The 111,692-nt window shown below is 33.6% G+C and overlaps 9 protein-coding genes and 9 pseudogenes across 12 annotated transcripts; 7 read left to right on the top strand and 11 right to left on the bottom strand.

Annotated features, from left to right (window-relative positions):
• Positions 1-2,258: 2,258 nt before the first annotated feature.
• Positions 2,259-3,141, bottom strand: LOC120208749. Its single transcript, XM_039207940.1, has one exon. The coding sequence runs from the start codon at positions 3,063-3,065 to the stop codon at positions 2,565-2,567; it is 501 nt and encodes a 166-aa protein (XP_039063871.1). The 5' UTR covers positions 3,066-3,141; the 3' UTR covers positions 2,259-2,564.
• A 1,844-nt stretch (positions 3,142-4,985) lies between these two features.
• Positions 4,986-18,542, bottom strand: LOC120208748 (starch synthase 3, chloroplastic/amyloplastic-like). The gene is made up of 16 exons (XM_039207939.1): positions 18,258-18,542; positions 17,799-17,865; positions 16,235-17,701; positions 15,547-15,761; positions 14,876-15,146; positions 14,518-14,693; positions 13,863-13,970; positions 13,340-13,449; positions 13,134-13,239; positions 12,595-12,765; positions 11,886-12,014; positions 11,308-11,490; positions 10,986-11,117; positions 10,748-10,859; positions 10,314-10,437; positions 4,986-5,269 (listed from the first exon to the last, which is right to left on the bottom strand). The coding sequence occupies exons 1-16, from the start codon at positions 18,363-18,365 to the stop codon at positions 5,137-5,139; spliced, it is 3,612 nt and encodes a 1,203-aa protein (XP_039063870.1). The 5' UTR covers positions 18,366-18,542; the 3' UTR covers positions 4,986-5,136.
• Positions 18,543-18,815: 273 nt separating this feature from the next.
• Positions 18,816-25,464, top strand: LOC120208735 (annotated as a pseudogene).
• Positions 25,465-33,392: 7,928 nt separating this feature from the next.
• Positions 33,393-36,313, top strand: LOC120208747 (protein DETOXIFICATION 40-like). The gene is made up of 7 exons (XM_039207938.1): positions 33,393-33,918; positions 34,028-34,659; positions 34,877-34,933; positions 35,063-35,301; positions 35,374-35,492; positions 35,566-35,652; positions 35,738-36,313. The coding sequence occupies exons 1-7, from the start codon at positions 33,559-33,561 to the stop codon at positions 35,801-35,803; spliced, it is 1,560 nt and encodes a 519-aa protein (XP_039063869.1). The 5' UTR covers positions 33,393-33,558; the 3' UTR covers positions 35,804-36,313.
• An 8,560-nt stretch (positions 36,314-44,873) lies between these two features.
• LOC120208746 (UPF0051 protein ABCI8, chloroplastic-like) lies at positions 44,874-47,366 on the bottom strand. Its single transcript, XM_039207937.1, has 2 exons — positions 45,848-47,366; positions 44,874-45,275 (listed from the first exon to the last, which is right to left on the bottom strand). Exons 1-2 carry the CDS (start codon positions 47,285-47,287, stop codon positions 45,057-45,059), a joined length of 1,659 nt encoding a protein of 552 aa, XP_039063868.1. The 5' UTR covers positions 47,288-47,366; the 3' UTR covers positions 44,874-45,056.
• Positions 47,367-51,990: 4,624 nt separating this feature from the next.
• On the top strand, positions 51,991-54,380 carry LOC120208745 (zinc finger MYND domain-containing protein 15-like). Of its 2 annotated transcripts, none has more exons than XM_039207936.1 (2): positions 51,991-52,059; positions 52,377-54,380. In XM_039207936.1, the coding sequence occupies exon 2, from the start codon at positions 52,435-52,437 to the stop codon at positions 54,238-54,240; it is 1,806 nt and encodes a 601-aa protein (XP_039063867.1). In that variant the 5' UTR covers positions 51,991-52,059; positions 52,377-52,434; the 3' UTR covers positions 54,241-54,380. The 2 variants fall into 2 exon arrangements, with proteins under 2 accessions (XP_039063867.1, XP_039063866.1); XM_039207935.1 differs by having other exon boundaries at positions 52,013-52,094; positions 52,326-54,380.
• A 768-nt stretch (positions 54,381-55,148) lies between these two features.
• On the top strand, positions 55,149-55,837 carry LOC120208727 (15.4 kDa class V heat shock protein-like). The gene is made up of 2 exons (XM_039207927.1): positions 55,149-55,323; positions 55,435-55,837. The coding sequence occupies exons 1-2, from the start codon at positions 55,176-55,178 to the stop codon at positions 55,701-55,703; spliced, it is 417 nt and encodes a 138-aa protein (XP_039063858.1). The 5' UTR covers positions 55,149-55,175; the 3' UTR covers positions 55,704-55,837.
• Positions 55,838-56,430: 593 nt separating this feature from the next.
• On the bottom strand, positions 56,431-57,925 carry LOC120208744 (annotated as a pseudogene).
• A 7,062-nt stretch (positions 57,926-64,987) lies between these two features.
• On the bottom strand, positions 64,988-67,930 carry LOC120208734 (annotated as a pseudogene).
• Positions 67,931-69,971: 2,041 nt separating this feature from the next.
• On the top strand, positions 69,972-73,907 carry LOC120208743 (RNA pseudouridine synthase 6, chloroplastic). The gene is given in 9 exon segments (XM_039207934.1): positions 69,972-70,262; positions 70,660-70,788; positions 70,905-71,159; positions 71,232-71,313; positions 71,454-71,569; positions 71,666-71,720; positions 71,923-72,034; positions 72,444-72,613; positions 73,558-73,907. Coding segments are annotated over 9 exon segments (1,437 nt in total). The 5' UTR covers positions 69,972-70,026; the 3' UTR covers positions 73,840-73,907.
• A 1,474-nt stretch (positions 73,908-75,381) lies between these two features.
• LOC120208741 (CRIB domain-containing protein RIC10-like) lies at positions 75,382-77,506 on the bottom strand. 3 transcript variants are annotated; one of them, XM_039207931.1, is made up of 5 exons: positions 77,203-77,506; positions 76,775-76,971; positions 76,529-76,626; positions 76,358-76,442; positions 75,382-75,880 (listed from the first exon to the last, which is right to left on the bottom strand). In XM_039207931.1, exons 2-5 carry the CDS (start codon positions 76,830-76,832, stop codon positions 75,756-75,758), a joined length of 366 nt encoding a protein of 121 aa, XP_039063862.1. In that variant the 5' UTR covers positions 76,833-76,971; positions 77,203-77,506; the 3' UTR covers positions 75,382-75,755. The 3 variants fall into 3 exon arrangements, with proteins under 3 accessions (XP_039063862.1, XP_039063864.1, XP_039063863.1); XM_039207933.1 differs by having other exon boundaries at positions 76,775-76,930; XM_039207932.1 differs by having other exon boundaries at positions 76,775-76,927.
• A 7,382-nt stretch (positions 77,507-84,888) lies between these two features.
• Positions 84,889-86,578, bottom strand: LOC120208729 (annotated as a pseudogene).
• Positions 86,579-87,508: 930 nt separating this feature from the next.
• Positions 87,509-88,135, bottom strand: LOC120208728 (nuclear transport factor 2B-like). Its single transcript, XM_039207928.1, has 2 exons — positions 87,820-88,135; positions 87,509-87,737 (listed from the first exon to the last, which is right to left on the bottom strand). The coding sequence occupies exons 1-2, from the start codon at positions 88,120-88,122 to the stop codon at positions 87,663-87,665; spliced, it is 378 nt and encodes a 125-aa protein (XP_039063859.1). The 5' UTR covers positions 88,123-88,135; the 3' UTR covers positions 87,509-87,662.
• A 2,855-nt stretch (positions 88,136-90,990) lies between these two features.
• LOC120208732 lies at positions 90,991-95,555 on the bottom strand (annotated as a pseudogene).
• A 118-nt stretch (positions 95,556-95,673) lies between these two features.
• Positions 95,674-96,462, top strand: LOC120208731 (annotated as a pseudogene).
• A 25-nt stretch (positions 96,463-96,487) lies between these two features.
• Positions 96,488-97,817, bottom strand: LOC120208730 (annotated as a pseudogene).
• A 185-nt stretch (positions 97,818-98,002) lies between these two features.
• On the bottom strand, positions 98,003-101,011 carry LOC120208740 (annotated as a pseudogene).
• A 7,866-nt stretch (positions 101,012-108,877) lies between these two features.
• LOC120208725 lies at positions 108,878-111,627 on the top strand (annotated as a pseudogene).
• The last annotated feature ends 65 nt before the right edge of the window (positions 111,628-111,692 follow it).

Here is a 111,692-nt window from a genome sequence, read left to right as displayed (position 1 = left end):
TCAAAGACTTACCTCCAATGCTTTATTATGATGAATTAACAACTGTAAAGAACATGTTCAATACATGACCAGAGACAAAGCCTTATCCTTGATAAGGTTTAGAGTTGATTAATAACACGTTCAAGTTTCAACTCTTTCTAACAGGCGTAAAAAACTAATATATACTTTTTTAAAAAACTGGAGAGAACTATTTAGTTGGCGTTTGGTTGGATAGAATCTCTTGGAATTGAGGAAATTGAAATCCAATTCCATTATTTTTCCATGTTTGGTTCAAATTTTTCAAGGGAGTTAGAATCCCTCGTGGCTTCAACTTTCCATCAAAAGAGGAAAAGTGAATTCCATCCATTATTGGATGGAATTCAATTCCCTTGTTGGAGGGAATTGAAATTTGATCATACTACCCTCATCAATCTTTTGGAAACTTATTCATATATTGAATAAAAATATTTTTTTATTATTTTGGGTCGGGTCGGGTTTCTAATTCATATATTCGGGTCGGGTTGGGTTAAACTTTATTTTGGTCGGGTCGGGTAGGATTTTTTAAGTGTGATATTCGGGTCAGGTCGAGTTCGGATTTAGGGTGAAAAATACCTGACCCGAAAATATATATAATTTTACCTTATATATTTAGGAACAATTACAATAATACCCCTCTATATATATATTTTTTTTCAATTAAGTTACTGTTTTTATTGAATAAAAATATTTTTTTATTATTTCGGGTCGGGTCGGATTTCTAATTCATATATTCGGGTCGGGTCGGGTGAAACTTTATTTGTTCGGGTCGGGTCAGATTTTTTAAGTGTGATATTCGGGTCGGGTCGGGTCAGGTTTTTTAAGTGTGATATTCGGGTCGGGTCGGATTTTTTAAAGTGTGATATTCAGGTCGGGTCGGGTTCTGGTTTAGGGTGAAAAAAATCGAACCGACCCGAAAAAAATATATAATTTTACCTTATATATTTAGGAATAATTACAATAATACCCCTCTATATATAATTTTTTCAATTAAGTCAATGTTTTTATTGAATAAAAATAATTTTTTTATTATTTTGTGTCGTGTTAGGTCAGGTTTCTAATTCATATATTGAATAAAAATAGTTTTTGGTATTTTTTTGTAACTAATTAACATACTCCGATTGAAATGTATCGAAATATTGCTCTATCTTTTGGTAACTTATTAACATATTTCGATTGCGATGATTTTAACTTAGAATGTTTATTAGCATGAATTTTATAATTTATTGAAATGAATAATTAATCAATAAAATAAAAATTTAATATTTTTTAATTTTTTATAATATATTATTACATGTAAGTTGTAAAATAAACTAAACTAAAACAAAACAATAATAAGAACAATTCTATCATTTTACATTACTGAAATCAAATTCAATTTACATGACTAAACAGAATATGAAATTAGATTTCAATTCCATTTTCTGCGAATCAAACAGAATATGAAATTAGATTCTAATTCCTTCATAGATTCTAATTCCTTCACAGATTCTAATTCCCTTATAAATATTCTAACGAACCAAACGTCACCTTATTATTGATGAGTCTAGTTAAAAATGGTTGAGTGGTCCCTTCAATAAGAGATAAAATACCTTTTATATTATTTATTTATTTATTTTATAGGAACTCCAGACGTTAAAAAATGACGGGTTGTAATGCAAGTAGTTGGTGGCCCTTGGCCCTACTCTTTTGATATAGGTGGCCCTTGGCCCTACTCTTTTGGTATAGGTGGCCCTTGATTCTGATGGATATGGGTCCATCTGAATTTTTTATGCCATTGCAAACATATAAAACTTTTATCTTGTTTGAAGAAGCAAAGGTATGGAGTTGAAGCAATTGTCAACTATCAAATCATCAAATAGCTGTAGATTTACCCTGGTTTTAGTTTTAGCTGTAGTTTGAGCACTAAAGACATGTTCATCCACACTTAGTTGTAAAATATTTAACACATAAATAAACAAAATAGCAGTAAAAGACTAGAGATGGAAAAGTACAGGCATCAAGCAACTAATGTCGGTGGCTAATAAAGAAAGAAAGAAAGAAAGAAACAGGTCAAATTTGGCCAGGATAATGTTTGTACAGTCACATAGATGCTTTACTGATGAGTCCACTCATCTTGCCTTTTTAACCATAAAAAAAATAACGCAAAAGATATAAAATTTTACTAACTATTACGCTAAATGATAGAGAAAAGAACAAAGTATAAAGGATTTTGATGATAAATGGTTAACTAATTATCTTTCCTGCTAAAAGTGCACTCCAACTGTATCCAGAACATAAACCCTTTTCCACTACCAGACAAATACTCGGAGGCTGCCACCTTTCGTTGTTTTTTTTACCATTCTTTAAAAATCAGGCAAAAAAGGCAGCTCCGATGAAGACTATGTTCTCGAACCTCGACTTCAAAACTTCATTACATGACTACAACATAAAACGAGGAAAAGTGGATAAAAGCAAAAAGGTTACACAAAACATGATAAATGCAGAATGAAGATATGATGATTTGGTCTGTGGAACTGTTGATGAAATGTTGGGAAATTCATTCATTCCTACTCCAGGAAACCTGTTTTTGTCAAAACTGCATTCCTTACTTTGCTGAGGTCCCTGCCTTTAAGCGTCCTTCCAATACCTTCACAAACCGAGAATGAAGAAATCTGACTCCTCGCAAGCTTCTTAGCTAGCCATTCATGTGGAGGGACCATATCATCATTATCTTCGTCATAAAACATGCCATCACCACCATTATCATCAACCCATGTCCCTTTCCTTGATGATGAATCCATATTTCCATGCTTGCCATATATCTTGGACCAATCAGGGATGTTCAATGGAGCCGATGATTGCTTAGCAATCTTGGTTTCATGCTTTGCTGATGAGCTGCTGCCGTTGCTAACCCTTGGGATCCTTCTTGGTGCGCTTTGGAGCCGCCATGCAGAGGAAGAACTCGAGGAGTAGCCCCTAGGTTTCCTCGGTGTGGGGCTTGAATCTTCCTCTTCCCCATCATAAGACCACATTTCTTCTTCATTGAAATCTCCATGCCAGTCTGCCATGACTTCGTTTCTAGAAAAAAAAAAGGAGAAAGAAAAAAAAAAGATTCAATATTTGAATGTTAAGAAGAAGAAAAAAAGTCAGAGTGCATATAAATACAAGGAGGAGGGATATTTATTTATTCAGTTTCATGATGTTTTGTGTTGCTTTGCAACTAGATAAATCGGAGTTTATTTCTTGGGAACAAAAAAGGAGAGAAAGAAGAAAGAGAATAATAACAGGAACCTAGCTTGCCTTTGTTTCAATAGCCTCCAAAAATAACCCAGAGTTTTTTTTTTTTTTTTTTGAAAAGAAAATATTAATAACCCAGGGCTTTTCAAAGATCACAAATGGGTACTTTTTGCTTAACCCCAAAACCCAACCAGAGGAGAGAAGAGAAGCTGTGGGAATACTTCCAAAGAAGATCACAGGTTTCAAGACCCTCAAAATAGTACCCTACAAATAACGGAGGAAGAAAAAGACGATTTCATCTCTCATTTTCCCCAGCTTTTATGCCCTGTGGTCTATTATATTTCCAGTCGGATCAAATAAGAAAGTTTAGAAACAAACCATTAGTTGACACTATTCCATAAATTTACCTCCAATTTCCAATGGTTTCTGTAAAGGTGGTTTGGGTATGGCAGGTGGCACCCACAGAAAAAGAAGAATAGAGGTAGGTATGCACTACAGAGGCATTGAACAAATCCAGGAAGCAAGGCTTATCTCAGAGCATATTTACCAACTATGGAAACTAGTCACTTTTGAGAGGGAAGAGATATCTTTGGTATGGGATTTTTGTTATTGGTTTACAGGAACTGAGTGTGGATTTACAAATATTTGGAAATCAATGAAAAGACTGGGCTGTAATTGGAAAAAAGGTGGAAGAGGAGGATTTCACTGACCAACTTCACTGATTTCCGTAACCTTATCCTCAACTTACACCAGTATCTTAACTCATTCAGCTTTAGCACAGATAATAATAAAAGCTATGTGAAGTGTGACGGTATGGAAACTTGAGGCAGATTTTGGTTTCTAGGTGAGGGTGCTTATGGAGTAAAAGCATTTGGTTGGGCGATGGTTGCATTGATAAACGTGGTGGCCTTTGTTTTTGTTGATCTCAGTATTATGATCATCAATTTTTAACTGTGACTCATCCCTTTAATATAATCACTGCTTCATTCTTCGATGCTTCCCTGGGTTTTGGGGATATGTTTTTTTTTTGAAGTGAGGTTTTGGGGATATGTGAATGTGAGTGGCAGGGCTCTTATTGACTCAAATCAGGATCTATAATGTTGGACAATGACCAAAGAGAGATGGTTGAGGATAAGGAAAAGTAAAGCTTTTTTACCATCTCTTCTGAGTTTCTTGGTAATTCAATTACTTCTCAACTTCTCATTGAATCAAATAAACATAATTCATGTTGGATAGGTATTAATGTCCCCTTGAAAAACCTATACTAATTGACAAAAGAAATGATAATAACCAAATTTAACCCATTTCAAATGCTTTCTCTCTTAATCCTATACCACAGACATCAAATAACTAAAATCAATATACACTTTCACTAACCTGTTATAATGTTCAGCATTAAAATCATATATCTTAACTTGTATTATATTTTTTTTGAAGAAAATATAATATATATTGCTTTAGCCTGAGATGGCATCATCCACTACAAGATGTAAAATGCTAGTAATAGAATCATAATAAATAAACAAAGGCAAGCTAAGATTAAGAGCCGAAACAGCTCGTGTGTGCCGCCATTTTCGCCAATCACCGGATTCCACGAATGGTAAGTTGAGGTTGGCATGCTGAGCTTGAACAGTGATCCAAAATGAGTGGACCCTTTTTTTTACTTTATTTTATCATTTCATCGGCGTAATTAACAACAGTCAAGAATTTGTAGCTCCGGAGAATGATACATATTTCTTTTTTCCCTAAAGTTTTGAAGAGAGGCTATTGCTTTATGATACACAAAAATAGATGGAACGATTTTAAGTGCTAAAACCATGGCAGTAAAAGATAGGTATGACTAAACAATGTACAAAAGCTATAGGAGATGGTAATAATCAGGCGTCTTTGCTTCATCGGCGTCTAATATTTCTTTGCCGCATGGTACAGCTCCATGTAATCAAGCGCAGGTCGGTTCCAAGACCAGTCTTGCTCCATCACCCTCTTACACAATGAGTAAAACCAGTCCCGGCCATCGTACCAAGCAGAGATTGCCCTAGATTATAATTAAATGATTCAGTAATAAAATGTAAAAACTCAAATCAATCATATATATTTAAAAACATAGATGATAGGTGAACAAACTTAGGAAGAAAGGTTGTTCTCCATATTATTTCCCGTTGATAGTTTACAACATTAAAGAAAATAATTAGTACAAAATAGGAAATGATCCCTAAAAATCAGTAACTTAAGATTAGTGTCTATAAGGTAAACTCATAGAAATAAGGTCAAGATTTTGTCCTTAATTTTAGGAATTCCAACACTCCCCCCTAAAGTTAGAGTGTAGATGTTTATCAAACCCAACTTGCCGATAAGATCCTCAAATAGGCCTTTATTCAAGCTCTTAGTTAATAAGTCTGCAACTTGTTTAGTAGAAAAGTAGGTTATGCACACTTCTCTTGAGTTGATTCTTTCTTTGATAAAATAACATCTATTTCCACATGTTTGGTGCGATCGTGGTGAACTAGATTATGTGCTATACTGACAGCTGCTTGGTTGTCACAATACATCTTCATAGGTCTGATATATGGCACTTTTAGTTCCCATTAGTCGTCGTATCCAAATTCCTTTGCATATACCATGTGATAACGCTTGATACTCGGCCTCTGCACTATTACGAGCTATAACAGATTGCTTTTTACTTTTCCATGTCACAAGGTTACCCCATACATAGCTACAGTAGTCACTTGTAGAGTGTATCATTTACTGAACTTGCCCAATTTGCATCAGTATAGATCTCCACATATTGGCTGGCTGTTTTCTTGAAGTGTAGACCTTTACCAGGAGTCTCTTTCAAGTACCTTAACATTTTGTACGCAACTTTTAAGTGTTTCTCCCTCGGAGCGTGCATGTATTGATTGATGACACTTACACCAAAAGCTATATCAAGATGAGTGTGTGATAAGCAGATGAGTTTTCCTTCTAGCCGTTGATATCTCCCCGTCTACTTCTTCTCCATCCTCATCAGTCCCTAACTTCAAATTAAACACCATAGGAGTCTCAACTGACTTGCAACCCATCATGCTAGTTTCCAATAGTAAATCAAGAACATATTTCCTTTGGGAAACAGAAATACCTGTTTGAGACTTTGCTAGTTCCATTCCAAGAAAGTATTTGAGATTTCCCAAGTCCTTAAGCTCGAATTTTGTGCTAAGGAACTCTTTTAGATTTCTAATTTCACTTGAATCATCTCCTGTTAGGATTATATCGTCAACATAAACGATAAGAATAGAGCATTTTCCCTCTCCCGAGTGTTTGTAAAACATAGTGTGGTCCGCTTGTCTTTAAATATAACTCCTGCTGTTCTAACCATGCCTTTAGGGATTGTTTCAGCCCATATAAGGACTTCTTCAATTTACACACTCCACCCTTACTTTCTTCAAACCCGAGTGGAAAGTTCATATATACTTCCTCGTTTAATTCACCATTGAGGAATGTGTTTTTTTACATCCAATAGAGTCAAGGGCCAATCAAGGTTGACAACAAGAGATAGAAGGACACGAATGGTATTTAGTTTGGCAACTAGAGCAAATGTCTTGTCGTAGTCAAGACCATAGGTTTGGGTGAAACCCTTTGCCACAAGCTGAGCTTTTTGCCAATCGATTCTGCCATCAGGTTTAAATTTTGTGGTGAAGATCCATTTGCATCCTACTATTTTTTTCCTTTAGGCAGTTCCGAGACTTCCTACGTTCCATTGCTTTTGAGAGCATTCATATCTTCCATCACAGCTTGTCTCCACTCGGTTGATTCAAGTGCTTATTTTACATTCCTTGGAGTCTCTACATGATCAACATTCGTCGCAAAAGCCTTTTAGGACTTAAATAGATTTCCATAGGATACAAACTGAGAAATAGGATGTTGTGTGCAGCTTCTTGTACCTTTTCGAACTACAATTGGAAGATCAATGGATGATGAAGCAGGGGAGACCTCTGGTACTGAACAATCCTCGATTGGGGATGGAATTGGCAGTGTTGTGTCTGTTTCAGGAGAATAACGACACTGAGAGTATACAAGAAGTTCAGGAGCTTGTTGTTGCTGTTTTTCTTATTCAAGGAACTGCTGCTTTTTGGTGGGAATGTTACTATTGGGAAGGGTAGTATTAATTTCCTGATGCTGTGAGGAAAGAATGTCTAAATCGGGAATTATGAGAGCACCATGGTTGTTAGGTTTTTTTTGTAATAGCAATGATGGGAGTAGAATCATGGGGTATAATAAAGAGGGTATTAAGAGTCTCATCTCCATTGAGGGTCTCCCTTCTGAAGATGAGATGTTGTAAAATAAGATTCGGTTTCAAATAAGGTGACATCCCAAGAGACAAACATGTGATGCAAAGTTGGTGAATAGCATTTGTAGCCCTCTTGTGTGGGAGAATAGCCAATGAAGACACATGTATGGGCTCAAGGATCAAATTTAGATTGATTTGGTTGATGATTATGGACAAAGGCTTTGCAACCGAATATTTTGGCTAGAAGGTATGAACTCGAAATATGGGAAAGGCCTTTTGTAGGGTATTTAGAGGTGTTTGGAGGTTTAGGACTTTGGATGGTATTCGATTTATTAAATAACATGTAGTGAGAACTGCCTCTCCCCACAAGTATTTTGGACATTCATGGTAAACATTATGGCTCGAACAACGACTAGGAGGTGTCGATTTTTTCTCTAGGAAATTCTGTTTTGTTGTGGTGTATCATGATAAGAGCTTTGGTGTATAATGTCTTGGTCAGAAAGGTATAGGCTTAAAACAGATTTGAAGTATTCTTTCCTATTATAAATGTGGAGTGAATGTATGATAGAGTTAAATTGAGTTTGAATCATGGAATAAAAACTTTGGAATATTTTAGGTGTCTCGGATTTTTCCTTGAGGAGATAGACCCAATAGACTCTAGTGTGGTCATTAATAAAGGTTATAAACCACCTAGCTCCCGTAACATTTTTCACTTGGCTAGCTCCCCATAGGCCACTGTGTATCAAGGAGAACAATTGGGATTGGATATAGGGCTTTAATGGGTATGGTACACGGGTATGCTTTGATAATTGACAAATTTTACACTTCAATGAACTAGTGTTTTTATTTCGAAATAACATAGGAAGCAATTTCTTCAAATAAAAGAAGTTTGGATGACCTAACCTACAGTGTCATAACATAATAGTGTCCTGATTTGAACCCGATAGAGCCAATCCTCCTTGTACATTGTCTTTATTAATGTTAATTCCATACATAGAGTCCATCATCAACCTTAGCAGTGTCAATCATCTTTCCCGATTTATGTTCCTGTACCACACAACCAATAGCAGAAAATTCAAGAAGCACATACTCATCTTTAGTAAGCTTACTAATTGAAAGTAAGTTGCAAGATAATTTTGGAACATGTAGGACTTTCTCGAGTGAGAAATTCTTAGTAAGTTGTACTGCTCCAACTCCAGCAACGGTGAATAAGATCCATTTTCTATTTGGACTCGAGATTGGTTGTAACAAGGGGTGTCAGTGTGAAACAAGGTGGACCTGTCATGTGATCGGAGACACCAGAATCGAGAATCCAAGAGGGTCGGTTATTAGATTCAAAGGTAATATTGAGGGTAGTACCTTGAGTGGCTAAAGATCTATGAGCAGTAGATGTACCAAGCATCTTATGGAGAGTCTCGAGTTAAGACTTGGTTAGGTGAACATCTAGGTCAGCATCAGTAGTAGTAGATGAAGTGCTAGAGGATAATAAAATCGCCTTGTTGTCCTTTTGATTTTTTGTGTTTCCAGGATAATCATGAAGCTTGAAACACTTTTCTCTTGTGTGACCAACGCGGTTACAGTTACTACACCATGGTCGGGTTGGCTCTAAATCACTTCCCGCTCAAGTTTTCTGGGATTGTGGACCCTTGGAGATAAGAGTTGAAGTTTTAGCAGGATGGTGACCAAGAGTGGTCACAGGTTTAGGTTCATTCACATCCCCCATAATGAGTCGACGACGATTTTCTTCTCTTCAAACTTCTGCAAATGCTTCACCAATGGCTGGTAGAGAAGTTCTACCCAAAATACGTCCACGGACTTCATCCAACTCTCGGTTCAACCCTGCTAGGAACTCATAGAGTCGTTCCTTGTTGAGGTGTGTTATAAACTTGTAGTGTTCCAAGCCTTCACTCCAATCTTCCTCATAATACATATCAAGTTCCTACAACAGGATCTTCAAATTGTTGTAGTAATGGGTTACTTAGAGTGTCCCCTGTCGGATATCCTTTAATTTGAGTTGATCTCAAATAATTGAGAAGCGTTTCCCATATCAGAGTAGTTCTCCTTTACTGCATCCCACATGTCTTTTGCAGTCTTGAATAGAAGATAAGTACGACTTATGTGGCTTTCCATTGAGTTGATCAACCAAGCAATTACAATTGAGTTGTTGAGCTCCCATGTAGCATAAGTAGGATCTGCTATGGTTGGTCGTGGGATTTCTCCATTGATGTACCTTAGTTTGTCACGACCTCAAATCCCCATGAGAACCGATTGAGACTATTGTAAGAAGTTCTTTCCATCTAGACAGTGATTGGTGATTATAAGGGAGGAATTAAGGTCACCTTGAGTGGTTACCTTATTGATATTCTGAGTTACTTGTGAAGTCTCATATTCGGATAGAATTTCGTCACCCATGGAGGAAGGCTGAACAAGAGGGATTTTTAAGGTGAGAGATCAGAGTCGAAAAAACAGGATTAAAAGAATCCTAAAACCCTGATACCATGAACAAATTTAGGAAGAAAGGTTGCTCTCCATATTATTTTCTGTTGATAGTTTACAGCTTTCAAGAAAAAGAATTAGTACAAAATAGGAAATGATCCCTAAAAATTAGTAACTTAAGATTAGTGTCTATAAGGTAAACTCCTAGAAATAAGGTAAAGATTTTGAACTTAATTTTATGAATTCCAACGATAGGAATGAGTGTGAGCAGGAGGAAAGGAGAACAAATGCAGCAAATGCTATGTCGTCCGGAAACTAAATGACAACGAAGAATGGATGAAAAAGTGCACCGAACCTACAACAGTGCTGAGAAACTCACCTATTGAGGGCATAATCGACTCCACCACTATCAGCTCCATCGAAATTAAACCCATTGGGTTCAAGACCTTGTGCTTCAGCTCTAGCTTTATCGTTGTCCACGTCGAATACAGTATCATACAGTCCTTGAAACAAAGTTATGGAAACACAACGTCAGCACACTTTGAGATGATCTAACTTCCAAGAACAAAGGCTAAATAAGATTCATGTAAAATAAAGTCTCCATTTTTCATCCAGGAAAAACCAAAAATCAATGAAAATCAGACACAATTTGTAAAACATAAGAAATATCTTGATGTATGTAATTCATAATGAATGTGAACTTCAATGCCCTCCGTAACAGTTCATCCACATATCAACACATCTCCGTAATTAAGTCGTTAGAATAATATCGTTCAGAGGTATCAAAATTACGGACTTAAGATGAGCATGCACCTCCTGTTTTACGAACAACTGGTATGGAGCCATATCTCATTGCTGTCAGTTGCGTCAGTCCACAAGGCTCAAAAATAGAGGGAACCAGAATGAAATCAGCACCAGCATATATCTGTAAAAATAGTCAAATAAAAAAAATAAAGAACAGATCAAAACAGCTTGGATCATATCGCAAAGCAAAATATCAGTATGTTGCTTCATAGAATAAAAATAAATGATAAACTTTGATGGTGCAAACCAAGTGAGAAAGAGGTTCATCGTAGGTCAGAACAAGGCGAGCCCGATCCCCATGAGTTGAATGCAGCTGATTGGCCAAATTCACAAAATCATTTTGGATACGAGGATCAGGAGCTGAGCCAAGCAATACAACCTGCCATCAAAAACTTAATCATGCACTTATTAAGATGCATCAAGTAATATATTGTCAAGGAAAATAATAACCAAGGAAATCCTTGGGAGTATCACATCAATGTCACTGCTGAGAAGCTCAGACTGACACAGACCAAATACTGTGTAATCCTACAAGTTCATGATGGAGATGCTGGTGGAAGGAATGGAACCTGTCCATTGCTTTCTAAGGTGTGCCAAATTGCATGCTTGATAAGATGGATTCCTTTCTGGTGAGTTAAACGAGAAATAATTCCAACCACAGGAAGATCAGATTTCTTCAAACCAAGCCTTTGCTGCAAGGCTTCCTTGGCAACTCTTTTGCCTTCAACAACATTTTCTGAAGTGTAAGGTATCTGGAACAACCAGCATCTCACCTTAAGAAAAATAATAATTGAAAAAATAGGACAAAAGCATAAAAAAAAAAGCTCTGGCGGTTAATTGACACTCTTTCGTTGAATAGCATTAATTGCTAAGGTTGATTTAGAATATCGTATCAACAAAATTATTGTCTAGTTATATCATCAAGGCAGCAGATCATTGCATCCCTAAAATATAACTTTAAATGAGAGAAAAAGAAAAGGCTCGAAATTTCTAATAGAAAAAAGAAGATGAAAGTCTCGCGGTTCGTCTATTTAAATACGAATCGAGGAAAGAGATACAGATGCATAACAGTTCCTTGTTTTATTCATTTAAGGGTTGAGGAAAAGCTCATATGAGATTTATTTATTTATTAATTATATCTACTTACAGGAAGGAACTTATTGTTGTACGGATCCCACATATCTAAGTCAATTCCATTTAATATTCCATGGAACTTGTGAAGATTAGGAGAAACTGCAGGATTTCCGGTAACCTCCTTTGCGTAGGTGTGCGATACCTGCAAAATGTGAATATCACCAAGACACCAACATAGTAACATGAAAGGCAAAAGACCATTAAATATATTTCTGAGATACCATAGCATGAATTAATACAATGTAAAATAGAAAATTATAATTCAAATGGATTGGAAGCACCAGAAAAATGGTTATTACAGATGTATCACTAGCTCAGTATATTCTAAATCTAGTGAATTATACTCTAATCACCTTTACAAAAACATTTCAATTTCAATGAGAAAAATAAAGACTACAAAACTTATATTTGGCAAAAAGATAAAATTCCTGGACCACTTAGTGGTTAGTTTATATCTCTTCAAATGAAAATGGAGAAAGCTAATGCCTACCGGTATGTTGGTGCTCCGAGGACATGGTCCGAAATTAACCACACTATATACCTTTAATTTAAAGCATTTACTTTAGATAAAGAGAAACTAGGCAACCGAAAGAACCCAACTATAGTAAAAGATTCATGTGTAATTGATCATAAATACACTATATATAAGAATATATCTATACATGTATAGAGCTACAACATTAAGTAAACTACATTAGCTATAAGAAAATTTAGGCACATACAGTTGTAGCCTTGTCTGCATATTGCATAGCTTTAGCAATGAAGTGTGCTCCAAATTCAAGGTTATGTATGGTGAAAACAACCCGTGTTTTGCTAAGACCATAATGCATGTAATGGTCCTTAAATAGCCATGCAACTGGGGCACTTGACCAGTCATGGCAATGAATGATATCCTGTCGAGGGTTAAGTAGAGTAAAATGGTTATTCAAGAAAGACAATATTTTAAGAGAGTGATGTACACATAGTATTCTTCTATGAATGAATTGTAGGGCCTATAAAGCTGGGAAAAAAAAAAGATTGGTTTTGATAATTGCTAAAAAGTACTGCCATGCATGTAGGTGGTTTACACTACATACTGCCAGGTATGTGCATTTAACTAGTTAAGCAGAACGCCATCAAAAGGTTGGCCCAGTGGCAGGAAACTTGTGCGGGATTAGAGCTTTCAAAGTTCAAACCCGCGCATCCTCACTCCATCACCAGAGTATGAAATGTACAAAAAAGAAAATATTTATGCATAACTATAAGTTGAATTTGAACTTACAGGCTGAAGTCCACCTTGGTGTAGAAACTCGAGAGCAGCATGACAAAAGAAGCCAAACCTCTCTGCATCATTATTGCAACCATAAACACATCCTTTCCAGACAAATCTGCAGGCAACAATACACCAAAGCATTCTTATGGTTGTAGTTTGTTTATTAAAATGAAACATTTTAATTCTTGAAGGTGCACAGGAATTATTAAAATTACCCATTCTGTGGCTCCAGAAAGTAAACTGAAAGGCTTTCTACTTCACCAAACCAAACTTTAATTTCAGTGTCACCCCAGAAATAGCTTTTTTGGTAATGTAAGTCCTTCACCTGCATCATAAACATCCATTTGACAGATATGGAATTATTAAAAGACAACTTTGATAAAAATGATAAGCGATGAATGATTTTCCCCCCTTTTCTGATTATTAAGATATGAATTACTATGAGAAGCAGATAAAATGATACAAAACATATTTGTAAGTAGCAACAATTTTGTTTAAAAGAAAATCAAATAAGAGAGGTGCAGGCAACAATTTCACACTGATATCTTATTAAAGGAAAAGTACACCTCAGCCAAATGCATCAATTGCTAACACAACGTGCAAGCGTACAATCAACATGCCAAGTAAGCAAGAATTAAAACAAAAAATGTTCACAATTTAAGAAAATTCAGGCAGTATCTCCAGCAAAAACGATCAAGAAGGAAAAAATCTTGATTTCGTAACAGCAATGAAGCTTACATGGCTTAGGTTCAAGCAGTCATACTTTGGAAGAATGATGTTCACATTGTGGTTTAAATCTTGAACCGCACGAGAGAGACTAGTAACAACATCACCAAGACCTCCAACCTGCAAAGTTATTGAGGGAAGCAACTGAGATTTTTAGTATAGATATGACCACAAATGGAGATTAATTCTCTACAAAATTCACATATATGAAATGCTCTACCAAATTCAGTTATATGACATATATTAGGGGGGAAAAGCCCAGATATCTGCATTTTCCTATTTCAGCAAGAGGTGCAGCATCCTCTCCCCCTAATTGGCTCATTTCCGAATTACTTTTCACTACTGCATATCGTGATGTGGGTAAGAAGAAAAGCCAAAATAATCAAAAGAAATAAGGCTGAACAAACAAGTAGAAAAGAAGAAGAAACTCAAGAACAACTTAGGGTTAAGGTAACTTATAATCCTAGCCATCCAAAAAGAAATAAGACTGAACAAAAAAGTAGAAAAGAAGAAGAAACTCAAGAACAACTTAGGGTTAAGGTAACTTATAATCCTAGCCATCCAAAATATATCTAATATTTAATAAAACTGAAATAAATAAATCAAATCATCTTAAAGAATTTTCTCTTCATCAGGAGAAAGAAGAATTTGAACGAAATCATACCATCTTTGCAATGGGGGCCATCTCAACAGCAATATGCACAATGTGCATAGGTGGCTCTTTCACAATTCCTCCCAAAACAGGTATATGGTAATCCATACCATCTTTGTTGTCAAAAATTCCACCATCTTCCCTCTCAGAGAATACAAAGTCCATCATATAAGCATCCAATGGAACCTTGACTGAAAAGACACAAAGTTTAAGCTTCAAAAGGCAATAACCTCCAATGTGCAGGCACTTCAAAAACTAGTTGTGGTGAAGATAAAGACAAGCTTCATTCCCCGTGTTAATTGGAGAAATCTATAACTGGAATTGAAAGCAGATCTGTATAATTCAGAATACCAAGAAGGTTGACTGCATTTACCAATTGCTTTTGCATGAGAACTATTATCTGCCGGCAACATCCTCTTAGGTGGTAAAAGACCCATACGGTGAGTCCAACGATTAAATGAACATCTGAACCATACTTCTTGTTTTCCACTAAGTATTGTGTTAGCAGGATTGTAAAAAACTGTAACAGTGCTTCCTGCATGAACATCAAGAGGCTCGGTATAAACTATATGTTTTTGCGAAAGCAGAAATCTCTTCAATGTTCTTTCCTTCATTTCAGCTTTCAAACGTGCTGTTTTTTCAGCCTAAGACAAGAGAAGAAAACAAAAATAAATCAGTAAAGACAACCGAGATAAATGAATAAAATAAATAAACCTTTTATCTTTTTTCTCCTACTGGAAGTGTAGTGCGCAAGAAAAGTCATATCAATCGTTGAATATGCACAAATGCGTTTCCAGTAGCAACCTTTGTATTCTGACACTTGTTAAAGATTTGCATTCTTGTCAGATTTCTCTCTCTGCCATCATAGTCATTGAAAAATAATCTTAATCTTTCACAACAATGTTTTTAAATTTGACTACCCTAACCTTTCTGCATCTTGCCATGAAAAATAAATCTTTAATATAATGATATTTGAATATTCACTGTGTTCTATACTTCTGAAATTGACTATTACCACTCATAATATCGTTAATGGAAACTAACCTTGGCAAGTATGGCCTCCTCTCTTAGTTTCCTCTCTGCTTGAAGCTTTCTAAATATGTGGTGTTCTTCCTCAACCCAGAACAGCTCTTCAGGAATGTTTTTGGGGACAACAGCACGGAAATCTTGATGATTGTTGTTATCATATATAGTGGCAACTTTTGGTGGTCCATCAGCAAATACCCAATCTAACACGAGGGCTCGATCAGGTATAACAACTGCAGAACAATTCAATCTCGATCATATAATAAACAGCCCAGAAATGTCCCTCTAATTACAAAGTATGATCCCAGTCAACAATGCAGCAAGTTCATCAGTGACTAACAAAACAACTACATTTTAAAAGGGAAAATATGGTTCTCTAGCCAACCAAATGAAGACATTAAAGAAATCCAATATAGAAGCAGCAAGCTTCATGTGATATAATGTAAACAAAAATCCTCAAGCAATCAAGCAAGCATGTTCATGGCCATAACAATCACTTTTTTCCTGAAAGCATAGATATCCAATATCTTCTACATCAAGCAACATTCCACAGCTTTTTTTTTTATAAATACAGGAGAAAGTGTCCAGAATAAAATATAGCAAATGTGGAGATTGATTCTAAATTTTAGACTTATAGGAGATCATCTTAATATCATACACAAAGTACTAACTACAAATTAAACAGAAGATAAACTGTCAAACATACCTTCTGCATACCACCAGTCACCACCCTCTTTCTCTGATCTGACAAGCTTTTCAACAATTGTCAATCCATCACTCCAATTATTACGCCCTCCATGAATCCAAAGTTCAATGGCATGAGCAAGAGGGCCTGAAGTTTTGTTATAATATAATTTGACCTTGTCTGCCCCTTTGAAATTGTCAGTCTTTATGAACCAAGCGTTATCAACCGATCTTGCAGCCCTTTTCATCAATTGTTCCAATATTTCTCGCCTCTTTTTAGTCTCCACCTTTGCATGTGCTCTGTCTGCTTCTTTAGCTGCCTTCTCTGCTTCTATTCTTACTTGCTCTTCTTCTTGCCTTTTTTTCTCTTCTTGCTCTTTTGCAAGTTTCTCTAGTTCCCTTCTTTTCTCCTCAAGCAAGAAATCTTCAAATGCAAACTCATCCATTCCACCCTCCACAGTTATGCAGAAATCTTTTTTATCATTATTGTCGTATAAATTCTGCCCATTAAAGAACACAAAATCCATCTTGTAAGCTTCCTTCGGAACATGAATCTGGCAAGACCACCAATCCGCTTTGAGATGAGTCTTATTCAACCTTTTAGTGACGGATCTCCATCTCCAGTTATTGAAGGCTCCCATGATTAGAATATCTGGCTCATCATTTAAAGGGGATAAACTCCTATTAAAGAACACTTCTATGTCTCCTTCTGGTTTTACAAACTGAGGATAAACGAAAATTTTGTTCCCCTTCAAAAAGTTCTCTTCCGCAATCACCTCAATTTCCTGTTTACGCAAATTTTCTTCCATCTCCAACTTCAGTTTTGCTGAAACATCTTCAATTATTTTTTCATTAGGCTCGATACTTTCATCCTTTACAATAACATTGTCATCAATTTTTGTATCATCAATATGCTTTCCTTCAGTCACAGTGTCCTCAGTTATCATACCATCCAACTGATTTCCTTTAATAACAGTGTCATCAGTTATCATACCATCCAAATCCTTCTCTTCAGCAATAGTGTCACCAGTTATTGTGCCATCCAATTGCTTTCCTTCAGATGTTAGATCTTTTGATGTACTCGGAGTATTATTTTCCAAAATTACTTCTTTCTTATGTAACCCCGTGACATCTTCAACAATCTTACTTACATTTCCACTTTCTGCATTCAAGTTGATTTCAGAAACAGCCAACTCCTTGCCTGTTGATGTTACATCCTCTTTTGGCTCTTCCTTTTCACCTTCATCTACCTTATTCTTCCAAGAGAGCTCAACAGTCGATTCTTCGTCAACTTTTGATTCAATTTCTGTCTTGGTAGGCTCTGCAGGCTCTCTCAATGTCGTAATGCTTGAGTCCTCCTCCTCATCATCATCATCACCACCATTCTTTTGATCCCTATTCTTGTCACTCGTTCCTGCTTGTGTTTTCGGGGTAAAGCCCTTAGGAGATGAACGGGAAGACAATCTTCTACGTCTCCTCTTTGAGAAATCTATATAAAACCCCAATTTTCAATTAAAAAATATCGAAGATCGATAATTGAAAAATGTTAATTCAAAACCATAGCACATAACTTAGCGACAACTAACCTGCAGCACCAGCAATAACTCTATGTGAAACGCTTCTGGCAAGGCACTCACTACGCCACGGAGTGAACTGAAATCAACAATCAATATTAAAGTAAGCATACAACATCAAAGCGATCCCCCAATACAGTTCCATTTAAAATTATATACAACAGACATAAGACCACCAGAACCAGTTGTACTATGAAAAAGAAATGAGATTCCTACGGGTAACAATAATAAACTGAAAATAGAGTGCTCAGCTAAAAATAATGGCGAAAACAAGGATTTTGTAAATGAAACAAAATATAAATGCAAAAACCCAACATAGTGAACAAAACCACAAAAGATGAATAATCAGTACCACTTATCATCTCAATTAAGGAAAGAAGCCAACGAACAGATACAGCCGAAGACCCAAACTTCGTAATCAAAATCAAACCCAGCATGCAAAACAATAAAAAAAATAGATAGATAGTTTACAAGTAGAGTTGTCGCAAAAGGCGAGGAATTGATCTTGAAACAGTCGGTCTTGTGGTCAAGAAGAGGTTTGTATCTCAATGGTCTTTGCAATTGCAAAGACACTTCCATGGATAAATTGTTAGAACACAAAATAAGATGTTTGCAGTTGAACTTTCGCTTCTATGGAAATACTTTGCTTCATTGATTCATTCAATAATTTTGATCCCTCTCAAATCTCAACTACCGTTCACGTCCAGAATATAATTCTAGAAATCCTAAATTCCAAATTGTACAGAAACAGAAGAGAAGATGGAAGTGAACAAACTGATGATAAAACCCAGCATCAGAATCTCAACCATAAAAAGACTGTAGTTTTAAAATGTTTCGAAATCTATAATATCAAAAACATTGTAAGAGCTGATGACCGTCAAGTAGGGGATCATTAGTTAATCCAACGATCGTAAATGATTTGTAAAGGATCGATGACAGCCAAACTTGGATTATTAGTTCACCCATAGGTCGGATATAAGGATCTGAAATGTCTGTTCTGACAAGTGTGGTTGTAGAGAAGAATAGCCCATGGAATTGTCTACGGAAAGACGGATTAATATACGGCTAACATATGGTGTTACCGGATACATTAAAAGATATTTGATAAAGTCGGTTTAGCACTATCGGAAATATCGAGTAATAATAATGTAATAGGTGGAAATCATGAAGAAATATTAAAAAATTTGGCAACCAGCAAACTTAGCTTGTCGGTTTGTGTCGATATTTTATAAAAATATATTGATCCATAACAATATAACAAGTAAAAAAAATGACAAAACCGGTCTATAAATGACAAAACAGGTAAATCGCTACCGGATATATTGAAAGTGTCGATACTTTATAAAAATGTATTTATCCATAATAATATAACAGGTAAAAAAATGACAAAACCGGTCTATAAATGACAAAACAGGTAAAGCGCTACCGGATATATTGAAAGTGTCAATACTTTATAAAAATGTATTGATCCATAACAATATAACAGGTAAAAAATGACAAAATCGGTCTATAAATGACAAAACAGGTAAAGCGCTACCATATATATTGAAAGTGTTAATATTTTATAAAAATGTATCAATCCATAACAATAAAACAGATAAAAATTGACAAAACCGGTCTATAAATAACAAAACAGGTAAAACACTACCAGATATGTTGATAGTGACGATACTTTATTATAAGTATCGACACTTTTGGAATTTAAAAGAAAATAAGTTATAGCGCCAATAAAGTGTCGATACTTTATAAAAATGTATCGATCCATAACAATATAACAAGTAAAAATATGACAAAATCGATCTCGAAATGACAAAACCGATAGTAAAAAAGTGTGCTTATGTGATCATTTTTATTTCGGAATTTTTATTTTTTAATACAAAAAATTAGATATTTTAAGTAAAACCCAGTAAGAAAATAACAAAAACTTTACAGTAACAAAAGAATAACATTGGGAAACCCACCATGTTATCAGTTTCTCAAAGAACAAAAACCCAGAAACAACCATCTCTCAACGCAAACTTATGATATACTCTTATTATCTCCATAGGATAAAGTTAGGTCAATTTTAGTTTCTTAAAGAATAAACTTATGATTGAAGAACTCAAACTGGTGCACGCATAAGTGTCGATGCATTTATGAAAAATCGATTCAAAAAACATCAAAATCGATAATTATTATGTAACAGGTAAATTTACAATGTAACTAGTAAAAATATACTGGTTAATTAACAAATAGGTTTACATTATGTATCGACACTTTTTAAATATGTGTCGATACTTTTTTTCCAAAATGAAAACACAACGAGGTGCACGCATAAAGTGTCAATACATTTAAAATTATATCAATCCCAAAAACATCAAAACCGATAATTATAATGTAATAGGTAAATTTGCAATGTTATCGGTTTAAATATACTTGTTTAGTTAGAAAATATGTCAATATAAACGTTATCTATTACATTATATAAGCACTATCTAATATATTATTATACTTGATAATATTTTCAATTAAATGATATAACATAACTGATTTAAATTTTAACCAATTACTTATTTAACAATTCACGTCATTTTTAATTATTTTTCAAGCGTCGCACAGCAGAATCACCCATAGCCCACGACAGATGATGTCATAAAGATCTGTGAATATTTCGGAAGTACTAATCCTACGAACATACCGAGTGAGGTGTGGGTTCTCAATATGGTAAAGAATGAGTGGAGGCTACTAAATTGTACTGGCACTGCTTTTCCTCCCAGGTAATTATATCTTCTTGTTCCACCTATACACTTGTGTTCATTGGGCTAAATATATACGTGTTAAATATGTTACATCAATCGTATAAAGAAATTTCTTATTTAAAAACTGTAAAATTTTTGATTCTTTTTATAATTTCAAATTAAATATAAATATTAAACTAATAATTTCATTACAATCGTAATTCAATACGAATACTTTAAAACTGAAATCAATTGAAAACTATAATTTAGTAATTCGATATTGTGTAGTACTCTGACAACCCTTTTAACATTACCATATTTCAGCAGTAATAATTATTATTTTACAACTCATGCATCAAAATACTAATAACAGAGCCTCTAACATATTTATAATACACATGCCACTATGAAATATAAAATACCAAAAGTGATGTCCTTACTGATTTTGATGGTAATTGATTCTGAAAAGGTGATGTAGAAAAAAAAACTCCCTATTCGACAACTTTTTCTTTTTATTTTTCTACGCGTAAAACAATCACATGCTAAATATTTCGTACTTAATGAGGTAACAAATAATATAAGTAAAATAAATAAAATATTTAACAAATAAAATATATCATATTATATAAAAATATTATTAAAATAAAAGCATGTATATAATTTATATCAAATCAGATGCTCATAAATAAACAATATTACAAAAGTTCTATAAATCAATTGTACTAAGTCATTTCGGGTTTATACTTTTTTATTTAGATCATATAAACGCTCACTGTATTTTTATGAGAATATATGGTACGCGAGTCAGATAACGAGTGTGCGCTTAATATACAGATTTAATGTCAATAATCGATAGCACTTTTAGTGCTAAACAGAAATATATGTACTGTAGAACATAATATCACTATACTAAATCAATACAAATATGATCATTCATGCCGTCAAAACATCATGAATATCATAATGCACATATAATACCAGACAGATGTACACAAATATACATTGATTAGATAACATACATCACTCCACCTCATGGTATATCATTGTACCATTAATTATCAATCTCATACAATGACCTTTATTCTAAATCAAATACTAATTTGCATATAAAAACAATTGAGATAATCGAATATAAAACTATTTCCATAAAAAATAATTTTTGGTCAGTTTATACCCAAAAATATATTTAGATGCTATGAAATAAAGCAATAATATGTATATTCAAAATGCGATTTAAAAATATTTCTTTTCATATCGGTTGAGCTTGACTTATTCGTAAGTCGTCCTCATATTATTTTTAATAAAAAGTTAGTTGCACTCACGTGTTACCTCACTAACTTTAACACTACGATCACTTCACTTTCGGATTTTATCCCTTTTTTAACTCATTTGGAGCTTGATTTCGATCACAATCTACACACTATCATTTTCCCCAACAAATGCACGATTTAAAAATATTTATTTTCATACCAGTTGAGGTTGACTCATCGCAAGTCGTCATCGTATTATTTTTTAATATAAAAAGTTAGTTGCGCTCACTTGTTGCCTCACTAGCTTTAACACTACGATCAATTCACTCTCGGATTTTTCCCTTTTCTTTTAACTCACTTGGAGTTTGATTTCGATCACAATCTACACGTCACCATTTTCTCTGACAAATCCAATTTAAATCACTAATTAGTACTTTTGATAATAATATAATAAACTCAAATTTGAATAAAATTCTAAAATAATTGCCATGAACATATATTTTATACTAATTTTCCTTCATTAATTGAAACTAAATTTAACTCCATTCAAATAGGCTTCCAAATCCCCTAAACTATCATTTATCACAACAAATCACCTAACTCTTTAAAATTTTACCTTTGGCCACTATTCAACATTTATAAAAAAATCAATTCCAACTTTTCCAAAAACATTCAATATGGTCCCTTGATATTCCACTCAACTTCAATAATATTATCACAACCAACCATTTTCTCAATATTCTCAACTGAATGCATTAACTTTACAAAATAATCATTTCACCACTAACTTTCCAACTTCGTACTTCAACTCATACTTTTGCATTCCATCACTAATTGTTTTTCAATACTTTTAAATTAAACTTAAATCTTATCCATTTTCCAAATTAACCCAATTCCACACACTAACAATAATTTCCAGCATTGTATCTCAACTTTCAAAAGCTTACATTTTAATCTTTTAAATTCCCAAACCTTGCCAAGTGGTCCCTAACAACTCAACCAAGATCCAATTAATCCAAATCATCATTTCAAACATACAAAAACCATTCTAATACTCAATCTAACCTAAAGAAAATTTTTATAAAATTTTCCAATAACTTCTCTCTATAGCCAAAAATCACATAATAGTCCCCTAATTGTCTCCAATTTGATTTCAAGCTCAAATCATCATCCAACATTCATTTCCAATTAATTCCAACCATTCTAAATCAATTACATATCAACATAACCCAAATTCAATTTTTTATCAATTAAATCCCTTAGTGGTCGAAACTTACAACTAGGTCCCTTTACTTGTTTCAAATCAATTTTCATGTCTGATCCCGCTTCCACAACACACCTAAAATTTTAATTCAATCTTATTTCAATCAAATTCAACTTCTCCATCATCCACCATAAATACTCATTTTCACATTTCAACATGAAACAATGCAATACTTATACCGATTTGTAGAGAATTTAGTGGAGATGATTTTCTTATTTTAGAACTCAGTCCTAAATCTCACTAAAATGTATCAAAAATGAAAAAGAAAAATTTATCTACCTTAGCTATGGTGTTTCGTCCAGCTGGTGGAGAAAGAGAAAATTTTTAAGAGATTTCCTTCAAAATATCTCTTAACTTTACCTTAAAAGCTCGTTTAAAATGAATAAAAAATTTATTTTATCCCCAAAGTAAAAATTACCCTTAATGAATCCTTTTATTTACCTCCATGCCATCCTTTTACCTCCAATTTAATAAATATAAAAATCATATTTAACAATATCCCTTTTTGCCCTTCCAAATTTCCAAAAAATTAATTTAATCACTAAATTGCACTATTCCACTTTATTGTGTAAATTTCACCAAATTTCACTTATTAAAATTATCATTATAATTTTCTAACCCAAAACTACCTTCATTCAAATTTTTTTGTAAGCTTTCAATTCTATTCGTTTATCCTAATATTATACCGAATCTTATCATTTAATAGACTTTTATACAAACTCCAAATCAAAATTATGATTCCCAAAGAAATTATTATTCTTGGGGAAAACTATTCCTTTATGGAATTTTTCTCGTTTTTTTTCAAATTTCTACTTTAATTACCAAACTTTCAAAATTTATATTTTGATCACTTACTGAAATTTTTGGGTATTACAATATATGTGATAAAAATGAAAAATCCTTCCAACATGCTATGAAGGTGTATTAATGTCCTTTTCTATTCTTATTTTTTCCCATCTTGGCCCCGCATCTCATTTTATTTTAGCTCGTAATTTGTAGTCTTTATGTGTCTTGCACAAACATCAGCATGCAGCAACAGATGTAGGATCAAAAATTATGCCTTTGGTGGTCTTAATAATGATAGAATTTCTTATCGTTGCATGTTCTTGATACCAATACATAGCAATGGGAAGAATTCGTGGCACATGGTGAATGGCCATGTGCTCGTTATTCTCGCTCGATGGTGGCATATGGATCAAGTTATTCATGTTTGGAAGGTATTATGGAGAGGCTCTTGGGGACTTGTACAGTTTTGATATTCTAACAATAGTAACATGTTCATGGAAAGTAGAAAAGGTAAGAGGAAGAAGCCCACATTCCAGGTTCTCCCACTCCATGTTTGTCTATAACTATTATATTAGAATAATTGGAGGTTGTTCTGTTAGACAACATTGTCAAGCATTGACATTACTAGATATGCAAAGCCTAGTCTGGAAGCATGTGACAGTTCAATGGATAAAGAACTGTTCGTGCGTTGCACATCTAATATTGTTCATTACAATCTCATTATGATTGGGGTGGAGCATCTTTCTATGCATTTGTAACCAAGTTTAGCGAGCCTATGAAAATCAATTTGCTTCCTTTATTATCTCTAGATTATCATAACAATTCTCCGAGAAGTGGAGAAAATCAAGTTAATAAGCAAGAGGAGTGTGCAATGAAAAATGGGCAATTTCTTTTTCAAGCTTTGCATATTGGAATTGGTTCAACTCAATAACCTGAAACATAGAACTTAAATGTTGATAACCAGATAGAACCTACATGTGCTTCCAGATGGCTAGCCTGGGTTGTAAAGCTTGAAAAAATGCAAAATTAGGGGAAAAAATATTGAAGAGTTTGGATGGTCAGATCAAGAAAGAAAAATTTATGTACAAGAGGACAGTTTATTTATCTCTTTCTTTGTCACAGAGAAGTTCTGTACTATATTCTCAGAGGACAAATTTAAAGGTTCAGGTGATCATTATCCATCTAAACCATTTAAGGCCGAAAGTTTTCTCTTAAATGAGATGTCCTCCTCGGTAGCTTTGGACGTTCTAAAGGAATTTACTGGTACCTCCTATGAAGCTGCTAAATGAGGTTGTTCAAAAAAGAAAAGCGTCCAAATCTCCCCTAACAATAATGACTGAAGCTGTTGCCTCTTTGATTAGGCAAAAGGAGTTATTAGAGGAACTTCTAGAGCAGCTACCAAACATGTATGTTTCATTAATAAACTTTGTTTGCTTTATGCCAGTTTCAGTTATGTGAAATTTATTTAGATATTGAGTGGCAGTGGCTTGCTTCTGTTTTCTTTGTGTATTTAGATGTGATATCCTCTCAATATTTTTACTTCTTTTGACTGATTCAGGTGGGAATGACTTGGTGATATTGCTGTGCTCTCGGATTCATCCTTCAAGGACCTTGTATGGGATTCAATTGGAGAGAAGCCTTGGTCCATTGTTGGTGCTTAAGCGTGCGTCACTGCCGTCCGACCAGATCTGCTCGTGATCGTGGTAACACGTGCCTTCGACACGTGCGTGCGCGTTATATCTTCCTTAGCAAAAATACCCTTATGGGAAAAATCTTATCGGTTGAGGAATTCATGGTTGTGGTCGCTCACTCTACCATGAAGTCAGAGTTCAATGTGGTCAAACGAAACCATAGGAAGGCGTTGGATCATTCACTTATCTAAGAGAAGAATTACTTATTAAGCAGCTAATCTCGCAATTGCTCTTATCTCGTTTTTAAAATTTGTTTTTTTTTTTCAAAAGAATTCTTTCGCATTTTGTGGGGAATTTTAGATTTTCTTAGGGACGCTTATCTCACATTGGGATGACATATCTCTTGTGAAGGGTATTTAAAGAGACTCTTTCTCCCCTTCTTGTTGAATGCGGATAAGATACTCTCTCGTGCACGCGCACTGCCACCACCGTCAGTCCAGTTGGGTTGTGGTTGTGGTCGTGATCGTGGTAACACATGTTTTTGACACGTCTGCGCACGTTATATCTTTTTAGAGAAAATACGGAAGAATTTCTTATGTTTATAAAACTGAAATGAGTTTCTTTAAAATATATTTATAAGCTTAATGATATTTTTCAAATCGGTAATTTAATTGCTGTATTTATCCGTTATTAGCAGGCTGACAGATAACAAATCATAATTTAATCTGTTGTAGCTATAACAATTGTTCCTTTCTGGAAAATTGACTGATACGTTTCCATGGTTGAACCTAGACGGTTTTGAGGCTACATTCGAACCTTAATTCGTGTAGACAACAAATTAATTAGAAAATTAAGTAGCCTTACTTTGAGCTGATATAATAGCTGGTTTAACAATTATTTTTTAGCATGAATCTGAACTCATTTTGTGTCCAGGTTCAGCCAGCTATTGATAGAGGAATTACATAATTAATTATGTGATTAATTCAGAAATAAATCAGTGTTTACGATTTATTCCTTTTTACGTTTTTATCCCTTCATTCAGCCTTCAAATAGATATGGTTTAACAATTATCTACGTTTTTACGTAGATATATGGATGAAATATCTTAGATATATTGAATGATAATTCTTTCTATATCTTAGATATATGACTGATAATTCTTTCTATATCTTAGATATATGACTGATAATTCTTTCTTTTCTTTGTTCGAAAATTTGTTGTCTTAGGCTGATTCCGTCTGACCCTGTAAATGATTTTTTTTTCATATCTAGTTTGTTGGACGTTTGATTCTTTTAGAAATATAAAAACTTAAAAATATTTTATTTTTGAAATATATATATTTTTAAAAAACTTAAAAATATTTTATTTTTGAAAAAGACACAAATTTTTTAAATATAAAAAAACTCCCTAAATTTCTTATTCTAGTCCCCTTTACTCCAACCGTCGGTCATCTTAAGCAACATATGTAATTCCCTGAATCCCGGGTTAGAAGTATTGGGCTAACCCGAGATGGGCCTTGGTGTAATTCCTTAGCTTGTAGGAAGCCTTGACCCAAATTGAAGAGGATTTGAGCTTGAGGTAAGCCCAATAGTGAATAAAAACGGTGTTTTTAATATGTAGTTTGAATTAGAGGGACCAAGGAAACAATTTTACCCTTGTTCAAATTAAAGCTGAAAATCATTAAAATTAGGTGATATCACCGTTTGATGAAAGCTTCATCTTTTTCTTCAGTTCCTTGTCATCTTCTTATTCCCGTTTTTCTCCTCCATTGCAAAGTAAAGGTGTGAACTTTATCATTTTCCAGTCCCTAACCTATGTTCTAAAGGTAAGAATCATAACCCTTGCATTTCAAGCTTTAGTTCAAGCTCTCAAACCACCCATGTCACTGTAGTTTTCAAGAACGGGTTTTAGAAGGGATAAAGAAACTAGATGGTTCCAACCCATTTTTTTAGATATTTTTAGCCTTAGGAAGTGTTTTAAACCCCTCCTTAATCCCTAGCAATAGTTAGTAACCCTTGCATTTGGTTTTTTTAGTGCAAGAGGTTGGAGAAGGCTCCAAAGCTAAGGGGAAGGAAAAAATTACTTTAGGATGAATCTTCGACGTTTCTAGCAGTATAGCATCAAAGGTAACTCACTCTTGACTCAACTATACCTTATGTGAGTCATTTAGATGAAATGTAGTAGGTTGTATAAGCTTGAAGCATTCCCATGGTAGATTTCATATTTTAGAGTTATAAACATGTCTAATGCCCTATTTATGCTCCTTTGTATATTCATAAAACATTAATAATGTTTGGGGATCTCACTAAGGTCTTTGGGATAGTAGAATATGATTTTTTTCACCTATTATATGCTCTCTTCATGTTGAGTTTCGATACTTGAGGGATAGTATCGAAACTTGTTCTTCTTCTCAGGCAAACTCGTGAATTTCTGGGCAAGAGTATCAATACTTTGGGTCATAGTTTCTAAACTCCCAGAAAGTTTTGAAACTAGGCAAGACAAAATATTTAAAAGTATCGGTACTTATATAAAGTACCGAAATTTTGTAAGAGTATCGATACTCTTGGGATAGTATCAATACTCTTAGGATAGACTCGAGATACCCCAACACTTCAGTATATCCTCAAATAAGACTTCAAGTGAGAACAATAATAAATATCATAACAATAGATACATAAATAACTAGGTTTACATAAAACTAGCCTTGGTTGACGCTCGGGAAACAATTAGGACACCCATGTTCCTTTTAGCAGAAATACGACAATCAGTGGATCCAAGTCAGTGCCACGTCACTATATCAACCGACTGGGTGTAGATGTCCCAAGAATCGATAGAGTATGTAACACCCTCAACCCGTACTCGACCCGGATACGAGTCTGAGGTGTCACATTGACTACTCAAAACATTTACTTTTACAAAATACCCAAGATTTAGTTTGATATTTCTAATAAAACCATTTATTTTCTATGATATAAAACATATACTTTTACAAAACTGATCAGAGCGTATCTAATACAAATCTTTTAATTACATGCCAACTAAATTCTATATATAACAAAATACATGTTATTCATTTAGGTTCTGATCTGACCTTCGGTAAGGAGAAACTAACCTGTCTTGCTCCTCTTAGCTTCTCTTCCTGCTTTCCTGAACCTATGTGTGAAACACTCACACGCTAAGTCATACACTTAGTGAGACATATAAATACATATGTAAATTATCAAATGCATGTACATATCATGTAATACAACGTCATATTGATATACATACTTTTTCATGTAACAATTACATACACACATGCATGTCACCATTTATATTTTCTCATACTCTTATATGATTATCCTTTCTATCTCTTATCTCTTGTTCATATGATCTCTTATTTGCATATTCTATATCTTATAACATGTTCTTACATCATCATATGAGTCCTTGATATTCATTCATATATATACCTTAACATATATTCATGTACATCCCATAACAAATGCCATAACCCATAACACACATTCTTTCCTGTAACATATACACACATTCACATATATCATCATATAAAACATGTAACACATTTCTCATTGCAACTCACATTTTATCGTTATCTTTTTGGTTAGCCCATGCACACTACTGAGAACTTAAGGTATGTGAGTACATAGAGGTTGTGCACTATGCTGTCACCACAGCTCGTATAATTCCCACTAGGGGAGCGTAGAATTTGTCCTGAATGACCACGTAGATGTCCCGAAGGACCATTTATATAACACATATGTCCCAAAGGACCCCTATGTCCCAAAGGACCGCGTAGACCCTCGACTCTTGGCATGCCAACTATACCTATAACTCTCATAACACATGACATGGGCATTATCTTTTACCTCATTACACATTCACATATTCATATCACATAGTCACGTAGTTTACTTTCACGTAGCATTTTTCCATGAAATTCACATTCACGTATCACATAACTTTCCACTTGTACTTGTATTCTCTTTTTTTCACATAGCTCATAATTATGATTCTTATCTCATAACATATATTCACATCACTCATATAACATACATAGCATATCGTGTAACGTTCTCATAGAAACACATATGAGTCATATCACTTTCACAATTATTTTTATCATATATATTATCTATTATGATCATATAACCTATTATCACACATACATGCATTCACAAGGTTCACATACAAATATACATTCGACAATTAAACCTATGCATTTACTCATATACTTCTAGCACCATAGTATTACAGGATCATTCTCAGGTACTCTTAAACATTATATCATACTATACTTATATTATTGTACTCATGTCATCTATTATCGGAATTAGACTCATCGCAAGTCTTAATTCCATAAACATCATGTACACTTAATATCATGTACTCACCTGGTCTTACTAGTCAATACCGATCTGTTATCTTTTCCTTGATCGATCTTATTTTCCAAGTTTCGGAACTTGTTTAGGCTCTGAATCTACATAGTAATTTATTGATACTAATCAGTATATTAATATATTCTAAACTATCATTTCTTGGGCTAAAAGAAGAGTCATTTTCATATTTTAATGAAGGTATGCATCGATGCACCACACCCTGCATCGATGCATAAATCCTATTCGATGTTTACATTTAAGGGGGTGCATCGATGCACTACTTCTACATCGATGCACTGATGGCATTCGATGTTCGTATTTTAGAAGAGTGCATCGATGCACTTCAGGTGCATCGATACACCTTGAACAATTTCTGGGATTTACCCTTGATGCATTGGTGCACATTGAATGTGCATCGATGCACATAGCCCAGAATTCCAATTTATACCTGAAAAGCCACTCTTTTAAGCTTAATTACTTTATATATCATCCCCTTTCTTATTCTTAACTTGCATATACATGTTTAAACTCATTTATATTCATTTATCTCTTCTTTAACCTTAATATCCTCTCCTCTTCATTAACTTCAAGAATCATACCAGATTTTCAACATGTTTTAAAACTCATTCTATCACTTCACATATCTTAATTTAACCCTTGACAAGTCAAATTCAACTTCAAAATCTATTAACTCCTTCTATTTCAAAAATTCACTTAAACACTCATTTTCTTTAATCTCTTCTATATCTTTCATCTTGTTGTTTTAGAACAAATTAAGCTTTTCTTAAGCTTAATTATCCTCTAACGATCATACCCAACCTTAACATCAATAATTAATCCACAAGCAAAGAAACTCACATTTGAGCTTGGAGATACGGAAGGAAGAAGAAGAAGACTGAAGAATGCTCTGGAGAAATTATCTCATTCCCATGTGCTTATTACCCTTTATAAAGGGAAATAAAAATCTTTCCTGAAAAATGACCATAATACCCTTGTTACTTCAAGCTTTGTTATTTAAATCCAACATCAATACTTTTCATTTAAATCCCTAAACTTTCAATCTCTTCTGAGACTGGTCACTAAATTACCAAAAATTCTATTTTGGTCATTGACCCGACTTTTGGGATGTTACAGAGTAAGTCGGTGGGTGTACGTTCCGATGTAAAATTCCAGATCTCACCTAGGAGTACCCGATGGTGCTTTGGCAGTGCTAGAGGGATGCGTGAGCTTCGAGATACAGAATCCCTCAGCCGCACCATGATACAAACCTCATATTAGCAGTCCAGTAGTTGTATACTTAGACTTGTTCCACTTGCCATTTCATGTAGTGAATGCATATAATATAGTACAATTTTTAGTGAGGCACTGAGCTCGTAAGCTACTGTTCGGAATTTGTTTCCATGTGTAGGTTCTTAGTGGCAGATTGTGGGGAGTTATCATCATAAGATATTCCAGTGAAGCAGAGCATGTTTCAAGAGACCTCTCAGAGTATGTCTTGAATCATCTTTAGATAGACCTTGTTATGTATTTAGTCGTAACTCTTTTGAAACCCAATATTTTGTATTATTTTGTGGATGTATTTTGGGAGCTCCCCATTATTTGTAAACCCAATTTATTATCATGTTTTTATATTACATTATGAATGTCTAAATTTCAGATATTTACAAGAATTTTTAAGAAAAATTTGGTTCACTATTTTGGTAGTCCCATGTAACATTGTAATACATGGATCTTCTAGTCTAACTGGATTTGGGTGTCACAACATATCCGTCGGTGACCGGCCACCCATACGTCTCTGACCACCCACTGATTGGTCATAACTCTTGTTATCAACTCAAAACCTAAAATTTCCAAATCTCTTATCCCTAAAATCCAAAATACTCAATCTCTTAAATCCCTTTGATCGATCATGGTAATTAACTGTTTTCTCCGACTATGGAAATCGGCCACCCTTGACCATTTGGTCGGTCATTTGAACTTTGGTTGTTTGGCCATGAAAAAAATGAAATCACGAACACTGCAAGGAAGGGGAGGAAAATGGGTGGGACATGCATACGAGATGGTTTTTTTTAGAAAATAAAATTTTAAAATTTTAAGATTGTGACACGTGTCAAGACACCTGAAATGGTAACATTTGTAACATTAGACACTTAGATGAGTAAAAAAATAGTTTAGAAACATATTGTGAAAAAACAATATAATTTGAACACTAATATTAGTATTAAACCTTTTACTTATAACGACGTGATGAGTACCAACGAAAAATATCAAAATTTGAAGAATTTATTAATAAGATCTAATATTTATAACAAATAATTTAAAAATGAAATCTAATAAAATTAAAAAAATATAATTTAAATTTTTATTCTATAATAAAGCCCGCAACTATGTCGTAGAGTTGCCTATAATATAGTAATAAATAAAGCTCAACCGTTTTGGTAATTTGGTTTGTGGACTTCGCCTAAAGCCACAACACTCATTATTTTTAAGCTAAATAATTGATTCCAATTAAGGGGGGTACGTGACACTGACATTACTTTTGCTTTCATTATCATAGTAACGGGAATTTTAAGGAACGACACATTAATATAATTTATGTAGTTATAATTACTTGTACAAATAATATATACGATAAAATAATATTATGTCAATAATTATATTAGTGGTTGATAAAAATGAATCAAATCAGAATCATATATATAATCGTACAAAGTCAACATTTATGTAGTGCGTTTTATATTTTACCAAAGCTTATAATATAGTTTATATTTATCACCAAATTTTATTTTTCATCTTTTAAAATTCATTTTCAACGAAAATGATATTTTACTCCGACTTATCCTTATTTTGTTTTGGTCTTTTGTAGGATGTCTAATTTGAAGGTTTACATATTAGTTTTATTTTTCTCATATTAGTATATATATATATATATATATAATATATATATATCCATTATTAAAAATTATAAAACTGAAAAATATGGAAATATGGAAAATTGTAAATATATAAATCATTAAAAAAAGCTAGGACTACAATAATTTGACATCATTTCGTGGTAAATAATTACTTAAGTTGGTTGATTCTGATAAATAATTTTATATTAAATATTTATATATGAATAATTGTGATAGTAACTAGGACTACAATAATTTGACATCATTTCGTGGTCTATCTCTTTATCAATAAAAATGGACTTTGTGGACTAAAAAGAAACGTTTACTATTTATACGTGATAATGAGAGAGAGAGAGAAACAAACGCTAATTACCTTGTTAATTAATAATTACACACTTCATATACATAATTATTTAAATTCAAAATCTCAAATAAAAAACATTTTTTTAATAATTAAAGCTACTCAATCAATAAAATTAAATTACAAAAAGTAAGTTAAATGGTAAAAGTAATGGTAATTAATAATATTTTTACATATTTAAGTTTTAATTTAAAAAAACGTACCAATCAGCCATTTAATGTATAGTAGTAACATGGTGGTGGAAGAAAATGGCATAGTTTTTTCGGAAGTATTCTAATCTCATTAATATTCATTCATTCAGCCATAAATCGATTGAGAAAGAATCCTGACGATGGCAAGTGGCATCGATTATCCATCACCTAAATGCACAGATAAAACCTTCTATGAATATCGACAACAATTATCTCTAATTCCGTACCATTTCCTTTAAGATCAATCAATAATTTCTCTGAATACAATCAACCATAGCCTGGAACTGCTAGGAAAAACAATGGATTCCCAACAGGAGCTGAATCTCCCAATCTTGAATAACTCCTTGCCTGATGATGATGATCGGCAGCAGCCACCCTCACACGACTCATCTGGAATTGGTCATGGCCATGAAGTGGACTCTAGGCTCGAGAATGTTTTGTCAGACACCGAGCTGCCTTTCTTCAGGCGTCTCCGATTGGCCTTGTTGATTGAAATGGAGCTCCTTTTCCGCCTAGCGGCACCGGCGGTCTTTGTTTATTTAATCAATAACGCCATGTCCTTATCCACTCGTGTCTTTTGTGGTCATCTAGGCAATCTTGAGCTCGCCGCTGCCTCTCTTGGCAACAGCGGCATCCAACTCCTTGCTTATGGCCTCATGGTACTTACTGACATTTAACATACTTGATTCTTTTTAATATTCGAGACATTCATCGATCACTTTATAAGTTTATTTATCTAATTAGGCTAGGGTAACTAACGTTTTGCAGCTAGGAATGGGGAGTGCAGTGGAGACTCTATGCGGACAAGCTTATGGGGCGCTTAGATACGGCATGTTAGGGGTTTATCTTCAGAGATCAACCATTGTCCTTACTTTAACAGGGATCCCACTGATGTTGGCCTATGTGTTTTCCAAGCCAATCTTGATCCTACTAGGCGAACCGCCGGAAGTTGCATCTGCTGCTGCTGTTTTTGTCTATGGTTTGATCCCACAAATCTTTGCTTACGCTGTGAACTTCCCAATACAAAAGTTTCTTCAATCACAAAGCATTGTGAATCCGAGTGCATTCATATCAGCTGCCACGCTTCTGGTGCACCTTCTGCTAAGTTGGTTGGCAGTATACAAGATTGGTCTGGGTTTGATAGGTGCATCTCTGGTGCTCAGCTTATCGTGGTGGATCATAGTGGTGGCCCAGGCGGTGTACATTAAGATGAGTGACAAGTGTAAGCTTACATGGTCCGGGTTGAGTTTGCAGGCCTTTTCTGGGCTTTGGGATTTCTTGAAACTATCGGCTGCTTCGGCCGTTATGCTGTGCTTGGAGACTTGGTACTTCCAGATACTTGTTTTGATCGCCGGTCTGCTGGATAATCCCGAGCTTGCATTGGACTCCCTTTCAATTTGGTAATACGCGTGTGATAATTTAAAGCGCTCATCCTATTATTCTTTATCGTCTAAAAAATTCACTTTTGCTTTAAACTTTAGATACCATGCTGCTGCTAAATTCCATGAAATTGATTACGTCGTGAAACGCAGATTAAACTTTTCTTTTCACTTTTGCTATCTCTTTCTAGATTTGAATGCTTTATAGGTTTACTTTGATCATTTGCTATGGGTGCAGCATGTCTATATCTGGTTTGATGTTCATGATTTCAGTTGGGTTCAATGCAGCTGCAAGGTTCGTCACTTTTAAAATTTCATTATTCAATTTCACTAACAAAAGCACCCAAAATAAAGTACTCCCTTTGATTTCAGTCAAATGATTTAAGATCAAATCCTGCGATTGTTTCTCTTTCGGTTAAAACAGTGTTAGGGTCAGCAACGAGTTGGGAGCGGAACATCCCAAGTCGGCAGCATTCACGGTTGCCGTTGTGACTTTGATTTCCTTCATCATTGCTGTTGCGGAAGCTATCATTGTTTTAGCTCTACGAGACGTTATAAGCTACGCATTTACTGAGGGAGACACCGTGGCGAATGCAGTCTCGAAGCTATGCCCATTCTTGGCCGTCACTCTTATTCTTAACGGGATTCAACCAGTCTTGTCTGGTAAGAAAATTTTCAGCCACCAGGTTAGAGGTCCCAAGTTTGTAAAAATGAATCGAAATCTGATTCATGCAGGGGTGGCTGTTGGATGTGGATGGCAAGCATTTGTAGCCTATGTAAACGTGGGATGCTATTATGTTGTTGGGATTCCATTGGGCTGTGTCCTCGGCTTTAAGTACAACCTCGGTGCAAAGGTAAAGTTCGAGGCATTCGGTTCCATTATAATATATTGGTAAATAAATACTCTTTTTCCCTATCTTTGAGCAGGGAATATGGTCCGGGATGATTGGAGGAACATTGATGCAAACCCTCATTTTATTGTGGGTGACATTCACAACAGATTGGAACAAAGAGGCAAGTCCCTTCGAAACATCCGACCCTCTAAATTTGTTTAAAGTTTATGTCCTCGGAATTGATAAACCACCAACCGAAAATTCAGGTGGAGATTACCAGAAGGCGGCTGGACATATGGGAAGACAAGAGCAAGCCTCTTCTTAAGAACTGATTGTTGAAGGTATCATTAAGCTTTGCTGGTAAATGAAACGCATCGAATTGATTGTCCACCACTTACGATAAGTCCACCAAACTAAAGCTATTGATGGCAACCAGTAAAGCTCCCACAATCTGAACGACCCGATGAATGCTGCTACACCTACCGAGACATTGGGCTCGTACCATCATCAAATGGTTTGCTTACCGGCTACTAGCAGTTGTGAATTATTCTTTCATGCGCAAGATTAGCCTTGAAATAAAGTAAAATAAAGCACGTGCCATGATCTGTTTTAAAGTATGAAGTTCTTCCTGCTATTTGGAATTTGGATGCATAATGCGTTTCAAAACAATCCGAGGAAAGCCATGCTCACTGCCCAGTTGGATTCGGATTAAAACTTTTCCAGTTCGGCCTTTGGAAATCCAAGTCACTAAGCCGAGAGATTAGCCCAAATACTAATCCGTATATAGCTTTTGAACCAAGCTTTTTCTGCTTATTAAGCAAGCTCCAGGTTATTTAACTTCTGACCCATAAACTAGAATAAGCTCAAGCATCTTATAACACAATTTTGGGCCTGTCTTTGCATATATAAACAAATTTCAAATTGGAAAAAATCTAGTGGAATGTTAAGTGCTGTAATAACGACAAAGCTGGATTTCAGCATGTGAATTCTTGTCAAAAAATCAAGCATGATGGGAAAATACGTGAAATTGTCTGGTTTTTAGATCTATGGAACACTCACAGGCACCAATAGTTGAATGTGCTTGCTGGCTTTATGGCCAACGTTTCAGTAAATAAGAAAAATGCTGAAAGTTGAAACCCATGTGAGTAGACTGTCTCAAATCTCAGCTAATTGCGCTTCCATCTTTATGATTTCTATGCACCTAGCTGGATTGAGGACCACAATCTCATAACCCTCACCTTCCTTGGGAGTTCAAAAAGAAATCAACAAGGTACAAATTAACCTGCAAGCTAAACATAAGTGCTGGAAATGGCAATATATGAAAGGAAAATGAGAACAATGAATAAAAAACTTGCTATTGCAAAAAGAAGAAAACACAAATCATGCTTATATTCCAACAAAAAGCAAAGAGATAATTTATATCTAATAGCAACGTATGTTTTTTAAGTGAACAATGATGCCATGATGGCTGCCAAGGTTAAACAAGCGTCGCCATGTCTTCATCTGATACATAACCTGCTTGTAAACACCGATTCTTGCTGCCGAAATACTAACCAACGCACTCTTCCTTAGCTTCTTCATTCTCCTCCCAATCTTCACCTTTAGCCTACACAATCTGATTCGTATGAGCGACGGTTTTCTTCTACACTCTGCTTGCTCCATCATTTTGTAGATCAAGAACTGAGCTCGTCGATGAATTAACTCCTCTGGGTCTTCTTTATCCACCTTTGAGTACCCATTTGATCTCTTCAGAATCCCCGTTTTTTCTTTGTTTTGTTTCTCGGGGGGGAAAAGGTTCTACTATCAGGAGAGTTAAAGAAGCAATATTTATAGTGGGGATTATGTCTCAAAGCTACTGAAGAAGTCATATGGTAGTGAAGCTGTACATGTGAAGCGATATTAATTTCACTTAACATAAAATAATAACAATCATAATGGAGAGATACATGTTTTTAATTAGCTGGCCTTATCGTGTGTGAAAACTGATCTGCTCTGCTCAGAAAACACCATGCCACTACTTTATTATAGAATCCAATGCCATTTCGACCTCATTAGAACTATTATGCTTCCCGCTTGTAAATATAATTACCATATTCTCGTAAATCAAGCTAAGATCAAGTTTAACATATGGTCATTCCGATTATTTATATGAAATTTAATAATCACATTAACGAATCTTATCATGATCATAATTGCATGTATAAGAAAGGATACGAAATGAAGTACGTGGGTGAATATCTGGTTTAAGCTGGAGCATATGGTCCAGTTATTGATGAGATTTGACTTTTGAGAGCACACCATATATGGGAGTAAAACTCTGAGACAAAATTTCGGTGTTGTATTGGCTGAGTTGGGCCTGAGACTGAAAGAAAAGTACGAAAGTCAAAGGTAGCCAATCCAAATTTCCACCGGCATGACTCGTGAGTGCCATCGACAAGCAAAAATATTAATTGAAAAATGTGAATGGAGTGTTTATTGTCACATTCTATTCTATCAATAAGGAATTTCTTTTTTGCAAGTCATCCTACCAACGATGGAATGTATATTGGTGATACCATAAATGTAACACTGTATACATCTCAAAATACGAGCTAAAGATATTACATTAACTTAGTAAATATTCTTTGAATTGAATTACCTAAAATTTTGTTTTATTTTATAACGCTCATATTTTAACTTTAAAGCTATTTTCTGAATCTCCTAAATTTAAATTAATACTTTGTCGTAGAAAATAAATGTGTTTGTCAAACAGTGATTAGACCGTTTAGTGCAATTTCGTAAGTCATTTAAAAACATAATATAAAACTCACGCATAAATATTGATAAAACTAAATTCGGCAAAATAAAATGGTCCTAGTTTACTATTATAGACCATTTAGAAGCAAATCCGAAAATAAATGCCACTAAAAATCAAAAGTAACATCGTAGATGTCTTACTGATACTGATGATAGATGTGACTTCCAAAAAAAATGCTAAGGAGGCTCCTTACTGCTCGTTCTTATCTATATCAGAACCTATACATAAAAATCTTCACGCACTAAGTATAACTTAGTGAGGCAGTAATAAACTAAGGTGAGATAAACATAAAAATATCATAAACATAAATAAAATAATTTAAATAAAACATTAAACTGACAAACCAACTCATCCAAGTCAATTTTCTTCATTGGAACTTGAAATTCATCTTAGTTCATGATCTCAAGAAAATCCTGATAAACAATATCTGATAAAATAATCATATCATGTTTTCTGTCAACTGGAAGTTATTAGAACTTTCATACTCATTTTTACCATAGCCCAATGCATATGTATGAGAACACCAGGTACGTGAGTATAAGGTGTGCATTAGGCACAACACGTTGCCGAATCATAACTGAAACTGAGATATGATGCACTTCAATGCAATCATAACCTATGCACCAACGGTGCTGATCATAGGGTACATGATAGTTGAACGGAAACTGAGATATGATGCACTTCAGTGCAATCATAACCTCAAAAGTACTCAACTAATGACATGCCAAATGTACATACGACTCTCAATGCAACATACAATGAGCTTATGTATCATAATAAAAATCATTGATTAATCAACGTCTAATAATCGTAAACATTTTAAAATTCACCACCATGAGTATCATGCTTGAGCAGTTCATACCCTAAATTTTTCATAAAACTGTTATAAAATATGTTGGAAATATTCCATAACTAAATTTATAAATCATAATGGAAAAAATAAAATGAGATTGACTTATCGCAAGTCTTCCTCAATTATAATAATTAAATAAATAAATTACACTCACCTTTCTCACTACCGAACCTTTTATGCGATATTCCTAATCACGTGCTTTTCCTTTTTCTTTCGGATCGCTCGGATCGTTAGATTTATCGTGATCTTGGTGCTTGGTTGTTTCGGCCTTAAAGAGAAAAAGAGTTGAAAATGTTGTTTCCCCTTGATTATTCTAGTCTATAATATCCTTAACACTTGACATTTATATAATATAATTGAATTTAATATGCAATTAATGAGAAATTACAAAAATACCATTCATGAAACTTGAAAATTACCAAATGTTATTGTATTATCTTCCATTAAAATATTCCTTGGTCAAAGATGAACAAACTTGACTTTGACTTTTCACTTTGTCCATGAAATTTTTGAAAATTGAATTTTAGTCACTAAATTTCCACTGTTCAACCAAATCTGAAAAATCACACTGTTTTGAGCCAAATTTCTTTGATATAAAATAAGGAAATAATATTTCCAAACATTTTCTAACATCCTTCAAATTTTCATAAAATTCAGGTTCAATCTGATTATCTAATTTCAATACCGAACTTTATTGCTTTATAGCATTTAATACAAATCTCGTACCGAAAATCTGATTCACATGAAAAGCCTTGTTTTAGGCAAAATGGTTCATTTACAGGCTAAAATATATAATTTTTTAAAATTATATTTTTGGTCACTAAACTTTTTAAAGTTTACACTTTAGTCACTAAATTTCAAAACTTACTTTTAGTCACTAGACAAAATTTGGTGTATTACAATTCCTCACCCTTTAAAGAAAATTTGTCCTCGAATTTTCCATACATATCTAAATACCTAAAGTAAATAGACGAGGAAACTATTTTTTCATGTCCTCTTCTTGTTCCCATGTTGCTTCCTCAACTTTATGGTTCCGCCATAGAACTTTCACCAGTGGAATCGTCTTGTTCCTCAATTCTTTGACTCCATGAGCTAAAATTTTAATTGGTTCCTCTTCATATGATAGATCTGGTTGAATCTCAATTTCCTCTAGTGTAATTACATGCGAAAGATCCGATCGATACTTCCAAAGCATCGATACATGAAACAAGTTATGAATCTTGTCCATTTCCGGAGGTAATGCAAATTGATAAGCCACCGAACCAACTCTCTTTATGATCTTGTATGGGCCAATGAATCTTGAACTCAACTTCCCTTTGCGCGCAAATCTCAGAACTTTCTTCCAAGGTGATACTTTAAGAAATACCTTATCACCTTCTTGAAATTCAATCTATTTTCTTTTAAGATCAGCATACGATTTTTGTCTATCCACAACTATCTTGAGATTGTCTTGAATTACTTTCACTTTATGTTCCATCTCTTTGATAAGATCTAAACCAATTATGTCTCGATTCTTTAGTTTAAACCAATTCAATGGCATACGACATTTCCTTCCATACAATGTTTCAAAAGGAGCCATCTTGATACTCGAATGATAATTGTTATTATAAGAAAACTCTGCTAAAGGTAAATACTTTTCCCATGATCCTTTGAAATCAATAACACAATCCCTTAACATCTCTTCAAGTATCTGGATGGTTTGCTCAGATTGACCATCTGTCTGAGGATGATAAGCTGTGCTGAAGTTCAGTCAAGTTCTCAATTCTTCATGTAGAGACTTCCAAAATCTCGAAGTAAATCTCGAGTCTCTATCAGAAACTATTGAGACATGTACTTCATGAAGTCGTACTATCTCATTGATATATAATTTAGTATACTTATCCATCGAGTAATCTTCTCGAACTGGAATAAAGTATGATGCTTTAGTTAATCTATCCATAATCACCCGGATCGAGTCTTTCTTACTGGGTGTCAAAGGTAAGCCTGTCACGAAATCCATAGTAATTCGTTCCCACTTCCATTATCCGATTTCAATATCGAATTTTATTACTTTATAGCTTTTAACACAAATCACGTACCGAAAATTTGATTCACACGAAAATCCTTATTTTAGGCCAAACTATTCATTTACGGGCTAAAATATACAACTTTTAAAAATTACATTTTTAATCCCTAAACTTTTTAAAGTTTACACTTTAGTCACCAAACTTTTAAAACTTATATTTTAGTCACTAGATAAAATTTAGGATATTACATCACATATCACATTCACAATTTATGTCACATCACAAATTCAATAAATGCACAAATATAGATTTATCAATATTTGAGTTCTAGATTAAGATTCAATTTACAGTACACCTCCCTTCACCTTTGAACAAGTCCATGCACAAAGAATGAAATTCGCTCACCTTTGTTGTCCGCTAAGAAAAACGATCAACAACACACTAAGCACTATTTTCCCTCAACAACCAATTTATCAAACACCTTGAAAAGCAAGTTAACACATAAAAAAGACACTCAAAATAGAACAAAAAATTATGCTACCAAAATAGAGTGAAAAACATCGAAACAACCGAATAACTTACCGATATTGTAACCAAAGCTTCCTAACACCTTAACACCACTTTTCCTCACCTAAAGTAATAAAGAACAACTAAAATTAACTCATAATAACTACTTAAACCGTCCAAATCAGCGATAACCACAATCAATTCCAAGATTTCCAAAAAAAAAACCAAAATCTCACTTGTTTTTAAGAAATCGATATCCAAACCATAATCAAATGAAAAATTGGTTTAATATGATTTTAATCTCTCCAAAAACATATCAATTATGTCAATAAAACCTCAAAATCAACTCAAGAAAAATAGCTCTTTAATTATCTCCGAAAATCATCTTTAAATCCATAAATCCTCTTTAGAAAAGATTGATAAATCAAACACATCAATCACATAGATCATTAATCGTTGAAGCAATAAAAAGAACCAAGGAAGAATCATTACCTTGTTGGAAAAGAGAATAAAGGAAAAGAATGATCATCAATGACATTCACAAAAGAGGATTAAACAAAAACAAAAGAAAAAGAAGATGAACAATCTTGTCTTTGAAAAGAGAATTAAAATGAAAGATATAGATAATCAATAACAAAAGAATTGAAAAAGAATGAAAAAGGTTTCAACCATGAGAGAAAGCTTGAAAGAATTTTGATAGAAAAGAGATACGATAGAAAATTGTGAAAAAAGAAATGAACGGTTAATCATAAAACCAAAATGAAAATTAGAAAAGATTAGAAAATGAATCTAGATGGAATTTGAGCAAAAAGGAAGAATTAAGACACAATTAACTTAGGAGGGAAAACGTTAACCATAAACCTTGGTAAAATAGGCTTCATATATTTTTGATTTTGTGATCTTTACATTTTAGTCACTAAAATCAAAACTTTAAAATTATTCAATTTAGTCACCTATTACAATTAAATTATTAATTTCCAAAAATAGAAATTAATAACTCCGAACCATTTAAACATATTAAACCACTTTCAAAATTATTTATTACGTCAAAAATACCAGATTATCATTTTTGTGAAAATCTAGAAGTCGACCTAACTATCGACCCAAACTATCATACCCTATTTTGGGATGTTACAAGGTCCCTGTTTGATGTCCGATAAATATAGGAATTTTCACATGAGTAATTAATGATTAGCATTGAATTTTAGTAAACTTAATTTGGTATTTTAATTTTGAAATATTTGGTTATGCAAAATGACTAATTTACCCCTGTCTAAATTGGTTGTGATTATCATGCATTGTTCTGGTTGTTACGATAGTTTAAATTATTTGTTGTTATCCGCTGCCACGTGTTGTGTGTTGTATGATTTAAATTTGAATGCTTCTACATAGTACACATGTTTTAGGATTTTTTATGTCGACATGATCGAAATATATGTACGCTCAGGTACCCGGGTATGGGATATTACAGCTAGTCAACCAACTCTTAAGGTACTTGGTTGCCTTTAGCCACAAGCACTAAAATCCATCGGGGTATTCGACATCGCTTGAGACTAGGCATGCATATAGATCACGCTCTTATACTAACACGAAGGAAACAAGGATGCATTTCGGGGTCGAAAACTCAAACTCTTATTTAACCACACAAGAATACTTTAAGGTGTAGTCTGGGGTCATACAGAATCGCGGGAGGATTACACCCTACAAGTATATATACTAACAAAGTTACTTTGGATGGGCCTAGACACACTCACATTAGGGACACTCATCCATTGATCACGCACAATTAGCACCTCAACTTAATTCTTAAAAGTTAATTAATCCATCACACACGATTAATGACTGCAATGTACACTACTCTACGTCACAAATGCATTTTCTTGGGGATATACACCTCTAAATCCCAACTTCTAAGAAGATGGATAATTGGGCTCAATTCCAACCCAATTAAGCTCACACTCGACCTAACGACTTTAATTATGAACTCAATGAGATCCACAAACCTCTCGGGGTAAACATGAAACTACTAGCCCAAAATTTGAGGTGTTATAGAGCTCCTATTTGAGATTGTGTTAACTCTTCTTGTTTTTTTTTCCTTACGTTTTTCACATCCGGAATCATGTTTTCTAATTGCAAAACCCATAATCAAATTCTCAAAGAAAGAGATCAAGTGATAAACTAAAAACCATAATGATCAAAAGAACCTGTAAATTTAGAAGAATAAAACTTTGAAACAGCGGAATTGCAAGTCTTCAACAGGATTATCAAATTAGAGAAGAAACAATTTTCAAATTCTCAAAATTTTCAAATTCTTCAATTAAAAATTCAACCTTCAAAACACTAATTAAAAGTAGTAGTGGTAGTAGTAGGAATTTTCCTTTTTGGGTTTTAGATAATGAAGAAGATTGAAATTAGGATAAATATAAATAAGATTTTTTTTCCGTTAGTCATCATGATTTTAGTGAGTTTTTAAGAAGAAATGATTACTATTCACTTATTGAGATAATAAAGAAGAAAACTTAAAGATTTTTTTAACTCTATCATGAGAATTAATAAAGGAATGATAACAAATTTTTTGGTAAAATAATTTTTTTATTAGCAGATTTTTTTTTAAGTGTGGGATACTGTAACATATCACATCCTACCTATGTAAAAAAAAAGACGGGCATGCTAGCTTCTTATTTTGCAGTTTATTCTCTCAATAAGTTCATCACAGTCCGAGCTTCACGAGGGGAACTCCAAGGTATGTAACAGAGAGCTGCCCAGCTTGAGCCCTGTGAGTTCTATAATCTCCTAAACTCCAATGTGATCAATACCTGAGCTATATACTTCACTTTTGAATTATTCATTTGTAGCCCTGATATTTCGTGAAGGAAATTCAACACATTACAAACTGCTCGAACGGAATCAACTTTACGTTTAGTAAACAACAGCAAGTCTTCCGTAAATATTTAAAGTTTAATTTATTATTATACGAATTTCCAGATCATGGTTCGAGGGATAAACTGGAAACTACAACTAAGTTTTTTTTAATGTAGTTGTTGACTTTCTAATTGGACATATAACAACATTCTAACATTGTTGGTTTTAATAAACTTACACCGACAGTGTATAAAAAGCTTAGTCTAAAAGACGATGACTGGAATACCAAGAGAAACTTCCTATTCACAGCAATACCCAAAACGGACTTCTAAGATGTATATTATAGAGTTGTTCAGGGTATATAGTATAGACAGGTATACATAGTTCTCAAATATGTATATTTTTAGTGTTCAAAACAGCACCTTGAGAATGGCAAAATACATCAAAGCTAGCTACCCATTCATAAAAAGACTCCTAAGAACTTGACCGTTAGGGAATTCATTGACAAAAGTAATTAATTATCCAACATGGCATCAATTGACCAAAACCTGCATCATGGCTTAACCCACAGATCCCTCGAGCTTCAAACTCATGAGTTGGTTCACCTCGGCACCGAACTCATCTGGAAGTTCATTGAAAACGTCACGGCAAAACCCAGAAATCATGGCAGCCATGGCCTTCTCATACTCGATTCCCCTCTGCTGAAAGTAAAATAACTGATCTTCACCTATTTTCGATGTGCTGGCTTCATGCTCAACACGAGCTGAGGGATTCTTAACCTGTTAAATAAACACAATCCAGTCATAATCAACAAAATGGAGCTCCTACCTTCTTGATGCAACAAATAACAACAGAGTCTTACATAGGAACGTAATTCAATTTTAAAAGAAATCACTATTACAATACAAACATCAAAAGCAGATTTGTGCCAAAACAAGAATGAGAATAAAATTCTATCCCGACTGGCATTCCATTGCTTTCTTTGGGTCAAATAAAGGAGCTCTATCTGGTAAACAAAGATTATGATAGCAAACATGGTTATGGGTCGATATTATGGAGCATGCACAGTATGGGAGTAAACATTGTTTCAGCAAAGAGTAATAGACAGTTGGACACAGATGACAAGATGTTGGATAGACGGGAGAACACATGTATGGGAAAATATCAATCCAACAGCTTAAATTTTGCAGCAGTATATTACCAAGCGTAAACAGGAAAGCAAATAAAAGAAGGGGGTTCATCCCACTTACAAAAAATGTAAAATCATAAAATAGGTGGCAATAAAAACTTGTACATACAAATATTTTAACATGATATCGGAGAAAATTGCCAATAAATCAAATATTCACACCTGAATGTAAGGATAGGTGTTTGCAGCAGCATTATCACCAATAAGCATTGAATCACATTGTGAGGAATTTTTAGCGTTCTCAGCCTTTGATTGAACCTGAACCAGCCCCCTATAACAGTTTCTTGAATTTCCAGCAGATATACCCTTCGAGATAATCCGACTTCTTGTATTCTTCCCCTTGTGTATCATTTTTGTACCTGTGTCAGCCTGCTGATAGTTATTCGTGAGTGCCACAGAGTAAAATTCTCCCACAGTGTCATCACCCTCCAAAACAACACTTGGGTACTTCCAAGTTATAGCAGACCCTGTCTCCACTTGCGTCCAAGATATCTTCGATCGATCACCAGCACAAATTCCGCGCTTAGTAACAAAATTATAAATCCCACCTTTTCCTTGGTCGTCACCTGCATACCAGTTCTGCACAGTGGAGTATTTAATCTCTGCACCCTCAGCACAATACAACTCAACAACAGCAGCATGAAGCTGATTCCTATCATAAGAAGGTGCCGTACATCCTTCTAAATACTCCACAAAACTTCCCTCATCAGCAACAATCAAGGTTCTCTCAAACTGCCCAGTTTCCAATGCATTAATCCGGAAATAAGTTGAAATCGGCATAGGGCATTTCGTATCCTTTGGAATATAACAGAATGACCCATCACTAAAAACAGCTGTATTCAAAGCTGCATAATAGTTATCGTCACTAGGCACAACTCTCCCCAAATATTTCCTAACTAAATCAGGGTACTCCCTTATTGCCTCAGATATCGAACAAAAAATGACCCCAGCCTTTTCTAAAGTCTTCCGATGAGTAGTAGCAATTGAAACACTATCAAGAACAGCATCGACGGCAACATTAGCCAATCGATTACGTTCATTCAAAGGCACACCCAACCTATCAAAGTACTTTAAAAGCTCAGGATCAGCCTCATCTAAGCTATTTAAAGTTGACTTCTTTTTAGGCGCAGAGTAATAACAGATATCCTGGAAATTAATTGGCGGGTACCGATTATCAGACCATTTGGGTTCTTTCATTTTCAAAAATTTCTCATAAGCATTCAATCTAAACTCCACCATCCAATCAGGTTCTTCCTTCAGAGAAGAAATTAAACGAATTGTCTCTTCAGAAAGCCCTTTGGGTATCGCAAACGAATCGATATCCACAGTAAAGCCAAATTTTTTATCATAATCACGATTTCGAAGAATTTCCAGGATTTTCTCATCATAGGACTTACCTGATGAAGTGCTGGGATCGGACGTGAGGGTTTGAGAATCGAAACCAACATCTGCTCTGACCTTTGTAAGCCTCGAGTTTGGGGGTTTTGAGGTTATGGGTTTGACGAAATCGAGCTTTGGGTAAAACCCTCTAGGAGACTTGGTTGAATCTGTGGTAGGCCGTGCTGAGAAGCTCGAGATGCCGTTGGCTAGCAAGGAAGACATGGTTACAGCTGCGTGGTTTCAGGATAGAGAAAGAAAAAGCAGCATAAAACAAAACACTATATAAATAAAAGGGAATCAAAACTGGAACTTCTGCTTTCTATTTTATAATTTTATTTTTTCCTGACTACGATATTGCTAGGAGGTCTCGTGGACAACACACACGCGCCACGAAATTATTTTAGGACCCACCTTTTATTTAGTAGTTTTATATAATATACACATAGGCCTTGAACACCCGGCGCCTGTGACCTAATGGATAAGGCGTCTGACTTCTAATCAGACGATTGTGGGTTCGTGTCCCACCAGGCGTGTTTGCGTTCTGATCACTGTGTTTCTTGTTTTGATGGATTGAGCAAAAGATTTTTTATTCTTTGGGTTGGGGGGGGGGGGATTGCGTGTGAGTTCATAACTTAGCAAGAGTCATTTGCCTGTTTATACTGTGAAGAAGATAGTTCATTTGTTATGTTCTTTTTTTGCACCCGTTGTAACCGGAAATATGTTCAAGATGGTGCTCGTATTTTTAATCTTGCTGATTTGGGTTACGATTATGGGCTAAACTTTTCTCCTATCTGGGGTTGTTTTTCTCATCCAAGAACAACACAGTTCTGTTGTTGGGGGGGGGGGAGGAGAAAGGGAAGGTTGCCTTCTTCGAAAATATAAGTTGCTCTGCGTTGTTTTATAGAATGATCTCTTGCTTTTTATGTTTGTTATTAGAACTGTCCCTTTCATATTGGCCCGTAATTGTTAGTTTCCATGTATTCTCTTTTACATAAAAGGGTAGCTCTATTGAGTATCACTTCATGTTGGAGATTGTTTAGAGGAAGCTGTTTCAAAATCATGGACAAAAAATGGGTAATTTGTTTAGCAGTACCATTCATATAAGGTCAACCAGTAAATTGCTTTAGGCAAAATGTAAAAAGAATAGACAAACAAGCAACACCTATGACTTGAAATTTGACTGTTCATCATGCATCAAATCTGTACCAGAATTTCTTGGTCATGCTTAGACGTCTATATTTGGAATTTACCCAATAACTAAAAAGGCTAGTTGTATCGATTAAGTTTAAAACTCGTCAACATTCTTAAACAGAAAGACAATCTTGAAGCGTTTTGAAAGTTTGTCATCTGCTTCGGTGCCCAAATTTTGTGAAGCGTCTGTGTAAGATATCACGATGACTTGTCATATTTGAATTTGCACCCATCTGGCTGGTTCTAGAATCTACCAATTGCATAGATGACCTTCTTGATATGGTTATCTTCATCACTAGTAGCTCTTCTCTGAGCAGGTGATCTTGTTCAAATCTATATTACCATCCATTACTTGTGGAAATTAAGACATTAATCTAATTCCTTCTTCACATTGAATGCTCATTAAAACCAAAATTTTAGGCCAAAATCTGGGCCTACTCCAAGAGAACACTTAGCTATTCCATTGAATAGGCAATCTTTATGTTTATAATACTTGAGAGGATTTCTTGATTTTTTTTAGTTTGGCATATTTGATTATTGTGAAATATGATTTACTAGCATGGCAAAAGAAGTGGTGCTAGTCTTGATCAACTATGTTTTGCACCATCTTCCGTGTGTACTCAATTCTTGTGTTGGCATATTGATGACAAAGGTATTAAATACTCTTGTGACTGCAGGTAAGCTCAGGAAGATTATTGTAAAAGGATTTGTAAATTGTAAAAAGATTGTATAAAGGAAATTTTGCATCCAATTGTGGAGGATGAGTAACCAGAGTCGAGGAGCAAGTTTATCTCTGGCAGCATATCCCCCTACGAAGCGGAGACGTGGGTGTCCACGCAAGGATAGTAGTATTCAAGGAGACAGCACACCTTTGACACATCCATATGAGAATCTCGAAAACAAGCAGAGTGTGGGAACAAGTGACCCTACCTCTGATGACATGGTTGGTCAGATGGTTTCTGGTGTCATTGAAGGTTCATTTGATGATGGATATCTTCTTAGTGTTAAGGTGGGTGTTACCAACACGCACCTTAGAGGTCTTGCATTTCTACCAGGGCGACTCACTCCAATTACTGCTGAAAATGATGTAGATCCGGATGCTAAGATGTACGAAAGAAAAACGATTTCTATCCCATCTGGAAATGCGCAGGATCATCTCCATGTTGTGAGTTCATCAAGGAATAGTGAGAAGTCTGTTGAGTTTAAAAATGATGCACCTAATGTTCCAGAAAATGGTCTTGTAAAAGGTCTTCCCACGGGGCAAAAGGCCCTGCAAGAACAAATCTTAGATACTGAAGTGCAGAATGATAAAGCTGCAGGACAGGATCAGTCTCTTCTGGGATTTGAAGCCTCCAAGCTAATGAAAGGACCGAATAATAACATAGAGGTTCTTAATGCATATGAGCCAGTGTCTGCAACATTTACTGCTACTTTGCCAGCATCTGAGAAAGTAAATCTGAACCCTCAAGTTGAAGCCAGGGTTGTTTATTCTAATCTTAAAACACAGGAATTGTTTTGTGATGATTATACGGGATTTGAAGCCTCCAAGCTGATGAAAGGACCAAACATTAACGTAGAGGCACTTAATGCATCTGAGCCAGTGTCTGCAACATTTACTGCTACTTTGCCTGCAACTGGAACTCTAAATCCTGAGTCTCAAGTTGAAGACGGGGTATGTTCTGATCTTAAGCCACAGGAATCGTTTAATGATGATATGGGATTTGAAGCCTCCAAGCTGATGAAAGGACCAAACATTGACGTAGAGGCACTTAATGCATCTGAGCCAGTGTCTGCAACATTTACTGCTACTTTGCCTGCAACTGGAACTCTAAATCTTGAGTCTCAAGTTGAAGACGGGGCCGTATGTTCTGATCTTAAGCCACAGGAATTGTTTAATGATGATATGGGATTTGAAGCCTCCAAGCTGATGAAAGGACAAACATTGGCGTAGAGTCACTTAATGCATCTGAGCAAGTGTCTGCAACATTTACTGCTACTTTGCCTGCAACTGGAACTCTAAATCATGAGTCTCAAGTTGAAGACGGGGCCGTATGTTCTGATCTTAAGCCACAGGAATTGTTTAATGATGATACGGGATTTGAAGCCTCCGAGCTGATGAAAGGACCAACAATCAACGTAGAGACACTTAATGCATCTGAGCCTGTGTTTGCAGCATTTACTGCTAATTGGCCAGCGACTGAGACTGTGGATCTGAAGCATCAAGTTGAATACAGGGCCATATGTTCAAATCGCGGTCGCGTTTTCGGTTATTTCGGATTTACCGTGATTGCGGCCGTCGCGGGCGCTATTGCGGCTGTCGCGGGTAACTCGGACGGCGGCGAAACCGTATCGCGGCCGAAATCACGGACGCGGACCGTTTTTTAAAACCCTGGCCTTGACCTTGGTAACAGCCAAACTCCCAAGTTATTTGAACCTGAACCTGAACCTCAAGCCGATGCTAGTGAACCCACTCGAACCAAAATATTGGAAAAACATTCCGTCATCAATGCAAGACAGAGATATTTCTCAAGAGACTGAACTGGAGCTTGCTACGAAGAGTGTTGGTGGAGGTGGTACGTCTCACATCTGCAAGTGAGGCTGCCGCAACTATCCCATCTGAGACCAAGCCTGCTGCTGAAGAATTTCTTCTTCCAAAAATGTACGTTACTGTTAGGGCTGCTGACACTAAAAGTGTGGAATCTAATGAAAAAGATGGCATTCCACAAGCACAATCTTAGGTTTTTAGCTGACAAACTAAAAGCAGAAACGAAACGAGCCTTACAAGTCATTAGTGTTAATTCATGACTGAGAGTAGGTGACATTGTGGTGGAATTTAGGTACCTTTTTTTTCTTCTCAAATTTGGATTGTTTGCAATCTCTGCGATCTACCTTAAACATCTTGCAGTCTACGACAACGTTGTGTGTGCGTGCTCGATACCCATTGCCTCACTCTGTAATGTTGTTCTAAACTTGGCCCTATCTTTTTGTAATTGAAATTTGTGGATGGATCTAGGAGAAATCGTCAAATGTGTAATTGTATTCATAAAATGGACAGAAATTCTGCAACACTCTTTGTAAAATATATAATCGCTAGCTATCTTTACGTTCGGACAGTGGTCGATTCATAAATCTTTTTGGGAATAAATACGTATTGTTTATCTGTATAAAAATTTTAAATGGGATGGATAAAAATAAAATTTCAGCAGGGACATCATCAATAAAATAGACGATCGATAGAAAAAAATCGGATTTGAATGTAGACAAGTGTTCACTTTCTGCACTCAATGAATTCGCTGTGCTCGGGGAATTTTTTTAAATGTGAAATATGTTTTATCCCCTAATGTATATGTTAATTATTCTATAAAAGTATGTAATTAAAACAGTAACTAAATATTATTTTAGTTGTGGTGATTTTTCTTTAAAAAAAAATAGGGCAAACAAAGTCATTAAACCTTTTGTTTTCCTAACTAATTTTAGTTATTTAAACAAAAATTGTATATATTATCTCATTTCCTTTTAACTTTCCTGTCCTTGGCTATTTTTAGGATCACAGTAAATATAAAATATGTTATTTAAGGTATATTTGATGATTTGATAACTTTCCGATTTGTGAACTCTAACTGTAGTTGATTTAGTCATGATAATCACAGGTCTTCTTCACTTAAAATAAACTTTTTTATTTTGGTCTTATAAGTATGCGGTGTACTTGCTCTAACTCTACGGTCTGAAAGGGATCTAGAAAGCTACTTCAGTCTTTTGAATCTGAATGTTGAGGGAGAAATCTAAAGTGCAACTAAGTCATGGTCTGGAATTTTAACCTTTAGTCTTCGAAATTGAGGTAATTGTCTGCTTCAATTCTTGTCTTTAACTTTTCATTTTGTTTTGTCTGGTAATCAACAATTTCTTGGTGTAGTAGCTGCTCGTTACTGAATTTAGAGTGTCTTTCCAGGAGAAAATTCTGGGTTTAAAGTGATTGCTTATGCGATTTTTGAGTTTTGATTGGTTTCCTCTTTGTCACTGGAATTGTTGTTTTCTGTCTCGTTCTCTAATTCATCAAGGATTTTACTAGATTTCATACTAGAGTCCGAATGGATTTACATTTGAAGAACCTGTTCGATAGATTCCAGGAGCAATTTGGATCTGGTCCTGGCCTCGGTCCTGGATCTGGGACATGCCTTATGAAGGTGGAAGGCATTTCTTCTAATTTTATAAAGTCACTATTTAAAGCCTCTGCAGCCCTATACAGAACTGAACCTTGGAGGAGATTGCGCCCTGGACACCTGTTTGGTATCCGAGTCGGGAAAGATTCAGATTGGTATGGGAAAAAACAGCCTTTTCCTTGTTCCCAGTTCATTGGAGGAGATGGTGGGGATATTGGGTTTTATATGTTTAGATCTGAAAATGATGCTAAGAAGATGACAGGCTCGAGGGAGACCATTCGAGTTCCAAATGTTGAGCTTTTGAGGGTTACATATGAGCTTGAGAAGTTAATGTTTCCTTCCAACCGCAAGATGATCAAGTCATTGTCACTGGAAGCATCTGGGAACGATCGGTTCCCTGTTATTGATGTCACACGCTGCACATCTTCAGGTGAGCTTCAGTTTAGGAATCCTACCCTGGAAGAACTAAAGTTCGTCTATGCTTTCATGAGAGCCATTTCTCTGGTGCACCCATTGCTTCAGGCAGATAAAGAAGGTGGTTCAAACTGGACAAGGTTGATATGTTTCGACCCCTTTATTGAAACAGTTGACATTCAGTGGCCTCCAGAAATAGCTAAAGGTCATGAACTTGTTGCTGTTACAATCTCTCATCCACCTGGTCAGGCATATGAAGAAAAGACGAGTTCAACAGCCAGCTCAACACCAACCAAGTATGCAGAGCCACCAGATGAGGCCACCTTCAAGGATATTAGAGTAAACTCAAATTCCAGCAGGTATTGTGCAATGTGTGAGAAAGAAGTTAATGGAGAACAGTCTCTCTGCTGTGGGAGATGTCGAGCAGTGGTCTACTGTACTTCTCTCTGCCAAAAGCAACACTGGAAGGAATCACATAAAAGCATGTGTGGTCTGTACAAAGCTATGATGGAAAGGGAAGAAGAGCTTGTAATGAAAATTTTCATGTTCCCTTGCTCAGCTGACCAACCTTGTAAATGGCTTGAATCATTGGGTATCCATCAGAAAGGGATGTGGAGAAGGAAGTGCAGTTGTTATTCACACTGCCCTTTTGGTCTCCTGCCAGTTAAAGGTGGTCTATGGGAATCCTGGGGTGGGCTAGATGAGGAAGAATACCCCGGTGATTTACCCTTTCGCAATCAAGTACGAGATGGGATCACCAGCCCTATCCTACTCTCTGGTTGGTCCGAGTACTATAACCTTCGATCTCTTCCATTGTCGAGTCTCGTTGCTGATATCCTTTCCCACCCTTTGACGGTATATTATATATTGACAGCTCTAAGTATTAATTCAAAGAATCTTTTGCTAAAAGGAAAGGAGGTGATTCTACACTACCTGGGGCCAGAAGGAGAGATGGATTGGATGCCTGCATTTGCTGAGATGGGTCACTTATTAAACGGGTTGGGAAATATACAAATAGTTATGGTTGGACCTGAAGTTCCGACGAGCTTGTCAGGTACAACATCAGGAATTAGCAGCAGAGTTAGGGTGAATCTAGTAAGGGGTGTTTATCAGGAAGAAGCCACCTACTTGCCTTCACCCCATGTTATAGTTGCACTGAACTGTGCATTGGATAGGTACTCCAATTGGATAGGTGCTCTTGATTTGATTCAAGCCATCGGCGTCCCTGCTTTCTTTACTGAGCCGTCAGAAATTTTGTGCGCAAATGATAAACAGGTTCTACGTGGTGCTGGACTGCATATCACCCACCCTGTGACACCAAATCCCTTCCGATCTCCGGTGAAGAATCACAATTCTTCCACCAATCTTCCTTCTTACAGCAACGGATTTGTGCTTGGGGTAAACACCTGACTCAAGTTTCATGCATTAGCTGACGCTAGAACCTAAAGTTTTTAATGATTTTATTCTAGAAACATATATTGTATGCTCTTCATCGTCTTACCTACTGATCATGTATTGCCTGAGAGACAATGTGGGAATGAAAATCTAAATTTAATTGAGTGGAATTACCAACCAGTTGATGTAAACTTCATTATTATTCCGTCATTTCTGATTAATAAAAAACAATGCTTGTACGCGAGTTTTATGTTCTCCCTCTGGCTGTGAAACTTCTGGATATTATTCTGCTTAGGTTTTGCCTTGGTGGCACATATCATTACTTTTGTTGGACACAGTTTGATGGTTTCAATGAGATTAACAATTTTGTATCTTTTTACCGCAGTAATAAAACTCTTCCTAGAGCATCTATCTATTAAAGAATTATCATTTTCACACATGTTTTTCCTCCTTTATCATCCTACAATATGAATAGGATCCATTACTGAGTTTTATACATGGATAACATCCAATCCTAATGCTAACAAGGACTTGCATGCTTCAATAACTGAGATTGAAGCCCACAGGAGCTCTATGTGTAAGTATGGTGAAATGAATGTGTCATCTTCGACAGCCGTAGACTTGGAGGAGTAAATTTCACATTCAGACGTCATTCAAGGTCAAGTCTGCCATTTCAAACACAACCCTTTTTCCATCAGGACCTCACAATCAAATATTGAGATTCATCCAATTCTCTCAAGAAATAAACCTCTTAATTACGTCCCGTAAAGTTTGAAACTTTGGGTATCCAATAAGGTCCCAATTAAAAGGCCCCACGGCATCAACTTGCCCACTTGGCCTGTAAAAAATGGTGCAGACAAGGCAACTTATCTTTCTATCTCCTTATATAAACCAACCCCTGTCCTCATACATCCGACTAGGCAGCCAAAAAAACTTCCTCTCATCAGAAAATGGAGGCTCCTTTCCCGGCAAATCAACCTTCTCCCTTGCATTATTCGCTTGTATCTCCTGCCCTTTTCTCCAACCAGATTGTTCCTGAGAACTATGTTAGTTGGACTGAAACCCCAGAGGCACACGTTTACTCTGCTGATCTTCCCGGTAACTCTTTGACATAGACAATTATTTTAATCCCTTGTTTTCTTTTCCTCTACCTTGTTAGTTTGTGTACTTAGGATTTTGTTTCATGTCATTTTTTGTTTTTTATATCAGGTGTGAGGAAGGAGGAGATAAAAGTGGAAGTTGAAGACTCGAGATATCTTATAATTAGGACCGAGGGAATCAATGATTCGACGGAGCCAACCAAGAACTTCATGAGGAAATTCCGACTGCCTGGTTCGGTAGATATCGATGGAATATCAGCTAAATATGAAGATGGGGTCTTGAAAGTAACCGTGCCAAGGTCTTTCAGGAGGGCTGGTTTCTATATAGACCCTGCGGATGTGCCTGATAGAGTTGAGGTTCTTGCAAGGGCTGCCTGAAGTTGGAACCGGTGTCCTAGTCAATGATTAGATTTTATTATATTGTAGGCCTCTTTTTGTGGTCTGGGAATTGACCCTGGGGAACATTTCTGTAACAAAAGTTGATTCCAAGTAAGAAAGGTTGAATTAGGCGTGAAGTATGGCTGTAATTGAAAACTACAAAATTTTCCCTGGAAATAAACATTATATTGCATTCATTTGGTTGAATATTATGTGCATTTTCTCTACAGCTCTGCAGTTCTCCCTTATCTATTTGTTGGTGAGATTATTGAATCTAAATTGTAGAACAGCTGTGAACTTAAAGTTGACAAAGAACTACAGTGGAAGATACGCATTCAGACAACAAACAGGCTTCAACCGAAAACAAGTTAACCACAAGAACTTGTTTGTTGTACTTTTTTTTGGCTGTAAATCTAAAAAAGGCTTCCTAGTTGGTAAAATGGTTGTATTCAAACGATCCTTAAATGCAGGTGGTTAGATATTTTTTTGGGGTGGAACTCTGGCCACAATGTCATGTCAGTCACGTGCGCAGCTGCCATAGGGACTAGGGACTAGGGATGGAGACCACCAATAAACTAATTTAAGTTGAATGACAAACTAGTAAACAATAAAGGGTAAAATTGCAGCTTTACTTGAATAAACCAGCGTTGTAATTAACAAAGTTGCAAGGGAAAAAGTTGCCTCTTTGTTGGCGAAAATATCTGCAACAACCTGAAATATCGCAAATATATACGAAAAGGAAGGGCATTCTATAACAACAAAAAGCACTCAATCAAGTAATAGTTACAATTTTTCATCCCAATTCTGCACATATAGCGCAAGTAGCAACATCAGATATACAACCCTCTAATTCTACCAAAATATGTATTGTCCATGATCAGCAATTTAGCATGTTAAAGCTACATGTTTAAGAAATAGGCCAATCAAGAAATTTTTTAGGCCTTTCCTCTCGGAGATAGATTCAACCAAAAATTGCTCTAGTTTTCAAAGGGTGGACGTTCATCTGCAGGTGGTGGAGCAAATCTAACATTTGCTGGTCGTGCTACAACCACGGCATCATCAGCAAACATGGCTTTAATAAAGGATGGGGTTTTTAGGGGTCGACGACCAGTCATTCTTGTATATACATCTTCGAGAAAATAGTAGGCATGACCAGCAATCATTCCCTGGATAAACACAATATTTGGTTTCATAAAACAAAAGCCGCAAAAGTAACAATGATAACTGTTAACCGACAAGATGCAAAAGTAGAATATGGCAGCGATGAGGATCTAAGCAAAGTGAGACTAGAACAGGTGGAAGTTTATAAGGATTACAGCATAATTATATGGCAGTCTCACAGTTCAACAGACGGACATACTCCCCCACATCAGCGAGCATAGATGGAAAAGGCTTTATTATACAAATATAGCTCAATCCAATTGGCTCAACATGCTACAATGGTTTTTGGAATTATGCAAAAGATTCACATAACAGGCACTGTAAGGAAGCGTACCAGGAGATCCACCCAAGCACTAGCACCAACAAGGACAGAGAATCCTAAAAGCACCTGAAATACAGGGAAAGGAAGCAATCACATTCTTTAACTAGAAGTAGGATCACGATCACAAACATAAATAAGAATAGTAAAACTTTAGTCCAATGGGAAATCCACCATAGCAGCCTTTGAACTAGAAAATAGATAATCGAAGAACAATGAAAGAAAAAAGGATAGAATGAATAAAGGTACTTACCCAGGGTAAATAAGCTGCTGTGAAGGTAAATAGACCCAGAAAACTCATGTATAAAAGGATTCTGTTTGCTCCACACATAAACCTACAATGTGTAGTGCGATAAGATGGCTTCCAAAATTAATACCAGAAAACATACACTACTAGTAAACCATATTTTGCATCTAGATGAAGGAAAACATGCTTACCATCATGAATGTCAATGAATTGCTTAGAAATATGATATTGGCAAATGATGCTGATAGATAAGGTATCATTCCTCCAATAAGAACAATGCCAGTTAGGACAGAAGCTCCAAACAAGAGCATGTAAAAGAAATCTGCAGTCCTTCCCCTGAAAGAGTTCTCTTCGAGAAGCTTGCAATACCGTGCAAGAAAGAACATGTGAAACATGAAATCCAAATCTGGCATTATCAAAGGATACCGTGTTAAATATATAAAATGATTTGAGAATACCAGCTTCAATCAGATTGAAGTTATCACATATACACGCCTGGACAATCACTATTAATTTTGAAGATGTTTAATGTCACTGGGAGAATGAACTAAGAAATGAAGCAAAAAGGGCAGGACGGAGGTATGGACAATAGACTCAACTCTTCTTTAAAAAAATTATCTAAATGCACAAAATAATCTAAAGCACAACTGCATTTGCATACTTTTGACTAAATGCAGAAGGCAGACATAAAGAAACCCATGTTACTCGGACTCTTCATTTTCCATGAAGTGAAGAACAGCACTACAACTCTCTTGTTCCAATTGGAACATTCTACACCTTTAGCAATAACATGCACAACATACAACACAGAATTGTTCCAAAGGCAAAATAAACCGGAGATTTCTTGACGCTCGGACGTAAAAGCACATGGAATTTACCCATCTTGCGGAAGTATAACAAGTTGGTAATGAGGCGCCAGAACTGACACTGCTTAACAACGAGTTCAAGTGCAGATGATATGGTGATATTATCTGCAAGGATTCAGAACTAAATTAGATTAGCAAGACAATCCCCGATAATATAAAAAATTCTTTTTGAATCAGGATGGAAAGCCAATAATTCCCAATTGTCTATTATACCCAAAATGGGAAGAAATCAAACAGGAGGAACAAACTACTGGCTAGCTTTGCCTGCTGCTTGAATTCCCAACTAAGTTTCTCAAGAAATAAATTTCGAAGCATAAATGATAAAATGGAAAACCATATGGAAAATCCAATTAGGAATCGCCAAATTTGTAAAACTGAGACAAGCACATATCAAATCTGCCGAAAATATCAATACCCCTTTGCATATGAATTAAAAAGCAGGCACTAATTAATCAATGAAAATTGAAGACACGATTTCAATCCTATTGCCCAGATAGAGAAAAATAACACCAAAACAAGAACAAAAGCAATACGAGCATATTTTAAAAAGGAAACAAAAGGAAAAGTGACATACTTCGAGAGAGCAACCGATAGTGGTAACTACGGCGGCTGTGAGATACGAACGGGTGATGATTGACATCTGGGATTTAAATCGGGTAATCGTTTAAGTTTCAGTTGGATTTTGTCAGGTCGGTTAAAATCGAATACAGGTCAAGTCAGGTAAAATTGACATCAGATCCAGATCGGGTTCAGATCAGATCATTTTTAGTTCGGATCGATGTCAATTCAGGTCAAAACAGTTCATGTCCGAAGCAGATAAAGACCAGGTTAATTCAGGTTCGGGTGGCTTCAGTCGGATCTCGTTCAGATCGGATCACATCATTGACAGATAAAATTTAGGTCAGATGTTTACATGATATGAATTGAGTTCATGCCGGGTCGTTTTTATTTTTGGATTAATTATTTTGTCATCTTTCGTGATTGTTGAATTGCAAGTTGTAATTGTATATGATTTCGAGTAAATTAAGAGAAAAATAAATATCCATGGATCAATTTTCTAAAAAATATAAATTTAAGGATAAAATTGAAGAAATGTAAAATTACAAATAAAATTTTAAAATTTAAATTAAACAACACACATAGGTAAGAGACTAAATCGAATTAAATTTAAAATGTAAGGTTTAAATTAATATATAAAAGGATTAAGTTAAACACATTTAAAAGGTTATGGGCCAGTTACAAAAATATAAATAACGACTAACAATGGGTCAAATGAAGATGCAAATATAAATTTAAGGACTAAATTGAATACATATAAAAGTGAAAGACTTAAATTGAAATAAATTAAAAAACAAAAAAAAGATTAAATCGAAATAAATGTAAAATGTGAAGAAATAATGAAAAATATAGTAAATTACATTCATTTAAAAAATTGAAAAATATAATATATATATATAATATAAGTTTATATATAAACTATATTTATATTATAAACTATATAATTATTATAAGTTATATATATAAATTATGTTTATATGAACTATATGTATAAACTATATATGTAAATTGTATATGTATAAACTATAAAAATTATATAGTTTATAAACTATAATTTATATTAATATAGTATATATATTATTCAAATTGAGTGGTGGAAGAAAACTATTTAAAATAAAGATTGTTTTGTGTGAATTTTTTTTATTTTATTTGGGAATTTAGAGGGAAATTGAAAATTTTAGAGGGAATAGAAAAATTTAGAGAGAAATTGAGAATTGAGATTTTATTTGGAAAGATATTTTGGGTTAATTAGCCTCAAGCTCCTCCAACAATCATTATTTTTCCACTTGTATTTGATTTTTTATTTCTTTCATTTTAGTCATGGTATAATTGTAAATATCTTCTTGAATTTTCAATTCAATGCAATTTAATCTAATCATTATTTTTCCACTTGTATTTGATTTTTTATTTCTTTCATTTTAGTCATGGTATAATTGTAAATATCTTCTTGAATTTTCAATTCAATGCAATTTAATCTTGTATACATTCTAATTACTTTTAATTTTCTATATATATATATATATGTATGTATAAAAACTATATATGTATAAACTATATAAAATATATAGTATATAAATTATAACTTATATTAATATAGTATATATATGTATGTATAACTAATATAAGTAATCTATATATATATATATATATATATATATATATTATAGAAATACTATGCATAAACTATATAAAGTAATAAAGTATATAGTTTATTAAAAAAAACTAAACCCTAAACCTTTAACCCTAACCCTTGAACTATATATGTAGCTTATAGTACATGTATGTATAAACCATGTATACTATATATATAAACTATATAAAGTAAATTACTTATATAGTTTATAGAAATAATATGCATAAACTATATAAAGTAATAAAATATATAATTTTATAGAAACCTTAAATCCTAAACCTTAAATCCTAAACCTTAAACCATAAACATTAAATCCTAAACCTTAAACCCTAATATAAATAGACTAACACTCATGCATATATATATATATATATTTGTAATAAAATAGTGGGCTTATGTATTGAGCCTATGTAAACTAATATAAATGGACTAATATTGTTGAAAACATTTTGATGTTTCGATATAACAAATTAAGTGTTAATGAATTTTAAGATTTTATATTGAATTTTAAGTTACATATTCGATTAAATTATTCGAATATCAAAATATTACTCCAAGTTTTTCAAATGTCAATTTCAATCCTTACTCAAGTGTAAGATTATGTTTTAATCTTAAAATATCTTTTTAAACAAATTTTACAAAGTATTTCGAGCCTTAATCGAGCCAAAAATATTTTCTTTTTAAAGGTCTTCAAGAAAAACTAGATTGCCCAGAGGGAACAGATTCTCCCCAGGGGGTACTGATTCCTTGGGAACAGATTCCCCCCTAGGGGGTACCGATTCCCCCCCAGGTTTTTGGCTCCGAGATAAAACAAAATGTCCAGAGAGTACCGATTCCCCCTGTGTAACGGTCGAAATATTTGAATTTTACACTGCAGGAACCGATTCCCTATGAGGGGGAACCGATTCCCCCACGCTCCAAGCTATTTTATTATTTGATTCTCATCCCCAACAGCTATATACGACTTCAAACACATTCCAAGCTATAAATACAAGCTAATGACACTTGAAGAAGTAAGAGAACAACTATCCAAGCAATCAAACACGAGAGAAGAGTTTTTCATTCTTATTTCATCTTTCTCTTGTAAATATTTTGTTCTTGTGAGTTTAATTATTGTAAACACCTACCTTAGAGAGGTTTTCTTGTTTACATTTCTTATCATTTTGTAAAGGAGAAAGGTTCTAGTTCAACCCAGAAAAACTAGGGAGTTGAAAGGTTATCTCTTTGTCCTCAAAAGAAAGAACAAATTAGTGAATTTGTTAGAAAATCCTCGGTGAGGAGCAAAGGTAGTGGACGTACACTTTGGTTGAGAAAGTCGAACCACTATAAATCGCTGTTCAATTCCATATCTTTCAATCTCCTTACTCCCTAAACACAAAACCGTTCTGACTCCTCTTTGCAAACCGTTCCGGTTTTCGATTCAAGCTTTTGAAAATCCCAACAAACACTAATGTAAATGGACTTATTTTTTGGTTTTATTATTACTTATTCATAACAACAAAATAAATGGGCTATTAATGTGAATTAACCTAACATGCAATTAAAATACTAATTATGCAAATGAAATTAATATAACATGTACTACTATTTATGAACCATATAATATGCAATGTGACATACTAATTATTTAACACCTAAATAATAATATTTTATATAATTTACATTTAAATAATTTTATTAATTTTATTAAATAATTTTATATAATATATATGTATAAACCAAGTATAGTATATATAAACTATATATATATAGTTTATATAAAGTAAATTACTTATATAGTTTATAGAAATAATATGCATAAACTATATAAAGCAATAAAATATATAGTTTTATAGAAACCCTAAACCTTATATCATAGACTCTAAACCCTAAACCATAAACTTTAAACCATAAACACTAAACACTAAACCCTAATATAAATAGACTAGCACTAATGCATATATATTTATAATAAACGAGTGGGCTTATGTATTGGGCCTATGTAAACTAATGTAAATGGACTAGCATTATTGCAAATGTACTTATTTTTTGGTTTTATTATTACTTATTCATAACAACAAAATAAATTGTCTATTAATGTGAATTAACCTAACATGCAACTAAAATACTAATTATGCAAATGAAATTAATATGACATGTACTACTATTTATGAACCATATAATATGCAATGTGACGTACTAATTATTTAACACCTAATTAATCATGTTTTATATAATTTACATTTTAATAATTTTATTAAATAATTTTATATAGTATGTATGTATAAACCATGTATAGTATATATATATATAAACTATATAAAGTAAATTACTTATATAGTTTATAGAAATACCATGCATAAACTATATAAAGGAATAAAGTATATAGTTTATAGAAACCCTAAACCCTAAACTTTAAACCATAAACAATAAACAATAAACCATAAATCCTAATGTAAATGGACTAGCACTAATGCATATATATTTGTAATAAAATAGTGGACTTATGTATTGGGCCTATGTAAACTAATGTATTGCCAAAATTATTTATATTAATAATGTAAAACGTTAATATATATTACATAATAAATACTTTCATTATTAATATTATTTTTTCTTTATATAAATTAAACTATATAATTTATATAAATTAAACTATATTAATGTTCCTTTTCATTATTAATCATGTTTTATCTAATTTACATTTAAATAATTTTATTATTTTATTAAATAATTTTATATAATAGATCTATTTATTAATTTAATTATCATAATAAATATTTTATTATAACATTTAAAAAGTAATCATATTAATTTTTTATTACATCATAAACTAAAAAACTCATAATTTTATTAAAATCTTATAATTTCGTCTATGGTAATATATAAGTCAGGTAAATATCATATCAGGTCATTAACAAGTCGGATCATTTACAGGTCAGATTAAAAACAGGTCAGGTTAAAAACATGTCAATTTAAAAATAGGTCAGGTTGAAAACAGATAGGGTAATACCAGTTATTTACCAGGTCAATCTCGGGTTCGGGTTCATATTAGTCGGATGCAGGTCGGGTTCAGATCCACAATTTCCAGGTCCAACTCGGGTTCAAGTCAACACCAGTTCCGACTCAAGTCGATTTCAGATCGTCACAGCGCATGTCAAAAACAGTTTTAACTCAAGTCGGTTTAAGTCAATTTTACAGGTCGGGTCAATTTTTTACACCCCTATCTGCTTATACCATTCTTCAACGGCTTCAGCCATTTTCTTCCTTTTTTTTTAACAGAGAAAGTTCTCTCTAATTTCAATAAAAACGAAAACTGAACCAAGATAATTTAAAGGGCAATTCAATAAAATTGCTAACTTGAATTTCTGGGCTTTGGGGTTTTTCAAGATTGAAACAGAGATTAATGAAGAACCAAACGGGAAATGCGATATGGGAACAAAGAGTAATTTGGCTATGCTGCTGTATAAATACATGTCTTATTTGATGACAAATTTAGGCGAATCAGAGTGCGCCTAGTTGTCACGAACCTGCATTAACTGGTAAATAAATAGTAAACTATGGTCAATTTATTAAAAAAAAATTGAATTAATATCCTATCTATTGATCGATTAATTCAGATCGGATACTGTAGAGACGAGGACGACCCTCCCAACTCATCTATTAAAAAGAAATGGACTATTACTAACAACCATTTAGTTTAATGGAATGGACACTATGTCCTTTAAATAAGGTCAGGGATTCGAATCTTGGCATTTGCAGATGGAGCAAATTGGGTTTTTTGGTCGCCCTCGCCTCTGCAGTATCCGATCTGGATTAGTCGGTCAATAAATCGGATATCAGTGATTAATTAAAAAAAAAGGAAATGGACTACTGTCTTTTAATATTTACTTTGATGCTTAATTCTCTTAAGAAAGATAAATTTAACCATATTTAAAATATTATATACGAATTAATAATAATATTAAAAATCATGTTATATAAACTTTATGCTTCAATATAAATAAATGTCTAAAGTATATGTATAAATATATTTATAACATAAACTATAATATTCATTAAAATATAATGATTCTATACAAATATTTATAACTTGAGTCGTATAGCTAAAAGGAGGATGAAAATAATAATTAAAACATACGGAGAACTCATATTTGAAGAGTGGAAAGCAAGTATTAATTTCTTTTGAGACTTGAAGTCGTCAAATAAGATGCTAGGTAACACATATATGACACTAAGAAAGAGCTGTAGTTTCACCGATTGTAACTGAATGAAAATTTAGATTTTCAACTCTCCCTTAGACAAAGACATGCATGCCCAAGACTAATCTTGAACATGTTCATTTTCCAGGAAACGAACTGATGAAATAACTGCTAAACGCGCAAAGCGTCAGATAAACCAACTCTTCCATCACGTAATGAATGAAGAAATCAACAATGATCTCCCAAAAAGAAAGCTGCAAACAGCTATGTAACATACAAACTCTTTTTTTTTTCATGCATCATGAACCATCCAGTTCTGCTTCCATCACTCAACTGGAAAAAGTAACTGACCCTCTGAGACATGCCAGAACCGTCTCTGTGTTTTCCTTCCGGAAAACAATCCTACGAACACAGCATTTCACCTAACGGATTGGTTGATATTGAGCGGATACTCTCTTTGGAGGCAACTTTCGCAAGATGTACAGCACTAGGGCTGAAGGTAGGATCTCATCCAGCTGTAATTTTATCAATAAAAATGAATGTTAAGGGGAATACAAGCGAGAGAAATAGTAAAACTAGTAAAATGGATTTGTTAAATACCATGTAATAGATCAAGTTCAAAACCGGATGGTCCAAAACATCAAGTGACACGGCCTCGTCAAAGGCAGATAAAACCACCTGCACGCAGAGAAAGTAGTTAAAAAAGCATAAGAAAAATGTTTTGCAACAAAATCGAGAAATCAGCAACTTAATGTCAATGTTTCTAAAGGTTGATGGAAAGAATTTTATTGTTCAACAGTTGTCAAGCTGAAAGAGTCTCGGTCAAAGGTCGACATCTGATGTAACTTGTTTTATGAGAACCAGAAATTACTCATAGCATTCAACTTGACCAATTTCTATTTCTCTGTTGCTAGGAAAATCTATGTTGAAGGCTAGGGAGAGATTCAGCTATTCAGCCTGGGATTATTTAGTGAAATGGGAACTATCTATATGCGTGTCTCGTATGCTCATTATTAGCAAGAAATTCAAGAAAATAAAAGCTCCAGGAAAGGTTCAAGCTTCCTTTCAACTCAAAGAAAAAATAAACTCATGGTGAAGTACGGTATTTTTCCTTGGAAAATATTGTTTAAAGTTTTTTACTTTTTTTTTTTTAAAAAAAAGGCCAAAAACTAAATCTCTCAGAGGTTCCCTCTCAGGTGAAGGATGTAGCATGTCTAAATGCATGAATACTTGAGAGTTCAGATTATTAGTTTGCCCCAATACATAAAATCAAATGGACAGTCATTTGTTGACAAAAGAGACTTCTGTATGAGTTATATGCAAGAGACATATCAAACAAGTAATGGTTTTAAAAAGCTACATTCTCCGCCAAGCAATAAATAACGTAGCTTGAAAACCTATCATAAAGTTCGGTCAAGAAAGAAAAAACTTACCACAAAGCACCTAATAAGGAAGCAGGTGAAACAAATGGCTGTAACGGATCCAACCTACAAACAGAAAAGACGTCAAATAAACAATAGAAATGTTGAGAATATCCTATAAAAATGATGCCATCATAAAGACCAAGTGATCACTAGCACATAGAAATGTGGGTTAAACTTAACTTATGTCAGACTCTTACCAAAAATGAATTGTTACTTAACAGAAACTATATAGGAACGAAAATACCTCGTGAAGCTTCTTCCTTTTTCCTTTTGATTCAATAGGGAATCGTCTTAGCATGAAAACAATCTGGAAGGATTTGAGTTGTAGGATTTGGTCATAATAGAAATTGAAACTCTAATTATTCATAAATATTGTGTTAACAAACCATAACTACCTTCCTCCATATAACAAGAATCCTAAAGCTGCTATAAATGACACCACTGGAGAAAAGAATAGCGAAATACGTGGCAGAGTAAAAAAGGGACTTAAAATGCATAAAATTTCCTTTAAGAAAAATGAGGAGAAATACCCAGAGATAAACCTTGTGAACTTGTTCTGATGATTCACTGTGACACTTACCCGCAATAAATATTTTTCCAATGAATTCCACCACACTGTTGTCATCTATCCAGAGGTATACTCAGACACAGACCTGAAGTCAAACTTCATTTTTAACTTTACTTGCAAATTCAAGTATGTGTTAGAGCTATGGTAGCAGGAAACTTTGAGAAAAAGACTCAGCAGAAAAATAAGTAAACAAATATAATCACTTCCTTCACACATTGAACTTGTATTAATGATTGTTATTTGAAAAGTAAACAGCACAAGAGAACGCAAGTTGGAGCGCACCTGTATAACGTAAATAACAGCATTGATTGACACAAAAAATATGTAGTTTATCCGTTGGTAAGCTTCTTGCCTGCTCATAATGGCGAGGTCAAATGTCACAGCTCCTCACAAAGTACAAGAAAGAACCAAGTATACGATCTTGTAACCCGGTCTATTGATCAAGGAAAAACTAAATTTGGCATGCCATGTCACAAAGTACATTTCTTTGCATAGTGTAGCCAATGCATTTCTAGTACATACCTGGATTGCATTACGTTTTAAGCTTACCAACACACCGCCACAATACAATTGTTCATCATTTGTTTTGTAGTCTTGATGACCTTCCTCCCATCTTAGAGTTTGTTGTTGTTTATGATAATTCTCAACAAATCAATACAACATTACATTTATGTCCAACCAAGTTTTCAAATGTTCTATTCATTGACTCGCACTGTTGAGTAATCCTCATTGTTGCACACCAAAATATATATTTGTAAAATACAATAAATAAATATCATATTCAATACAAATCAAGTCTATATAATGTTACCTACATAAAAATATCCTTGCAAATATGCTTCTGCATGTTTCTATTTATCTTCATACATTTCTTGAACCCATCTCATTCCTTCAACTTTGTGTTTGTTTACTAATTCTTTCCAACCCCTTTTAAAATATGATTTAGTTCTACACTTGTTAACGCATTTCAAAAATTCATCCAGAAAACTGTGATCAGTATAAGACTGTACATTCCTCATGATATGCCATAAACACAATCTATGTTTTCCCCGGGTAGTACCTCAATAATGGCATTTGCCATGGCCTTATCTTTATCAGTAATAACAGTAAGAGGTCTGTGGCCATTTCCAGCTTCAATCAATTGTTGTAACACCCATACATAGATATCCTCTTTCTCATTTACAACCAATGTACATCCAAATGGCACTGTGTTTCGATGATTATTAACACCAACCAAAACAACGAACGGCTTGTTGTATACGTTGTCCATGTAAGTCGTGTCAAATGCAAGAACATGCCCAAATTCTTTATAGTATGTGCGTGATATACCATCGACCTAGAATAACTTCTCTAAGTTTCCAAATTCATCCCCCGTGTGCCTCTAAAAAAGAACGAACCAGATTATTACTTTCCATATAAATAGGTCATCACCATTTCAACATAACAATCTTGCATTTCTTCTCGCTTGATTCTATGTAGAGAATTGTACAAATCCTTTGGTAGAAATCCAACATTCTCAATTGAATCAACTTCATTCACAAAAATTCGCATCATCTTACTTGGACCAATTCCATAGTTGTGCATGCTTTTAATCTTAATTCGGTCTAACCCATTAATTTTTCGGAATGACATACAAAATAAGTTATTAAAGAACAATAGATACATATATATTAGATAGAAGATAATATGTAACAATTTACTTTTGGATTAATTACATACTTGATGTAAGCAACATGTGTTAGCCGAACCATTTCATAGTTATGTTCTACATGGAATTTAGCAACTTTCCAAATTTGATAGCGTTAATCAAATTTGAATCTAATAAATGCTGCACACCCAACTCAGATGACATGTATTTGTTCACATTTTCTATTTCGCAGGTTAGTCCACCTATCCTATCTATATCTCTTCTTACGACATACCATTTTCTTTGTAATTATGTGACCACTATTTCGACTTTTCACTGTCTAATCGACATGAACTCCAAAACCTTTCACCTGAACATGTATGATAAAATTCAATGCAATCATCTAAAGTTTTCCACTTCAACATATTCATATCATTATAATCGTAATCTTTTAATTCCTTCCCAATCTTATCATATGTGCTTTCGTCAATGAAGTTGTCAATTATCTTCTCATCCTCTATATGTTTCTCATCATCAATAGGTTAATCAGTATGTTCTTCTTCAGTATAAGTTGCACAATTTGATTTAACTGTTGTATCCATTTTTGTCCAACTATTTTTGCATTTTGATATCTTTATTATTATACATCTCGAAAAAATCTATATTTTCACAAACATAAACGAAAGTAACATTATTAAAATGGTTAATGGCTTTATAAATGCAACAAATGTACTAATCGAGCAGACAGTACCGTAACTGTGCAGATCAGTTGACACGCGGGTCATTGGTGTGGTTTTGCAAGATACTGCAGATGCTTTTCCTTCAGCGGTGGCTCGCTTTGTCCCTCATGCTATGGATGCTTTTCATGTGGAGACATGGGCATGCTTGGAAGGTGTTTTTCATCCTCGTGCAACGGGCGGCAGAATGTTTGTGATTGAGGATGACTCGCTCTGTTATTTCTAGAGCGGGGGGTTCTTCTGTAGATTACTCTTTTAGGGGGTCTCTCATACATCAAATCCGCCAACTTGCTTGCTTGTTTGATCACTATTCGTTTCAGCATGTTAGTCGCTCGGGTGATACGGTGGCTCATGCTATTGCTCGAGAGGGTTCATGTCGGGTTCTACACATACATGGGAGGCGCATCCACCTGACTTTGCAACCAGGTTGCTGGCAGCTGATCAACCCTTCTCTTCTGGTTGTGTCATGTAGCAGGGTTAGGGTTGTTTTTAATGGTTTCCCATGTGCGTATAATTTGTTTATATGGCAATAATAGTCCATACTGTTTCCTCAAAAAAATATGTTTTTTACATTGATATTTAATTTATTTTATGCAAGTTAATATTTTTAAAAATATTTTCAGATTAATATGTAATTTTTTTAGAAAAGTAAACTACTAAATAATATTTCAAGAATAAAAAATTATGACACATGATATGGATATTAATTTTTTTTATTTTAAGATATTGAATCAATACATATAATATTTAAAAATTATTAAAATTAAAATTTAATTTAAGATACGAATTCAAATATATATATCAGTTTATAGAATAAACCATTTATATAATATATACCTTTGGATTATACTGGAAAATGGGAAATTGAGCCAAAAGTTTCCGGAAGAAGTTGATTGAAAAACAATGGGCTCAATCACTCAACACCGACCCAAATTCCCGAATAGTCTTAACTCAAACCCTCGACAATGAAAAACCAAAGCCAATACTAGGCACTGCTAAACCATGAATTTGGGTTCAGCTTCAGCAGGCTTAGCTTCAATCTTCAGCAATGGCTACCGGAGTCTCAGCGCTCCTGTCTCCTCCCTTAGAACGTTAGCGTCTTCTTCTTTATATAAGCATTACAAGAGCAATAGCAAGAGTGCGATTTTATATTGTTGGAGTTCAAGCAAGAGAGAGCTTTCTTTTTTTTCTTCCAGAGTGGATGTTGTCCAAACAGCAGCAACTTCTTCTGTTAATGGGTGATTCAGCTTCTTTTGGTTTGCTTTTTTTTTTTTGGTTTCTGGGTATCTGCTTTGAGAGGAGAAAAATATATCTTTCGGGGTTAGAAATGTGAAGCTAAGTTAGCTAACTCAAAAAGTGGTTCTCTTTGAAAAGGCATGGAGGCTTCTTGGGTTTAGTTGTATTACGACTTCCTACGAATAGTTTGGTATCTCAAATGAAATTGCTATGAACGGTGGGGTTTTTTTTTTTTTTGGTGTGCTTATTTCGTCACAGTTTGGCTAACTTTTTAGGTTTCTCTATCATAGTTTGTTATTTGTAGTGCTATATTGAGCTTATCCTTATTTTCCCTTTTGTTCAAACTTTTCTTTATGTTAATTATATGTTTTGTAATTGAGATTCATTTCCCTTGTGCAGCTATCCCAAATATGACCGGTTACTCCCATGCCCCTCAGACAATGGCCCGCCAAGAGTAGAACACTTAGTTGTTTCAGAAGGAGGGCCTGTTCTCGAGTATATCTGTAAAGCACTGGATCTTCCTCCTCTGTAAGTTATTATCCTTTTTATTTATTTTATTTTAAACTATGTGATTTATGCTGTTATGCACTCATCTTTAATTAATAAGAACAGAGTGATATATTTCAAAATTTCATTCTTTGAGGGTTTGTTGCAGATCTCATCCATTTTTGAGCTGTATATTATGCCCTCGTGTGTCCGCAGCCTCCTCCTACTGCCACCCCCGAGCAAATTAGGATATTTAAAGAAGTAACAGCACCGTCAGTTTTGAGTAAAAGAACATCCATTAAGGGAAAAACTGTGCGAGAGGCACAAAAGACTTTCCGTATAACTCATGTTGAGCAGTTTGTTGAGGCTGGAACATACTTGCGTATGCATGTACATCCCAAATGTTTTCCGAGGTCAAACACTCCTATTTACACTTGTTATTTTATTTTTCACTGTAATGTTTCTGACACTTGTCTGTATATCAGGTGTTATGAAATTGACTGGAGATCGAGAATCATAGCAACAACCGACTCCTATGTGGTTTTGGACAAACCTGCTGGTACATCTGTATGTGATTGCTTTGTTTACTTCTTCAATTGTGATTTGAACTCTGAAAAGTCATTTTGTTAATGTATGCTCAAATTCACTGTTTGCGAATCTGAGCTGTGGATGAATTATAACATCTATATTATGTCTCAACTTGCTAGGTTGGAGGAACTACCGACAATATAGAAGAAAGTTGCGCAACATTTGCTAGTCGTTCCTTGGGATTTTCCACCCCATTGAAGACTACTCATCAGATAGATAATTGCACAGAAGGCTGGTATTGTATCTTGCGGTTGATTATAGACTTTTTTCTTATGAATTTATTTCCATCATTTGTTTTTATGATAAGTAATAACTAGTAATTCACTTGCAGTGTTGTATTAGCTAGGACTAAGGAGTATTGCTCAGTTTTTCATGGGAAAATCAGAGTAAGTTTCTAATAGGTTTGTATAATTTGAGAAAGGTAGTTCCATTTCAGAGCTTCAGCTCATAGTATTCTGTGAAGTTATGTTTTTCCAAAGGTAATAGATTAACTGATTAACTATCTATGAGTGTTTATAAATTTAACTTAGCAAATGAATATTTGTTCACTTTGTTCTTAGATTAACTAGTCTGGTTTTATTACGACAGGAGAAAAAGGTAAAAAAACTATATCTTGCTCTCACCGCTGCTCCTGTACCAATTGGAATAATAACACACTATATGCGGCCAATCAATATGGCTCCTAGACTAGTCTCAGAAGGTAATACGGTCTCCTAAGCATTTTGATTATGCTAGTTAATCATCAACTAAACCCAAAACTCTAAGAACGAGAGAAAAACATGGAAAATAAAGATTCATTATACTCTGTATTGCTCCTGTCTGACCTAATGATGTCTCACTCTTTCTCCTCTTTTCATTTTATTAGTTGACACGAGCACGCAGTTTCTGTATAAAAGCTACTTCATTAGAAGTAGAAAATAATTGCATTCTTTTTACATAGGCTTGTCATTGGATGTGTGAAAATTCTTTTGCTTATTACATGATTTCTACAAGTGCATGGAGATTTCACTCCCTACTTTTCTCAATATATTTTTACATTGTCACTCCTGCCATTTGTTCATTTCCATTTTTTGTCGACCCTATTTCCACATTTGTAATATGGCTTGCAGACTTCGTTAAAGGTTGGTACTTGTGTCAGCTTGAGGTTATGGAATGTATGGAGGTTCCCTGGCCAGATTCTGTCATTCAAGAAAACTACTGTATTGAAGACTCTGGTTGGCCTTTGACAGATCATGCTTATGAGTATAAAATAAATCTTTTGACTGGTCGAACTCATCAGGTTATTAAATTATTTCTTTCTGCAATCTTCTAAGTTAACTTGACGTTCAGTCTTTCTTATTATCATTTCCCCTTCATTCATGGCGGCATTCAAAAGATAATCAAAGTACCCTATGGCCATATGTTTCGGAGCATGCTCTTCCTTTTAGAGATTATTACTGGTTCCTAATATTAAGCAAATATTTTGTTTAGATTATCATGGTTTAGAAATAAAAAAATCCTAAACCTTGGGGAAATGGAGTTTGTTGTAGGGCTGTAAATAAGACGAGACATATCGCGAGCTACTCGAGATCGACTCGGTTAAGGCTCGATAAATACTCGGATCGAATGGACTCGACTCGAGCTCGAGCTCGAATCGAATTCTTAACGAGCCGAAATGAGCTACTTGATATTCGACTCGAAAAGCTCTTGAGCAGTTCGAAAATATAATATATTAAGATTTTATTTTTTTAAAAATAAATTATTAATAATATTAACATTTTTATGTTGATTTTTAAAAAAAATACAGTAAGACTTTCATGTATTTAAGGTTTAGGTTCGAGTTTGAGGCTTCAATCTAATTAAGTTTAAGAATTTTTTTTTTTTCATTTCGAGCTGCTCACGAGCTTCAGTTTAGGATTTCGAGTTCGAGTCGAGCTTAAAAATTTTAAGCTCGCGTGTTTTCAAATCGAGTCGAGTTCCATTTTAGAGTTTTCGAGTCGAGCTCAGCAATACTCGAGCTCGACTTGGCTCGTTTACACCCCTAGTTTGTTGGTTCCTGATAATTCGGCTACAATTAGAATTGTTTCTGAATTATTCAAGTCCATTTCTGCATCCATCAACCTTCATTTAGGTGCTAGTTTATGGCACTTAAATTAGTAGGCAGGAGCAAAAAAAACAAACTTCCAATGGAATTGTCATGGTACTAAAGCTCCGACTTTAAAAACTGCTAAACATTTGATGCAGGTTCGTGCACAACTGGCTGCCTTTGGGGCTCCAATAGTGGGTGATTCGATGTACATGCCAGCTGCTATTGCAGAGATTGCAAACCCAGGGCTAAACCCATTTGGAAAATACAAGGAGTACACTGGTGAGAGTGATAAAGAAATGGCTGTCACAAAGTGGATTGCCCAGTTTGGGAAAGAGCCAAGTGTTGCCATTGGTCTGCAAGCATGTCAAATTTCATGGGATGATGGTGAGCACTCTTATGAAGCCAGATCTCCCTGGTGGAGATCCACAATGGCTTAAATTGTATGCAATTGGATGAGGATAAACAGTCATTTTAAGGTACGTGTCACTCATGTTGTGAAAGGTCTCATTTCTGTTTACAAGGGGGCTTAGAATTTTAGTGCCAAACTTGCAGGCAAGTCCATAGATTGGGGAAGCCAGAAGATGATAAAAGGTTAGAGAGCAGCAACTTAATCGACTCTTCACCCAACCCCAGCAGATCAAAATAACAAAAAGAGAGAAAAAATTTTGTTAGAAAAAAAAAGAACCTTGACCCTTTTCCTATGAGGTAATAGTGTGGCAGAGGAAGCAAAGTTTTTAGGGTTGTGAGAAGATTGATGCAGATTCTGCAATGTATGAAAACTTCATTTTTCTGATATTGTGAGCTGTAAAACATGTCTTAACGAATCGACCCACCACTGTACCATTTTATTAAACGCCGGAAGACCATTAAATGGTACTATGTATGCCCTCGGCAAAAGGTCATGACAGCACATAAGTATCTCCATAATATATTCACCCATGTTTCAACGTTTATGTTTATTTATTTTTGGTTGATAGATCAACTTCTGTATTTGCCAATCCATACTAGACTATACATATGACTATTTGAAACTACACCCTTTTGTTTCTTTCATGCGATATCAAATATATAGACACCCCCAAGGAATTCTCAAATAGCGGAAACCAGTTTATCCCCTTTGGTTCTTTATCATCCAATCCAAATGATTCTGTAATTCATCTTGAACACCACAGTTTCTTGGAATCAGAACAACTCCAAAAATAAATGATCTGCGGACTCTTTCTCTGCATTACACAAGCAACAAAAAGAATCAACCTGAACTCCTCACTCTAGCCTGTTGGAGTATTATTCCCTATACATACCCATGGAGTATTAATCCCTCTAGCCTGTTCACATATTTATCTCCAAACAACCCGCCTCTCTGCAAAATCAGGTGGCTCATATACCCAGAACACCCTACAAACATACCCCAAATCATCACTCTCCATCACTATGCCAATAATATTCTTATACCTCTCCAACACTAGTACACCAAACCTTCTGAATCTACATAGCAACAATCAGACCATCTCATCCTAATCTTCATCCTTCCCAGAAAACACTCTATTCTTCGTTTCCATCAGAAAAAACATCTGTGGGCCATACCTCATCACCATTTCCTATAGTATGTGATTATTCTACACCCCGGCTTCCCTTTAGCTTAATTATTGTTCTTGAGCAAGTGCATTAATAAAGTTTATAAGTTGGTTCTCCCAGACTTCGGTAAGAATTCCCAACAACCAATAAAGTACTGCTTTTTGGGAGTGCTGCGATTTTAGTTCCAGGATTTTGTCTCCCAACACTTAAGAGGGTTCCGGGAGCATCTTGTCCATATAGAACACAATCCCTGGATCGTTTATGATCAATGCTCATAATATACATTGGTATCAGAATTTCACTGCATCCTCTTCCCATGCCAAGAAGAAAATGCTCTTGCCCGAAGGTAATTACTTCCACACACACACAAAACTGTATTAAATAAACTAGGAAGTCGGCACATAAAATAAATAGTCATTTCATCCATAACTTGAAAAGTTAGATTCCTTTACAAACTTGTCGGAGCCAATAATCTGAATTATCAAAACTTTCCACCGACACAACTCAATACAACTAAGTCTAGCAGCACCATTACTCGCAGTAAACGATAAACTTTTTTCTGCCATTAGGTAAGTCACGTCCTTGGACTTGGATCGTTCCTTTTAGTTCCACACCTAATTTACTTTAACCTTTTGTAAATTAAATAGGATTTTCAAATTTACACTAGCTTTTGGTTCAAATCCTAGCACTTCTTTCTGATCTTCATTCATATCTTGAATACTAAAAGGAACTTCTATATCGATCACTGATGAGCAGAAATCAAAAGCCACAAAATGTATCACTTGGGAGAGCAAGTTGTCTTCTTTTTTCTCTTTTGTTTCCTAGGAATATTTGGGATATCCGTGCCAGACAGGTTCCTCATCATCTCTGTTGCAGGTTGGCATCCCATTGATTGCTCGAAATCTGTAATTAAACAATGAAAGACCTCATCAGAAGACATATCTCTATAGAATTGAGGCCATTAAAATTATTGCAAGGGACCACAGGAATGATTTTTTAGTAGCAACTAGCATATAGGTTCCCCTTGATATTGCAGTTTTTGTCCCGTGACAGAAGAGCCAAAGGGGCAAATAAACTAAAAAACTTTCGTCCTGGAAACTTGGCTTAAATAAAACTGAGATATAAAATGCATTTCCCCTTGTCAATGAGACCCGTGAAATGGCCCTATTTTCGCTTGTCTTACTCTTATTTAAGAATTGTCCATATGGTAACTGACACTGCTTAAGGGATACATGATTTTGTAGTATATGTAAATAAAGAAATCCTTGGCTTTTGCCTACTATTCTCTATATTGCATATTATATCTTATTTCATCTAAATCATGCATCACTTTGAGAACATTCACCATATCAAGAAAAGGTAAATTGAGAGAAAACATGCCTTCAGAGGACCATGTAGGATTAGAATCTCTGGAGTTGCCAATTGATGTTGCTCTGAAATCAGGGTCTGTCTTGAATTCATTCATCTGCATAAGCTCAAAAAGTAAGAGATGAACACAAGAGGCTTCAATCAAAATATTGAACGGAGTAGAGATAGTTGACAATAACATACCCAACTGGGTGCAGAGCCAGAAATGCCATCCCAACCAATGTGAGCCACATGTTTGACATCTGTCGGATACCCAATTTCCATCTCTCGCTCCTTCACAACTACAACAACAATACCCTTTCCCACCTCAGTTCCACAGCAATCAAAATCCATAAAACAATCACAAAATTAACCCAGGAAACATGCTCAAATGCATACATACATACATTTCTGGGATGTTATATAGGAAGAGACAGAGAAGGGACTCACCAAAGATTTGAGAGATGAATTTGAAACCTTTGTAGATCCCTTTCATCTTGGTAACCATGATAATGGACTAGGAACACAATCGAGTAGCCGGTTCAAAGAATGATTGAATGTTGAAGGAACCTCTAGATAAAGGAGAAGAGATTGTACTTTTGGCTCCTGGAAAGTAGTTGTACTTGAGGTTTGTCGCTTTAACCCCCCTTATATATATATATATATATATATATATATATATATATATATATAATCACCAAAAACAATACAAAAGGACAAAAAGCTGCAGCGTATCAGAGGAGTAATTACATGTGATTTGAGGAATTATATTACCCGTGAAACAAGGTTGGTATCTATCTTTGGAACCAAGGCAAATTATGATGATAAATATATGAAAGCTATATCTTTTACGTGTAAAAAAATAAACTTTAATATACCTAAAAAATTCCAGTCATCTCCTCCAAGCATTGATGCAAGGTTCCATGCTTCCTCTTGTTTGCTATCACTTTTTCAGAAATGGAGAAACATGGAAAATAAGAGTTTAAAAAAGAAAAACTCAACAGAGATTCAGCAACCCTTTTTTAGTAAATAAGGAAGAGAAAAGGCAAAGAAAATGCAGACGGAGAAGAGAGAATGAAGATAAGAGGGTTCTAAAGGGAATGGAAGAGATGGTGGAGGAGAGCCCTGAAATGGAACTAATAAGAACCTCCCTAAGCCAAAGGGCGAAACTTGATATCTCTTTTTCAGAAATGGAGAAACATGGAAAATAAGAGTTTAAAAAAACTCAACAGAGATTCAGCAACCCTTTTTTAGTAAATAAGGAAGAGAAAAGGCAAAGAAAATGCAGATGGAGAGGAGAGAATGAAGATAAGATGGTTCTAAAGGGAATGGAAGAGATGGTGGAGGAGAGCCCTGAAATGGAACTAATAAGAACCTCCCAAAGCCAAAGGGCGAAACGATATGGGTGTTGAAAGACAAACAAAACAACAAAGAATCGACTCAGGACATAAAAAAAATGTTGGGTGGTGGCCTTGTTAGTTTGGTTGAGAAGGACAAGATTGATACTTGAGATAATATTTGTTGTCGGGGGGTGTTGGCTGCTTTGTTGTTGAGAGTAAAGTGGGGAACTCAGGTACTTTATATGTATGTTTTTAGGGCTGCCCCGTGAAAGAAAATATACAGCACTCTTTCATAAGTCGCGGTGAAAAAACAGAAGAGGCCGGAGAAGGACAAATATATATATGCTTCTACTGTTCACAATTTTTTTTTTAGAAAAATTAAACTTTCCCCATGGTTTTCTACCTTATCACAACCATGCTAATTCTTCAAGGCTGGTTCACCCCCCGGGGGGGATTAAAAGTTAAACACCAAAGAATCATTCATTTTATTTGGTTCATAACCAGAAACGTATCTTTTCATAACTGTCAAGCAATTATGATGGATATTTCGTGACGCCCACATGCATAGCCATATCTTAAAAATATTTCTGGCATTCAATCTGATTTCAACGATGTCTTCCTCTCAATCTGCTAACAAATTTTCTTTCCCTTTTGTGTTGGGGGGGGGGGGGTATATAATATTCAAACTGCTTCTGACATACATGATCTTGGAATCTGATACAGCTAAATTTTCTAAGCGTGTCTTTGGAAATCACAATATCATTATAAATATAATTGATTGTTGCAGCCACGTTAGGAGCAGTTGTCTCTTCGAATGAAACACGGCCTTTCCTCTTGGTTAATGGTTTTCTGCATTTTTTGTACGGAAGTTTTGCCCAAATGACTAGTACTCAGCAAATCTCTCTTAAGCTCAACGAAACTATAATTGAAAGGTTAACATCCAGATTAGTTTAATGGATGAGTAAGACAACAGCAATTTCTTTTTACCCTTGCTTCAAAGCAATCGATTAATTAATGAACCAGACCTTCATTGAACCTTAAACACGTGTCAATATATTGCCAGAATTATTACAGTCAAAGAGTTGATGCATAAATTTCATTTATTCAAAACACAAAATGACACAGTAAATTTTTACGGCCTTTCTTTAAAAGCCACCCCTATAGATTTCAAGGGATTGTCTCAGGAAAGGCGGGTTAATATACGGCTAATATACGGCAGTACCGGATACATTAAAATGTATTTAATAAATTCGGTTTAGCGGTACCTATTATGTTGACAACTAATAATGTTTTAGGTAGAAAATATGAAAAACTATTAAAAAATTTGGTAACCGGTAAACTTTGGTTATCGGTAAGTATCTATCCTTTTTATAAAAGTGTCCATACTTTTAACATATCAAGTAAATTTTACCGGTTTTATCATAATGAATCTGGTTTTGTCATATTTTTACTTGTTATATTGTAAAATATCTATCCTTTTTATAAAAGTGTCCATACTTATTTCACTGTGAAAATATATTTATTATTATCTTTGGTTAATATTGTTAAATTTAAATTCTAAATAATATTTTATAAAATATCAAAACAATCAAATAATTTTTTGTGTAAATGAAATTATTAAATTAATATTGTAGGTGGAAAACATGAAACACTATTAAAAAAAATTGAAACATAAATTACATAACTTTAAAAAAAGTATATATCATTTTTATAAAAGTGTTTATACTTATTTCACTGTGGAAAACATATTTATTATTATCTTTGGTTAATATTGTTAAATTTAAATTCTAAATAATATTTTATAAAATATCAAAAAATCAAATAATTTTTTGTGTAAATGAAATTATTAAATTAATATTGTAGGTGGAAAACATCAAACACTATTAAAAAATTTGAAACATAAATTACATAACTTTAAAAAAAGTATATATCATTTTTATAAAAGTGTCCATACTTATTTCACTGTGGAAAACATATTTATTATTATCTTTGGTTAATATTGTTAAATTTAAATTCTAAATAATATTTTATAAAATATCAAATAATCAAATAATTTTTTGTGTAAATGAAATTATTAAATTAATATTGTAGGTGGAAAACATGAAACACTATTAAAAAAATTGAAACATAAATTACATAACTTTAAAAAAAGTATCGATTCTTTTTATAAAAAGTATGGACACTTTCAATATAATAGGTAAAAATATGATATAATAGGTAGCGCTTATATAATGTAATAGGTATCGTTTATATAATGTAATAGGTAGTTGTAAAGTATCTATCCTTTTTATAAAAGTGTCCATACTTTTTTCACTGTAGAAAACATTAATTTAAGGTTATCTTTTGAGTGAGTTTTAAGATATTAATTTAGTAATTATAGGCGTTTAATGATTTATTTTTTACGTTACGATATATATTATTATTATATTAAAAACAATAAATATATATATTACATATTTATTATTATCTTTGGTTAATATTGTTAAATTTAAATTCTAAATATTATTTTATAAAATATCAAAACAATCAAATAATTTTTTTTGTAAATAAAATTATTAAATTAATATTGTAGGTGGAAAACATGAAACACTATTAAAAAAAATTGAAACATAAATTACATAACATTAAAAAAAGTATCGATTCTTTTTATAAAAAGTATGGACACTTTCAATATAATAGGTAAAAATATGATATAATAGGTAGCGCTTATATAATGTAATAGGTATCGTTTATATAATGTAATAGGTAGTTGTAAAGTATCTATCCTTTTTATAAAAGTGTCCATACTTTTTTCATTGTGGAAAACATTAATTTAAGGTTATCTTTTGAGTGAGTTTTAAGATATTAATTTAGTAATTATAGGCGTTTAATGATTTATTTTTTACGTTACGATATATATTATTATTATATTAAAAACAAAAAATATATATATTACATATTTATTATTATCTTTGGTTAATATTGTTAAATTTAAATTCTAAATATTATTTTATAAAATATCAAAACAATCAAATAATTTTTTTTGTAAATAAAATTATTAAATTAATATTGTAGGTGGAAAACATGAAACACTATTAAAAAAATTGAAACATAAATTACATAACTTTAAAAAAAGTATCGATCCTTTTTATAAAAAGTATGGACACTTTCAATATAATAGGTAAAAATATGATGTAATAGGTAGCACTTATATAATGTAATAGGTATCATTTATATAATGTAATAGGTAGTTGTAAAGTATTTATCCTTTTTATAAAAGTGTCCATACTTTTTTCACTGTGGAAAACATTAATTTAAGGTTATCTTTTGAGTGAGTTTTAAGATATTAATTTAGTAATTATAGGCGTCTAATAATTTATTTTTTACATTACGATATATATTATTATTAAATTAAAAACAATAAACATATATATTACATATTTATTATTATCTTTGGTTAATATTGTTAAATTTAAATTCTAAATAATATTTTATAAAATATCAAAACAATCAAATAATTTTTTGTGTAAATGAAATTATTAAATTAATATTGTAGGTGGAAAACATGAAACACTATTAAAAAAAATTGCAACATAAATTACATAACTTTAAAAAAAGTATCGATCCTTTTTATAAAAAGTATGGACACTTTCAATATAATAGGTAAAAATATGATGTAATAGGTAGCGCTTATATAATGTAATAGGTATCGTTTATATAATGTAATAGGTAGTTGTAAAGTATCTATCCTTTTTATAAAAGTGTCCATACTTTTTTCACTGTGGAAAATATTAATTTAAGGTTATCTTTTGAGTGAGTTTTAAGATATTAATTTAGTAATTATAGGCGTCTAATGATTTATTTTTTACATTACGATATATATTATTATTAAATTAAAAACAATAAACATATATATTACATATTTATTATTATCTTTGGTTAATATTGTTAAATTTAAATTCTAAATATTATTTTATAAAATATCAAAACAATCAAATAATTTTTTGTGTAAATGAAATTATTAAATTAATATTGTAGGTGGAAAACATAAAACACTATTAAAAAAATTGAAACATAAATTACATAACTTTAAAAAAAAGTATCGATCCTTTTTATAAAAAGTATGGACACTTTCAATATAATAGGTAAAAATATGATATAATAGGTAGCGCTTATATAATGTAATAGGTATCGTTTATATAATGTAATAGGTAGTTGTAAAGTATCTATCCTTTTTATAAAAGTGTCCATACTTTTTTCACTGTAGAAAACATTAATTTAAGGTTATCTTTTGAGTGAGTTTTAAGATATTAATTTAGTAATTATAGGCGTCTAATGATTTATTTTTTACGTTACGATATATATTATTATTAAATTAAAAACAATAAACATATATTACATATTTATTATTATCTTTGGTTAATATTGTTAAATTTAAATTCTAAATATTATTTTATAAAATATCAAAACAATCAAATAATTTTTTGTGTAAATGAAATTATTAAATTAATATTGTAGGTGGAAAACATGAAACACTATTAAAAAAAATTGAAACATAAATTACATAACTTTAAAAAAAAGTGTCGATCCTTTTTATAAAAAGTATGGACACTTTCAATATAATAGGTAAAAATATGATGTAATAGGTAGCGCTTATATAATGTAATAGGTATCGTTTATATAATGTAATAGGTAGTTGTAAAGTATCTATCCTTTTTATAAAAGTGTCCATACTTTTTTCACTGTAGAAAACATTAATTTAAGGTTATCTTTTGAGTGAGTTTTAAGATATTAATTTAGTAATTATAGGCGTCTAATGATTTATTTTTACATTACGATATATTATTATTAAATTAAAAACAATAAACATATATATTACATATTTATTATTATCTTTGGTTAATATTGTTAAATTTAAATTCTAAATATTATTTTATAAAATATCAAAACAATCAAATAATTTTTTGTGTAAATGAAATTATTAAATTAATATTGTAGGTGGAAAACATAAAACACTATTAAAAAAATTGAAACATAAATTACATAACTTTAAAAAAAAAGTGTCGATCCTTTTTATAAAAAGTATGGACACTTTCAATATAATAGGTAAAAATATAATCTAGTAGGTAGCGCTTATATAATGTAATAGGTATCGTTTATATAATGTAATAGGTAGTTGTAAAGTATCTATCCTTTTTATAAAAGTGTCCATACTTTTTTCATTGTGGAAAATATTAATTTAAGGTTATCTTTTGAGTGAGTTTTAAGATATTAATTTAGTAATTATAGGCGTCTAATGATTTATTTTTTACGTTACGATATATATTATTATTAAATTAAAAATAATAAACATATATATTACATATTTATTATTATCTTTGGTTAATATTGTTAAATTTAAATTCTAAATATTATTTTATAAAATATCAAAACAATCAAATAATTTTTTGTGTAAATGAAATTATTAAATTAATATTGTAGGTGGAAAACATGAAACACTATTAAAAAAAATTGAAACATAAATTACATAACTTTAAAAAAGTATCGATCCTTTTTATAAAAAGTATGGACACTTTCAATATAATAGGTAAAAATATGATGTAATAGGTAGCGCTTATATAATGTAATAGGTATCGTTTATATAATGTAATAGGTAGTTGTAAAGTATCTATCCTTTTTATAAAAGTGTCCATATTTTTTTCACTGTAGAAAATATTAATTTAAGGTTATCTTTTGAGTGAGTTTTAAGATATTAATTTAGTAATTATAGGCGTCTAATGATTTATTTTTTACATTACGATATATATTATTATTAAATTAAAAACAATAAACATATATATTACATATTTATTATTATCTTTGGTTAATATTGTTAAATTTAAATTCTAAATATTATTTTATAAAATATCAAAAAAATCAAATAATTTTTTGTGTAAATGAAATTATTAAATTAATATTGTAGGTGGAAAACATAAAACACTATTAAAAAAAATTGAAACATAAATTACATAACTTTAAAAAAAAGTATCGATCCTTTTTATAAAAAGTATGGACACTTTCAATATAATAGGTAAAAATATGATGTAATAGGTAGCGCTTATATAATGTAATAGGTATCGTTTATATAATGTAATAGGTAGTTGTAAAGTATCTATCCTTTTTATAAAAGTGTCCATACTTTTTTCACTGTAGAAAACATTAATTTAAGGTTATCTTTTGAGTGAGTTTTAAGATATTAATTTAGTAATTATAGGCGTCTAATGATTTATTTTTTACGTTACGATATATATTATTATTATATTAAAAACAATAAATATATATATTACATATTTATTATTATCTTTGGTTAATATTGTTAAATTTAAATTCTAAATATTATTTTATAAAATATCAAAACAATCAAATAATTTTTTGTGTAAATGAAATTATTAAATTAATATTGTAGGTGGAAAACATGAAACACTATTAAAAAATATTGAAACATAAATTACATAACTTTAAAAAAAAGTGTCGATCATTTTTATAAAAAGTATGGACACTTTCAATATAATAGGTAAAAATATGATGTAATAGGTAACGCTTATATAATGTAATAGGTATCGTTTATATAATGTAATAGGTAGTTGTAAAGTATCTATCCTTTTTATAAAAGTGTCCATACTTTTTTCACTGTAGAAAACATTAATTTAAGGTTATCTTTTAAGTGAGTTTTAAGATATTAATTTAGTAATTATAGGCGTCTAATGATTTATTTTTTACATTACGATATATATTATTATTAAATTAAAAACAATAAACATATATATTACATATTTATTATTATCTTTGGTTAATATTGTTAAATTTAAATTCTAAATATTATTTTATAAAATATCAAAACAATCAAATAATTTTTTGTGCAAATGAAATTATTAAATTAATATTGTAGGTGAAAAACATGAAACACTATTAAAAAAAATTGAAACATAAATTACATAACTTTAAAAAAATTATCGATCATTTTTATAAAAAGTATGGACACTTTCAACATATTATAATGTAATAGGTAAATTTGCAATGCTATCGGTATAAATATACCGGTTTACTTATAAAATAGGTAAATATAAGCCTACCTATTACATTATATAAGCGCTACCTAGTATGTTATTGTACTTTATAATATTTTCGGTTAAAAAATATAATATAACCGGTCTAAATTTTAACCGGTCACTTGTTTTACCGGTCACGCCGTATATTAGCCGTTTTTTAGGCGCCGCACCGCAGAACTACCCAGATTTCAACCAAGATCCTCCTTGTATAAACTCAGCCACAGTGAATTTTTTGGCCTCTTCGCCACTAGTAATGACATGAAAGCCTGGCCATTTCACTAGGTTGCTAGTGTCGGCTCTTGGTCCCATGTTCATGTACTCCCCATAGTACAATGTCTTCAAGGCGAAATCCCCACTCCAAACTGACCACCCCGAGGGTCAATATGGTCACCAATGTAGGATTGCATCACGACAGTTCGTGAATACTCTTTCCAGGGCCGGCCTAAATATGTCTTGATGGAGGCTTTAACAGGCTCAAGATCAGCACTTGCTATTATGTTACAGCTTTGGATCGAAGTCCAAGTGTTTTGGTTTGGGTCTATTCTGCCTTGAGCAGTGATCATATTTGATTGTGAGTTCATGGGTTTTCAGGCCACGAGTTAGCAGTTCTGGAACAACACAACTGCATTACCAAATATGAAGTCCACCGTGCTCGTGATGTAGGAATCTCTGTAGAATTGGCGGTTCGAGTGGGCATAAAGTGTGTCTTGGTAAGCATCGATCTTGTGTCTTGTGCCATAAATCCATCACCAACAGCCGCTGCATTGTAGAAAGCAAAAACTGCCTTAGCTGCTCTTATGGTTTCAATGAAGGATAATAACTGTAATCTAATTATTCAAGTAGGAACAAATCTTTACCAATGGTGGCTGAATTGAAGGTTGTGGATTTTACCAATGGTGGCTGAATTGAAGGTTGTGGATCCATCGACGACATTTAAGCTACCGGTGATTATAGTCAAATTCAGGCCGTCACCAACAATCATCAAATTCTTTCCTTTTCCAATCTCAACGTTTTTTTTTGTAAGTACCCTTTTTCACATAAATTATGTATCTGGTCTCGCTTTTATCTGGTGCAGCTGCCACAGCTTCTCCTAACGTCTTGTAGTTGCCACTTCCATCCTTGGCCACCACAACATTGGCCTTGACTTCATTAGGCAAAGCCTGTAAAAGCTTTCGATTGTTTCTTCCGACCCATGATGGAAATCCATCAACCAACGGATCGTCATTAAATTATGTGTTAATAGGAGAAACTGAAACCAGAATGGCTAGGGAAGTTCTTGGTCTCGATATAAGGTCACCGAGCACTGGTTCCATAAGGCTCTTCACTGACCCTTGTAGCCCATCCCAGCATGTGACATGGTTAGTAAGCACGCTACTTAGCCATGACTGACCATTTGTATGCCAATTAACATCTCGTCTTTCAACATCAACGATAGAATCCATGATCCTATCTCTGGATAACTCCATCAACTCCAGGCAATCGTCGAGACTCGCTTGCCCTCTGTGACTACTGATCCCATCATTGAAGCTGTGAGCCAGGTTGATAGCACTTTGCATATGAGCTGCCGATCGCTCTAAGAAGGAATGTAGCAGATGGACATCCTTCATTCTCATGCTTTTGCTTGACGCTACTTCGGTGAGCAATGATGTACATGATCTCTAGTCAACAACACTCTCGCAATAGTCATATGGCAGGCGATAATTAGTATCACAGGAGCTAAATCTAACTAAACGAATGGCAGCCAGAGCAGCTAAGCATATGAGGAGTACCGATGTGAAAATTAGGGGGAGAATCCTGCTCTAAGAAGCTCTTGGCCTGCCTAGTAGAGGCTGACGGGTATTTGCCATGATATTAGGTGAGCTTGATCTGCTTACCTGCGGTCGTAGGCTCTTTTGGCCTAAACAATCCTTAAATAAGCAAGGGACTCAATGATGGGATTTTCCTTAATCAAATCATTAATAAACAAAAATTAAGGGGATAATGTATGAAATTATGACACGTAGATCGAAAGAAGTGTTATTTAATCAACACCATTAATGAAAATGGAAGTTATCATTAGCCCTGGATTTGAGATGATCTGATCTTTTCAGTGGATTTTGTCGACTTTGGAAAAGTGGGACATTGTCACATTAGTAAACATGTTTTGGCTTTTCCTTTTTCCCAGTATTCAAGCTAAGGCTTGCTCGGCTCAGGAACATGCCCGAACCTTTTGTTTCTTGGACTAAAGCTAAAACGTTCAAACCTCTTTCCTCACTAGCTTTAATTATTGACAATTTTGGAGTAATTTAATCATGAATGGTAGAATTTCTAGAGCCTTGGGGATATCAAGGAATCATTATATGGCAATGCCTGCCACTTCAGAATTCAAGTGGGGGATTTTATTTCCACTTATAACGTGAGCCATCATGGAAATGCTGAAATTCACCATTAAACACAAAAAAAAAACCAATATATTCAATCACTCACCTGCTCGACCTGCACTTGTCTTCCAGTATTTCTTTTTCTTAGTATTTCTTTTTGTGTCATTTTTTCATATTTACCCTAGAACTTTGTCTAGTTATAAAAGGAAATTTGGTCTGTAGGGTAACCCGACATGGTTAATTGAAAAAACAACAGGATAGTAAGGTCAACTATTTTAAATTGTAGTGGTAAAATGCTCTGTGTTGTACGTCAACTTGCACTAGTTTATGATCGTTCAACTTTAGAAGGACATGAGTCTAGCTGAGGGCGTTTTACTCTTAACACAATACAAACAAACACAATCGAAATGGCCCAATCAGTTTTAAAAAGCCATTTTAGTATCGTATAAGATCCACCAAGAAAGATCATAAAGCAATGACTAGAGGAACAATTTGATCAGTGGTGAAAGATAAAGAGGAATGTGTTTCCTTCAAGTAAATGTATATTGCACCACAAATGGGGAAAAACCATTCATCCATAGTTGAGGCGGAATATGTCATTCTGCACGAAGAAATTTCCTTCAACTATGGGAACTAGATGAAACATCTGCAACATAATTCAAAATTAGACCAAAAAATGAGAAATGGAAATGTTCATTAATAAAGAATGAGAGTACGAAATGACTAACCTGGCTGAACCGTAAATGGTGCTCCTCTCCGGGCAACTGCAGGCTGCCGCTGACAAAGACGACAATGCCACCAGCGAAAGTAGAAGGCTGTGAATCAGTGGTGCTTATCACATGTTGGCATTGATCAAAGGGCAAACTGGTAAGCTTAGCAGTGATGTCCTCAACACCTAGTATCTTTTGGCCCTCAAACGTCAACATGGAGGAAGGTCTGTAGAGAGATGACAGAGCTGGCCGATCATTATCGAAAAGATGGTAGTAATGATCTGTAAATGCCTTCCCGACCAAATCAATTTGTTCTTCCATTGGTTATTTTCTCTCGAAAGGTTTCCCTTCTTCTCAAGTGTGACGATGCCATGGGAATATAAGGATAAATGAATCTGCCATAAAGAGAATAACATGTGGGCTAAGCTAAGTAACCAAAAAGGGACTGTCTCCCTGGATTGCCATTCAGATGACCATAGTGACCTCATATTCATTTGCTTTTAGCTTAAAGGGTAGGGATTTCTTATAGCACAAATGAAGGGTGCAATTATAATTGGAGGACGAGGAATCGACACTGCTGCCTGCAGGTGTACGCAAAGTTGGATGGGAGGAAAAAGAGTAGGGATTAGATTTGGGTCACCACCATAATTCAGAGCCTTCTGTAGCCGTCCAAATGCTCCCTATGTGATCGCCAGTGACTCATCAGCAATCACATGCTAAAAGTGAAAATGAAGGATGTGGACCGAAAGTTGGGAATATATCATCTCTTTCCTTTTCCTTGACAAAGAATACTCTTTAGATGGATTCCAGTTTCCTAACGCTTGAAGAAGGTTTTATTAGATACCAAGTCTATGCGGTTGTTAGTCCGCAATTTTCTGCTTTTTGGTATGAAAAATATACAGTCGATTTTCTCCAAAAATCACCCTTTTCAACTTTATTTTTTTTGTTACACTCTTTCATCTTTATTTCCCGATCTAATATCCTTTGTAGGAAGACTGGCCATGCACCGCGCCTTACGCGTGCCACGTGGAGTAAGATGCGGACCATGCATCGCGCTTTGAGGTACGTGTAAAAAATTGATTGCTAATTTTGTAAATATTTTTAAAATGGTGTCAAATATATAATTAATTTCTGTTAGGTGATATTTGTGTAAAAACATCAACTTTATTTATTTATTTTGTGTGAAAAAAAAATACTTTCTACATTAAAATCTTTAAATATTCTTTTGCTAATTATTTTATAACTCATAAAAATTTTGATTTTTGCATTAAATTATATAATATGTATAATCTAGTATATGAAAACTTTGAGTGTAAGTAATTTAAAATATGAATAATTTTATAAAAGTTTTATAATTAATATATCAAAATACACAAAATGATTAAGATGCAGTGATGAAGATACGAAAGTAAATGTTAAAAAATAAGTGGTTCAAATCAAATTCTACTAAAATTTGCTAAGTTCAACAAGTTGTACACACCTCATATGTTACTGCTCATTTACCATTTCGCTTAGGTATGTGGTAGTAATTTATATTTCTTATATACAAGCTTCTTTGCTTCCTCAATTGTAATTAAAAATGAATAAATATTATTAATTGTTTTTAAAAAATAATAATTAACGAATAATAATTCATTTGATCCCTCAATTGTAATTAAAAATTTATTTTAATATTTTTTATATTTTTAAACAATTAATTTTAAAAGTTAATAAATTTTTCAAAAATATATGAAATTTATAATTTTTTAAATTATAAAATATTTATTATCATCATCATCATTTTATAAAAGAAATACTAGTTATAAAACTTTTATAAAATTATTCATATTTTAAATTACTTACACTTAAAGTTTTCTTACACTAGATTATACATATTGTGTAATTTCATGCAAAAATCAAAATTTATCGAGTTATAAAATAATTTGTAAAAGAATATTTAAAGATTTTAATGCATAAAGTTTTTTTTATGCACATACAAAAATAAATAAATAAAATTGACATTTGTATATATATATCACCCTAACATAAATTAATTACATATTTAGCATAATTTTAAAAATATTTATAAAATTAGCACTCGATTTTTACAAGTTTCGCAAGGCACGGTACATAGGCCGTGACTTTCAACATGTGGCCTAAGGCACGGAAGGCGCGGTGCATAGACGCTCATTCCTGCAAAGGGTGTTAGATTAAAAAATAAAAATAAAAGAGTGTCTGATAGAAAAATAAAGTTGAAAAAAGTAATTTTTGGGAAAAATCGTCAAATATACAATGGTTACAGCGGGAGCAATTTCCAACAAACAAAATTTCATGGGCCAAACTTATTTTTCTTTCTTACTCTTATTTTGATGCAAAATGGCTACATTAGTGTCCTTGAGAGAAGAAAAAAAAATGGTTGTCCCTTTTTCCCATATACATGGAGTAGGGGGAGATAAGATAGTAGGCTACCCGTAATATCAGGTTGAGAGCAGCTTCCGTAAGAGACCTCCGAATTATGAAATGCCCTCCGTGGGACTCGATCCAATGACCTCAAGGTTAAGAACCTTGTGCTCTACCAACTGAGCTAGATGATCATTTCTGTCCTTGAGAGAAGAAATTCTCAAAATAATCCACCCGAACATATTTTTCAGATTAGGGCGATTGTTATATTGCAAAAGAGAAGACGCATGGAAAGGTCGAAGACACAATGCAGTCTTAAGTTTTCAATTGAAGATTCATTGCATTCCTAGAGTCTTCTGAAGGTGCATGTAACATAACAAATTTTCTCCTTGCCATTGTCTGGGAAATAATATTCTAGGTGGATTATTTTGATAATATTTTTTAAAGGAGAGGACATTATTTCAACCAATTTACCTATTTTGATCGTTAATTTTTTAATAAATAATAAATAATTTAATTACGTAAGTTTAAAATTACTCCTATTTTATTGACACTGCCATCGAATAATAAATGATGTTAGAATGTGACAATTTATACCAAAATAATGTTGCTTTGAATCCTTAAATATTGGCGACATAAGCTCATAATCAGCCCTTTCATTTGGAAAGGCATCCTTAATAATCAGCATTTTCATATCATAAATCATTCTTCCATAATCCAGATTATAATAAAATGGAGTGAGATGCATCGGTCATGTCACAACCTATGCATGGTGCTTTCAATCTCATGTCGAAAAAGGGGAAATGAAAATGTAAATGTAAGCGTTGTACATCCTAATAATCGAGTTGTGCGAGAAATGCACAACAATGCCGTGACGGATAGTATCAAAGCCAAATCTTAATTATCATCGTACTCCCATTTCGAACGACCTAGACTGCCGCATAACCCAAAAAGTCGGTTCTGCAAAGTGTAATTGCCATGTGATAAATGCATTAGCTATATAAATTACTTGAATCCAGAAATCAGCCGCTTATACGTACGCTTGTCAGGTTTAGGGCCCATTTTCAACATTTCATCATGAATTTTCATGGCTTTTCTCAGTTCCTTCAAGCGGCAGAGCTCACGGATCATGATAGTAAAGCTTGCACTATCAATCAAGTTCAACCCTATCATATAATCAAACACCGGAACCACTTCTTCTGCTTTCTTTGCCCCCCATAGCCCTTCAAGAATCATGTTGTATGTTGTTACATCTAAACTTCACTTTCTCCATCTTATTATGCAATGCAACAACTCTATCCATTTCCCTGTTAAAGCAATAATACTCTATCACCAAACAACAAGGAACTGAATCAGGCAATAACCCTTTCTCTAGCATCACATCCAACGGTTCTCCGGCCTTTCTCCAATTGTTTCTTCTACACTGTGATTTTATATATTTGGACAATTGAGATGGACAAGGATTATGTCCTTGTTTCATAATGTTCACCAACAATCCATATCCATCATCGAACCAATCTTCCTGGCAAATAATATTTAAAAATGCACTAATAGCAACTTTATTTTACCTTAATTCCCCTTTTCAGCATCATACCATACATGTTTGTCGCTTCATCTATTCTCCCAACCTCGGACATTGCCTTTAATAAAGATCCATAAGTATCATCCTCTAATGTTCTTACCGCAAGCCTTCTTAAACATCATTTCAGCTGCATGTGTCCTTTTCAAATCACAAAGCTTTTGGATGATCGAATCATTTCCTGAAACTTGGCGTCTTGGAAGCAGTTGCTTCTCTATCATCATCCTCATTATCCTCTCAATCACATCTCTATTATCATATTTACAAGCCCCATCAAGTACTGAGCTACAGGTACAAAAACTAGTCTCAAGTTTTCTGTCCTTCATCTCATTTAATCGATGAAATGCAGCTTCAAAATCCCCAGTTTTGCTATGAAAATCAACTACAAGATCATAAATTTCAGAATTATAAATGCCCTTATCTATCAATCTAACAACTTTCTCAAATTTCCCACTTTTACAAAGAATCCGAGCAACCAATGACCACGAAGATGAATCAGGGTCAGCATCATTTCCCTAAAAGTGGTCATTGGTTATCATTTTCTCTCTGTAAAGCTGAAGCATCAAGCAGTTTCACCTCATTTCCTCTCTGTAAAGCATCAAGCAGCTCATTATAAGCACTTATCGAAGGAGCAAATGCGCAGCTTCTCGTTTTTGTAAACACCACTAGTCCTTCCATAAAAAGACCCTTTTCGAATAACATTTGATCAACGAACTTAACGCACTTGGATCAAAATTTTTACCTTTGCAAGCCTGAATCATAGAATCTGCAACGACGGGTGCAGGGTGCGACTCGATCAGAAGGTCTAAAATTTGGTCCACGGATGGGGGACACTCCGAGCCGAGTGAAATTCGGATGATATGGCATTGGGAGTTGAGGTCCGGTTTAAAACCCAAATGGGGTTTGACCCAGTCGAAGAAAGCTAGAGAGATTTGAGGGTGAAGTTGGGTTTTGCGGAGGATTTGGAGGAGAGATTAAGAGTTTGAAGAAGTGGTGCCCAGTTATGTCTTTGTAAGAGAATGGACGAGACCTGCGAAACCAGCTGAGCTTATTATCGTAAAGTAAATAACGATGGTAACACATTGGCAATGAACTTATTATCATAACTCAAATACATTCTATCCAGATTATTACGAACATCTATCAATATAAGATTTAACAAAAAAAATAATTATTTTTATCAGAAATGATAAGAGTTATTAAAAATAATATAAAAAATAAAATATATAAATAAAAAATTAAAGATATGAAAGATAAAGATAAAAGAAAAGGAGAAAGAATAGAAATGAAAAATAATAATAATAAAAGTTGGGATAAACATGAGTGATCCCAAATTGTATAAATCTAATATCTCAAGTATCACAAATTTTTATTTCTTTATCAGATGAGTATTGAATAGAAATCCCCTATCCCTATTCTTTAACCTATTTTTCTTACAGATATTTTCTTTATAAATAATGTTGCACTTTGTTTTTTTTATGACAAATATCAATTTTCCCTTATTTTATTTATGTTACCTTATTACTTATATATTTTTAAAAATTTTAATTATATAAAGATTAAAAATTAACTATATTAAATAGAAAATAGAAAATTAAATTAAGTAATTGTATTTTATAATTTATACATATGCATTATATTTTTATTCAATATGAAATAAAATCATTTTTCACTAGAATTAAAAGTGTTACTCAAACAATTAATGGATACAAATGATTTTTTAATTTATTTTAACATCAAGTAACTAAAAAGATTCAAATCATTTTACTTGGTGTTAAAATAAATTAAAAGTAAAGAAATGTTATCAACATGGTTGGTTCAAGTGGTATGCAACTTGATATCGCTTAAGCATGTCTCAAGTTCGAGTCCTTGTGTATGTAGAAAATCTCCACTGAGAGACTCACTCACCAAAATCAGGTGTGTTACACGAGTTGATTCGAATTATTCATAACAAAACCTACCAGGTGTGTTGCACGAGTCGATTCAAATTATTTATTACAAAGCCTTGAGGAACTGAGAGGACAACAAAAAATAAAAATAAAATATTTATATTAATTAGTTATTTGAGTGGAACTTATATTATATTAAAAAAATAATTTTATTTTATTTTTTATTGAATAAAAATATAATAGATATATAAACTATAAAATTTCATAATAACTTAATTTATTTTTTATTTTTTTTATTTACTATCGTTAATTTTTAGTTTTTATATCATTGAAAATTAAAATAAATTTCAAAATATAAGTCACAAGTTAATGCAAATAAAAAAAGGGAAAATGATATTTATCATCAAAATAAATAAGGTCTCAAGCACTATAGAACTTCGGTTCGAATCCGTGCTAAGAAAAACTCAATATTATTTTAATTTTCCATGGCCATAGTCGCTTATCTCTCTCTGTCAACTCGTACTGGGGACTAAGCTTCAGACTGAGTTATTATCAGATGTAAACATCAGGAGCCACAGCTCCGTAGTCAAATGTGTGAGGTGTCACCCTCTTTGCGGAATTAGCTGCTGCAACGTTTCAGTAGCTTTTTTCCTAAGGCTTAATTTGATTTTACTGTACAAACTCTTCCTATCTTTTATGTTTGTACAGCGCAGATATTAGAGTTCACAGACCGTCTATTTTTTAGAAGATAGAAACTCTTCTAATGTCTGCGTGAGATCTTCTTGGTGCATATATGATTTTATGTCTTCAAAGGTCTTTAAACCTCTTCAAGAACAATTATAAAATATGGTTATTTATTAAAATAATTTTAAATAATTTAATAAGGTTATTTATTTTAAAATAATTTATTATAAAATAATTTATTTTAAAATAAATTATTATAAAATATGAATTGATTTATTTTAAAATAAATTATTTTAATTAATTTATTAATAAAATATGGATTGATTTATTTTAAAATAATTTATTTTAAATAATTTATTAGTATGAATTGATTTATTTTAAAATATAGATTGATTTATTATTGTAGTTGTATGGATTGATTTATTTTAAATAATTTATTAGTATAGATTGATTTATTTTAAAATATGAATTGATTTATTTTAAATAATTTATTAGTATGGATTGATTTATTTTAAAATATGGATTGATTTATTTTAAATAATTTATTAGTATGAATTGATTTATTTTAAATAATTTATTAGTACGGATTGATTTATTTAAATAATTTATTAGTATGAATTGATTTATTTTAAATAATTTATTAGTACGGATTGATTTATTTTAAAATATGGATTGATTATTATTGTAGTTGTATGGATTGATTTATTTTAAATAATTTATTAGTATAGATTTATTTATTTTAAAATATGGATTGATTTATTTTAAATAATTTATTAGTATAGATTGATTTATTTTAAAATATGGATTTATTTATTTTAAATAATTTATTATTACGAATTGATTTATTTTAAAATATGGATTGATTTATTTTAAATAATTTATTATTGTAGTTGTATGGATTATTTAAATTTCAGTATTGTAAAACTAAAATTATTTAAATCTCAGTATTGCAAAACTCTTTTAAGTTTAAAAAATCAATTTATTTATATTTTAGTTTATTTTAGCAGTCTGCAGACGTTAAAAAACAAGCAGTCTTCTTCTTGCAGACTGCAGACTTTTGGTCCACCTATTCTGATGCAAATGCCTGCAAATTTGGTTCGCAAACTACAGACCTTTTACCTCTGCAAAATGTTTGTAATCAACTTACACCACAGATACATTGCACCCTTTGTGTATGAAAAATCAGCATCATCCTTGCCATGCATGTTCTCTTTTTTATCCATGGCCGACGTACCTTCCAGACTTGAAGGTCACAACTTTATTTAGACGAGCTTGAAACTCAGTCCAGTCTGACAAGCTTGATGCGGCCTCTTCAATGGTCCCCTTTTCTTGATGATCAATATGTATATCACTGCCTACCTTCAGAAAAAGAAATTTATAACGCTGCTACTCCCTACTGTGTGATTGGTCCCACCCCCTCATAGTTGGGAGATCCTTTTTTTCTGTTTTTTATTTCTTCAAACCATATGTATATATGTTAACCATGTCGTTGTATTAACCAGCTCATTATCAATGGAAGCGTTTGCAACAAAAGTTGCCAGTCTTGCTCAGAAAGTGGCTGGAATTTTGGCAGAGAAGTTAGGTAACAAATCAAGTTTTTTCCAGGAAAGTTGTTTGCCAAGCACTATCTATCTCCGACTGAACAGATACCCACCCTGCCCCATTCCTTTAGACATTTATGGTATAATGCCACACACCGACAGCGACTTCATCACCATATTGCGTCAAGATGAGGTTGGGGGTTTACAATTAGTGAAAGATGGGAAATGGATTTCTGTTAAACCCAATCCCGATGCTTTAATCATCAACATTGGAGATTTATTTCAGGTTAAAATAAAACTTGTTTATAGGTTCCCACGATGTTAAAAGAGGCTACTGAGTAGGATGGATGTTTGTGCAGGCTTGGAGCAATGGTTTTTATACAAGTGTTGAACATTGTGTGTTCACGCATCCAACAAAAGAAAGGTTTTCGGCTGCCTATTTCCTTTGCCCATCTAATGAGACTGTGATAGAGAGTTGCAGCAAGCCCTTGGTTTACACCAAGTTTAGCTTTAGGGAATATAGGCAGAAAGTCCGTGAGATGTTCAACTATACGGTTATAAAGTAGGGCTCCCCAGGTTTCTTCCATAAACATTTTCACCAACTAAAAATAATATCAATTGCAATTTGCATCTTCTACCTAAGGTCATTGCAATACAAATGTTAACTTTAAGAAGCATAAGTCTAATTAGGGATATGAACAAGTTGAGTTCAGTTCCACTCAACTTTGAAAGCTTTCAAGTTTAAAAATATCAAATTCGACTCAAACTCAATAAAATAGAACCGAAACATTCTCAAACTTAGCTCATTTGAAGCTCAAACTTAAACATTGAGTACATAAAAACCATATATTATATTTTTCTATAAAAGAATATAAATGTTAATATTATTAATAATTTAATTTTAAAATTAAAAATTAATGTTTTATTTTTTCTATCAAATATCTCATTTCGGCTCGTTAATAACTTGATTAGAGTTCATTCACAAGTGTTGACCGAAATTTGACTGAATCAAACTAAAATAGTTTACTATCTGTCTCGTCTGGTTTATAGCCCTATCTATGACGTTAACATCATTTTGATATGATGGAATTTGCTTGATTTTGATAAAAGAATAGATAACATGTCAAGTCCTCCAGATTTTTTCAGTTTTCACGAACTAATTTATATTTATTCCTAATTTTGGTACTTTAATTTTGTATATTATTATTGATAATGATATATATTTAACTTTTTAATATTAAATAAAAATAAAATAAAGATTGATGCCACTTACAGTGACAGAGAGCACACGAAAAAAAGTGGCGACCGAGGCAGCAATAGGAAAAACAATGATGTGATTGAGGAGTTTACAAAAAGGGAGAAGAAAATGGTGTTACCAGAACGTCAGGCGAATCCAGGTCCAAGACACGGATCTTGGTTCCAATATCACACAAGACTCTAAACTCCACACGGTCACTAAGTGATTCATCTCTTGTTAAATCAGCTTGCATTATGTTAGCTCGATCCTTCGCATTGGTAGCTTACATATTTCGGCTGCTTCATGGTAAAACCTAGGAACCAAGGCTTTTCCCTAATTAATCTAAAAGCCTCGAAGGAATCCCACAGTACATAACGCTGAACCCAGTCTCCATGTATTTGATCCTTGCCTATCGGGATTCACCGCTGCAAAAAGCAAGTGGATACTTGAAGACAAAGAAGTGATAGTTGGGGATGCGATTCTGTCGAATGGGCAAGGATTAGAAGTGGAGATGCCCATGTATTGAACCCCTAATGGTTGGAGATGGTACTGGGATTTAACAGAGAGATTATGAGAACAGCTGCAAAGACGAGAACTAAGAAAGAAAAGAGAAGCAAAAGAAGAGGAAGAACGAGGGTTGGGGAGGAGGTGGGGCTGAGAGGCCCTCCCTGTCTGTCGTGGTGGTCACCATTGGGCGTTGAATGCATTCTCCTACGTACCTGACTGCTGGTGTTTGAGTTCACGTTTGTGAGAGAGATTTGGTTTTTATTAATATCATAAGGCCCACCCTCACAAACTCTCTGCTTTCCTCGGATTTGTTTGAGCTAAAACTTATTTGCTTAGAGAAAAAAAGAGAGATGAATTCTATCTACGGCCATGCCAAAATGAATTCTACAACAAAAACAAAAAACAAGTTGCTTATTTGTGACGTTAAGAACAAGTTGATCATATGCCAAAATGAATTCTACGACAAAAACAAAAAAAATACAAAAGACCTCGAATAAGACCATCGGCATTGTCTATGGTAATGGTTGCTCAGCATTATCAGGGAGTGGACTAGTGTTAAGAAGCTCTGCTTTGGCAGTCTCATCAGCCCTCCCATTATTATCATCAACATCCAAACATCATCCATCATATCATCCTCCCCAACATTGATATCTTCCACATCTTCCTCGTCTTCATTGTTGTTTCCACCAGGTATCTTTCTCTTCTTTGGACCATGCTCCAGTTTGTGGCTATCCAATTCCTTATCCATAGTTTCTTGTAAGTTCATGTCATTGTTTGCTTTCCTAGCTTTCCGGGCATTTTGACACCTCTCCAACTCCTTCTCCACGTTTCCAACATACTCTTCTCCTATCTGCTTCTGATATTTAGATAATTCCTCCCTCCTACCTGCCTTCCACTCTAGAAACTCCTGTTATGCAAATGCAAATATATACATTAACATTAGCATCACATATTAATAAAAGACAGTTAATAGCACAAGAAAAAAAATGACACCCCTAGCTTCTGGAAGAAGAAAAAAACTAGTGAAGAAAGTTGGTTTTTTTAATATGCTATAACTTTTCTCAGTAAGCCTCAAGAAATAGGGGAGAGAACCTACTTGTTCTTTTTGCTGCTCATGTATGGCCGCATCTTCATTCAATGGTTTAGTTGGCAAATAATATATTGCAGGCTCGGTTTTGGTCCTGAAACACATTCCAAACGCAACCAAAATTAGTCCAAATTTATCAAAGAACTATTGCAATCTACCCAAATCCCAGAAGGTAGGAATTTGTCTTTGGATGCTTCAACACAAATATGCACTTGATCAGAAACTTATCTGTCTCAATAAAATTGTGAATATGGATACTACTGGACCAAAGTTAAAATTAACCTGCAACAGATGGGTATGCAGAAAGGGTGTGTTAATGCTAGAGTCGTTCAATGCCAAATCAATATTAAAGCAGAAAAGATTTTATGCCCCAAAGGAGCTGACACCATATAATACTAAAATTGATAATACATAAATACCTTATAAAATTCCTAAGCTTTTTGTGGTGCTCACTCCACTGAAGAAACAACAACTCCAGCTTCTTTTCTTCAGCCTTCGCAGCCACACGAGCCCTGAGAGTCTGAAACAAGAAGCAGAAAGCAATAAGAACCATTTACTTCCTTCTACATTGAACACTAACAGCAATAACGGTCAATAACAACCAGATCTCTCCTCCTCTTTTCTGCAATCTGTTCACGCTCTTGTTGCCTCAGCTTCTCACTTTCTTCACGAGCTCTTTGCTCAGCCTACAAAGAGACCCAAACACGTAGTGATCAGCAAATCTTCAAACTGTTCAATGATTATTTATTTGTAATTGACACATAAAATTAGGAGTCTCATGGAAACCCCAATGTTTATTCCAGCCAATTGATAATACTTTCGTATTCCCTAAGAATCACCGAGCTTTCATAAGAAATCAGAAATTACAGTATGAAAAAACCCAAGCTTACTCTTTGCAAAGAATTTGATCGTCTCATAAATGCCTCTGTCCCCGAAAGTTGCTTATCTTCTCTCCTGAATCTCTGCAAAAATGCAAACAAAAAGAAGATATCATTATGAATCTACAAAGGCCAGCACATAGAAACAGGTAACACTAGAGTTAAGTACAAGGAAATGATAGGTTCTCCAAGTTCCAATTCAAGAATATATTGACATAAAACCATCCAAACGGAGATGGGAGGCTGAAATTGATTATCTACAAAAAAGAACTTTATATTGCAACTGTTGTGCAACTTTGCAGTTCACAGCATCTTGTTAAGCCATTTCTTTAGATCTTTGCTTTACTTAATAAAGTTTAGGCAGTCTCGTATCAATCCTGAGAAGGAATTTCAATAATTATCAATTCCCTAAGACAGCAATTACAACATAAATACCTCCAAAGTCCCTAAAAGTTGCCCCAACATCCTTCTATTCCTATTAATCAAGCTCGGGTCCTCATCCTTGGGCAGAATCCTTGGAACATGATCTGCAATTGGAACTTCAGCATCCTAACAAAAAAGACAACAAAAAATATCATGCATTCATGGACCTAAATAATGTCACGGCTCTATAAAATTCAAATTTAGAGTGCAGAAAAACCTTCTTCAGTCTTTGGTTTCCATCCCTTCTAGACCAACCATCTTGCTGCAGAGTTGACTGTTTTATATCACTCTCATCTACTGGACCAGATCCTTCAACAGCAATGTCACTGACATCCTTTTCCACTTCCTCGTCAACAATCTCTCCATCTTCCACCTTCAATCCGAAATTAAGAAAGTTGTAATAGAATGTTTCAGACCCCATAGAAAAAATGGTATAAAGGAAGTGCAAAGAAAATCTACGTAAATCCAGCCTTGCTCAATCCAGCAAGAAAAGGTTTACCTTTACAACAGCTGACGACAATCGCTTCTTAGCCGGAGGTTGATCTTCTACATCTGTCCTATCCGCCTACAAGCATTAAGAAAAGAAACTAGAAAAATTTCAAAAGCCCTAGAAGGAGAAAAGGAGCATAAACAAGACTTGAAGAGAAATATAAACATACAGGTCGAAGAAAGCCACGTTGAAGAGAACCATTGGATGCAAAATTACGAGGACCGATGCTCGACAACCCTCCCCTTCGGAGCCCTCTAGGATCCCTCAGCCTCTCCGTAATCTATAATATATCATACACAGATTAATTAAAAATATGCATCTTCACGGTATACTGTAGAGTCACATTTAAGAGAAAAAGGCAAAGAGAAACCTCTCGTTGTTGGCGATGAAGCTCATCGATCTCTCGCTGAAGCTCATCAGCTGTCTTATCGACTGTGGTGCTCCCCATTTGAATTTTTACTTCGATAATCTGTTAGAAAAGACGACCAATGTTAACTCAAAAACCCTTGGAAGAGATTTTTTTTCTTTCTTTTTTAATGGTCGATAATTGGGCAATCCGCTGTTCAGGTTGAAATCCAACACCCCACTTATATCACAACCCATTTATAATCTTTTTTTTCCTACTAGATTATCTTAATAAGGTAATTGTAAAAATAGAAAGTTGAATTAATTTAGAATTTAAAGATAATACGTATCTTTCACCAGATCCAATTTAGTCTTCTCAACAACTCTAGCATATATTTCTTATGACTTAGAAGCATCAACTTTCCCCATTTCTGAGCTTCATTACCAAGGAAATATTGGAGTTCACCCAAATCCTTTATTGGAAAGCTTTGCGCCTAAACAAGTCATCACTTCTTCTATTTCTTGTTTGATTGTCTAATGATAATAATATCATCAAACTAGACAAGTATATATATATATATATATATATATATATGTGTGTGTGTGTGTGTGTGTGTGAAAATACCCTTGTTATTCCTTGCAAACAAGGACACATATAAAGCCCGTCTCAACTAGATATTCTGAGTTTTTCATACCAATTTGAAAAACTTGGAACTACCAAATAATAAAACTTTCCTTGAAATCTGTAGAACAAGTAGACTCAAAGACATCTCAGTGGACATACATAATATAGTTCATACTTCAAGCATGCTAACACTTGGAAAGTAAGGTTGGCCTGCCTACGGTAAAGAATTGCAATATTTCCATAGGAGTAACTACCAACAGCTCAGGGACGGCGGCGGCAGAAGGAACATCGACGTCCGACGGTGGGGAAATTAGAAAATAACAAGAAGAAAAGAGAATTCAGAAGCTTACCAGAATATTTCACAGTGGACCCACGGGGGCCTTAAAAATCCCGAGATGTTTTCTCTCGTTTCACCCAATCGGTGGGCGAAGGGAGAGTACGGCTATCTAGGTTCTACTTGCGATCAACTGTTGAAGTAGATGATAGCCTCCGATTATGCATAAGACGACGGGATGAAATGGCCGGAACTTCGCCTGGAAGTGGGAAGGGACAGAACAGAACGAAAAGTTAGACAGGGGGATATTAAATGACGGTTCCTCCTCCCGAAACTTCAAAAGATAAATTATATACCATAGAAATGCGTAATTTGATAGGCGTGACCTTGTAAGACACTAGGTTTTATAGAGTAAGTATCCATTTTTAATCCGAGCTCACTTTAGTCCCCCTTTTCTATTTTGGCCACTAGTGAGTATCATTTTATATAAATCTATAATTAAATTTATATATAAATATTTTTATTATTAAATATGAACTTAAGACGAATTAAATTCATGAAAAATTTATTTAAAATTTAATTTGATATATTAAATAAATAACTTTTTTAAACTTTTGAAAAGTAACTTTTAAAAGTGATCTTGAAGATTGAAAAACTAATTAAGACCGCAAGCGTACCTGAATTCATTGTCAAAGATTATCTAGAAAGTTGATATCTTAAAGATTGTGATCATCCAAGATATATAATTTCTTTGCATATAAACTCTCCAATGGGGATAAGATAAAATACGAGATATCTACTTCTTTGGGTCCATAACCCTTTTATATAATTGATTGAATTAATTATTGTCTCTACTTATAACTACGTCTCTCATCAAATTATAAATACAATTTTAATAATATTTACATTTTTATTTTTGTGATAATTCTAATACCTTATACCTTATAACATGATAATTTAATTTATTTATATTTTATGATAACAATATACATTATAAATATGTACTGATTTTAATCGAACACGGTACTTTTGCGAAAGCTAGAAATTCAATCACCTTCCGTTCTCAATAACTTCTCCGACATAGCCATTCCATTGAGAAGCGAGACCAAAATTGATTTCAGAGACTTTTGAAAATAATGTTGATTTTGCTTTGTTATAATTAGTTGGGTATATTTTTTAATATCGGATATTATTTAATTTGAAATTTTAGGTATTCAAAATTTTGAATTATCAAAATTTATTTCTATTTGATCTGAAAAAATTAGATATATGAATTTTTTATATCCAAAATTTCGAATTGAATATAAATTTTAATTTAGTATTTCATAACTTTATATAATATATTATCTACTGTATTATATTATATTTTAACAAAATATGCTTGAACAAAATCGAAACAAATTCTAATTTTTCAGGCTGGCTGGCTAGTGTCACTAGTTAGGGCGCACATTTTAATTTTAAGGTTGACTGGGTAGGGCAAAATTGGTTCAATATTGTTGGCGGGTTAATTATTTAGTCTAAAATAACATTAGGTAAATGATTTAAAGATCTACGATAAATATATAATACAGGTAAAACTCGTTATATCAATATGATGAATTTTAATAAAAAAATTATTTTTATTCAAAAATTTCACTCTATGTGATAAATTATAATAAAAATTATACTTTTATTTGAAGATGACCTAATTGGCTAAATTTTTAACGCGCAGACTTATTGGGTCAATCTCATCTACTGGATAGTGGCTGGGGCGTTGGCCATTTTAAATTTTAGGTTAGGGACGGGCTGGTTGGTTAGAGTCATTAGGACATGGGTAAATTTTTTAAAGGCCATTTTTATCGAGTTAATTATGTCATATGTCTCTAAATTATAACTTTCATTTTAAATAGATCTTTAAACTTTTGAATATTATAATTTCATCCCTAAAATCATCCAAATATATAATTAGTTTCAACCATGGTTCAACCTAAATTGTTTTTTCAAACATAATAATATAACTAGCTAAACGATTTTATTAATAAGAAATGTGATTAATATTTATGTATAGTTTGATATAAATTTGAAATGTTTAAAAAGTTTGAGGACCACTATAGGATGAATGTCATAGTTTGGCGATGAAATTCAAATGTTCAAAAGCCTGAGAACTAACTTAGAATGATAGCCATATTTTAGGGATTAAATTGGAATATTTAAAAGTTTAGGGACCAATTTAAAATGAGTCATACTTTGAGGATATGTGATGCCATTAGCTCATTTTATCGGATATTCGGATAACCCAAAATTAAATTTTAGTCAATTCGTATCCGATCTGATTATCCGAATTTTTTTGAATATCCGATCCAAACTATTTGAAAATTAAAAAAACGAATCAAATGTCTGAATTTTCAAATCGGATCAATGGATCAAATTTTTTTACACACCCTTACTCATAATAGATAAATTTCTCATGCCTTCGAATGTTAATAACTAAAATATATGTCTTTCAATAAGCACCCTTCTTTTCGTTGTGGTTTAGGGGAAAAAAGGAGAATACAACATCAAGCTACGTGTTAGAACTAAAAAAAGGATATCAGCCAATACAGATAGTATAGGAATTCAATTTTAAAACCTATTGTATTGTAGTGTATTTACAGTGAAAGATTAAGAAAATGGCCAAAATAAATGAAATATTAAGCCATTAAAATATCGAAGATGAAGAAATCAAATTCCTTTAGAAACATTGATGATTAAATTTAACTGCATCTGTTTTTGTTGAGCAATTAGACCACGGGCATACATACTTTATGATCAATTAGTGAACATCAACCACATTGTAATACCCCAAAAATTTCAACAAGTGACTAAAATGTAAAATTTGAAAGTTGGTGGTTAAAGAATAAAATTAGAAAAGTTCAAGGAATTAAAGTGTAATTTTGAAAAAATATATATATTTTGGTCCCATAATGGATGGTTACCTTAAAAGAATGATTTTTGTATCGGTAAGATTTTATCCGGAATTTATAGAAAAGTTATTGATCGGTAAAGTTCGGTAAAATAATCGGATATTTGAACCGAATAAAAAATTTACAAAAATTTAAAGGATGGTATTATGAGTTAGAAATGTTGTTTTAGAATTTTTAATGTGAGTGATTCGAAGCGGATAACTCGAATTAAAGAATTTACCCTATTTTAGTGAAACTATGGAATTTAGTGACTAAACTGAATTTTGGAAATTAAAAGGACAAAGATAAAAATTGAGAGATGAAATTTTATAGTTATTTATTAATATTAAAATGGAGATGAAGGAGTGGCATGGAAGTAAATAATCAAATTCACTAATGGCAATTTAGCCTTTTGGCCCAAAAAGGATAATAAATTCATTTTTAATTGTATTCTAAACGTGAAATTGGGAGATTTTTTCAAGGAAAATTCACGAAAACTCTCTCTTCTCCGGCTGCTGGACGTCCTCCATAGCTAAGGTAAGCAAAGCTTTGTTTTTCAATTTTTGAGCCATTTTAATTAGAATTAGGACTTAAGTGTGAAATAAGAAATTGTTCCTCACTAAATTCTCTACAAATTGGTATAAGTATTGCCTTGTTTCATGTTGAAATGTGAAAATGAGTTTTTATGGTGGATGAAGGGGAAGTGAGAAATCAATGAAATAAGATTGGATTTTGATGTAGGGAGTGTTATGGAAGCATAAACAAGCATAAAAATTGATAAAAAAAATCATTAAGGGACTAAGTTGAAAGCATTCGGTCATGGTGGGTTTGAATGAAGAAATGTTGATTTTGATTTGTTTTTGTTATGGTAATGATTAGAATGAATGGAAATGTTTTGTAGGTGATGAAACCAAGCTTGAATCAAAGTTGGAGACCATTAAAGAAAGTATCCAAAACTTGTGTCAATGGAGAAAAAAATAGGAAATTTTGTATAAAAATTTCTTTTGGGTTTAAATTATATAGAAGGATTATTTCATTAGGTTTGAATTAAGTTTTGGGTCAATGTTAAGCTTAGAGGATCTTTTTGCAAGTTTTGAGAAGTTGGAGGATTGTAAAGTAAATGTTGAAAATTGTGGTACTATGCTGGAAATTAGTATAAGAAAGTTCATTTGGTTTAATTTGGAAGAATATATATATATATATATATATAAGTTTAAATATCAAATTGCAAAGTTTGGAAAAGTTTAGAGTTAAATGGTAATTAAGAAATGTTGGTATTTTACATTGTAAATTATAGTTAGAATGGTTGAATATGGTGATCGAAGTGTACTTAAAGTAAGTGATAATGGACTAGTTTGAAAACCTTCAAAACTTTGAGTTTGATTTGAAAGAAATATTTATTTGTGGTAAAATGTTAGATTGAGAAAAGTTAAGTGATTTAAGGTTAAGAAATATTGTTTTCAATGATTAGGAAGGTTAGTGGTGAAATTCCAAAAGTGCAATATTAATATTCCAATTAAGAAGTATTGTGTAAATGGTGGAATGGAAAAATGACGATAGAATGTTGAAATTGGGTTGATTTGGAAAGGTTATAAAAAGTTGAGGAGTAATTTATAAGTATTGGAAAATTTAAGTGACTTAAGGTTGAGAATTATTATTTTCAAGTACTAGGGAGGTTATTTGGCATGAGTTGAGTAGAATTAATTAAGTTATAGAAATTAGTATTGAATATTTATTTACCGTATTTTATCAGATTGTATACGGATGCGTGTTTAACAAGTTGGTTAGATACTTAACAAGTTGGTTAGATACTAACATATGTTCGAAATTGTTTATGCCGGATAATTAATTTTTAAGTAGACCGTGGCTGGAATCGAGAACAAAACGAACAAAAAGAAAAAGGAACGAAGTTCAAGAGTGAATTTGGTTAAGTTAAGGTTGATTTCAATTTCAGGGTAGAAATTAGTATCAAATCGAATATTTAGAATTACGATTCGAATTTAATTTTATTATAATAGTATGAGTATTAATGTATGTGAATCATTTATATGTTGAAAATCGATGATCGAAGTAGTTCGTGATTATAATCGAGATCAAAATGAACCGGATATGAGAGTATTAAAGGTGATCGTAGGAAAAACTAGTGAGGCACTAGGTGAGTGCAACTTACTTATTTATATTCGATATGAGGATGACTTGCGATGAGCTAAACTCAAAGGTTTTTGATTGAAACAATTTGAATTATTTTATGAAATATATTTATACTGATTTACTAAATGATTTTTTATATCATTTTGGGTTTGAATAACCTAAATATATTATTAGATATTTTATTTCATAACATGTGAATATTTTTGGTGAACTACCCAGATTTGATGTTATATAATTAGTTTTATGTTCGATTATATAAATAAATGTTTTTACATGCAAATTAGTAATTGATTTAGAATAATACCCATTGTATGAAAATGAGGGTTAGTGGTACAATAACATGCCATGAGGCAGAGTGAATCTGAATATGTTTATAATATAACACCAGTGTGTATCACTTGTGGTCTGACTTGGCGTATCTTAGTGGTGCACGAGGTGTAGTGATTCAGTGCATTTGATTAGCTTTATATGTGCATTATATGGCACCAAGATGGGTCACTTGTGGTTTGACTCGGGTGTCTTAGTGGTACACGAGGTAGAGTGACTCGGTGCAATCTGTTCTGACAATAAATTTGTTTATAGCGTGCTCACTCGTTATCTGACTCGCGTACCGTGTATTCTCATGATAATAAATGGCCACATGCATGATATGAATAAGAAAAGTATGAATTTGAAATGATCCGATTTCGAAAAGAAAAATACGATTTTGCAATTATATGATCTGAAATAGAAAAGTACATATCTAAAATGACATAGTACAATCTGAATTATATATTTTTATAATAAATTCTTATTACAAAATGACATCTAATTTTATATATGTTTTATTTTATTAATGTTTTTATACGATACTGTCTGTATTATAAGTTAAATATTTTACTTGGTTATCTCATTAAGTAAAAACTTAGTGTGTGAGTGTTTCACACGTATGTACAAGCTATTGGGAAAAAAATAGGGAGTGCATCAGTATCATTTCGAGGAATCAGTTATGCCACCAGATTCAGTAAGGACATCCTGTTTATTAATTAATTTGGTAGTGACATGTATATCAAAGAAGTTTCTAGCTGCTCTGATTCGAGTCTCTTTAAGATATTTTTGTTTAAGTTATCAAGGTTTGGTTTTACAAAAGACATTACTAATTATGAATATTGGTTTATTAAATCGTAATTATTTATGATAGAAACGATTTTCAAATCAAACAGTTTTAATTTAAGATATGTAAGAGTACAAAACTACCTAAAATGCTATATGCATTGAATTTTTAACTTTTGACATTTAAATATCAAATTATGATTTTTGTGATTAATAGTTTTAAAATAAAAATGTATTTTGATATTCATAAAAGAATAATTTTTATTGGTTTTCAAATAGTAAATATTTCGTATGATTAATGTGACATCTTTAACTCGTATATATATAAAAGTTAAGTGTGTTACACGTACACACTATAAAAATATAAAAGCAACTAAATTTTATAAAAGCAGCTCCCTCCTAGGTGCATTCATAACTAGAGCTGTAAACTAAATGAATCAAGTTTGAGTATATAAAAACCTTATATTGCATTTTCTCTCTCATCTTCATTCTGTCAGTCGGTCCCTTTCAGCTTTCCGTGTAGGTTACGGACAAAAGAAAATTTAAGTAAAAGGCTGAATGAACATTATGAGTATTTGTTGAAAGAAGTCTGCATTGTACAATTCGTTTAAATACTCAAATGCTAATCATTCGCCCAATTTGTTTTTTTTAATGCCATTTAGAAGAGGATGATATTGCCGGCTGCTGAATTTTATTTTTTTATATGAATTTGAACAACATTCCGGACGGAGAAGGTGAATTTGTAGGCTCTTCATAAAAAAATGAATTGCATCACTGTACACGTTTTGTCTCCCAGAACTTTCCAAATGGCGTGATTAAAAAGGTTGTCACCATTGCAGGCCTTCAAGAAATGAATTAACAACTCTCCCGCTGAAGTGAACCACCGGTCACTGTTATGAGCAGCGACAATTATTCATTATATTATACATTTTTTATACCATTACTTGCACAAAATCAACACGGTGCCCTGGAAGCTGAACAAACAGGGACAATGTGTTTACCTAATCCAATCTACTTCTTTTGAAACATCAGTTTTCTGTATTGGCTACCCGGAGCCCAGAATCATACCAGTTATCTCATCCCATTTTCCCATTACAAGCATGAAAAGACAATGACTTTCCTTCACAAACCCAGGTCCCTGCTTTTATGGTTCTTCACAATCTTCAAGCTTATTAGCTCCATCGCTTGCCAGTCAGCAACGTATAACAATCATGCTTGTCTAGGTCCAGGTAATGAAACGGCCACCGCCGGTTATATATCTAACCTTACGGTTCTCCTGGATTCGATGTCCTCTAAAGCTTCCGACAACAGCTTCTACAACGACAGCTTGAACGGAATTTACAGTCTCTTCCTTTGCCGAGGTGATGTTTCTAGCGATGTTTGTCGGGTTTGCGTCTACAATGCTACTCAAACATGTACACAGGTGTGCCCTTCTGATAAAAGTGCAATCATTTGGTACGATCAGTGCTTGTTACAATATTCGGACATCAACTTCTTTGGCCAGCCGCGGTTTTTTCCAATGTTGTTAATGTGGAATACTCATAACAGTACTTCACCTGAAGAGGGAAATATCGGCACCCTAGGTTTGTTTTATTCTCTAGTTGATCAGGCACCGTATGCGGAGAACATGTTCAGAACAAATGAAATGGTGGTCGGGAACGGCCCGGAGCGTAGATATGGTCTGGTTCAGTGCAGCAGAGATCTTGATGTTAGAAGCTGTTCTTCTTGCTTGGGGCAATTGTTGAACCGGTCGGAGGAATGCTGCAGAGAGAACAGGGTGGCGAATTTTATCTCCAAGTTGCTTTATAAGGTATGAAATGTACCCTTTCTACAATCAAACATCTTCGGACTCAACAGAATCACCACCGGTGGATGAAGGTAAGCAAAGCAGGCTTGTTTGATTATTTTTATCCTCCTTTTTTGAAATCGTTGGGGGTGCTTATTGATTCCCATGATAAAGTGATCTCATTATTTTGTGTTACTAGCAATGAAGAATGATCTTCACATAGGAAAGATTACAGACTTTGTTGATGAAATTGTGACCTGTTAAAATAACAGTATTATTTGGTGCAATGTAACTGAAGGAACATATAAGGGAGGGAAAAGCAAAAGGAAGATCATAGTAACTGTTGTATCTTCAATAGCAGGCGTTTTTGCATCGGTTCTGGTGGCCGGTTTCTGGTATTATTCGTCCTCAGTCAAGAAAAGAAAAGAAACAGGTGTTTTTGAAATTTAGTTCTTTCAGGCCATATGACAAATCTTATTATTTTCTTCGGCACAAAGTTTGACTTTATAACTCAATGCTCGGTTGAAGGCACAAGTGAACGAATTTTATTAAGAGGTTCTCAAGGCTCAAAGTCTGATCGCTTGGGGAGGAAGATACTCATCTGTATCTATCAGACGAGGATCACAGCAGGGAGATGTATCACTTCAATTTAGCCACCATACAGGCTGCAACACACACTTCTCCAGAAAATAAGCTTGGAGAAGGTGGTTTGGCCCTTTACAAGGTTGAAAGTAGTCCTTTCATCTACTGAGAATGCACATATTGCAACAGAAAATTGGATTATATGCATGTTAACATGCTGTGAACCTTTCACTCAATGATAGAAGTAACAGCTTCCATTGGAGGACTAACTTTAAAATGCTTTCAGGGGAAAATGTCCAATGGGAAGGAATAGCAGTCAAAAGGCTTTCAATGAATTCGAAGCAGGGTCTGGAAGAATTCAAGAATGAAGTGAAGTTAATTTCAAGCTTCAACACAAAAATCTTGTGAGGCTATTGGGATATTGCTTGGAGGAAGACGAAAAGCTTCTTGTCTATGAGTATATGGCTAACACCAGCTTGGATGCTTTTCTATTCGGTTTGCTCTCTCTCTTTCTTTCACATGTCATTTTAATGTAGATGCTTCTTGTTTGTTCATGTCAGTTATCTATGAGATAAACTGCATATGCTCAAGTTTGTTTGTGTGTGTGTATGCCATTTTAATAACTAAGAACATTATTTCACTCTTATGCTTTCTGAAGGCAGATCCTGAAAAATGCAAAGTACTGGACTGGGAAAACGTTCAAACATCATTACCGGAGCAGCAAGAGGTCTTCAATATCTGCATGAGGATTCCGGCTTAAAATAATTCATAGAGATTTGAAGGCAAGCAATGTGTTGTTAGATGATGATATGAACCCCAAGATATCGGACTTTGGCACGGCAAGAATATTTGGAGGCAATCAGGTTGAAGCCAACACTGTTAGAGTTGTTGGCACATAGTAAGTACTACATTTAGTTCCTTCGCACTATCATTATTGCTAAGCATGCATGTCATGCCTCTCTAACTATATATCATCAAATGTCAAATATGAGATGGAAGAAAAAGGGCAAATAGATTTAAAATTCATAAGACAAACAATTGCGAGAACGAATGTAGGCATCTAGAGTTTACAGGGTTTTACTTATACTTGTTGTTTTACTTTAATGTGCAGTGGCTACATGGCACCGGATACGCACTCGAAGGGTTGTTTTCAAACAAGTCCGATGTTTACAGTTTCGGAGTGCTGATGCTAGAAATATTAAGTGGTAAAAAGAACAGGGGTTTCTACCATCCGGAGTGTGGCCAAAGCCTTCTAACATATGTAGGCATCCTCTCTTTGTTACTCTTCCTCATACCTACCTTAAGGCTTCTTGTACCTAAACATATGGCCCTGAGCAGGCTGGCTACTGTGGGAAGGTAAAAGACTGGAGTTGATTGATCCAAACATCGCTCAAAATCATCGATTGAGAGGTTCTGAGATA

This window comes from Hibiscus syriacus, unplaced genomic scaffold (genome assembly GCF_006381635.1).
Source record: "Hibiscus syriacus cultivar Baekdansim isolate YM2019G1 unplaced genomic scaffold, ASM638163v2 tig00017404_pilon, whole genome shotgun sequence".
NCBI lineage: Eukaryota > Viridiplantae > Streptophyta > Magnoliopsida > Malvales > Malvaceae > Hibiscus > Hibiscus syriacus.
The sequence above is the reverse complement of the archived record's forward strand: the minus strand, read 5'-3'. Positions and strand labels throughout refer to the sequence as shown.

Coding starts and splice junctions, on each gene's coding strand:
- LOC120208741 (XM_039207931.1), bottom strand. CDS start 76,832: ATGGTTACCAAGATGAAAGGGATCTACAAAGGTTTCAAATTCATCTCT. Junction 76,627..76,774: donor ATTCATCTCTCAAATCTTTG/GTGAGTCCCTTC, acceptor TTGTTGTTGTAG/TTGTGAAGGAGCGAGAGATG. Junction 75,881..76,357: donor TCCTACATGGTCCTCTGAAG/GCATGTTTTCTC, acceptor GTTTAATTACAG/ATTTCGAGCAATCAATGGGA.
- LOC120208749 (XM_039207940.1), bottom strand. CDS start 3,065: ATGGCAGACTGGCATGGAGATTTCAATGAAGAAGAAATGTGGTCTTAT.
- LOC120208727 (XM_039207927.1), top strand. CDS start 55,176: ATGGAGGCTCCTTTCCCGGCAAATCAACCTTCTCCCTTGCATTATTCG. Junction 55,324..55,434: donor TTACTCTGCTGATCTTCCCG/GTAACTCTTTGA, acceptor TTTTTATATCAG/GTGTGAGGAAGGAGGAGATA.
- LOC120208728 (XM_039207928.1), bottom strand. CDS start 88,122: ATGGAAGAACAAATTGATTTGGTCGGGAAGGCATTTACAGATCATTAC. Junction 87,738..87,819: donor ACCATTTACGGTTCAGCCAG/GTTAGTCATTTC, acceptor ATTATGTTGCAG/ATGTTTCATCTAGTTCCCAT.
- LOC120208746 (XM_039207937.1), bottom strand. CDS start 47,287: ATGTCTTCCTTGCTAGCCAACGGCATCTCGAGCTTCTCAGCACGGCCT. Junction 45,276..45,847: donor ACACCTATCCTTACATTCAG/GTGTGAATATTT, acceptor TTTATTTAACAG/GTTAAGAATCCCTCAGCTCG.
- LOC120208745 (XM_039207935.1), top strand. CDS start 52,345: ATGGATTTACATTTGAAGAACCTGTTCGATAGATTCCAGGAGCAATTT.
- LOC120208748 (XM_039207939.1), bottom strand. CDS start 18,365: ATGGAAGTGTCTTTGCAATTGCAAAGACCATTGAGATACAAACCTCTT. Junction 14,694..14,875: donor TTCTCATGCAAAAGCAATTG/GTAAATGCAGTC, acceptor GTGTCTTTTCAG/TCAAGGTTCCATTGGATGCT. Junction 10,860..10,985: donor ATGAACCTCTTTCTCACTTG/GTTTGCACCATC, acceptor CTATTTTTACAG/ATATATGCTGGTGCTGATTT.
- LOC120208747 (XM_039207938.1), top strand. CDS start 33,559: ATGGATTCCCAACAGGAGCTGAATCTCCCAATCTTGAATAACTCCTTG. Junction 33,919..34,027: donor TCCTTGCTTATGGCCTCATG/GTACTTACTGAC, acceptor AACGTTTTGCAG/CTAGGAATGGGGAGTGCAGT. Junction 35,653..35,737: donor CAACAGATTGGAACAAAGAG/GCAAGTCCCTTC, acceptor CCGAAAATTCAG/GTGGAGATTACCAGAAGGCG.